The sequence below is a fragment of the Ranitomeya imitator genome, chromosome 4 (assembly GCF_032444005.1).
Source record: "Ranitomeya imitator isolate aRanImi1 chromosome 4, aRanImi1.pri, whole genome shotgun sequence".
Taxonomy (NCBI): Eukaryota; Metazoa; Chordata; class Amphibia; order Anura; family Dendrobatidae; genus Ranitomeya; species Ranitomeya imitator.
In genome coordinates this window covers 18,769,546-18,913,724 of record NC_091285.1, presented here as the reverse complement: position 1 = coordinate 18,913,724, position 144,179 = coordinate 18,769,546, and the positions used below count along the sequence as shown (strand labels likewise).

Below are 144,179 nucleotides of genomic sequence, written 5' to 3'. Positions count from 1 at the left end.
TTAACCTCTACTGTGGGTAAAATCCTGGAGGGTATTCTAAGAGATGCTATGCTGGAGTATCTGAAGAGGAATAACCTCATGACCCAGTATCAGCACGGGTTTACTAGGGACCGTTCATGTCAGACTAATCTGATCAGCTTCTATGAGGAGGTAAGTTCCGGATTGGACCAAGGGAACCCAGTGGATGTAGTGTTTATGGACTTTTCAAAAGCTTTTGATACGGTGCCACACAAAAGGTTGATACATAAAATGAGAATAATGGGGATAGGGGAAAATATGTGCAAGTGGGTTGAGAGCTGGCTCAGGGATAGGAAACAAAGGGTGGTTATTAATGGATCACACTCGGACTGGGTAGCGGTTAGCAGTGGGGTACCACAGGGGTCAGTATTGGGCCCTCTTCTTTTTAACATATTTATTAATGACCTTGTAGGGGGCATTCAGAGTACAATTTCAATATTTGCAGATGACACTAAACTCTGCAGGGTAATCAATACAGAGGAGGACAATTTTATATTACAGGATGATTTATGTAAACTAGAAGCTTGGGCTGATAAATGGCAAATGAGCTTTAATGGGGATAAATGTAAGGTCATGCACTTGGGTAGAAGTAATAAGATGTATAACTATGTGCTTAATTCTAAAACTCTGGGCAAAACTGTCAATGAAAAAGACCTGGGTGTATGGATGGATGACAAACTCACATTTAGTGGCCAGTGTCAGGCAGCTGCTACAAAGGCAAATAAAATAATGGGATGCATTAACAGAGGCATAGATGCTCATGAGGAGAATATAATTTTACCTCTATACAAGTCACTAGTTCGACCACACTTAGAATACTGTGCACAGTTCTGGTCTCCGGTGTTTAAGAAAGACATAGCTGAACTGGAGCGGGTGCAGAGAAGAGCGACCAAGGTTATTAGAGGACTGGGGGGTCTGCAATACCAAGATAGGTTATTACACTTGGGGCTATTTAGTTTGGAAAAACGAAGACTAAGGGGTGATCTTATTTTAATGTATAAATATATGAGGGGACAGTACAAAGACCTTTCTGATCTTTTTAATCATAGACCTGAAACAGGGACAAGGGGGCATCCTCTGCGTTTGGAGGAAAAAAGGTTTAAGCATAATAACAGACGCGGATTCTTTACTGTAAGAGCAGTGAGACTATGGAACTCTCTGCCGTATGATGTTGTAATGAGTGATTCATTACTTAAATTTAAGAGGGGACTGGATACCTTTCTGGAAAAGTATAATGTTACAGGGTATATACACTAGATTCCTTGATAGGGCGTTGATCCAGGGAACTAGTCTGATTGCCGTATGTGGAGTCGGGAAGGAATTTTTTTCCCCAATGTGGAGCTTACTCTTTGCCACATGGGTTTTTTTTGCCTTCCTCTGTGTTATATACTATGGGGGGCTGCATTATATTCTGTGGGGGGCTTTATTAGATTTTATGAGGGATGATTGCATACTCTTTGATGGGGCTACATTATATTCTATGGGGAGATGGACTGTATTATATCCTGTTCAGGGCTACATTACATTCTATGGGAGGCTGTATTATATTTATATTCTATGAAGGGTGATTGCATCATACTCTATGAGGGGACTACAGTATACTATATGGGGGGCTGCATTATATTCTATGGGGAGGTTACATTATACTCTGTGGGGGGCTGCATTATACTCTGTGGGGTGGCTGCATTATACTATATGTGGGCTGCATTATACTGTATCGAGGACTATGGGGAATACATTATACAATATGAAGAACTATAGGGTGCATTATATTATGGGAAGTGAATTGTACTATATGGATGACTATGGCGTTGCATTATACTTTATGGAGCACTGTGAGGAGTGTATTATGCTATATGGAGGACTGAGGAATATATTTTAATATATGGAGGACTATGAGGAGTGTATTATACTATATGGAGGACTATGGGAAGTGTATAATACTATATGGAGGATTATGAGGAGTGTATTATACATTTTACAATATGAAGGACTGTGGTGCACATTATAATATATGGAGGAGTATGAGGTGTATTATACGAAACAAGCAAAATGCAGCATATTCATTGGGTGATTGGATTGTTTATGCCGGAATAAAAATCCTTGTTCTCAGCAGCACATCGCCGGTGTAAACTGTAGGAGTGCTGCTGATAACATGATACTGTATGGTGATCTGTTAGTGATCTATTAGTGATTGTTCTGTTCCCATCATTCTTTCTCAGACGGTGGAAAGAGGCCGGGAAACAAGTGTCAAACGACTTCAGTATTGTCGATGACACTCGTTTAGCGGCCTGAGATCAGTGCATGTAAGTACAACCGAAATGCTTCTGTGTGATGTGCAATATGTTAGCATTTGGGGCCCCATTTTAAACTTTGCCTAGGGCCCCACTTTGCCTAAAACCGGCCCTGGGCGCAGTGAAGAACGAGGACACAAGGTTGCAGTCTCTTTACCTTTACTGAAGACTTCAGCATCCACAGTCCAGAGCACCAGACCACAGGTCAGACAGAGTCCAGCCAATTCGGAGGCAAGTCCAGAGTCCCGTTGTCCAGGTGGAAATCAATAGCCTTCCTTTGCGCTGTAGTGGTGTAGTCACTTACTGCATAAGCTTTAAATTAGGGCCTCACAGATGTTATCTCTCTCTCTTCCCCCTATAGGATAGGACAAAACCCGTATGACTGGTGACTTAAGCCTGTTTATAGGGTCTCTTAGATAACTCGGCTCTGTGGGGTGTCACCGTGCCTCCTGACTGTAGGTGCGGACAGGTAACGTGAAATTAGCTGTCCTTCTGGTCTCTGAGGTAAGGCGTAAAGGTCCTTACTACCTTGGTGTTTAGGTTACCCGTCTTCTGCGCATCAGAGGGAGGCAGCCTGTTCGGGGCTGGTCCCCCTCTGGTATTTTCTCCTTTGCTTTGCTCTCCTTACACGCTCGTTGCAATACAATTCTGCCTTCAATGTCTCTTTCTGGGAGCTGCAGCTCTTAGGGCATGCACAGCTCCGTGGACCCTCTGTCCTCAGACTAATGTCTGGAACTTTCTAACTTTCCCTACAGACTACTAGTTATATATATGGGGAGTGACCTGGTAAATAGGAGCAGAAGCTTCCCCTGGTGGCCTGGAGTGTAAAATGTGTTGCATGTTTGTGGTACCTGGATGCAGTTATCCTTCCTTGCCTCCAAACATAGCACCACTCTCCCCGGGAGGAAAGTGACACTACTGTGATGACCAGGACCCTTGGGCACTGCATATGTGTATGTCTGAGTGCTGTATGTGTGTGCATGTCTCAGTACTGTATGTGTATGTCTGAGTACTGTATGTGTGTGTATGTCTGAGTACTATATGTGTGTGCATGTCTGCGTACTGTATATGTGCATGTCTGAGTGCTGTATGTGTGTGCATGTCTGAGAACTGTATGTGTATGTCTGAGTACTGTATGTGTGTGCATATCTGAGTACTGTATGTGTATGTCTGAGTACTGTATGTGTGTGTATGTCTGCGTACCGTGTGTGCATGTCTGAGTACCGTATGTGTGTCCATGTCTGAGTACTGTATGTGTATGTCTGAGTACTGTATGTGTGTGTGTGTATGTCTGCGTACTGTATGTGTATGTCTGAGTACTGTATGTGTGTGCTTGTCTGAGTACTGTATGTGTGTGTGCAGCGCCCCAGAGTCCTGGTCGTTGCAGTAATGTTGCTCTGCCGCTAAGGGTAGTGATGTTATGTCTGATTGCACTAAAGGAGTTCACCTGACCAGGTATCACAGTCACACATTACACTTCACACTCCGGCCACCAGGGGGAGCAAAAGGCACTATGTATTAGGCCACTCCTCACACTGGTAAAACTGGGGGTCGGATAGGAAGTTAGAACAGAACGCAGCCTGGGAGAGATCAAGGGAGGACCTGTCAGGAGTGGGTTCCTGGCAGGTACCTAGCAAAGAGAGTAGAAAGTGACGGAGCCGCGCCTGCACTACCAGTAGGAGTCGTGCCCCGAGAACGGCAACATCCTACTGAGGCGCGTAGCCTGTGACCGGAACACTGAGGAAGTAACTGACTCCATGCACTACTTCAAATAGAGAGAGAAAGAGAGAGAAAAAGAACGAACACGAAAGTTGTGAAGACTATCCCGAATGCTCAGCAGGGAAGAACTACAACACACAGGCGCTAGTGGTAGGCACTGATTTCCACCTGCAAAGGGAACTCTGGATGTGCCTTCGGACCGGCCGGACTCAGCCAGCCCTGTTAGCAGTGCTCTGGATTGCGGATCCCGAAGTCTTCAGTAAAAGGTAAAGAGACTGCAACCCTGTGTCCTCGTTATTAACCGTGCCTCACATCATCACCACCTACACTACTGGGAAGCCCTGGGGATATACTTCACCTGTGGGAAGGTATACCATCTAGCTGCCATAACACCACCCCAGTGGGCCCCAAGCAGCGTTGGTCATCCTAACCGAATACCACAGGTGGCGTCACGAAACCTTGGCCGACTTTCATCACCCCTTTTATTGGACGCCCCTTAGCAGGGTCACGGACCGGGTCCCGCCACCGTGACAACCCCAGAACCGAGATAGAGAGGACCGGTACCGAATAACCCGCGGCCCTGCGTCTGGGGGCGCTCTATGTGCATATCTGTGTACTGTATGTGCGTGAAATAACGCAGGAGTCGGCGTGTCGTCACAGACCAGAGGCAGATCAAGGGTGAACAAAATCTATTAACAAATATTACTACACGCAGGGAGGGAATGAATATGAGAGGATAGGGCACTGGAAAGGGGAATGTTCACAAAAAAATAGAAGAATAAACTTATCAGTCTATACATGTAGAAAAAGATACACGGCACTGCTACTGATATCTGCCCAATGCCACCACATTTATTTATTAACGCTGCTACGCCATATAAGCCTAAACGGGACGCTCGGGTGCACAATCAAAGTCTATGATGATCCAAGCAAACAGAAAAAATAGAAGTGCACTCACCGGTCCAAAAAATGAAAATCCTTTATTCAGAACATATGCAGGTGACTAGAGGGGAACGTGGAGCGGAAGGACGACGGCCGTTTCGCGCAGCTGCGCTTCTACGGGTTTCTTGATTGTAGCTCCTCGGTCTCCAGCGTTGGCACCGACAACAGTGGCACTTGATGTCTCAGAATGGTCCTGAGTAGACGGAGGTCCGCTTCCTCAAAGAGAGCAAAGCATCTTTGTCGCACAAGTCGGGTTCTCCCACCAGCGGTTCCTGGATACTGGGCTCAGTCCTAATGTCAGTTCTCTATGCGGTTTCGCTTGAGCGTGGACTTGCTCCACGGTGTCAGCGGGTAAAGGGTTGGTAAAATCTGACTCAGCCTCTGGTACTGTACTAAGGCACACGTACGTAGCAGTGACAGGGATCACATATGATTCTCCTCCCGGCACAGGGAATGCCAGGCAAATAAATGTCTGTCGTCCGGGTACAGGGGATGTGACTACTGGGATAAACTTGAACTTTTAAACAGATCTGTGTCTCTGTCAATGCAAATCGTCGGAGCATCACCCGATCTATAAACGACTTCTCATTGTGCCTCACATAGATATAACAATAAACTTGGCACACACCAATGCGTAAATGCAGTGAAAAGGAGGGGTTTATTAATGAGGCAGAGTACATACAGTGGTAGATGTTTCGGTCTAATCACTAGACCTTCATCAATGTACCTCACTCTATTAATAAATAGGGCACCCCGGGTCACATGATGGACAGGGAGTCCCTTTTACTGAGAATGGCTCCTGTGGATTGGAAGGAAGCAGACCTCGAAGTGGAGGTGGGCTGGTGTATGCGGACCATGGACACAGTATTCACCGCTTGTCCAGTTGTTACGGCTTGGGCCCCTACTTGAGCACCACCCCTTTCAGTCGTGCCTATGTTTACGTCTTATTACTGTGCCTCAGATAGAGACTGACACAAGTGGTCAGTTTCATACACTGCACTGCACTGCAGGACAGCAGGGATTAGATTATGTCTCTTTCCTGTATATATATATATATATATATATATATATATATATATATATATATATATACAGTTAGGGCCAGAAATATTTGGACAGTGACACAATTTTCGCGAGTTGGGCTCTGCATGCCACCACATTGGATTTGAAATGAAACCTCTACAACAGAATTCAAGTGCAGATTGTAACGTTTAATTTGAAGGGTTGAACAAAAATATCTGATAGAAAATGTAGGAATTGTACACATTTCTTTACAAACACTCCACATTTTAGGAGGTCAAAAGTAATTGGACAAATAAACATAACCCAAACAAAATATTTTTATTTTCAATATTTTGTTGCAAATCCTTTGGAGGCAATCACTGCCTTAAGTCTGGAACCCATGGACATCACCAAACGCTGGGTTTCCTCCTTCTTAATGCTTTGCCAGGCCTTTACAGCCGCAGCCTTCAGGTCTTGCTTGTTTGTGGGTCTTTCCGTCTTAAGTCTGGATTTGAGCAAGTGAAATGCATGCTCAATTGGGTTTAGATCTGGAGATTGACTTGGCCATTGCAGAATGTTCCACTTTTTGGCACTCATGAACTCCTGGGTAGCTTTGGCTGTATGCTTGGGGTCATTGTCCATCTGTACTATGAAGCGCCGTCCAATCAACTTTGCAGCATTTGGCTGAATCTGGGCTGAAAGTATATCCCGGTACACTTCAGAATTCATCCGGCTACTCTTGTCTGCTCTTATGTCATCAATAAACACAAGTGACCCAGTGCCATTGAAAGCCATGCATGCCCATGCCATCACGTTGCCTCCACCATGTTTTACAGAGGATGTGGTGTGCCTTGGATCATGTGCCGTTCCCTTTCTTCTCCAAACTTTTTTCTTCCCATCATTCTGGTACAGGTTGATCTTTGTCTCATCTGTCCATAGAATACTTTTCCAGAACTGAGCTGGCTTCTTAAGGTGTTTTTCTGCAAATTTAACTCTGGCCTGTCTATTTTTGGTATTGATGAATGGTTTGCATCTAGATGTGAACCCTTTGTATTTACTGTCATGGAGTCTTCTCTTTACTGTTGACTTAGAGACAGATACACCTACTTCACTGAGAGTGTTCTGGACTTCAGTTGATGTTGTGAACGGGTTCTTCTTCACCAAATTAAGTATGCGGCGATCATCCACCACTGTTGTCATCCGTGGACGCCCAGGCCTTTTTGAGTTCCCAAGCTCACGAGTCAATTCCTTTTTTCTCAGAATGTACCCAACTGTTGATTTTGCTACTCCAAGCATGTCTGCTATCTCTCTGATGGATTTTTTCTTTTTTTTCAGCCTCAGGATGTTCTGCTTCACCTCAATTGAGAGTTCCTTTGACCGTATGTTGTCTGCTCACAGCAACAGCTTCCAAATGCAAAACCACACACCTGGAATCCACCCCTGACCTTTTAACTACTTCATTGATTACAGGTTAATGATGGAGACGCCTTCAGAGTTAATTGCAGCCCTTAGAGTCCATTGTCCAATTACTTTTGGTCCCTTGAAAAAGAGGACGCTATGCATTACAGAGCTATGATTCCGAAACCCTTTCTCCAATTTGGATGTGGAAACTATCATATTGCAGCTGGGAGTGTGCACTTTCAGCCCATATTATATATATAATTGTATTTCTGAACATGTTTTTGTAAACAGCTAAAATAACAAAACTTGTGTCACTGTCCAAATATTTCTGGCCCTAACTGTATATATATATATATATATATATATATATATATATATATATATATATATATATATATAATTAGCAAAAAGTGAAGGCAGCACACCATTGAAGCAAAATGAATAAAGGGTTTTAATAGCCCATTGGGGCTCTGCAATGTTTCAGTTCTACTGAGAACCTTTTTCCAGGAGAACTGAAATGTCGCTGAGCCCCAGTGGAGTATTACAACACTTTTTTTTTCCATTTTGTCTAAATGGTGTGCTGCCTTCATTTTTTCCTACTATATTGAGGATCGGTATATGTCTGGAAGGTTTGCCACCTGAATATTATAAACTGCTAGTGTAACACCCCAGGGTCCTGGTTGTTTCAGTGGCATTGCTGTCCTCATGGGGAGAGTGATGTCACACTTGGAGGCGAAGTAAGATCTCTTTTATCAGGTACCACAAGTATACAACATGTTCACACTCCAGGCCAGAAGGGGGAGCTCTGATCCAGTTTATGGGTGACTTCCCTATATATATATTCTGGTCTGGAGGGAAAGGGAGAGAGTTCCTGTCAGAGAACAGAGGAGTCAGACATTGAGTGTCAGAATGACTGAACGGGCTGTGCAGCCAAGAGGTGCTGCAGCTCTTGGAGAAAGAGGGAACACAGAAAGATGAACAGATTTGTAGTGAGCGTGCAGGAGAGCAAAGCACAAGAGAGTGACAATTGGAGAGAATAGCTGCGACTGAGCTGCCTCCCTGCAGATCGCCTGAAACCGGTAAATGGAAGACTAAGGTAGTGCAGTATTCGAGATCTCCCAGCAGAAACCAGTGGGACAGGTGATTGCAAGTTACCTGTCCACCACACGCCTGAAGACACAAAAACGCATAGAGCCCGGGTTGTTATAGAGATCCTGTAAAAAGGCTTGAGTTACCTGTCATGCAGGTATTGTCCTAGCCTTTAAAGGGGACAGAGAGAACAGGGAGGACTGTGATGCGAGAGAGAGAGAAGTACCGCCCCCAGAAGAGGGGACAGTAAGGGAAGTCTGCAGAGTGGAAAAGCACGTGGAACGGTGTGCAGGGAGACGAGCTGCAAGGATGGCAGTGGAGCACCCGGGGAACATTGCGGAGCACGGAAGATGCAGGGCGCCAGAGCACGGAGTGGAAGCAGCAGGTTCCCCCGGCTTGGGGAGCGAGGACCCTGATCCGCTACCGATGGTGAGCCCGGAGCTGCTTAACCAGGAGGTGGAGGAGGTAATGCGACAGATGCTGCAGCTGCAACTAGTGACTATGACCAAATGGAAAGAGAGTCTGATGGAGCGGATGTTCGGACGGCTGACAGCGTCACAACCCGTGGCCTCGACTCCTGGAATCACCACTGAGATGACCGGTACCGGAACAACAGGTAGGCCTACTTCCCCCTTAGTGGAGGACACCCTGCTAGGGCCCTTTGAACCCCCGCCAGCCCCAAAACCCGGCCAGCTGCTAAGTCACATAGTTTGGAACCGGATGACAGACATCAGGGACAAGCTAGCTGATCCACTGCTGCCTGAACCGACAGCACAGGCGAGCATGATGGGGTCTGCAGAACAGACCAGGCGGGAAGAAGCCCAGAAAGAGGTCCTTAGCAGGGAGGAAAGATGCCAACAACAACTTCTAAAGCTGGAGGCAGAGAGACAGGAACGCAAACTCTGGCAAAAGGAGCTGGAAGAGCACAATCTAGTGTCTCTTTTGACATCAGAAAAGGATGGAGGTTCATTAGGGAACCTGGATGACAAAAAGACTTATTCATAACATGCCGTGACTTGGAGTCATATCTCCATGAAGGGCACACTTATCGGGACCTGCAACCAGGAGATAAAGAGAGAAAGAGGCTGATATGCCCTCAATGTCCACAAGTACAAAGCCACAGAAGCTTCAACCCGTGAAGCTGCATCAGCCATAGAGACAATAGTTGAACAGCCCAGGATAACACAGGCCACTCAAACGTCTACAATGTGACTGATTTTGATTGATCCACAGGAGCATGAACTTTACGGGCGAAAAGGTCATGGACCCAGGACCTGCCCTGGCAGAAAAAGTAAGCTCTGTTTTTGACAGTTACAATTGAGGCTGGTTTCACATTTGCGTTTAAATCTGCAGCGTTTTAAATGCATCCGCAAGTGGTGAAAAAAACGCATGTAAACGCGTACAAACGCAGCGTTTTTTAGACACATGCATTTTCGCATGCGGTTAAAAAAACGCCGCGTTTGTACGCGTTTACATGCATTTTTTCCTGCGTTTGCGCTTTTGGTACGCATGATGAGAAATTTCACAAGCTGGTTTTTGTTCATTCTGCTTCACAAAAATCGTAATAAAAAGCAATCAAAAATGTCACGTGCCCGAAAATGTTACCAATAAAAACGTCCCGCAAAAAACAAGACATCACATGACTCTGTGGACCAAAATATGGAAAAATAGTAGCTCTCAAAATGTGGTAACGCAAAAAATATTTTTGGGAATAAAAAGCGTCTTTCAGTGTGTGACAGCTGCCAATCATAAAAATCCACTAGAAAACCCCTTATAAATAGAAATCAAACCCCCTTCATCAACTCCTTAGTTAGGGAAAAATTTTAAAAAAATGTATTTATTTCCATTTTCCCATTAGGGTTAGGGCTAGGGTTAGGGTTTGGATAGCTTTGGGGTTAGGGTTAGGGTTTGGATCCCTTTGGGGTTAGGGCTAGGGTTAGAGTTTGGATCCCTTTGGGGTTAGGGTTAGGGTTTGGATCCCTTTTGGCTTAGGGTTAGGGTTTGGATACCTTTATCACCTTGATGGTGGGGGGTGGCTTATCAGTGTCTAGACTTGTTTTTCTCTATGAAAACGCATGCGTTCAAAAACGCAACCAAACGCATGTGTTAAAAACGCATGCGTTTACATAGACAGCAATAGGTTTTTTTGACGCAATCGAACGCATGCGTTTTTTTGCGGCAAAAAAAGCCTCTAGAAATTACTACATGTTGCATTTCCGCGCCAAGCCGCAAGCGACAAAAAGATACATGCGTCATCAAACGCGGCCAAACGCGTACAAAAAAATGCATGCGTTTTTAATGTTAAATATAGGAAAACAAAACGCATGCGTTTTTATGCGTTACAAACGCAGCGGCCAAAAACGCAAATGTGAAACCAGCCTTAAAGAGACAGTGAGGTCATGAACAATGTGTGATCCAAAAACTTTCCTGTAAATAGTTGGCACCTCGTTATGTGCTTTCTACTGGTTGTACAAAGAAGCTTTAAAGAAACTGTTTCTAATGTTGCTGTGAAAATTGGTTTTACAGAGATCTGAAGAAAAAACCCGTTTGACGAGGCCGAAGACAAGGGTCTGGATGCCATGCCTTGCAGCCCGCCCAATCCTACCTTGGGGGTTAACAAAAACGGCTCCCCCATATTGTTGCTGCTGTTTGACATATTGATGAGTAATTGACTTGAATGATAAATTGCACCATTTGAAGCACTACCTCAGTTTATATGTTTGATAAGAAAAGAGTATGTTGAAGAAAGTATAATAAGAGTTATTAAATGAAAATGTTGATTTGTACCACTTTAGAATAGTGAAATTGAGAGATATGTTTGATAGATAAAGTATGCAGATAAAAATATAATGAGAGCTAGTAAGAATAAAACTGAAGTTTTGCACTTTTATTAAAGAGAGTTCTAAAGATACTATTAAAACTAATTAACTTAATTTAACTATTAAAACTAATGTTGCTGCATAGTGTGATAAAGATAGTAAATCCGTAGGGGTAGTTGTCGTTCCATAGTATAGTATAGTAAAGTTCTATATTTTTTATAATTTTATATTTTATATTAAAGTTAGTAGCATTTCAAAATTAATTACCTCCCATAAAGGGAAGCCCAAGTTTACATCAATGTGCCTGTTTCTATGCATGCCAAAAATGTATTTGTATGTCTTGCTAACCTAATGTTAATGTTCTTCTTTTCCCAGTCCGGGAGTACTGGAGTTAACGGGGAGGGGAGTGTAACACCCCAGGTAACCGGTTGTTACAGTGATGTTGCCTTCCTTTCGGGGAGCGTGATATCATGCTTGGAGGCAAGGAGGAGCCTGAGGTCGTGTTGTTCTCCAGGACGCGTGACAGAACTGGAGGACATAGGTCTGTATGTTATTTGCCCACACCAAGTCTGAGGTGAAGCAGTAACCTGAGAGCCTGGGTCGTGATAGAGACCCTATAAAACAGCTCACACTGCCCACCATGCAGGCATCTGTCTTAGGACAGAAGAGAGAGGACTTTGCCAGCATGCGACAAGCAGCAGGGACCTCTCCAACTAGCACAAGTAGGAAAGGCTTACGGACCTCACCTGGGATCCCCTATTGCCTCCAAGTCGGCCGGACTACAGCTACCCCTGCACTTGGTACCCTGGACTGAGGCTGATTGCTACCAACAGTAAACCAGGTAAAGACTGCAAACCTGTGTCCTCGTTCTTTGCTATAACATCTACCATCAGTGCCATACACCTTGGAGGCCCTGGGGACCTACTTCACCTGTGGGAAGTTATACCATCTAGCTGCCAAACCATCACTCCAGAGGACCCATTTAAGCAGCGTCAGTCCCTACTGCCCAAAAACCACAGGTGGCATCATGAACACAATCTGCACCCTACTATTCATCTGTCTCCACACCCTCCATGCACATGATAACTGCACTTGATACTTGACTATTGCACTTACACTTAAACACACGGGCTGATGACCAGATCATGCAGCTTTATATGAAAATCCCTATTTATTATAATTGCCAGACCTAAAATAACAAGCACTTTTCACCTATTGTGTCCCCCCATTTCCTTGTAGATTGTAAGCTTGTGAGCATGGACCTCACACCTAATGTCACGGTTTAAATTGTCTTAACTTGTATTGAATTTATTGTCTGTACATGTCCCGGCTTAATTGTAAAGTGCTGCGGAATTATTATTATTATTACTACAATCTCCCTTTAAAGACATTCCCTTTAACTTGGGTGCCCAGGGCTACGGACCAGATTGCCACCACTGTGACATACCCCTGTGAGTACCGGACCCGGTACTGAGTACCCCACGGCCCTGGCGGGGACTCATGCTTGACGTCACAAACAGAATGGACCGACCCAGCAAACTGGGTCATGTGCGCCTAAGAGACTGAGCCTAACTGTGTGCCTAGTGAACTACTAATTGCGCCAAAACCACCGCCATTATAGCACCATGTGGCATACAGGAGGAGTGGGGCGTGTTGTCATGGGCAGAGCCTGGAAGAACAGTGCAAAAGTTATGGCCGCCCCTCACAGATACTACTATGTTCGGGAAATATGCCCATCAACGAAAGAGGTCCGCCTCCTAGTCTGGGATGGCGGGAAGGAAGGAAAAAGAAACCACCCTCGGAAGGAGGCGGAGGAGGAACAAGAGGAAGAAGCCGAGGGAGTGCTGAAAGCAACATGGCGGAGGGAGGTGAGCGGACACCGAAGCGTGGGTTGGAGCAGGAGGACTCCCCCAGCCGGGACCTGCAAGAACTGTACCCATCACTGATGCTGGATTCGGACCTCCTGTGGAGAGAGCTAGAGGAACTCACCTGGCAGCTTGTGCGGATGCAACTGGAAGCTGTGGCTGGGTGGAAGGAGGCCTTCATCTCGAGCCTTACCAGACATTCGTCTGCAGCTTCATCAAATGTAAATTTTTGATGAAGAATCAACCACAAGTGGAATTGAATCAACAATTGTGAAGTTGAATGAAATTTATTGGCTATTTAAAATTTTTGTGGAAATTCAAAAACTGAAAAGTGGGGCGTGCAATATTATTCGCCCCCTTTAACTTAATACTTTGTTGCACCACCTTTTGCTGCGATTACAGCTGCAAGTCACTTGGGGTATGTCTATATCAGTTTTGTACATCAAGAGACTGAAATTCTTGCCCATTCTTCCTTGGCAAACAGCTTGAGCTCAGTGAGGTTTGATGGAGGTCGTTTGTGAACAGCAGTTCTCAGCTCTTTCCACAGATTCTCGATTGGAGTGAGGTCTGGACTTTGACTTGGCCATTCTAACACCTGGATACATTTATTTGTGAACCATTCCATTGTAGATTTTGCTTTATGTTTGGGATCATTGTCTTGTTGGAAGAGAAATCTCCGTCCCAGTCTCAGGTCTTTTGCAGACTCCAACAGGTTTTCTTCAAGAATGGTCTTGTATTTGGCTCCATCCATCTTCCCATCAATTTTAACCATCTTCCATGTCCCTGCTGAAGAAAAGCAGGCCCAAACCATGATGCTGCCACCACCATGTTTGACAGTGGGGATGGTGTGTTCAGGATGATGAGCTGTGTTGCCTTTACACCAAACATATCGTTTGGCATTGTTGCCAAAAAGTTCGATTTTGGTTTCATCTGACCAGAGCACCTTTTTCCAGATTTGTTCAGTGTACGACTGATTGTTGTCCTATGGACAGACTGTCGCACCTCGGTTGTAGATCTCTGCAGTTCATCCAGAGTGATCATGGGCCTCTTGGCTGCATCTCTGATCAGTCTTCTCCTTGTTTGAGATGAAAGTTTAGAGGGATGGCCGGGTCTTGGTAGATTTGCAGTGGTATGATACTCCCTCCATTTCAATATGATCGCTTGCACAGTGCTCCTTGGGATGTTTAAAGTTTTAGAAATCATTTTGTGTCCAAATCCTGCTTTAAACTTCTCCACAACAGTATCACGGACCTGCCAGTTGTGTTCCTTGGTCTTCATGATGATCTCTGTGCTTCAAACAGAACCCTGAGACTATCACAGAGCAGGTGCATTTATACGGAGAATTGATTACACAGAGGTGGATTATATTTATCATCATTACCGTAGTCATTTAGAACAACATTGGATCATTCAGAGATCCACAATGAACATCTGGAGTGAGTTTGCTGCACTGAAAGTAAAGGGGACAAATAATATTGCATGCCCCACTTTTCAGTTTTTGAATTTCCACAAAAATTTAAAATAACCAATAAATTTTGTTCAACTTCACAATTGTGTTCCACTTGTTGTTGATTCTTCACCAAAAATTTACATTTGGTATCTTTATGTTTGAAGTATGATATGTGGGAAAAGGTTGAAAAGTTCCAGGGGCCAAATACTTTCGCAAGGCACTGTAATTCGCCCTCCTGATCTGAACCCCTAGATAAGGCTACTTTCACACTAGCGTTTTTTTTTACGTACGTCGCAATGTGTCGTTTTGGAGTAAAAACGCATCCTGCAAAGTTGCCCGCGGGATGCGTTTTTTCTCCATAGACTTTCATTAGCGACGCATTGCGACGTATCGCCACACGTCGCATCCGTTGTACGACGGATGCGTCGTGTTGTGGCGGACCGTCGGCACAAAAAAGTTACATGTAACATTTTTTTGTGCGTCGAGTCAGCCATTTCCGACCGTGCATGCACAGCCGGATTTCCGCCCCCTCCTCCCCGGACCTTACAATGAGGCAGCGGATGCGTTGTAAAACTGCATCCGCTGCCCCGTTAATTTTTTTTGCAGTTTGCGTCGGTACGTTGGGCCGACGCATAGCGACGGCCCCGTACCAATGCTAGTGTGAAAGTAGCCTAAAGGTACCGTCACACTCAGCAACTTTGCAACGAGAACAATCTGTGACGTTGCAGCGTCCTGGATAGCGATCTCGTTGTGTTTGACACGCAGCAGCGATCTGGATCCCGCTGTTATATCGCTGGTCGGAGCTAGAAGTCCAGAACTTTATTTGGTCGCTAGATCGGCGTGTATCATCATGTTTGACATCAAAAGCAACGACGCCAGCAACGTTTTTACATGGAGCGAGAACGATAAGTGAGTCGCCGTTACGTCACTGGATCTCTCCTGCATCGTTCTGGAGTTGCTGTGTTTGACGTCTCTACAGCGACCTAAACAGCGACGCTCCAGCGATCTAGTTTAGGTCGGATCGTTGTCTATATCGCTGCAGCGTCGCTGAGTGTAACGGTACCTTTAGCCTCTGGTTTCTGGCTATGTGAGAATTGTAGTTTTGTTTCTTTCTTCCTTCCATCAGTCATGGAGTCTGCTGATCTGAGAGATGAGTTGGCAGGTCCATTTGTCGCTCTACAAAGTGCTGACTTTAGGGGGTAAATACTTATGCACACTGAAGTTTTCAGTTATCTCGTCCTATTTCTTGCTTGCTTCACAATGAAAAACACAAAAATAAATGTTCATAGTTGTAGGCATGTTCTTTGCATTAACTAATGCAAACCCTCAAAAAAAACTGTGAAATTTCTGGTTGTGAGACAGCAAAGCATGAAAAATGTCAAGGGGGCGAATACTTTCCCAAGCAACTGTATATAGCCAAAAGGTGTTTGTGTCAAAATGGCCTGAGGACAGGTTCAAATTCCATTTAGGCTGGAGATAAGAATAAAAAGCAGGACACAACAAGACACACAATAGCCTTCCTGCCTTTTATGACCCCTACAGCACATGTTCTATCTCTTTTAAAACCTTTAGTGTTATTTATTATTATTATTATTATATATTTTTTATAGCGTCATTTATTCCATGGTGCTTTACATGTGAAAAGGGGGCAAATATAGACAAATACATTAAACGTGAGCAAAAAACAAGGCACTAACAGGTACAGAAGGAGGGAGGACCCTGCCCGCGAGGGCTCAAAGTCTGCAGGGGATGGGTGAGGATACACTAGGAGAGGGTAGAGCTGGTTGTGTGGGGATTCAGTAGGTTGAGGATCACGGCAGGCTGTGTACTTTTTGAAGGTTTCTATGGTGGGCGAGAGTCTGATGTGTTGTGGTAGAGAGTTCCAGAGTATGAGGGAAGCATGGGAGAAGTCTTGGATGCGGTTGTGGGAAGAAGAGATAAGAGAGGAGTAGAGAAGGAGATCTTGTGAGGATCTAAGGTTGCGTGTAGGTAAGTACCGGGAGACCATGTCACAGATGTATGGAGGAGACTGGTTGACTTTAGGGGGTGAATAGTTATGCATACTGAAGTTTCCAGTTATTGTGTCCTATTTCTTTCTTGCTTCTGAAGGAAAAGAAAACCAAATGTTTGCAGTTGTAGGCATGTTCTTTACCTGAACTATTGCAAACCCTAAAAAAAATCCAGTCAACTTCCAGGTTGTGAGGGAGCAAAACATGAAAAATGCCAAGGGGGTGAATACTTTAGCAAGCCACTGAATGTAGCTAAAAAGGTGTCTGTGCCAAAAAGGCCTGAGGACATGTTCAAATTCCATTTAGGCTGGAGATAAGAACAAAAGGCACCAACACCACAGGACACACAATTGCCTTCCTGCCTAACTGGTTTTATGACCCCCACACCACATGTTCTAACTCTTTGAAAATCTTTTAGTGCTATCCAGTGTTTGGGGATCAAATTGTGAGTTCAGTCATTCATATTATACGTTTTATCGATATTGTCCATGTCGGCTTTCAAAACATTCACTCCTTATATGTGACCACAATGTAGACACGAAATTTACAGGAGATATAAGATGTGAATTCCACAAGTGTCCATTAACAGGTTAATAGTAAGTGACCTCCTGCTCCTCAGCCCTCCCCTGTGTACACAATATAAAGCCCACCCTTTTGAGCGGGAGAGTTGTAGTTTGGTTTCTTTATGCCTCTGTCAGCCATGGCTTCTGCTGATGTGAGAGATGAGCTGGACTGCTCCATCTGTCTGAGCACTTATACAGATCCTGTAATGCTGAGATGTGGACACAACTTCTGCCGGGTCTGTATTGATCGTGTGCTGGATACACAGGACGAGTCTGGAGTTTATTCCTGTCCTGACTGCAGAGAAGAGTTTCAGGAGCGGCCGGCACTGATGAGGGACTTTGCTCTTTGTAAGATTGTGAAGAATTTCCAGCAAACTGAGCCACATCAGGAGAAGATCACCGGGATCTGCTGCACTTACTGTGTGGACTCTCCGGTACCTGCTGTTAGATCCTGTCTACTCTGTGAGGCTTCTCTGTGTGATAAACACCTGAGGGTTCACAGCAAATCACCAGAACACGTCTTATCTGATCCCAGCACTTCTCTGGAGAAAAGGAAATGTTCTGTCCATAAGAAGATCCTGGAATATTACTGCACTGAGGACGCTGCTTGTATCTGTGTGTCCTGCAGTTTGGCCGGGGAACATCGGGGACATCGGGTGGAGATACTGGATGAGGCCTCTAAGAAGAAGAACAAGAAATTGAGAAATGTTCTGCAGAAACTGATCACAAAGAGAAAAGAGACTGAGGAAAGAGTCCGGAGTCTGGAGGAGCGCAGGAGAAAAGCTCAAGAAATAGCAGCTGGAAAAGCCGAGAGAGTCACTGCCCTGTGTGCAGACATCAGAAGAGGGGTGGACGACCTGGAGAAGAAGGTCCTGAGTGAGATCTCCAGTCAGGAAAAGGAAGAGTCACTGTCACTGTCTGCTCTGATCCATCAGCTGGAAATAAAGAAGGACAAGCTGTCCAGGAAGATGAGACACATTGAGGAGCTGTGTAACATGACGGATCCACTGACTGTCTTACAGCATCCACACACCGGTGACTTGTGTGATCCTGAGGAGGAGGGAGGTGATGAGGACACAGGGGGACATGATAAACAGCTCCATGATGGAAATGCCCAGGATGTGGCTATGATCGCATACACATTACACACATTATTTGACGTAATATCAGGTATAAGGAGGGGGATCTATGTGGAGGGTCCTGCAGACATATTGTTGGATCTAAACACAGCTGCTAATAATGTCCTTATATCAGACGACCTGAAAACTGCAACCTGGACAAGAGAGGAACAGAAACGTCCAGAAACAGCAGAGAGATTCCACAATAATAATCAGGTGATGAGCAGGAGAGGATTTACCTCAGGACGACATTACTGGGATGTGGAGATCAGTAGATCAGGGAGTTGGATGGTGGGGATGTGTTATCCCAGTACAGACAGGAGGAGGCGTCAGTCAGTGCTTGGAAATAATAACAAGTCCTGGAGTTTGTGGAAGAGATATCATAATAATCAGTATTCAGTGAGACATGACTGGAAAGAGATTCTGTTACCTGACAAGATCTCCAGTGATAGATTCAGGATATATCTGGATTATGATGTCGGACAGTTGTCCTTTTATGAGCAGTGTGACCCCATCAGACACTTATACACCTTCACTGCCACCTTCTCCGAGCCCCTCCATGCTGTATTATGTGTATATGATGGTTGTTTGACAATAAAGAAAACATGAGTGTCAGTGACAGGTGATTATATCGATAGACGGGATGTGTAATTACTGAGACTTTTAGGCCACAAGTTTTTTAATCTCTTCCTGTCGTGGCCAATTTCTATTTTTGTGGTTTTTATTTTTTTCCTTCCCTCTTTTCAATAACCATAGTGTTTTCATTTTTTCTGATGTATGGGGGCTTGTTTTTTGCAGGATGAGTTGTATTTTGGAAGTTCACCATTCATTTTACCATACAGTGTAATGAAAACGGGGAAAATTCCAAGTGTGGTGAAATTGTGAAAAAAACTGCAGTTCAGGGATTCTGTTTTGGTAATTGTTTTTACTCTGTACATTTTGGGCTATGTTTCCACGTTAAGGAAAAGCTGCGGAGAGGACGCAGCTCCCCCCAAAGCTTTGCCCCCTTTTTTACACGCGGTGATTCCACGTTTTCGTTGAGCACATATGGAATCACCGCATCCTATACATAGACTGTTATTTATCTTAAAATGTCCAGCTTCACAATGTCATGATTAAGGGAGATTCTTACCCATATGGTTTGTCCTGAAGTTTGTATCCTCCATGTTTAAGTTTGTGAATAAAGAAAACTTTTTTTCACGGATTCCGTGAAGCTGGACATTTTTTTCTCTTGGATTCTACACGCCTGGACACAGCGGGTCCGTGCTCTCGAAACTCAGCTTATGCATCACGGGTGAGGTGGTGTATATTCCTTCTCTTTATTGTTATTTATCTTGCAGAGACTGAGCATCTCCGCAAGATAAATAGACTTGCTGCAGTCTATAAAGACGCGCCGCATGTACGGTTACGCAGGTCTGCCGCCTGCAAGTTTGCGCCATTAGTGCAGATGGGATATCATACAATCTCCTCCACTATGCTGTAACATCTGGACTCTGCGGCAATACGCACCATCCAATCTGCAGCAAATCCTGAACGTGGAAACATACCCTTATGGTAACAAAATGACCTGCAGTACAGTTCTCATCAGTATGATTACGACGATACCAAACTTGCATTTTTTTTCTGATTGTGTCGCCATTTTCTGAGACCCATTGTATTTTTTTTAGGTTGACAGAGCTGTGTAAGGGCTTAATTTTTGCAGGGCACACAGTGTTTATATTGATACCATTTTAGGATAGATATGACATTTTGATCGCTCCTTACAGTATTATTTTGCGGTGTTGCAGCAACCAAAAAAGGCGCAATTGTGTCATTTTTTCTTTTGACTGCGTGGTTTAATGCAATTGGTTTAATTATTTTTATATTTTGATAGATTTTACTTTTATGGATGCGGCAACATGACATATATGTATTTTTTTTTATTTTTTTTAATGGGAAAAGGGTGATTGAATTTTTAAGATTTTCTTGTTTTATTTTTTCATATTTTTGGAAACTGTTCTTTTTTTTAACTTTTTTACTATTTTTATTAGTTCTCATATGGGACTTAACCTTGTGATTGTCTGATCGTTTATGCTGTATATAGAAATACCACAGTATTGCTGCATATTGTAAAAATCATAGTCTCCTTTACAGCCCGGCCACAAGAAGGGTTTCACAGGACCTCTGTGATGACAGACAGGAGGTCTTCACTCCACCCTTGGATCTCATAGTCAGCCATCGGCGCCCTGCGATGGCGTCACGGGGGCTCTGATGGGTGAATACAATGACGAGCCCCCATGCCGACGCTGTGAAGAAGGTTCCATCTCTTTACCCCACAGATTGCTTCACTGTCAAGTTCTTTTCATATAGAACATTTTTGTTCTTGGTGTCACATTGATTGTACTTTACCTCCTACATGTTGGAGGTCCGTTCCTTCTATTAACCCATTGTCTGTTTATTAGAAATACATTTCTGTTAATAAATTGACTATAGATTTCCCAGCTCTGTCATTCTGGTCCCTTAATTCATTTTACCATGAGCCCTTTACATTCTGTATGTGAGCAAGTGCTGGGCCCTGGACAAATGGGGGGCCCACTCGCGGCTGGGACACTAGGGGGCCCGGGCTGCTCCCCCAGCAGCTGTGCAGGGTCACCTGTTTCTTCGGCACTGCTTGACCCGTCACTTAAACAAACATGGCCGACCACCGTGCACTGTGGGGCTGTGTCTGTTAGTAATGAGGGGCCGGTCCGACACACAAGCAAAATTAAAGGCACAGTGCCGGCCCGTCCTCATCATTAGTAGCAGACACACCTACACAGTGCACTGTTTATGTGACAGCCATCAAGCAGTGCGCCCTCCATAGCCACATGCCAGAGGAGCCTGATGGGTGACAAGCCTGGGGGAGGTGAGTGAGGCCTGTGTCTGTCTGTATGTCTGTGTATGCCTGTGTGATGTGCAGATCTGTGTATATCAGTGTGTATGACTGTATACACTGTATGTATTTATTTTTGTGAATTTGTATTCAAATATAGATATATAATAATAATCTTTATTTTTATATAGCGCTAACATATTCCGCAGCGCTTTACAGGTTGCACACATTATCATCACTGTCCCCATTGGGGCTCACAATCTAGATTCCCTATCAGTATGTCTTTGGAATTTGGGAAGAAACTGGAGAACCCGGAGGAAACCCACGCAAACACGGAGAGAACATACAAACTCCTTGCAGATGTTGTCCTTGGAGGGATTTGAACCCAGGACCCCAGCGCTGCAAGGCTGCTGTGCTATCCACTGCGCCATTGTGCTACCCTATATGTACATTTCTGCGCATTGTATGTGTGGCATGTCTGAGTACTGTATGTGTGTGCATGTCTGCATATTATATGTGTGCATGTATCTGTGTAGGCCCCTTAAAAAACTGTGAGGAAAGAATGGTTGTTACTCCACATAGAACTATAGAACAGGACGGCACTAGAACGATACTATTTTCAAAAGCCAGGACTAAAGATCGGATCCAGAGCGTTAGGCGTCACGCTTGCTAAGGGGTATTTGGTGCTCAGCATATGAAAGCCAATAGTTCGTGTGTACATATAGGAAAGAAAATATGCGGCACTCACCCCAATTCTGCAGTGGAAAGCGTGAATTTTAATGGAAAACTTAAACAGATAAAAATCCATTACAACATCAGGTAAGCAGGAGGGTGCGGTGTTGGAGCTTGGACGACGGCTGTTTCGCACAGCAGGTGCTTCGCTGGACCCGTCGAAGCACCTGCTGTGCGAAACGGCCGTCGTCCAAGCTCCAACACCGCACCCTCCTGCTTACCTGATGTTGTAACGGATTTTTATCTGTTTAAGTTTTCCATTAAAATTCAAGCTTTCCAATGCAGAATTGGGGTGAGTGCCGCATATTTTCTTTCCTAAATGTACAAAAGAATGGTTGTAGATGACGAGGAAATAGCTAATATATTAAACACCTTCTCCACGATATTCATGGTGGAAAATAAAATGCTAGGTGAAATCTCCAGAGACAAAGAAAACCCTATATTAAGGGTCACCAATCTAACCCAAGAAGAGGTGCGAAACTTGCTAAATAAGATTAAAATAGATAAGTCTCCGGGTCCGGATGGCATACACCCACGAGTAGGGTTGAGCAAAACGGATCGTTCATTTTCAAAAGTCGCCGACTTTTGGCAAAGTCGGGTTTCATGAAACCTGACCCGATCCCTGTGTGGAGTCGGCCATGCGGTACGCGACTTTCGCGCCAAAGTCGCGTTTCAATGACGCTAAAAGCGCCATTTCTCAGCCAATGAAGGTGGACGCAGAGTGTGGGCAGCGTGATGACATAGGTCTCAGTCCCCACCATCTTAGAGAAGGGCATTGCAGTGATTGGCTTGCTGTCTGCGGCGTCACAGGGGCTATAAAGGGGCGTTCCCGCCGACCGCCATCTTACTGCTGCTGATCTGAGCATAGGGAGAGGTTGCTGCCGCTTCGTCAGAAGCAGGGATAGCGTTAGGCAGGGTCCATTAACCCCCAAACCGCTTGTGCTGTAGCGATTTCCACTGTCCAACACCACCTTTTGTTAGCAGGGACAGTGGAAGCTACATTTTTTTTTCCTCAGCGCTGTAGCTCATTGGGCTGCCCTAGAAGGCTCCCTGATAGCTGCATTGCTGTGTGTACGCCGCTGTGCAAACCAACTGCTTTTTTCAAAGCACAAATCCTGTTGTTCCTTCCTTTCTGCACAGCTATCTTGTTTGTTTGTCCACACTTTTGATGTAATTTGTGCAGCAGTCCACTCCTTGTTATTGCTGCCTGCCATACCTGGCTGAGATTATTGCAGGGAGATAGTAATTGTAGGACAGTCCCTGTTTTTTGTTTTTTTTTTAATTCTCCCTGAAAAAAAAATAAATAATGGGAGATTAATCTTGGCATTTGTGCTTGAGTGCCAGTCGTGTGTGCCATCTCTCTCCAATTGTGGGGCACAGAAAGCCTAGTGTCTATAATCCTTTTTTTTTTTTTAATTCTCCCTAAAAAAAAAAAATAGTGGGAGATTAAGATTGGCATTTCTGCTAGAGTACCAGTCCTGTGTGTGCCATCTCTCTCCAATTTTGGGGCACAGAAAGCCTAGTGTGTAATACTGGCCCTGATTTCTTGGCAATTCTCCCTAACCCAAAGAAGTAGTGGGAGATTAAGATTGGCATTTCTGCTAGAGTGCCAGTCCTTTGTGTGCCATCTCTCTCCAATTTTGGGGCACAGAAAGCCTAGTGTGTAATACTGGCCCTGATTTCTTGGCAATTCTCCCTAACCCAAAAAAGTAGTGGGAGATTAAGATTGGCATTTCTGCTAGAGTGCCAGTCCTTTGTGTGCCATCTCTCTCCAATTTTGGGCCACATAAAGCCTAGTGTGTAATACTGGCCCTGATTTCTTGGCAATTCTCCCTAACCCAAAAAAGTAGTGGGAGATTAAGATTGGCATTTCTGCTAGAGTGCCAGTCCTGTGTGTGCCATCTCTCTCAAATTGTGGGCCACAGAAAGCCAATTTTTTTTTTTTTATTTTGGTTTTTAAATTCTCCCTTAAAAAAAAATAAATAGTGGGAGATCAATATTGGCCTTTGTGCTTCTGTGCCAGTCCTGTGTGTGCCATCTCTCTCAAATAGTGGGCCACAGAAAGCCTAGTGTCTGTTTTTGGTTTTTAAATTCTCCCTTAAAAAAAAAATAAATAGTGGGAGATTAATATTGGCCTTTGTGCTTCTGTGCCAGTCGTGTGTGCCATCTCTCTCAAATTGTGGGCCACAGAAAGCCTAGTGTCTGTTTTTTTTTTTTTTGGTTTTTAAATTCTCCCTGAAAAAAAAATAAACAGTGGGAGATTAATATTGGCCTGTGTGCTTCTGTGCCAGTCGTGTGTGCCATCTCTCTCAAATAGTGGGCCACAAAAAGCCTAGTGTCTGTTTTTGGTTTTTAAATTCTCCCTTAAAAAAAAATAAATAGTGGGAGATTAATATTGGCCTTTGTGCTTCTGTGCCAGTCCTGTGTGTGCCATCTCTCTCAAATAGTGGGCCACAGAAAGCCTAGTGTCTGTTTTTGGTTTTTAAATTTTCCCTTAAAAAAAATAAATAGTGGGAGATTAATATTGGCCTTTGTGCTTCTGTGCCAGTCGTGTGTGCCATCTCTCTCAAATTGTGGGCCACAGAAAGCCTAGTGTCTGTTTTTGTTTTTTTTTTGGTTTTTAAATTCTCCCTGAAAAAAAAATAAACAGTGGGAGATTAATATTGGCCTTTGTGCTTCTGTGCCAGTCGTGTGTGCCATCTCTCTCAAATAGTGGGCCACAAAAAGCCAAGTGTCTGTTTTTGGTTTTTAAATTCTCCTTTAAAAAAAATAAATAGTGGGAGATTAATATTGGCCTTTGTGCTTCTGTGCCAGTCCTGTGTGTGCCATCTCTCTCAAATAGTGGGCCACAGAAAGCCTAGTGTCTGTTTTTAGGTTTTTAAATTCTCCCTTAAAAAAAATAAATAGTGGGAGATTAATATTGGCCTTTGTGCTTCTGTGCCAGTCCTGTGTGTGCCATCTCTCTCAAATAGTGGGCCACAGAAAGCCTAGTGTCTGTTTTTGGTTTTTAAATTCTCCCTTAAAAAAATAAATAGTGGGAGATTAATTTTGGCCTTTGTGCTTCTGTGCCAGTCCTGTGTGTGCCATCTCTCTCAAATAGTGGGCCACAGAAAGCCTAGTGTCTGTTTTTGGTTTTTAAATTCTCCCTTAAAAAAAATAAATAGTGGGAGATTAATATTGGCCTTTGTGCTTCTGTGCCAGTCCTGTGTGTGCCATCTCTCTCAAATAGTGGGCCACAGGTTGATGGAGCTGTGTGAGGGCTTATTTTTTCCAGGGCCACACAGTGTTTATATTGATGCCATTTTGGGATAGATATGACATTTTGATCTCTCCTTACAGCTTTATTTTGCGGTGTTGCAGCAACCAAAAAAGGTGCAATTTGGGAGGCCTCGGTTTTCCGGATTGTAGAAAATACTGCATGGCAGCAGTCCATGCTAGAATACTCGATTATTTTCACCATAAACATAGGAAGCTTTGGGTTCATATAGCACAAACTATGTGTCCAAGGGCATTAACTACACTCCCCTGGAACCCACATTCCTCAGCCCTTAAACTCAATAATCCTACAGCACATACTGTACAATCCTATCCCTACGTCGAGACAATAAGAAGATCTCTCTAATTGCCCCTCAGGGCCCATTATACCCATTATCAGACAATCCCACCTTTTTACCTGGGCTATCTTCCAATCGATTTCTGGGTAGAAGTAAATATCACCATCTTCACTTTGCTCATGTACTATCTAACATATTGTTAATACACTCAACGATATGTTTAGGGACTGTTCTATCCCTCCACGAGCCAACTATGACTATAGACAGTTGCAACATTTCTGTACCCATATTAGAAAAGATAGATGGCTCACAGGAATCTTACAAATTTTGAAAAACTATGCCTGTCGTCGTCTCCACCCTTGAACTCCATGTCATTGCTCTGTAAACACCTAATAGCCCATACTACAACTGTCAGACCATCCTATTGCGATGCATGGGAAAGAGAGCTGGGCAAATCTTTGGAAGACTCACAATGGACTAAATGTTTTCAATTTGCTCACAAAACGTCAATTGCAACCAAAGCTCAAGAAACCTCCTTTAAGATCATCCACAGATGGTACCGGGTTCCCGTATTACTTCATAAGTGGTTTCCCGCAGTATCAGATAGATGCTGGAGATGTGGAGTGGAAGAGGGGATGATGGCACACGTTTGGTTGGACTGTCCCAAAATAAGAGGTTTCTGGACTCAGGTAATTTAGACTATTAAAAGAATGACTGGTCTCTGTGTGCCCGACTATCCTGAATCTCTTTTGCTCTTTATGATCCAAACTATGAGGATGTCGAGCCCATATGGGTCAAAATACATGAAGGGAAAAATAGTAAAAAAATTCTCATTGGGGTCTGTTACAAACCCCCAAATATAACAGAAATCATGGAAAGTCTATTACTAAGGCAGATAGATGAAGCTGCAACCCAAAATAAGGTCCCTGTAATGGGGGACTTTAACTACCCGGATATTAACTGGGAAACAGAGACCTGCTAAACCCATAAAGGCAACAGGTTTCTGCTAATAACCAAGAAAAATTATCTTTCACAATTGGTGCAGAATCCCACCAGAGGAGCAGCACTTTTAGACTTAATACTATCTAATAGACCTGACAGAATAACAAATCTGCAGGTCATTGGGCATCTAGGAAATAGTGACCACAATATTGTACAGTTTCACTTGTCTTTCGCTAGGGGGACTTGTCAGGGAGTCACAAAAACACTGAACTTTAGGAAGGCAAAGTTTGACCAGCTTAGAGATGCCCTTAATCTGGTTGACTGGGACAATATCCTCAGAAATTAGAATACAGATAATAAATGGGAAATTTCTAAGAACGTCCTAAATAGGCACTGTAAGCGGTGTATACCTTGTGGAAATAAAAGGACAAGAAATAGAAGAAACCCAATGTGGCTAAACAAAGAAGTAAGAGGGGCAATTAACAGTAAAAAGAAAGCATTTAAACTATTAAAGCATGATGGCATCATTAAAGCTCTAATCTAAAGGAATTAAAATTCTTTATCTAAAAAACTAATTAAAACTGCCAAAAAAGGAAACCGAGAAGCACATTGCTAAGGATGGTAAAACTAATACCAAACTGTTCTTCAACTATATCAATAGTAGAAGAATCATAAGTGAAAGTGTAGGCCCCTTAAAAAATTTTGAGGAAAGAATGGTTGTAGATGACGAAGGAAAAGCTAATATATTAAACAACTTCTCCACGGTATTCACAGTGGAAAATGAAATGCCAGGTGAAATGTCGAGCCTGTAACCCTATATTATGGGTCACTAATCTAACCCAAGAAGAGGTACGAAACCGGCTAAATAAGATGAAAATAGATATATCTCTGGGTCCGGATGGCATATGCAACACACCAGGAGTTCAGGTACCACAGTGGTATTGCCTTCCTCTCGGGGAGTGTGATGCCATGCCTGGAGACGAGGAGGATCCCTTTGACAGGTAACCTGTACATGCAACATGTTCTGACTCCAGGCCAGAAGGGGGAGCTCTGGACCCAGTTTCAGGGGAGCTTCCCTAGTTATATATACATTCCGGTCTGGAGGAGGAGTTGGTTGGTCTGTAGCATACAAGGAACAGTGAAGGAGTATACAGTGGGGCAAAAAAGTATTTAGTCAGTCAGCAATAGTGCAAGTTCCACCACTTAAAAAGATGAGAGACGTCTGTAATTTACATCATAGGTAGACCTCAACTATGGGAGACAAACTGAGAAAAAAAAATCCAGAAAATCACATTGTCTGTTTTTTTTTTTAACATTTTATTTGCATATTATGGCGGAAAATAAGTATTTGGTCAGAAACAAAATTTCATCTCAATACTTTGTAATATATCCTTTGTTGGCAATGACAGAGGTCAAACGTTTTCTGTAAGTCTTCACAAGGTTGCCACACACTGTTGTTGGTATGTTGGCCCATTCCTCCATGCAGATCTCCTCTAGAGCAGTGATGTTTTTGGCTTTTCGCTTGGCAACACGGACTTTCAACTCCCTCCAAAGGTTTTCTATAGGGTTGAGATCTGGAGACTGGCTAGGCCACTCCAGGACCTGGAAATGCTTCTTACGAAGCCACTCCTTTGTTGCCCTGGCGGTGTGCTTTGGATCATTGTCATGTTGAAAGACCCAGCCACGTTTCATCTTCAATGCCCTTGCTGATGGAAGGAGGTTTGCACTCAAAATCTCACGATACATGGCCCCATTCATTCTTTCATGTACCCGGATCAGTCGTCCTGGCCCCTTTGCAGAGAAACAGCCCCAAAGCATGATGTTTCCACCACCATGCTTTACAGTAGGTATGGTGTTTGATGGATGCAACTCAGTATTCTTTTTCCTCCAAACACGACAAGTTGTGTTTCTACCAAACAGTTCCAGTTTGGTTTCATCAGACCATAGGACATTCTCCCAAAACTCCTCTGGATCATCCAAATGCTCTCTAGCAAACTTCAGGCGGGCCCGGACATGTACTGGCTTAAGCAGTGGGACACGTCTGGCACTGCAGGATCTGAGTCCATGGTGGCGTAGTGTGTTACTTATGGTAGGCCTTGTTACATTGGTCCCAGCTCTCTGCAGTTCATTCACTAGGTCCCCCCGCGTGGTTCTGGGATTTTTGCTCACCGTTCTTGTGATCATTCTGACCCCACGGGGTGGGATTTTGCGTGGAGCCCCAGATCGAGGGAGATTATCAGTGGTCTTGTATGTCTTCCATTTTCTAATTATTGCTCCCACTGTTGATTTCTTCACTCCAAGCTGGTTGGCTATTGCAGATTCAGTCTTCCCAGCCTGGTGCAGGGCTACAATTTTGTTTCTGGTGTCCTTTGACAGCTCTTTGGTCTTCACCATAGTGGAGTTTGGAGTCAGACTGTTTGAGGGTGTGCACAGGTGTCTTTTTGTACTGATAACAAGTTTAAACAGGTGCCATTACTACAGGTAATGAGTGGAGGAAAGAGGAGACTCTTAAAGAAGAAGTTACAGGTCTGTGAGAGTCAGAAATCTTGATTGTTTGTTTCTGACCAAATACTTATTTTCCACCATAATATGCAAATAAAATGTTAAAAAAAAAACAGACAATTTGATTTTCTGGATTTTTTTTTTCTCAGTTTGTCTCCCATAGTTGAGGTCTACCTATGTTGTAAATTACAGACGCCTCTCATCTTTTTAAGTGGTGGAACTTGCACTATTGCTGACTGACTAAATACTTTTTTGCCCCACTGTAGGAGAAGTCAGGAGCTAGAGGAGAGCTGCGAGTGAGATCCATCTAAGATGAAGCGCAGAAACCGGGCACCAGGAGCCCGAGGTTGTATGGAACTACATGTCCCACGGCAGAACCAGAGGGCAGGAAATTGAAAGTGACTTGCTCACATTACACCAACGTCCAGTGCCCGGAGTCACCGTGGATAGAGACCAAGGAAATGGCTCAAGTTGCCTACCATGCAGGTATTGTCCCAGGACAGGGAATAAGAGAAGACCTTGTAAGGAAGCCACAGGCAGCAAGGGACTAGCATTCAACGCATAGTGGAAGGCTCCCTATCTGACCTGACCAAAGGGATTCAATTTGTTTCCAAGCTGCCTAGGCTCCACCGTTACCTGTTGGCAGTACCCTGGACTGAGACTGTCTACCGTCAGTAAAGGTAAAGAGACTGCAACTCTGTGTCCTCCGCTTATTTCCGGCACCACACCATTCTTGCCATACACACCCTGGGACCCAGCTTCACCTGTGGGAAGGGTTACTGTCTTTGCTGCAGTACCATCACCCCAGATGACCCCTTTAAGCAGCGTTGGTCACTCCTGATCGAGCACCACAGGTGGCATCATGAACTTTTATTACTTTACAAACCCCTTTAAAGACATTCACTTTTACTTGGGCACCCAGGGCCACAGACCGGGTCGCTGCCAAAGAGAACACCTCTTTAATGATGACCGGCCCTGGTACCGAGTACCCCTAGGCTCTGGCGGGCATTCCACATACACCCATGAGCACCAGAACTAAGTAATGTAATAGACAAGCCATTATTTCTTATATTTAGGGGCTCTATAGCGACGGGGTCTGTTCCACAGGACTGGCGCATAGCAAATGTGGTACCACTATTCAAAAAGGGCTCTGAAAGTGAACCTGGAAATGATAGGCAAGTAAGTCTAACCTCTATTGTTGGTAATATATTTGAAAGGTTTCTGAAGGATGTTATCCCAATCCTTCACACTCCCATTGTCCTCCTACCCAACATCCCACTATTGTCCTCCCCCACCCCCTTCATTTCCCTCTTCACCACCTACATCATTGCCTTCTCCCCCACCACCCACATCATTTCCTATTCCACCACCTCCATCATTTCCTTCTCCCCACCACCCCATCATTGCCCTTTCCAACATCATTGTCCTTTCCACTACCACCATCATTGCCTTTTCCCCCACCCCTCATCGTTGTCCATTCCACCATCTCCACCATTTCCTCCTCACCCACCTCCCACATCATTGTCCTTTCCACCACTACAACCATTGTCCTTTCCACGTTTCCATGACTACTATCATTGCGTTTTCCCTACCACCCCATCATTGCACATTCCACCACCTCCATCATTGTTTTCTCCCCCACCACCCCTATCATTGTCCTTTCCACCACCTCCATCATTTCATCCTCACCCACATCCCATCATTGTCCTTTCCATCACCATAATTATTGTCCTTTCCAACACCACAACCATCATTGCCTTTTCCCCACCACCCCATCATTGCCCATTCGACCACCTCCATCATTGTTTTCTCCCCCACCACCCCTATCATTATCCTTTTCACCACTTCAATCATTTCCTCCTCCCCCACCACCTCCATTATTGCCCTTTCCAAAAGACCATCATTGAGTTTTCTCCACCACCCCCAGCATTGTCCATTCCACCACCTCCATCATTGCTTTCTCCCCTACCACCTCCGTCATTGTCCTTCCCACCACCTCCATTATTGCTTTCTCCACCACCACCGCCATCATTGCCCATTCCACCACCTCTATCATTGCTTTCTTTCCCCAACACCCCATTATTGCCCTCTCCATCACCCCATCATTGACTTCTACCCCACCATCCCCATCATTGCCTTCTTCCCCACCATCTCCATAATTGCCACCTTCCCCACCACCCCCATCATTGTCCCTCCCTCTGCCACCATCATTGCCCTTCCACCGCCTCTATCTGTTCCTCCTCCCCATCATTGCCCTTTCCACCACCATCATCATTGTCCTTTCCACCACCCCCATCATTGCCCTCTCCTCCACCTACACACACAGACACACACAGCACCATTCATTGCAGGTCCGTTCCTTCTATTAACCCATTGTATGTTGGTTAGAAATAAATCTCTGCTAATAGACCTTAAATTTCTCAGCTCTGTCATTCTGGTCCCTTATTTAATTTTACCATGAGCCCTTTCCATTCTGTATGTGATGTATCATATAAAAGGCCGGCATCCTGCCTCAGAGGACAGACAGCGGAAGGTAAGTATGTAGTGTTTGGGTTTTTTTACGTTTACGCTGGTAACCAGGGTAAACATCGGGTTACTAAGCGCGGCGTGGCGCTTAGTAACCCGATGTTTACCCTGGTTACCAGTGAAGACATCGCTGAATCGGCGTCACACACGCCGATTCAGCGATGTCTGCAGGAGGTCCAGCGACGAAATAAAGTGCTGGACTTTCTGCTCCGACCAACGATGGCACAGCAGGATCCTGATCGCTGCTGCGTGTCAAACACAACGATATAGCTATCCAGGACGCTGCAACGTCACGGATCGCTAGCGATATCATTGAGTGTGAAGGTACCTTTAGCAAAGTGAATGTAAATGACCCAGTAAGGCTACGTTCACACTAGCGTTCCGCTAGTGTGCGTCGCGCTAGCGTCGGGCGACGCAGCGGCGACGCACGCGTCATGCGCCCCTATGTTTAACATGGGGGACGCATGCGTTTTTGCTTGTTGCGTTTTCCGACACGTGCGTCTTTTTTGACGCTAGCGTCGGACCAAGAAAACGCAACAAGTTGCATTTTTCTTGCGTCCGATTTTCGTCAAAAAACGACGCACGCGTCGAAAAACGCAGCGTTTTTGCGTGCGTTTGCACGCGTTTTTCGGTGCGTTGTGCGTCGCGTCGCCGACGCAGCGGCGCACAACGCTAGTGTGAACGTAGCCTAATTTACATTTTAGAATACACTTTACATTTATCTTCAAAGCAGATGCTTGTTAAGCCCCCCAGGGTTTCTAGGTGGTGTTCTTATCTATTTGGTCTGAAGGCTTCAGTACACATACCATGACAAAGCCTCAGATAACAGGGTATAGATCAAAAGCCTTTAACATATAAATGAGGTATGGCTTGAGACAAGAAGGGCAGAGACAGAGGGACACAGAGACAGACAGATTTGGATGAGCAAAGACACACAGAGAGCAGGCTGAATTGACTCCTACCATTTCCAATGTAATGTATGACTTATGATTATTGACTGTGTGTTATTTTGAGTGATTGTTTATATTTATTATCTTTTAATAAGTAAATTCATTTTTGTCTTATTCTATTTTCGTGTGAGCATTGATTTATTCATCACAATTCTTTGAACCGTAAACAAAACAAATGTACACATGTTGCTTCACATAGCCCAAAAAGTAAAAGTCTAAGGGTACCGTTACACTAAATGACTTACCAACGATCACGACCAGCGATACGACCTGGTCGTGATCGTTGGTAAGTCGTTGTGTGGTTGCTGGGGAGCTGTCACACAGACAGCTCTCTCCAGCGACCAACGATCAGGGGAACGACTTCGGCATCGTTGAAACTGTCTTCAACGATGCCGAAGTCCCCCTGCAGCACCTGGGTAACCAGGGTAAACATCGGTTTACTAAGTGCGGGGCCGCACTTAGTAACCCGATATTTACCCTGGTTACCATTGTAAAAGTTAAAAAAAAACAGTACATACTCACATTCCGATGTCTGTCACGTCCCTCGCCGTCAGCGTCTCTGCACTGACTGTGTCAACGCCGGCCATAAAGTAGAGCACAGCAGTGACGTCACCGCTGTGCTCTGCTTGCTTTACGGCTGGCGCTGACAGTCAGTGCAGAGAAGCTGACGGCGAGGGATGTGACAGACATCGGAATGTGAGTATGTACTGTTTTTTTAAAAAACTTTTACAATGGTAACCAGGGTAAATATCAGGTTACTAAGCGCGGCCCTGCACTTAGTAACCCGATGTTTACCCTGGTTACAAGTGAACACATCGCTGGATCGGTGTCACACACGTTGATCCAGCGATGACAGCAGGTGATCAGCGACCAAAAAAAGGTCCTGATCGTTCCCTATGGCCAACGATCTCCCAGCAGGGGCCTGATCGTTGGTCGCTGTCACACATAACGAGATCGTTAGCGGGATCGTTGCTACGTCACCAAAAAGCGTGATGTTGCAACGATATCGTTAACGAAATCGTTATGTGTGACGGTACCTTAAGTGCGTCAGATGCGGGGATCGTTGTGGCCATGGCTTGACAGAACCCCTGCCTATTCACCGCCGGAGGAATGTTCTATCCAGAAACTCACGAACAATGGTGATGTAGGGTAGAGGGGCGCCGTCCTGTTGAAAGATGACACATATTGGAAATTGTGGCTCTGCATACAATTCCAACATGTCAAGATACGTGTTTGTTGTCAGAGACCGCTCTGCAAAAAAAAAATGGGCCTATCACCTTATCATGCATCAGGCCATACCACACGTTCACTTTAGGAGTGTTACGATCATCGTTTGGGTCTATCTGCCGGTTTGATAGCGTGCGACAGCCATAATTTGACCTGGCAGTATATAAATCAGAGTTCAGTTTATCAGGGGTTAATCTGACTGGGGGCTCAGCAACAGCTTAAATGAGTTTGTGTTGTTTGATTGGTTCTTGTTATCTCTCCTCATGAACAGGTCTGATATTATTGGTCCAGAGAAAGGTCGCCAAAAACTATAAAAAGATCCTGTGACTGGTCAAAAGTGCACCATGACTTTACGGACACACTGTATTTTCAGTTTCTTGAATTGAAAAACAAGCATTAAGGATCTCAAATTGATCTAGAGAAATTTGAGGGAGATTCAATTTCCCAAGGAATGTCTGTATACTCTTCAAGGTGGGTTGTATTAGTAGAAAGACACAGAAGTGACACCTTATTAATATATAATATAATGTGATAAAACCATAAAAATATAAAAAATATATAAAAATATAAATATATATATATATTTATTCGGTATAAACAAGGGGTCACCAACAATGCCACAATTCTAGTGGAAAACCACTAAAGGGACAAAAAAGCTCTAAACCCGAAAATTGAACCAATAAGAAAGTGACAGGGAATGAATTATAAAAGTCAATTTTTATTTAGATAGCAGTAGTGACAACAATAAAAAATGTTTTTTTTTTAAATATTATAAAGAGATACAATCCAAAAAATACATAGTATATATGTGCACAATTCAAGCTGCACATGACAAGGTAGGCCAAAACATAGTAATAAATCACAGAGTAACAATGGCAGTCTGTGGCATACGCACATAAGGGGTGAGAAACATGTGTGTACTAAATGGCATATACTATGCAATATTAGCATAGAAAAAGACCAAAAATTAATCCTCAAAAAGCATACAGTGTAAACCAATAGTAGAGATATATAAGTAATAAAGTGCTAAGTGCAGTGGGCAAATTGCCACTAGAGGGCTGTATGTGCAATATGCAATCAAAACAAAGTGCTATGTGCTAATGCTATGGGGATGCCAGTTACTCACAATGAATGGAAGAAATATTCCCAGGCCACCAGCAGCGAGATGATGTGCACCCCAACGCGCGTTTCAGACACGCAGTCCTTCGTCAGGGACTTAGCACTTTATTACTTATATATCTCTACTATTGGTTTACACTGTATGCTTTTTGAGGATTTATTTTTGGTCTTTTTCTATGCTAATATTGCATAGTATATGCCATTTAGTACACACATGTTTCTCACCCCTTATGTGCGTATGCCACAGACTGCCATTGTTACTCTGTGATTTATTACTATGTTTTGGCCTACCTTGTCATGTGCAGCTTGAATTGTGCACATATATACTATGTATTTTTTGGATTGTATCTCTTTATAATATTTAAAAAAAAAACATTTTTTATTGTTGTCACTACTGCTATCTAAATAAAAATTGACTTTTATAATTCATTCCCTGTCACTTTCTTATTGGTTCAATTTTCGGGTTTAGAGCTTTTTTGTCCCTAAGGTGGGTTGTATAATAGTACAATCTTCTCTTAGGTAATAGAGTTTATAAAAATAATCATCAAATGTTTCTGCTATTTCAATTGGATTATTAGGACCCTCCAAACACTCGATTTTAGATTTACCATAACTTCTTTCTTTTCAGTCCTTTTGCCAGAATTACCCCAGCTCTATCACCCATGGCGTAAAATCTAGATTCAGCCTTCCTTAAGCTATACTCATAGGAGGATAATAATCTAGATCAAAGGTGTAACTTCAATTATATTAAATTATGTGAGACTTGGGTAGAAGGAGAGAGGGAATTTATCTTTTCTCGCTGTTGAATATTAATAATCAGACTATTTAAAACTTTTTCCACCTTTTTTTTCCACTAAGAGGCAAAATTAATAAAAATTCCTCTAATAAACGCCTTATGAGCTGACCATATCATTATATCTGACACCATCCCATTATCACTATTAATGAAATATTCCATCAGATTATGTGAAATTTCGTTAATGATACTGTCATTAAGCAATAAGCGAGTATTTAAGTAAACTAAGTAAACTAGTCCCAAACTGTTCTTCAACTATATCAATAGTAAAAGAATAAAAACTGAAAATGTAGGCCCCTTAAAAAATAGTGAGGAAAGAATGGTTGTAGATGACGAGGAAAAAGCTAACATATTAAACACCTTCTTCTCCACGGTATTCACGGTGGAAAATGAAATGCTAGGTGAAATTCCAAGAAACAATGAAAACCCTATATTAAGGGTCACCAATCTAACCCAAGAAGAGGTGCGAAACCGGCTAAATAAGATCAAAATAGATAAATCTCCGGGTCCGGATGGCATACACCCACGAGTACTAAGAGAACTAAGTAATGTAATAGATAAACCATTATTTCTTATTTTTAGGGACTCTATAGCGACAAGGTCTGTTCCGCAGGACTGGTGCATAGCAAATGTGGTGCCAATATTCAAAAAGGGCTCTAAAAGTGAACCTGGAAATTATAGGCCAGTAAGTCTCACCTCTATTGTTGGTAAAATATTTGAAGGCTTTCTGAGGGATGTTATTCTGGATTATCTCAATGAGAATAACTGTTTAACTCCATATCAGCATGGGTTTATGAGAAATCGCTCCTGTCAAACCAATCTAATCAGTTTTTATGAAGAGGTAAGCTATAGGCTGGACAACGGTGAGTCATTGGACGTGGTATATCTCAATTTTTCCAAAGCGTTTGATACCGTGCCGCACAAGAGGTTGGTACACAAAATGAGAATGCTTGGCCTGGGGGAAAAAGTGTGTAAATGGGTTAGTAACTGGCTTAGTGATAGAAAGCAGAGGGTGGTTATAAATGGTATAGTCTCTAACTGGGTCGCTGTGACCAGTGGGGTACCGCAGGGGTCGGTATTGGGACCTGTTCTCTTCAACATATTCATTAATGATCTGGTAGAAGGTTTACACAGTAAAATATCGATATTTGCAGATGATACAAAACTATGTAAAGCAGTTAATACAAGAGAAGATATTATTCTGCTACAGATGGATCTGGATAGGTTGGAAACTTGGGCTGAAATGTGGCAGATGAGGTTTAACAATGATAAATGTAAGGTTATACACATGGGAAGAAGGAATCAATATCACCATTACACACTGAATGGGAAACCACTGGGTAAATCTGACAGGGAGAAGGACTTGGGGATCCTAGTTAATGATAAACTTACCTGGAGCAGCCAGTGCCAGGCAGCAGCTGCCAAGGCAAACAGGATCATGGGGTGCATTAAAAGAGGTCTGGATACACATGATGAGAGCATTATACTGCCTCTGTACAAATCCCTAGTTAGACCGCACATGGAGTACTGTGTCCAGTTTTGGGCACCGGTGCTCAGGAAGGATATAATGGAACTAGAGAGAGTACAAAGGAGGGCAACAAAATTAATATAGGGGATGGGAGAACTACAATACCTAGATAGATTAGCGAAATTAGGATTATTTAGTCTAGAAAAAAGACGACTGAGGGGCGATCTAATAACCATGTATCTATATATATAATTGTCTAAGGGTTTTTCCGTCTGTCTGTCTGTCTGTCTGTCTGTCTGTCCTGGAAATCCCGGCTCTCTGATTGGTCGAGGCCGCCAGGCCTCGACCAATCAGAGACCGGCACAGCATCGACGTAGAAATCCTGCGTCTCTGATTGGTCGAGGCCGCCAGGCCTCGACCAATCAGCAACGGGCACAGCGACGATGATGTCATAAAGGACGTAGACATCTCACGTTTCTGATTCAGCGACGGGCACAGTATCGACGTAGATGTCATAATGGTTGCCATGGCGACGATGATGTCATAAAGGTTGCCTCGACCAATCAGCGACGGGCACAGTCTGCCGCGAATTCTGGAATCATCATTGTCCATATACTACGGGGACATGCATATTCTAGAATACCCAATGCGTTAGAATCGGGCCACAAGCTAGTAAGTATATAAGGGGACAATACAAATATCTCGCTGAGGATTTGTTTATACCAAGGAAGGTGACGGGCACAAGGGGGCATTCTTTGCGTCTGGAGGAGAAAAGGTTTTTCCACCAACATAGAAGAGGATTCTTTACTGTTGGGGCAGTGAGAATCTGGAATTGCTTGCCTGAGGAGGTGGTGATGGCGAACTCAGTCGAGGGGTTCAAGAGAGGCCTGGATGTCTTCCTGGAGCAGAACAATATTGTATCATACAATTATTAGGTTCTGTAGAAGAACGTAAATCTGGGGATTTATTATGATGGAATATAGGCTGAACTGGATGGACAAATGTCTTTTTTCGGCCTTACTAACTATGTTACTATGTTAAGCGCCATATCGGGGATCTAACAGTTGCATTATGGTTCTTAACTATTAAAGAGATCAGGGCACGATCTGACCATGACACTACTCCTATCGATGCTTCTACACAAGAAACTAATAGTTTACTGGCAACTAAAAATAATCGATTCTACGATATGAGTGGTGTCTTGTTGGAAAAAAAAAAGGTTAATCTAGCGAACAAAATATCTCCATATATCATCATGTAAATGATATTCCAAGATGAATGGGCCAAGCTCTTTCCTAGTAGCTTAATGAAGAGTAATCTAGGACCCTCGAAACCGGGACATTGAAATCACCGCATATAATTTGAAGACCTTGTGATATTTGGTAAAGCTTGAAAAAAAAATTCACCTCCAGCTCCTGGGATAAAATTTCCAAATTTCTTTATTCGAAACAACATTAAAATTCCATTAAGGACTCCGGGACAGAAAAACATCAGACAGATGAAAGAGCGACGCGTTTCGATCAACACAGTGATCTTTGTCAAAGCTCTTTTTTTTTTCAAGCTTTACTATGTATTCACGTCTGACCAGGATGGCCCTCCGTGCACCGGTGTTTCATTAGGTGAGCTGGCTTTTTTTCTCTCTTTGTGTTCACCTTGTGATATTTCTTTAAGCTTTTGCAGGAATATAAGAACCAATAATATATGAGAGATGTTTGGGGCGTATATGGTGGCAACTGTATAAACCACGTTATTTATATCACAGGGAGATCAGATGATTTCTCTCTGAGTCATGGATCTTGTAGCGGGTGAGTTCAGCCCTTTACAGTATAGAGCCACTGATTGCTCATATTCCAAACACCTATAAATTCTAAGATCCTGCTAGATCCCCTGACCTGACAAAAAAAAGAGAGTCATTGGGCAGAAATTCTGCCCCCTAGGGGATTGAAACTGAAACTAGCTCCGAATAAGTTTGTGGTTTAGGCAGAGGCGTAGCTAGAGCTTTTGCCGCCCGGGGCTGTTCCCGAGTTTGGCGCCCCCCCCCCCATGCCCCCCCCCCAGCTCAATACACACAAAGGTTACCAAAAATGGTTTTCCTGTTTTGTAGAACTTAAACTGGGCCTAATGGTGTCACCCCCACATGCCACACCTGTGACTTAATACCACCACACCATGACCAGGCCACATAGTGACCGAATAATACTACATACAAGGGACAAATACCACCGCACCATTTCCAGACCACATATTACCACCACATAGTGACTGAATACTACAATACTGATCAGTAATAAAAAAAAAACCACAATACTATCACCATAAGTGCCAGTATTCACAGGAGATCTGTACTTAGTATGCAGTGTCTGTGTAGAGGTAATACAGAGATCACTGGTGACATTATACACAGGACCTCTATATAGTATACAGTGTATAGTGTCAGTGTATAGGTAACACTGACTCACCAGTGACGTCTCTAGGTGAAGTCCTTCATCTTTTATCCAGCACAGACCGCCATCATTCCTTCCAGCCAGGACTCGTTTCTGCAGGAAATAACACAGTTATCTCGAGCTCCGCTTGCAGAACACATTACTTAATTTTTCACAACTTCTACATTACACCACATGAAGAAAAAAAGGTGATATAGTGTCACTCTGCACAGTAACAGGACCACCCCCCCATTTAAAACAGTATACTCAAAAAATAAAATAAATACATCACTGCAGTAACAATATCCCTTAATTATCCCCTATGGTAATAATATTCCCCACCCTGGCCCCGTTTATCTCATTCCTGGCTCCAGCCATATGTTGTCGTATCCTGCCCTCATGAGTATCCATTCTACCCCATATGATCTCCCCATCCTGCCCCACCAGCCTCCATCGTATCCGTCCTGCCCCATGATCCAATCCTGCCCCGTGTCTCCAATCATGCCCCGTATCTACATTCTGCCCATGCCTCAAGTCCTGCCCCCAGTGTGTCCAGCATATTACCCCCATGTTGTCCAGCAATCTGCCCCAGTGTGTCCAGCATATTACCCCCATGTTGTCCAGCAATCTGCCCCAGTGTGTCCAGCATATTACCCCCATGTTGTCCAGCAATCTGCCCCAGTGTGTCCAGCATATTACCCCCAGTGTGTCCAGCAATCTGCCCCAGTATGTCCAGCATATTACCCCCAGTGTGTCCAGCAATCTGCCCTCAGTGTGTCCAGCAATCTGCCCCAGTGTCCAGCCTTTCCCCAGTGTGTCCAGCAGTCTGCCCCAGTGTGTCCAGCATATTACCCCCAGTGTCCAGCATTGCCCCAGTGTGTCCAGTATATTACCCCCAGTGTGTCCAGCAATCTGCCCCAGTGTCCAGCATTGCCCCAGTGTGTCCAGAAGTCTGCCCCAGGGTCTCCAGCATTGCCTCAATGTGTCCAGAAATCTGCCCCAGGGTCTCCAGTATTGCCCCAGTGTGTCCAGCAATCTGCCCCAGGGTCTCCAGTATTGCCCCAGTGTGTCCAGCATTCTGCCCCATAGTCTCCTGTACTGCCCCAGTGTGTCCAGCATTCTGCCCCATGGTCTCCAGTATTGCCCCAGTGTGTCCAGCAATCTGCCCCATGGTCTCCTGTATTGCCCCAGTGTGTCCAGCATTCTGCCCCTTGGTCTCCAGTATTGCCCCGGTGTGTCCAGCAATCTGCCCCATGGTCTCCAGTATTGCCCCAGTATGTCCAGAAGTCTGCCCCAGGGTCTCCAAGATTGCCTCAATGTGTCCTGAGATCTGCCCCATGGTCTCCAGTATTCAGAGTGTCCAGCATTCTGCCCCATAGTCTCCTGTACTGCCCCAGTGTGTCCAGCATTCTGCCCCATGGTCTCCAGTATTGCCCCAGTGTGTCCAGCATTCTGCCCCATGGTCTCCAGTATTGCCCCAGTGTGTCCAGCATTCTGCCCCATGGTCTCCAGTATTGCCCCAGTGTGTCCAGCAATCTGCCCCATAGTCTCCTGTATTGCCCCAGTGTGTCCAGCAATCTGCCCCATGGTCTCCTGTATTGCCCCAGTGTGTCCAGCAATCTGCCCCATGGTCTCCTGTATTGCCCCAGTGTGTCCAGCAATCTGCCCCATAGTCTCCTGTATTGCCCCAGTGTGTCCAGCAATCTGCCCCATGGTCTCCTGTATTGCCCCAGTGTGTCCAGCATTCTGCCCCATGGTCTCCAGCATTGCCCCAGCCCCAGACAGTCAGAAATAAAGAAAAAAAAAAAAAAAAGTAAAATCCTCACCTCTCCCGTTCCCAGCGCAGGTCCGGTGCAGTCAGCGTCTCTCCGGCTCTGCGACGCTCAGGACAGAGAGGCAGAGCGGCGCGCACAGTAGTGACGTCATCGCGCCCTCTGCTCTGAGACGTCGCAGAGTCAGAGGAGGCTGCAGCTGCCGGCGCCGCAGGAACCAGGAGAGGTGAGTATAGAGCGGGGGGCGGGGGCGGGGGCGGGACCCGGGGGTGGGGGGAGCTGGCCCTGGTCGTGGCGGCGGACGGCGCCGCCCGAAGATTTAAAGGGGCGTCTTTTTTTTTTTTTTTTTTTATCTTCTTCTCCTGCAGCGTCGGCCGCCCCCAGCATTGTGCCGCCCGGGGCGGACCGCCCCCCCCGCACCCCCCTTCCTACGCCACTGGGTTTAGGCTATGTGCACACATTCAGGATTTCTCACAGAAAATTCCTGAGAAAAAACGGACATTTTCTGCAAGAAATCTGCAAGAAAACCGCATGCGTTTTTGCCGCGATTTTGACGCGTCTTTGCCGTGTTTTTTTCCGGATACTTCCCAATGCATTTTGTAGTGGGAAATCCGAAAAAAAAAACGCAAAATTAATGAACATGCTGCGTTTTTTACCACGATGTGATTTTTTTTTCACGGAAAAAAGCGCATCATGAGCACAAAACATGCGGAATTCATTCTAAATGATGGGATGCTTATTGTATGTGGGTTTTTTTGCGGTTTTATAGCGTTTTTATCTGGAAAAAACGCGAAAAAAAGTGAAAAAAACGCAACGTGTGCACACAGCCTAAAGCAAACTCCCAGTCCCAATATAACCTGAAAGTCCAGCGAGACTCCGGCATCTCCTCCGTATTCACATCTTTGTCCATTCCTGATCTCATTTCTTCCCATTGCCGATATCTTGCGTTACATTCACAGAAATAGAAGCCAGCAAGTTCTACTTGCGCAACAAATTTTCCACTTGGTGTCTGACAGACATATGTCGATCCCGCAGGAGAAACCGTCATCGTAACAGGAGAACCCCATCTATATATAATATTTTGGATAGATTTGTGAACTGCTTTCCCTTAGAGCGTGTCAGCAGAGACAGGTCTGGAAAAACTGATATGTTATGAAAATTTTCAAGGAAATTAATTTTTTTTCTTAAATTCTGCAAAAAGACTTCTTTAGTTTAAAAAAATGAAATTGTGTCAGAATATCTCATGGCAAAGCCGGATTAAGTTTTTTGTTCTGGGATCCTATGGATCCTGTCTATCAACAGGTCTCGAGGATCTAACTCAGGATGAACCAATTGCAAAAATCGTCAGAAATGACTAGCCAAACCCGTACCTGGAACAGATTCAGGAACCCCAATCACCTGCACGTTGTTCTTTTAAATCACAAATCTTGCCTTTACAGTGATTTATTCCCTCTTCCAGGGCCGCATTAGCATCTATTAAGTCATTATGTGATCTTCTTGGAATGAGGCTCTTAGTGAAGCACGCAGGGTTTGCATCATCTTCACAAGTTGCACTTCAGCACTACCACCTTCATCAATCTCATCCTCGCCACCTCCAATGCCATAAATCAGACCATCAGCCAGATTCAACACCATCCTGGGAGAGGCCCTTTGCTGCGGGTGCACTGAGTGAACACTCGGAGTTGTAACCGGAGGCACCAGAGGGGTTCCCGGGCGTAAAAATCTTTACGTTTTGCCGGTGATCCTGGTTTATGGGTTCTCCCTCTCGGCATCACGACGCTGCTACATGGCACAGAACACGTTGGGGGAGATCACTTTATGGTAAAGAAGAGATCACTTTACAGTGAAATTAGCAGTCTCGAGACGCTTCTGAGTCCTCACACACTGGAGCACAAGCTCAGGTCAGGCAGCTAGCACCATCAGTGTGCCACAGTCTCGCTCAGTGGTCCTATTAGAATAAATGGAGCAGTAGTGTGCATGATTGACCATCGCTCCATTCACATGAGGCTCTCGAGAGCCACAGTTTTTGGTAATGGTTTGGAGTCCAGAGGTCAATAAGTTATTAGATTGGGGATAACTTCCAAACTTTAGATGATCCCTTTACGGGAAACCTAGGATAAAAGTGAGAAATAGCTGTAGGATGATGGGTGTTCCAACCTGAAAAGTCTTACGTACAGTACAGACCAGATGTTTGGACACCCCTTCTCATTTAAAGATTTTTCTGTATTTTCATGACTATGAAAATTGTACATTCACACTGAAGGCATCAAAACTATGAACTAACACATGTGGAATTATATACTTAACAAAAAAGTGTGAAACAACTGAAATTATGTCTTATATTCTAGGTTGTTCAAAGTAGCCACCTTTACTTTGAGGAATGCTTTGCACACTCTTGGCAGTCTCTTGATGATCTTCAAGAGGTAGTCACCGGGAATGGTTTTCACTTCACAGGTGTGCCCTGCCAGGTTTAATAAGTGGGATTTCTTGCCTTATAAATGGGGTTGGGACCATCAGTTGTTTTGTGCAGAAGTCTGGTGGATACACAGCTGATAGTCCTACTGAATAGACTGTTAGTATTTGTATTATGGCAAGAAAAAAGCAGCTAAGTAAAGAAAAACCAGTGGCCATCATTATAAGAAATGAAGGTCAGTCAGTCCGAAAAATTGGGAAAACTTTGAAAGTGTCTCCAAGTGCAGTGGCAAAAACCATCAAGCGCTACAAAGAAACTGGCTCACGTGAGGACCACCCCAGGAAAGGAAGACCAAGAGTCACCTCTGCTTCTGAGGATAAGTTTATCCGAGTCACCAGCCTCAGAAATCACAGGTTAACAGCAGCTCAGATTAGAGACCAGGTCAATGCCACACAGAGTTCTAGCAGCAGACACATCTCTACAACAACTGTTAAGAGGAGACTTTGTGCTGCAGGCCTTCATGGTAAAATAGCTGCTAGGAAACCACTGCTAAGGACAGACAACAAGCAGAGGAGACTTGTTTGGGCTAAAGAACACAAGGAATGGACATTAGACCAGTGGAAATCTGTGCTTTGGTCTGATGAGTCCAAATTTGAGATCTTTGGTTCCAAACACCGTGTCTTTGTGCGACGCAGAAAAGGTGAACGGATGGACTCTACATGCCTGGTTCCCACCGTGAAGCATGGAGGAGGTGTGATGGTGGGGGGGTGGGGTGTGTGGGTGTTTTGCTGGTGACACTGTTGGGGATTTATTCAAAATTGAAGGCATGCTGAACCAGCATGGCTACCACAGCATCTTGCAGCGGCATGCTATTCCATCCGGTTTGCATTTAGTTGGACCATCATTTATTTTTCAATAGGACAATGACCCCAAACACACCTCCAGGCTGTGTAAGGGCTATTTGACCAAGAAGGAGAGTGATGGGTTGCTATGCCAGATGACCTGACCTCCACAGTCACCAGACCTGAACCCAATCGAGATGGTTTGGGGTGAGCTGGACCGCAGAGTGAAGGCAAAAGGGCCAACAAGTGCTAAGCATCTCTGGGAACTCCATCAAGATTGTTGGGGGGGCGTGGCTATGTAAGCCAAGAGAGAAGACGCACCTTTTGGAGGCTCCCATTATCCTGATCTGAATCCGGCCATTTATCCCCCTGAACTGCAGCTGCACCGGCTGAGGCGGTGCTCTGAAAGCTCGGGAGACCGGCGACCCCCCCGGGTGGCGGCGGTGGAACGCTGGAGAGCCGATATCTGTGGCGGTCTGGAGGAGCGGCGAGGTCCCTGGGCTGCGGCGGCCATCTTTAAGCGCGGCTCCGACGGGCGGGACGCAGTGCCGGCGGCGGCTGAAGCCGGGTGGATCCCCCGGGGAGCACGGCAGGCACTTACATACAGCGGGGACGCTGTGGAACATCGAGGAGCAGGAGACAGGTGCCGGGTCTGGAGCGGCGGGCGGGCCCTGGGAGACGGCGGCCATTACCACAGCGCACTCTCCAGCAGCAAGGAGAGAGGCGCTATATAGCAAGACTGCGGTGCATTCAGGAGGTGAGCTACCGGCCTGAAACACTAAAAGGGGCAGAGCGGTGTGCGCCCTGGAAAATTGGGCCCTGCACTCCCCTTATCAAAACCCCTGCTTGCACCATTACTTTGGAGGGATCGTTCCCCCCTCCCTGCTGTTCTTCCTGGGGAACTGTGGCTGCTCTGGGACACAGTGCCTGGGCAAACTCCTAAATTGATACATTTGCAGATATCTGAGACTCTTTGCTTGGTTTGCTGCCTCTCGGGGGTGCATCCCGGTGTTTGGCCCTGTCCGGTCTGCTAGTGGAGAATAGACTGCCATAATAATAAATTTGGTCATTTGGTGGGGATCTTCTGCCAATCACCATGCATCATCCTAAAGGAGCGGGGGCTGCTGACAAGTTGAGGAAATATGCCAGAGAAGATGCCCCAGATAATACACGCTCTCTCAGAAATAATCCCACGCAGAGTCAACGCAAAAATCGTCTTTCTGACAGCAATGAGGAGGGAGAACAAGACGAACTGACTCTTAAACAAGCATCTGAGCAGTTGATGCAGGCTATATCTCTCACCAGGTCCTCTCTCACTGAGAAAATAGAAGACGTGCATACTGAAGTGGGCCGTCTGCGACAAGATATACAAACTATGAGAGGGCGTATTTCAGAGGTTGAAACAAGGGTGTCTCAGATAGAGGACACCATTGCCCCAATGGAGGCTAAGTTATCAAAGGCCACTGGCTCTGTGAATGCCTGGAAGCAAAAGGCAGATGACCTGGAAAACAGGCTGCGCCGTAATAATATCCGAATTATTGGCCTACCAGAACGCTCGGAGGGTCAGCAACCTGAGCAATTTCTAGAGGACTGGCTTAAAACCTCCCTGGGAGACGGATTCTCCTCAACATTTTCTGTGGAAAGGGCCCATAGGGTCCCAACGAGACCTCTTCCTCCTGGAACTCCGCCCCGACCCTTTCTGGCACGTCTCCTTAACTGCAGAGACAGGGATGCAATTCTTCGCTTGGCAAGGCAGAAGGCCCCTATTAAGTTCAATAACGCCACTATATCAATCTTCCCGGACTTCTCTATGGAACTTCAAAAGCAGCGAGTTCGATTTATGGAAGTCAAAAAGCAGCTCAGGGATAAAAACATCATTTACTCCATGCTTTATCCAGCTCGACTCCGTATTGTTCATGAAGGCTCCTCCCTGTTCTTCACTGACCCGGCGGAGGCGGTCGAATGGTTACGGTCATACAAGGGGCCTAGTACCCCGGACTCTTGAGTAGCTCTTTCTATCTGATGGCAACACAATCTAGAGCTCTCTATGTGGGTGCTGAGTTTGTCAACTATACCGGACGCTGATTCCAGTGAGGGTATCCCCTATTCTACTCAACTATAGGAGTGTAGGATTACACTCCTCCACTGTTCAAATGTTGTTTGGTTTGGTATTTTACACCAGTTTCAATTTCAATTGTTTGTTATGTTTATTAGTCGCCAGTGATAACCTTATGCTCTGTATGATGTTCCTGATTCCCGCCCAGGCTGTGGTGTATGTTATGCCTTTTCCCGAACGTAGATATGGGATCTGAGATTGTATGTATGACGTGGAACATACGGGGTATTAAGACTCCTCGAAAGAAAATTAAGGTATTTTCACAAATTAAAAGGTATCATCCACATATTGTAGCACTTGTGGAGACGCATTTGACCAGAGACACAGCTAAGTGTACGCAAAAGCCGTGGGTGCAGTGGTCCCTTCACGCATTTCACACCAGTTACTCCAGAGGGGTCTCCCTGTTGGTACATAGGAATGTCAGGTGGGAGGCTAGAGAGTCACGACGCGATCCCGAGGGTCGCTTTGTTTTTGTTCATGCCTTTATTAATATGAAGGAATATGTGATATTATGTGTTTATAACCCACCCCCGGCCGGCATATCGGTTCTCCGCATGGCACTGGGTTTCTCCCTAAATTATCCTAATGCTAGTGTTATCTGTATGGGAGACTTTAATTTAGTCATGGATAATCTTAAAGACAGACTGAGACTAGACGGCGAGATGTCAAGGGGGTCCCTTTCTCAATCTCCCTCTCAATTGGCATCATTTATGAACGGTAGCGGATGGTTAGACCTATGGAGAATACGTCACCCTGAGATAAAGGAATATACTTGTCATTCTTCAACTAGACAGTCTCTATCCCGTATAGATTACATATTTGGATCTAGCGACCTAGCGCTGTGGGTGAATAGTGTCGAACATGGTAACAGGGGGATATCAGATCACAGCCCAATTGTTCTCAAACTTAAATACGGTCAGTCAAATAATAATATACCTTGGAAATTGAATCCCTTCTGGCTGAAACTAATAGATGCTAGTGATAGAACGGTTGATCAGTTAAACTGCTTTGTCTCTACTCACCCAGACCCCTCGAATCTCAATCTGTTCTGGGACACTCTAAAGGCATATTTGAGGGGATGTCTGTCCTCTACAATCTCCTATATAAAGAGGGTGACGGCGGGGGAAGATGACGAGATTGAGCGACGGCTGAAGGACTCGGAAGCCGCCTATGTGGCCAATCAAACTAACGGCAACAGGGTGGAGTGGCTCACTTCCCAAAGATTATACACCCAAAATATAGACACTAAATCAAAACGTAAATTATTTTTTACCCGTCAGTCTTATTTTGAAATGGGGAATCAGGCCAGTAAACTCCTAGCTTTTTTGGTACGTCAGCATAACACCTCCAACACGGTACTACAGATTCGGACACTCGATGGTTCGTTGGTATCCTCCACCGAGGAAATTCTTCAAAGTTTTTGTAATTACTATAAGTCACTGTACAAATCGGGTAGTGGTCTTGGGGTCCCTGAATGTATAGACTATCTATCAGACATGGCATTCCCCTTACTGAGCCCAACCCAGCAAGCTTTTATGGAAGCCGAGTTTACTCTGGAGGAGGTGGAACAGGCTATAATGGATATGGCCACCGGGAAGGCCCCTGGACCTGACGGGTTTCCCGTTGAGTTCTATAAAAAATATCGGGACCACCTGGCACCACTCTTATTGAAGGTGCTTCAGAATATATGGGAGGGAGAAATTATGCCTGAAACATTTTATGATGCAAATATCATTGTACTTAAGAAGGAGGGAAAGGACCCCTTGGAATGTGGATCATATCGCCCCATATCATTGGTGAACGTAGATTATAAAATCTTCACTAAAATATTGGCCACTAGACTAAATACAATCATATTAGATCTTATACACCCAGATCAAACAGGCTTTATGCCTGGGAAAAGTACCTCTATTAATATTCGGCGGGTCCAATCAGTGATTCAATATAGCTCCCTAGAATTGGATAATAACTGGGCTCTGGCATCCCTAGACACAGCTAAAGCGTTTGACTCCCTTGAATGGCCTTTTCTTTCTGCATGTCTGCAGAAATACGGTTTTGGAGATAAATTTATTAGAGGGATAGATACACTATATAGGAATCCTAGGGCACGGGTAATTGTGAATAATTCTATCTCTGATTCTTTTACTTTACATAGGGGAACCCGTCAGGGATGTCCTCTGTCCCCGGCCCTCTTTGCCCTCGCGATAGAAGCATTGGCAATACGCATAAGGTCTTCCACGGATATCAAGGGAATAAGTATTGCGGATCGTGTAGACACCATCGGTTTATATGCTGATGATATGATCATATTTATGGATAAAACAGAAGAAACACTACCGCGAGTAATAACGACTATAGATAATTTTAGCAAATTCTCTGGTCTCTATATCAATTGGGATAAGTCTGCTCTGATGCCTCTGTCTCATGCGCCGATGCCCCGTCTCGAAAATCTCTCGTCACTACCTGTAGTCTCCAATTTCAAATATCTAGGAATACATATGTCTCAATATAGTCAGCTGGACCTACGACTTAATATTTATCCACTATTGGACCTGGCCAAATCTAAATTCATAGCTTGGAGCAAACTCCCTCTCTCCGTTGCAGGTCGCATTAATTTAGTTAAGATGATATTGCTCCCCAAATTTAATTATTGTCTCCAACATAGTGCTGTGCCAATACCCAAATCTTTTTTTGCAAACTTAAACTCCCTGACCACGTCCTTTATATGGGGGAAGACTAGACCCAAACTCAAGCTATCTACTCTACAGAGACCGACAAGGGGGGGAGGGGCAGCCTTACCAGACTTTTATCTATATTATCTTGCTGGGCAGGCTAGGGCGATAAGCAAATGGATGCCTAGCAACTCCCTACCTAATTCAGAAAGCCATATAATCCATTCTGCCCGTATTGACTGTCCACTGGGTTTTTTGGAAATGGAGAAAGTCAGTGCTCCCCGTTTGCTGCCATTGCTTCGACAAGCGAGATTAATATGGAGACAAATTAAAAAAGTTATTAAATATACAGATATAATAGCCGAAATGCCACTGTGGTATAATAGTTATTTTCCAGAATTACTAAATCACCCGTCTACTGAGTTCTGGATCTCATGTGGTGTTCTCTCGGTAGGTAATTTGTATAACCAAGATGTTTTTGTGTCCTTTGAACAATTGCGGGATACCTGCAATATCCCAAGATCTCAATTCTTCCGTTATTTACAGCTGAGGTCAGCTTTCCAGTCACATATGCGAAATGCAGGTGCAGGTCGAGCAATTTCATCTTTACCCCTTATAGGCATTCTCAAATCACAGGGTCCTCAGGGGCTCATTTCCTCTTTATACACATACCTATTATCCGTGGGAGATGGGCTCACTATTAACACCTTAAAAAAGAAATGGGAGGGACTCCTTCCCGATACACTGGGAGAGGAGTGGGAAGATATTTTGGAATCTCCAACTAAAGTTTCTCCCTCAGTTAACAATAGGATGACCCAGCTATATATTACATATCAGACTTATCTGACTCCGACACGACTTTTTAAAATGGGCCGCCTTCAGACGTCAGACTGCTTACGGTGTCACGCACATGATGCGGATTTTACCCACATGATATGGCGGTGCCCGGTAATCCTTCATTATTGGAAAGAAGTCACGACATTGTTAACGTCTTTATTGTTAATCCCTGTCCCACTTGAACCATTGACTTGCCTATTTGGGGTGTGGGATACAGAGACCTGGGATCACCATACTGGGATCTTCCTTCGAGAAACGCTCTTCTTAGCACGAAAGGTACTGGCATTAAGGTGGATGGGTAGCTCCTCCCCGTCTCTCAGAGCTTGGATTGACCTGGTGAACTCGGTTATCCCATATGAAAGAACACTGTACCATAATAGAGGATGCCCAGGTAAATTCGAAAAAATTTGGGGTAGATGGAACTCATCTCATCATACTCTGTAGTCTGCGTGGATTAGATATATGCACGGGGAGGAGGGCATGGGGTTTGGGGACATCGTTGCAGAGCAAACTTGAATCTGTTTTCTTTTGGCGACTTATTACTAAAGGTTAAAGTTGTTTAAGTTGTATAGTAGGTATTTTGTAGGTACTAGTGATTCAACATGCACAGTCTATTGCCTCTGAACTTTGGATGCGATGATGTTTGTAATCATTTGTATCTGATGGTATGTTTAATAATGATAAATGTAATATGTGCAATGTTTGTCTATTCTGAAATTAATAAACGAATTTAAAAAAAAAAAAAGATTGTTGGAACACTATTTCCGGTGACTACCTTTTGAAGCTCATCAAGAGAATGCCAAGAGTGTGCAAAGCAGTCATCAAAGCAAAAGGTGGCTACTTTGAAAAACCTAGAATATAAAACATATTTTCAGTTGTTTCACACTTTTTTGTTAAGTATATAATTCCACGTGTGTTAGTTCATAGTTTTGATGCCTTCAGTGTTAATGTACAATTTTCATAGTCATGAAAATACAGAAAAATCTTTAAATGAGACTGTGTGTCCAAACTTTTAGTCTGTACTGTATATACAGTTAGGGCCAGAAATATTTGGACAGTGACACAAGTTTTGTTATTTTAGCTGTTTACAAAAACATGTTCAGAAATACAATTATATATATAATATGGGCTGAAAGTGCACACTCCCAGCTGCAATATGATAGTTTCCACATCCAAATCGGAGAAAGGGTTTAGGAATCATAGCTCTGTAATGCATAGCGTCCTCTTTTTCAAGGGACCAAAAGTAATTGGACAATGGACTCTAAGGGCTGCAATTAACTCTGAAGGCGTCTCCATCGTTAACCTGTAATCAATGAAGTAGTTAAAAGGTCAGGGGTGGATTCCAGGTGTGTGGTTTTGCATTTGGAAGCTGTTGCTGTGAGCAGACAACATGCGGTCAAAGGAACTCTCAATTGAGGTGAAGCAGAACATCCTGAGGCTGAAAAAAAAGAAAAAATCCATCAGAGAGATAGCAGACATGCTTGGAGTAGCAAAATCAACAGTTGGGTACATTCTGAGAAAAAAGGAATTGACTGGTGAGCTTGGGAACTCAAAAAGGCCTGGGCGTCCACGGATGACAACAGTGGTGGATGATCGCCACATACTTAATTTGGTGAAGAAGAACCCGTTCACAACATCAACTGAAGTCCAGAACACTCTCAGTGAAGTAGGTGTATCTGTCTCTAAGTCAACAGTAAAGAGAAGACTCCATGACAGTAAATACAAAGGGTTCACATCTAGATGCAAACCATTCATCAATACCAAAAATAGACAGGCCAGAGTTAAATTTGCAGAAAAACACCTCAAGAAGCCAGCTCAGTTCTGGAAAAGTATTCTATGGACAGATGAGACAAAGATCTACCTGTACCAGAATGATGGGAAGAAAAAAGTTTGGAGAAGAAAGAGAACGGCACATGATCCAAGGCACACCACATCCTCTGTAAAACATGGTGGAGGCAACGTGATGGCATGGGCATGCATGGCTTTCAATGGCACTGGGTCACTTGTGTTTATTGATGACATAAGAGCAGACAAGAGTAGCCGGATGAATTCTGAAGTGTACCGGGATATACTTTCAGCCCAGATTCAGCCAAATGCTGCAAAGTTGATTGGACGGCGCTTCATAGTACAGATGGACAATGACCCCAAGCATACAGCCAAAGCTACCCAGGAGTTCATGAGTGCCAAAAAGTGGAACATTCTGCAATGGCCAAGTCAATCTCCAGATCTAAACCCAATTGAGCATGCATTTCACTTGCTCAAATCCAGACTTAAGACGGAAAGACCCACAAACAAGCAAGACCTGAAGGCTGCGGCTGTAAAGGCCTGGCAAAGCATTAAGAAGGAGGAAACCCAGCGTTTGGTGATGTCCATGGGTTCCAGACTTAAGGCAGTGATTGCCTCGAAAGGATTTGCAACAAAATATTGAAAATAAAAATATTTTGTTTGGGTTATGTTTATTTGTCCAATTACTTTTGACCTCCTAAAATGTGGAGTGTTTGTAAAGAAATGTGTACAATTCCTACATTTTCTATCAGATATTTTTGTTCAACCCTTCAAATTAAACGTTACAATCTGCACTTGAATTCTGTTGTAGAGGTTTCATTTCAAATCCAATGTGGTGGCATGCAGAGCCCAACTCGCGAAAATTGTGTCACTGTCCAAATATTTCTGGCCCTAACTGTACATTGGCAAGGAATAGAATGGTGGCGCTTCCTCCAGATCTTTTTCAAGGGTGTGTCCACAAAAGGAAAACCGTGCTCATAATTTCTTTTAGGAAAACATGAACATATGAACTGCCTGAATTTATATGTTATTTGCCAGATTGCCAATTGCAAATTGTAGAAACTATCAGACCATGCTATTCTCACTACATATGGTTGCAGGGCTGGCAGGCTTGAACACTACAGATCACTTTATTTTACTACAACACTGCAAATCACAGTTTTTAGGGATCCAGTAGTACAAGTATTATTTTAGACACTTATTTCACCGTAGAGACTTTGTACTTTGTCAGATATAAAATATACGGTAACTTTTAATAGTTAATTATAATGAAAACAGATATGTGACCAATAAATAGAACGTTGGTTGACCCTTCTGGCCCTATTTGGCCCTGATTGATGTGACCAAAACCACAATTGTCAAACAAGTAAATGATATCACAAGAACATTCCAAAAACAGAACAAGTGCATCTGTATACATCAATTAACTCCATGCACTTTGTAAATGCTGGAACAAAAATAGATATAGAAAACAATGATGTCTTCATTCGGCCAGTATCTGTGTGGTCAGGACAAGGCAAATTGGCAATGTCAAATCAATAATGGCCAAAACATAAAGTTATTTTTTTCAGGAGCAGTTGATGTTTCAAACTTTTTTATCATAACTCTGTTACCATAACACTCATGTCAATAATATATAGGTAGAATGACGACATCCGGGTCACCAGAGCTACCAAAAAGTATGGCAGACAGAGGGCGCTGCAAAAACCTTGCAACGGCAAAGCGCCTTCAGTTTTTAAAGTATTTTACAGTGATTAGTCCTCTTTCAAATAGAGATACAGTGGGGGAAAAAAAAGTATTTAGTCAGCGACCAAATGTGCAAGTTCTCCCACTTAAAAAGATGAGAGAGGCCTGTAAATGACATCATAGGTAGATCACAACTATGAGAGTTAAAATGAGAAAACAAATCCAGAAAATCACCTTGTCTGATTTTGCAAGATTTATTTTACAAAATATGGTAGATAATAAGTATTTGGTCACCTAAAAACATGTAAGATTTCTGACTCTCACAGACCTGTATCATCTTCTTTAAGAGGCTCCTCTGTCCTCCACTCATTACCTGTAGTAATGGCACCTGTTTGAAGTTGTTATCAGTATAAAAGACACCTGTCCACAACCTCATACAGTCACACTCCAAACTCCACTATGGTGAAGACCAAAGAGCTATCGAAGGACACCAGAAACAAAATTGTAGTCCTGCACCCTCCTGGGAAGACTGAATCTTCAATAGGCAAGCAGCTTGGTGTGATGAAATCAACTGTGGGAGCAATAATAAGAAAATGGAAGACATACAAGACCACTGATAATCTCCCTCGATCTGGGGTCTCACACAAGATCTCACCCCGTAGGGTCAAAATGCTCTCAAGAACGGTGAGCAAAAATCCCAGAACTACATGGGGGGACCTAGTGAATGACCTGCATAGAGCTGGGACCACTGTAACAAAGGCTACCATCGGTAACACACTTTGATGCCAGGGACTCAGATCCTGCAGTGCCAGACGTGTCCCCCTGCTTAAGCCAGCACATGTCCAGGCCAGTCTGAAGTTTACTAGAGAGCATTTGGATTATCCAGAAGAGTATTGGGAGAATGTCATATGGTCTGATGAAACCAAAGTAGAACTGTTTGGTAGAAACAAAACTTGTCGTGTTTGGAGGAGACAGAATGCTGATTTGCTTCCAAAGAACACCATACATACTGTGAAGCATGGGGGTGGCAACATCATGCTTTGGGACTGTTTCTCTGCAAAGGGACCAGGACGACTGAATGAATGGGGCCATGTATCGTGAGATTTTGAGTGCAAACCTCCTTCCATAAGCAAGGGCATTGAAGATGGAACGTGGATGGGTCTTTCAGCATGATAATGATCCCAAGCACACCGCCAGGGCAACGAAGGAGTGGCCTCGTAAGAAGCATATGAAGGTCCTGGAGTGGAAGTTGAAAGTCCATGTTGCCCAGCGACAGGACCAAAACATCACTGTTCTAGAGGAGATCTGCATTGAGGAATGGGCCAACATACCACCAACAGTGTGTGCCAATCTTGTAAAGACTTACAGAAAACATTTGACCTCTGTCATTGCCAACAAAGGATATATAACAAAATATTGAGATGAACCAAATACTTATTTTCCAACATAATTTGCAAAATAAATCTTGCCAAATCAGACAAGGTGATTTTCTGGATTTGTTTTCTCATTTTGATTCTCATAATTGTGGTCTACCTATGATGTCAATTACAGGCCTGTCTCACCTTTTTAAGAGGGAGAACTTGCACAATTGGTGACTGACTACTTTTTTCCCCCACTGTATCTTTGTCTGAAAGAGGACTAATCACTGTAAAATACTTAAAAACTGAAGGCGCTTTGCCGTTGTGAGGTTTTTGCAGCGCCCTCTGTCCAACATAAAAAATACTATCCTGAAATGTAAAAAAAAAATTATAAGACAAAAAAATACATTGAATTCTAACTTGAGAAACATTTTCAAAATCTTGAGGAAAAGTAATCGGAAGGTTTCATTCAGACGTCCGTTTTCCACAATACAACAGGTGACCATTATAATCAATGTAGAAATTCATATGTCTGTGTTTTGGGTGGGAGGGTTTGGTGGGCTGAGTATCTGGAAAAAAAATGGAAAAATATAAATTTTTTGATCTGAGTCACAAATCTAATTTGACAATTCAAATCAATGGTTCCCTGAAAAAAACAGACGGCACACGGATAGTATATGTAAGCCAACTGAGTATGGACTTTTTTACTATCTTGTGGGTAGCAGAAGCTTGGAAATATATACAGTGCCTACAAGTAGTAGTCAACCCCCTGCAGATTTAGCAGGTTTAATAAGATGCAAATAAGTTAGAGCCTTCAAACTTCAAACAAGAGCGGGATTTATTAACAGATGCATAAATCTTACAAACCAAAAAGTTTTGTTGCTCAGTTAAATTTTAATACATTTTAAACATAAAAGTGTGGGTCAATTATTATTCAACCCCTAGGTTTAATATTTTGTGGAATAACCCTTGTTTGCAATTACAGCTAATAATCGTCTTTTATAAGACCTGATCAGGCCGGCACAGGTCTCTGGAGTTATCTTGGCCCACTCCTCCATGCAGATCTTCTCCAAGTTATCTAGGTTCTTTGGGTGTCTCATGTGGACTTTAATCTTGAGCTCCTTCCACAAGTTTTCAATTGGGTTAAGGTCAGGAGACTGACTAGGCCACTGCAACACCTTGATTTTTGGCCTCTTGAACCAGGTCTTGGTTTTCTGTGTGCTTTGGGTCGTTGTCTTGTTGGAAGATGAAATGACGACCCATCTTAAGATCCTTGATGGAGGAGCGGAGGTTCTTGGCCAAAATCTCCAGGTAGGCCGTGCTATCCATCTTCCCATGGATGCAGACCAGATGGCCAGACCCCTTGGCTGAGAAACAGCCCCACAGCATGATGCTGCCACCACCATGCTTGACTGTAGGGATGGTATTCTTGGGGTCGTATGCAGTGCCATCCAGTCTCCAAACGTCACGTGTGTGGTTGGCACCAAAGATCTCGATCTTGGTCTCATCAGACCAGAGAACCTTGAACCAGTCAGTCTCAGAGTCCTCCAAGTGATCATGAGCAAACTGTAGACGAGCCTTGACATGACGCTTTGAAAGTAAAGGTACCTTACGGGCTCGTCTGGAACGGAGACCATTACGGTGGAGTACGTTACTTATGGTATTGACTGAAACCAATGTCCCCACTGCCATGAGATCTTCCCGGAGCTCCTTCCTTGTTGTCCTTGGGTTAGCCTTGACTCTTGGGACAAGCCTGACCTCGGCACGGGAGGAAACTTTCAAAGGCTGTCCAGGCCGTGGAAGGCTAACAGTAGTTCCATAAGCCTTCCACTTCCGGATGATGCTCCAAACAGTGGAGACAGGTAGGCCCAACTCCTTGGAAAGGGTTTTGTACCCCCGGGTTGCCAGCCTTGTGACCATCCACGATCTTGTCTCTGATGGCCTTGGAATGCTTCTTTGTCTTTCCCATGTTGACCATGTATGAGTGCTGTTCACAAGTTTGGGGAGGGTCTTAAATAGTCAGAAAAGGCTGGAATAAGAGATAATTAATCCAAACATGTGAAGCTCATTGTTCTTTGTGCCTGAACTACTTCTTAATACTTTAGGGGAACCAAACAGAATTCTGGTGGGTTGAGGGGTTGAATAATAAATGACCCTCTGAAAAGACTTTTCACAAAAAAAAAAAAAATAAATAAAATTCTTTTTTGCTGCAGTGCATTTCACACTTCCAGGCCGATCTACAGTCCAAATGTCACAATGCCAAGTTAATTCCAAATGTGTAAACCTGCTAAATCTGCAGGGGGTTGAATACTACTTGTAGGCACTGTATTTTTAATGGGAAAAAATAGATTAAACTTTGATGGTAAAATCAGATGTAACAAGGTGGCATGGGGTAGTAGTCGTGGGAGAGTTCATTAAGCAACAGTCAGTGAGTACCCCGTCACCTTGTACATGAAAAGGTAAATAAAGTCCCTTGTACTGCATGTGCAGCATGCACCACAACACACTGACAGGCTCTGTCAGATTCCCATCAGCTGCTGCCATGTCGGCTCCACATTCATGAACTCCACAAATCATTTCAGAGATTAGGTGTTTTTCCAACAGCTTAAAGTCACTAGACAACAGCGCATTCATCACATAGCCAGCACAAGTCACAGAGACATCTTCTTATCTGCATTGTTCACACAGGCAGCACAAGTTAAACAGAGACATCTTCTTTTCTTTCCCTGTCATCCAGACAGACTGTCTTCTGCATCAGCTTCCCTTTCCCGGCAAGCTCAACTATATCCCTGGACAATCCGTGTCCCATCTGTTTCCTTGGACAATTAATGTCCCTTTTCTGGACAATCTCTGTCCCACTCGTGCTCCTCTAAGAGGGTGGTGCTGTTATGGACAATAAGAAACACGCTATTACTTTAAGAGGCTGCATCCCCTTGTCTGGTGTGATAGTATGTTCTGCTTTTCTCCCCTACTCTTATGGGTGTTATGAGCTGGTCGGTGCTGTGTGCAGGGAGCTGAAGCAGCGTGAAGAGAGGAAGTTTCTAGAGAGGACTGAGAGAACTTTGTGCTGTTCTGGCCGGAAGAAGGAACTTTGGCTGCAAGAAAGATTACACAGCTTGAGACGAACTGCGTTTGCTAAATAGACTTTCCCGGTTACAGCAAAGGGTGGCTGTTCTGTGCTGGTTTGTGAAGCCACGAAGATACTGAGAAGGGGACTTACAGTTTCCAGGAGCAAGGAGAAGACCATGCTTTGCAGAGCTGACAGGAATCCGTGCGCACCACCGTTTTGGACTTCGGGGGCCCCCTGGGACTGGACCTGTGTCCCCAACATCACCGTGAGTTTGTTCCTGTATGGTGCACCAGTGAGGGCCTAGTGCAGGCTTCAGTAGTTAGAACACGGTAGCCGTGTGGCCTGCGTAGTAAAGGCCAGGGAGGTTATATGCAGAGTAACATTTATATTTGTTTTGTTGTGTAAAGTTGCTTTTGAGACAGACTCTGAGTTTGTAATTGTTGAAGCACTGTGCTGTTTTACAGACAAGATAAGGGTACCGTCACACTATACCATTTAGATCGCTACGACGGTACGATTCGTGACGTTCCAGCGATATCGTTACGATATCGCTGTGTCTGACACGCAGCAGCGATCAGGGATCCTGCTGAGAATCGTACGTCGTAGCAGATCGTATGGAACTTTCTTTCATCGCTGGATCTCCCGCTGTCATCGCTAGATCGGTGTGTGTGACACCGATCTAGCGATCTAGCGATGCGATCCAGCGATGCGTTCGCTTGTAACCAGGGTAAACATCGGGTAACTAAGCGCAGGGCCGCGCTTAGTAACCCGATGTTTACCCTGGTTACAAGCGTAAAACTAAAAAAAAACAAACAGCACATACTTACATTCTGGTGTCCGTCAGGTCCCTTGCAGTCTGCTTCCCGCACTGTGACTGCCGGCCGTAAAGTGAAAGCAGAGCACAGCGGTGACGTGCTTTCACTTTCACTTTACGGCCGGCAGTCACAGTGCGGGAAGCAGACTGCAAGGGACCTGACGGACACCAGATGTAAGTATGTGCTGTTTGTTTTTTTTTAGCTTTACGCTTGTAACCAGGGTAAACATCAGGTTACTAAGCGCGGTCCTGCGCTTAGTTACCCGATGTTTACCCTGGTTACCCGGGGACCTCGGCATCGTTGGTCGCTGGAGAGCGGTCTGTGTGACAGCTCCCCAGCGACCACACTACGATTTACCTACGATCACGGCCAGGTCATATCGCTGGTCGTGATCGTAGGTAAATCGTATAGTGTGACGGTACCCTTACTCATGTGCATTATCTTTTGTTATTGTAAACCCCTGTTTGCACCTTCCTTGTCCCTTCCATTCCCTGTCTCCCAATAAATCTATCCTTTGTTGTTTGCACCTCATCTTGTGTACAGTAGTCTTCCTGCACCGTGGTGGTCCCCCGGCCATTGCTTCACTCCATGCCCCCCAGCTTCCTGCTGTTTCCCTGGTCTGACTGCAAGTTATAGGGTGTGACGATATGGTATGAAATGTCATATAAGTTTAGTTTCTCTTGCTAGCATGCTGTGGGCTAAGCCCCCCTTCTTGGAGTGATTCTGCAACAGCTTGTAGCTGCAAATTCCTGACTTTCAGCTCCCAAGCCCCTCATCCCCCTCGCCAAGATATTTACGACCGGCATCCCTGCAGTGGAAAGTGACCAGCTTAAACTGGTAGAGAAGCTGCTGGGTATTAATGGAACGTGTATTCCGATAAGAGTGGTAAGTGGGGGTGTCCTGAGTGAGGAGACAATTCTTGATAGAGAAGGAAAGAAGGTTGTGGTCCGAAAGCGGGAGAGGGGAGTTAGTAAAGTCCCTACTCTGTATGATGGCTTCTTTAGTAGCCCCCTCTCTGTATAAAGGTCCCCTTAGTAGCACCCACACTGTATGATGGGCCCAGATATTTGCCACTACACCATATGATTCCTCAATCAATTGTATCTGTGTGAGCAAGTGGATCCATCTTGTGCCTGAGGAAGCTGCAGTACATGGTAGCCCTGAGTAACGGTTCCCCCAGAGATCGCAAAGAATTCATGAGACCTGTCCCGCCTCTATCTGAACCTAGCGGCGTACATGTAACATTTCCACCAAGCTTTCCTTTTCTGCTTCAAGAAAAAACTTTTTTTCCTGTATTGGCTTTGCTGGCGTTCTCGCCATTATTTTTACAGGGGAGTCGGCGACTATTTTCTATGATTTAAACTATAACTAGTGAGCGGCTTCCTATCTAGCTGCCAGTTAGCTGAATTGTGGAAGGCCAGGACTGTCCCACCAGCACCGCAGCCCACCTCTTTTTTTTCTGCCTCCTCCTCCACCATGGGCCGACTTTATATATAAAATAAAGTAGTGGAGAGTCACTTTGAAAAAATATTTAATTTTGCCGGGAAACAGATATTTCCCATGTAAAACCGCGTGACCACTACACTCAGCACTTTGGTTTTGCTACTTAATTTCTCCTTACCACTAGAGTTGTGTCTAAGTTTGGACAACTCCATCAGATGAGAACCCAGTTTGTCTACCGGCCACCAAAGTCCCTGCACTTCAAACCATCCTACTCTTTGTTGCTCTGTGAGTTGTTTTTTTTTTATTCCAGCCACGTGTTTATAAACGTTTATTCGCAGATTATTCGCCTGTGTGAAGGGACTTTATGGGTTCGCTCAAATCTGCGTATATAAAATCGCTGAGATTCTCAGCAGAAATTTTGGCGAGTGTAAGGCGTTTTTTTCCTCACCTGGCATCTGTATACAATGCGATTTCATCATCATATTTTACATACAGTAATTCTCTGTCATTTCAAGCTAGTTTTTGAACTAAACAAGCAATCTTATATATAGATACAGACAGATAGATAGATAGATAGATAGAAATAGGTCAGTAAGATATATAATTAGTGCAGTACTTGTGTAAATTTCTGTACTTGTATTTAGCTAATAATTAAATAAATAAAAAAATGTTGTCCTTCTTACTTTTAACAACCAGCTGAGGGAAAGCAGACAGCTGTGAGCAGGTGTTATTATTCTGGGAAGGGGCCAATATCGATGAAGCTTCCCAGCCTATTAATAACAGCTCACAGCTGTCTGCTTAGCCTTTACTGGTTATTGAAAATCGAACTGCTGTGACAAGCACTGATGTCATTGAGGTTATCACAGTTCACAGCCGATAAACTGCAGTAATGTTACTGATGTCACCGTGTGAGACATTACTGTCAGTTCTCACACTGTGAGCGGTGACATCAGTAAGGTTATCGCAGTTCATTGGCTGTGAACTGCAATAACCTTACTGATATCACCGCTCATCACAGCAGCCGGATTCACACGCTACTCTGTGTGTTCTGGCGGCCATGGTGAGTGGTCACATTACTGATGTCACCGTTTACTGCAACCTCCAGATGTAGCAGAGTCGGGGATCGTTGTGTGGATGTCTTTATTATGGATTTACTGAAGACCCCATTGGATTATTATTATTTTTATTTTCTTATGGTAAGAAATGGTTAAAGGAGGGTTGGGGAGTGCTGTTTATAATTAAAGGACTTTTCTCTGTGTGTGTTATTTCTTTTAACTATGTGGTTAATCATGAGGGTGACTGATAGACACCACTCCATTACTAACACCTGAACTTAATAATCTTTATTTTTCTATACCGTTACTATATTCCACAGCGCTTTACAGTTTGCACACATTATCATCGCTATCCCCTATGTGGCTCACAATCTAAATTCCAGCCTCTGATTGGATGTCAGTTTTTAACTATTGCTGTGCGGGACCGCACGGCAATAGAGTTTAACTGAACCTGCATCTTGTAAGCAGGTTACTACGTTGTGCATAAATATGTGATTCTTCAGAATTTGTTTTATTCTTTGCCTGATGAAGAGACATATGTAGTCTTGAAAGCTTGCAATTTGTTACCATCTTTTCAGTTAGCCATTAAAAGGTATCAACCACTGAGGACTCTCAATTCTAAATATTTTTGTATGTAAAGATGATTTTAAAATCGCACGGCATACGATACATGACACTCGCCTGACACTCTCCAACTTTTCTGGCTGAGAATCTCAGCGACTTTATAGACACAGATGTGAGCGAACCCTAAAAATGTCTTCCACCCTGATTCCACAGCAATAGTGAATACATCATAACATATTATCGTTTCCGGGTTTTTAAACCTCTTCAAGCTTCGTATCTACTAAAGTTGTCTACTTCTTCCACCACATAAACGGGGAAAACCAACCTTTGGTTTCTGGGTGTGTGAGGGTAGGTGTACACGGTTAGAAAACGCTGCAGAAGTATGCAGCGTCCAGATGTTACAGCAGGGCCGGACTGAGCATCGGGCACTTCGGGCAACTGCCAGAAGGGCCGATGCTTGTAGTGGGCCGCTCGATCGGCGCGTGCTGGCTGAGTGGCAAGTACCAGCATCAGAGAACAGTGGCAGAGAACAGCAGCACGCAAGCTGAAAGGTAATAACTGCCTGTGAAACTACTTCCCTAGCTCTCAGTGGAAGCACACAGTCAGGCAGTGACATTATCTCCTGCTCTGATCTCTCTGCTTTCATTCTCTGCAGAGAAGGAGAGACCGGGGGAAGTGCCGGGACAGAGCTGCTGTGAGCAGGAGAATCTGAAGAGCTGCACATGGACATCAGCCTGCTCTGCACCACAGAAGTGTGTGTGTGTAGTCTGTGAGTGTGTAATGTGTGTGCGGTATCTGTAGTGTAATACTTGTGTTTGCGGTATCTGTAGTGTGTGTAATGTGTGTGCGGTATCTGTAGTGTAATACTTGTGTGTGCGGTATCTGTAGTGTGTGTGTGTGTGTAATGTGTGTGCGGTATCTGTAGTGTAATACTTGTGTGTGCGGTATCTGTAGTGTGTGTGTAATGTGTGTGCGGTATCTGTAGTGTAATACTTGTGTGTGCGGTATCTGTAGTGTGTGTGTAATGTGTGTGCGGTATCTGTAGTGTGTGTGTGTAATGTGTGTGCGGTATCTGTAGTGTAATACTTGTGTGTGCGGTATCTGTAGTGTGTGTGTGTGTAATGTGTGTGCAGTATCTGTAGTGTAATACTTGTGTGTGCGGTATCTGTAGTGTGTGTGTAATGTGTGTGGTATCTAGTGTTTGCGTGTGTGTGATACTTGTGTGTTTGTGTGTAATACATGTGTGTGTGTAATAATGAGTAATGTGTACGTAATGAGCCTGTGTTGTCCACCATGTGTGCTGTGTACATGTATGATGTGTCTGTCTGTGTGACGATATCAGGTGTATGTAATGAGGCTGTGTTGTCCACCATGTGTGCTGTGTACATGTATGATGTGTGTGACTGTATGATGTGTATGTAATGAGCCTGTGTTGTCCAGCATGTGTGCTGTGTACATGTATGTGTGTGTCTGTGTGACTATTTGATGTGTCTATAATGAGATTGTGTTGTCCAGCAGGTGTGCGGTGTACATCATATATGAAGTGTATGTAATTCATTGTATGTGGGCTGGTGAATTTTTTTTGTGCCAGGGCTGCTTTTTGGTCCCAGTCCAGCCCTGTGTTACAGCAGAGTGGATGGGATTTCAAAAAATCCCATGCCCACTATGTGTGCACAAACGCCCATGGATCACCTGCGGAGATGGACATGCGGCCCATTATTCCAGACCACAGTATGTCCATTTATCTTGCGGAGATGTGAGTCTCCACAACATAAATATCACCCATACAATGTATTGGACGCGGTGATTCCACACGGTTCAATTAACACATGCAGAATCACCTGCGTTCAATAGCCGGCAGAGCTTTGGACAGAGCGGACATGTGCGGTGTCCAAAGCGCTGCTGATTCCCGAACGTGTGCATCTCCCCTGAGAATTGTAGTTTCGTTTCTCTCTTCCTCTGTCAGCCATGGCGTCTGCTGATCTGAGAGACGAGTTGGACTGCTCCATCTGTCGCTCTACAAAGTGTTGACTTTAGGGGTGAATGCATACTGAAGTTTTAAGTTATTTTGTCCTATTTCTTGTTTGCTTCACAATGAAAAGAAAATCAAATGTTCACAGTTGTAGACATGCTTTTTACATGAACTAATGCAAACCCTCAAAAAAAACCCAGTCAAATTCCAGGTTGTGAGGGATCAAAACATGAAAAATGCCGAGGAGGTGAATACTTTGGCAAGCCACTGTAAATAGCTAAAAGGTATTTGTGTCAAAAAGGCCCCAGGAAAGGTTCAAATTCCAATCAGGCTGGAGATAAGAACAAAAGGCACCACAGGACACACAATGGCCTCCCTGCCTTTTATGACCCCCTCCAGGACATGTTCTATCTCTGTGAAAACCTTTGATCCACAAATCCAGTGTTTGTGGATCAAATTGTGAGTTCAGTCACTCATATTACACGTATTATCGCTATTGTCCATGTCGGCTTTCAATAAATTCACTCCTTATATGTGACGACAATGTAGACACAAAATTTACAGCAGATATAAGATGTGATTTTCACAAGTGTCCATTAACAGGTTAATAGTAAGTGACCTACTGCTCCTCAGCCCTCCCCTGTGTACACAATATAAAGCCCACCCTTTTGAGCGGGAGAGAATTGTTTGGTTTCTTTATACTTCAGTCAGCCATGGCTTCTGCAGATCTGAGAGAAGAGCTGGACTGCTCCATCTGTCTGAGCACTTATACAGATCCTGTAATGCTGAGATGTGGACACAACTTCTGCCGGGTCTGTATTGGTCGTGTGCTGGATACACAGGACGAGTCTGGAGTTTATTCCTGTCCTGACTGCAGAGAAGAGTTTCAGCAGCGGCCGGCACTGATGAGGGACTTTGCTCTGTGTAAGATTGTGAAGAATTTCCTGCATAAGGAGCCACATCAGGAGGAGATCACCGGGATCTGCTGCACTTACTGTGTGGATTCTCCTGTACCTGCTGTTAGATCCTGTCTTCACTGTGAGGCTTCTCTGTGCGATAAACACCTGAGAGTTCACAGCAAATCACCAGAACACGTCTTATCTGATCCCAGCACTTCTCTGGAGAGTAGAAAATGTTCTGTCCATAAGAAGATCCTGGAATATTACTGTACTGAGGACGCTACTTCTATCTGTATGTCCTGTAGTTTGATTGAGGAACACAATGGACTTAAAATGGAGTCACTAGATGAGGCCTCGGTGAAGAAAAAGAAAAAATTGACAAATGTACTCTATAAACTGATCAGAAAAAGAGAAGAGACTGAAGAAAGAATCCAGAGTCTGGAGGAGCGCAGGAGAAAAGCTCAAGAAAAAGCAGCTGGAGAAGCCGAGAGAGTCACTGCCCTGTGTACAGACATCAGGAGACGGGTGGACGACCTGGAGAAGAAGGTCCTGAGTGAGATCTCCAGGCAGGAGAAGGAAGAGTCACTGTCACTGTCTGCTCTGATCCATCAGCTGGAAATAAAGAAGGACGAGCTGTCCAGGAAGATGAGACACATTCAGGATCTGTGTTCCAAGAGGGATCCACTGACTGTCTTACAAGAAAAAAAAACCGGTGACTTGTGTGATCCTGAGGAAAAGGGAGGTGATGAGGACACAGGAGGACATGATACACAGCCCCATGATGGAGATGACGTGGATGTGGCTGTGATCTCACACACATTACACACATTATGTGACGTAATATCAGGTATAAGGAGCGGGATCTATGTGGTGAGTCCTACAGACATATTACTGGATGTAACCACAGCTTCTAATAATCTCCTTATATCAGATGACCTGAAAACTGCAACCTGGACACTAGAGAAGCCGAAACGTCCAAAAACAGCAGAGAGATTCCAGGATTATAATTATCAGGTGATGAGCAGGAGAGGATTTACCTCAGGACAACATTACTGGGATGTGGAGGGCAGTAGATCAGGGGATTGGATAGTGGGGATGTGTTATCCCAGTATAGACAGGAGGGGGCGTCAGTCACTGATTGGATATAATAACAAGTCCTGGAATTTGAGGAGATGTAATAATCGTTATTCAGTGAGTCATGACAGTGAACTTATGCAGTTAACTGACAAGATCTCCAGTGATAGATTCAGGATATGTCTGGATTATGAGGCCGGGCAGTTGTCCTTTTATGAGCTGTGTGACCCCATCAGACACTTACACACCTTCACTGCCACCTTCTCCGAGCCCCTCCATGCTGCATTAGTTGTATATGATTGTTGTTTGACAATAAAGAAAACATGAGTGTCGGTGACAGGGGATGATTATCAATAAACAGCTTATGTAATTACTGAGAAATTTGGCAGCAAGTTTTTAACCCCTTCCTGACATGGCCAATTTCCGTTTTTGTGCTTTCATTTTTGTTAATTCTGATTGTGTCGCCATTTTCTGAGACCTATTATAATTTTAATTTTTAGGTTGATAGAGTTGTTTGAGGGCTTATTTTTTTCCAGGGCCACACAGTGTTTTTATTGATACCATTTTGGGATAGATATCACATTTTGATCGCTCCTTACAGCATCATCTAGCAGAGTTGCAGCAACCAAAAAGGCGCAAATCTGGCATTATCTTTTTTGTTTACTGCATTTACTAATTGGTTTAATTATTTTCATATTTTGATAGATTGGACTTTTATGGATGTGACAATGTCACAGATCTTTTTTTTTGACTACAAGATGCAACTTTAGAAGCGGGAAATAGGAAAAAAAAGTTTTTACTGTGAAAATTGGGGTCCGTCTTACAGTCCGAATATAGTTGACGGGGGGGGGGGTGAAGGTTGGCAGCGGTGGAGCAGGTCACAGGAGGCAGGGTTGCTGCTGCAGTGAGTCGGCGGAGTCATGAGTGAGGCGATGGTGCATGCCCTGGTCTGGGAGTAGGTAGGGTCCGAGCAGCACGAGGCAGGAGGCTTTGATTTCCTGGCATGGGCTTCAGGAAAATGTTGGTGGTACAAGGCAGGAGCAGAGTCCCCGCTGTGCACATTGTTGTTCCGGCGTTTGGCTTCAGTAAAATGGTGTAGAAGGCGGCGTATGTGCAGATTGAGTTTTCAGCTCGTCATTGAGCTGAGATCTCAATCTGTGCATGAAACTTTTTCTGAAGCCCACTGCCGGGAGATCAATGATTGCTGCCTCACACCGCCAACATTTTCCTTGATGGCCACGCCGGTGAGATCAATGGATTCTGCCTTGCATTCCCAGAACACCCTCTCCTCCCAGCCAAGGGCCCGCAGCATCAGCCCACTTTGGCCGCTGCCGGCTTCCTGCAGCGGTGACCCTGCCTCCTATGACCCCACTTCACCACTGCCGACTTTCTCCTCCAGTAAGCTACATTCGGACAATAAGTCACAACCCAATTTTCCTCCCAAATTTATAGGAAGAAAACATGCATCTAATAGTCCGCAAAATGCAGTATGTATTTTAAAAAATGCTTATTATCTTTATTGTTAATGGCAAAAGAGGGGTGATTAAATTTTTAAGATTTTTTTTGTTTTATTTTTTCATAGTTTTGATGTTTTTTTTTTTACATGTTTAGTATTTTTATTAGTTCCCTTATGGGACTTGAACAGTATTGCTGCATATTGTAAAAATCATAGTCTCCTTTAAATCCCGGCCACAAGAAGGGTTTCACAGGACCTCTGTGATGACAGACAGGAGGTCTTCAATCCACCCTTGGATCTCATAGTCAGCCATCGGCGCCCTGCGATGGTGTCACAGGGGCTCCGATGGGTGAATACAATGACGAGCCCCCATGCCGACGCTGTAAAGAAGATTCCGTCCCTTTACCCCCCAGATTGCTTCACTGTCAAGTTCTTTTCATAGAGAGAATTTTTGTTCTTGGTGTCACATTGATTGTACTTTACCTACTACATGTTCAGGGTCTGTTCCTTCTATTAACCCATTGTCTGCTGATTAGAAATAAATCTCTATTAATAAATTGACTATAGATTTCTCAGCGTTGTCATTCTGGTCCCTTAATTCATTTTACCATGAGCCCTTTCCATTCTGTATGTGATGTATCATATACAGGGCCGGCATCAGCACCCGAGCAAGTGCCAGGGCACTGGACAAATGGGGGGCCCACTCGTGACTGAGACACCAGGGGGCTTGTGCTGCTCCCCCAGCAGCTGTGCAGGGTCACCTGTTTCTTCGGCACTGCTTGAGCCGTCACTTAAACAAACATGGCCGCCCACAGTGCACTGTGCCGCTGTGTCTACTAGTAATGACACGGCCAGGCCAACACACAAGCAAAATTAAAGGCACAGTGCCGGCCGGGCTGCATCTGTAAGGAGGTTGCTTTCCCCTGCTCCTTACCTGGAACCACTTAGTCAGACAGCTGGGTTGTTGGGGGGGAGACTTTCTGCCCTGAACAGAAGGGACCATGTGACTGCTGGGGGCAGAGAGAAAGAGAGGGGGGTGTGGTCAGAAAAGAGCAGGAGAGCAGAGTGCGCGAGACAGAGGGGACAGCACGCCAGAGAGAGAGCAGGCTGCAGCGCCGCGCTCCCCGAAAAAGAGTGCTCCCCGTAAGGGCACTGAGGCTGAGATACCAGCCGTTGTGGAGGCTGGATGTGAGAGTGTGGACTTGGAAGCCTCCGTAATCACAGAAGACATATCCATACCTCCCAACCGTCCCGGATCCCGCAGGACTGTCCAGATTTTGACAGCCCCGCGATCCCGGGCGGGACATTAGTTGTCCCGCACTACACAAGGTTTGTTGCTGGTTTTTTTTTTTAATAAAAGCTGGGTCACCTCCCGCCCCCCCGCACACCTCTCACCCACCTCCCACCCTCCCTCTTTGAAGACGATACTCACCCTGCTCCAGCGATGCCTGGTTCCAGCTTCTGCAGCGCTCCTGAATGAGCGGTCACGTTTACCGCTCATTAAGGTCAATGAATATGTGCATATTCATTGACCTTAATGAGCGATATCACATGACCGCTCACGCAGGAAGGTGCACTGCTGAGTCGGGACAGGGCGAGAGGGATGGCCGCGCGGTGAGGAACAGGTAAGTATGAGGGACGGAGGGACAGGGTAGGGGGGATGAAGGAGGATGGCATTTAAGATGGGAGCGGGGGGGTGGGGTGGAGAGATGAGCCATGCATACAGGGGGGGGAAATGAGTCATGCATACAGGGGGGAATATGAGCCATGCATACAGGGGGGGGAAATATGAGCCATGCATTCAGGGTGGAATATGAGCCATGCATACAGGGGGGAATATGAGCCATGCATACAGGAGGGGGAATATGAGCCATGCATACAGGAGGGGGAGGAATATGAGCCATGAATACAGGGGGGGAATGTGAGCCATGCATACAGGGGGGAATATGAGCCATGTATACAGTGGGGTGAAATATGAGCCATGAATACAGGGGGGGAATATGAGCCATGCATACAGGGGGGGGGGGACTATGGGCCATGCATACAGGGGGGAATATGAGACATGCATACAGGGGGGTGAAATATGAGCCATGAATACAGGGGGGGGGGGGGAATATGAGCCATGCATACAGGGGGGGGGGAATATGAGCCATGCATACAGGGGGGTGAAATATGAGCCATGCATACAGGGGGAGGGGGAATATGAGCCATGCATACAGGGGGGTATATGAGCCATGCATACAGGAGGGGGGGGTCATTATACAGTATTAAGCATCATGTGGGAGCATTATACAGTATGGAGAACTGTGGCCATTATACAGTATGGAGCATCATGTGTGGCCGTTATACAGTATGGAGCATCATGTGTGGCCAATGGCCATTATACAGTATGGAGCATCATGTGTGGCCGTTATACAGTATGCAGCATCATGTGGGCCCATTATACTGTATGGAGCCTCATGTGTGGCCATTATACAGTATGGAGCATAATGTGGCCATTATACAGTATGGGGCACTGTGTGGCCATTATACAGTATGGAGCATCATGTGTGCTCATTATACAGTATGGAGCATCATGTGCGGTCATTATACAATATGGAGCATCATGTGCGGTCATTATACAGTATTGAGCATCATGTGGGGTCATTATACAGTATGCAGCATCATGTGGGCCCATTATACTGTATGGAGCATCATGTGTGGCCATTATACAGTATGCAGCATCATGTGCAGTCATTATACAGTATGGAGCATCATCTGTGGTCATTATACAGTATGGAGCATCATGTGTGGTCATTATACAGTATGGGGCACTGTGTGGCCATATTTTTTGTTTATAATTATTGTATATGAAACAGTGTGATCAGCAGTGCTAAATAGGTGTGGTTGGGACGTGGAGATGGGTGTGACTAATTATAAATGGGTGTGGTCAGAGGCGTGGCCTAAAATTTTCCATCCTGGACTTCCAAGTGTATCCGCTACATGTCCTTTTAGGGTATGTGCACATGTAGAATGGTCCTCTGCGGATTTTTCCGCAGCGGATTTGATAAATCTGCAGGGCAAAAACGCTGCGTTTTTGCTGCAGATTGATCGTGGCTTTATCGCGGTTTTTGTGCGGATTTCACTGCGGTTTTCTTTTGGAGCAGGTGTAAAACCGCTGCGGAATCCGCATAAAGAAGTGACATGCTACGGAATGTAAACCGCTGCGTTTCCGCGCGTTTTTTTCTGCAGCATGGGCACAACGTTTTCGGTTTCCCATAGGTTTACATTGTAATGCAAACTTATGGGAAACTGCTGCGGATCTGCAGCGCTTCCGACTGCTGCGGACCCGCAGCTGCGGAAGCGCTGCAGATCTGCAGCAAAATCCGGATCGTGTGCACATAGCCTTAGGCTGAAGTCACACTCAGCGTAAGACAATACGGTCCGTATATTACGGCCGTAATACGCTGAAAAGTCCCCAAAATAGTGGTCCGTAGCTCCTCCGTAGGCAGGGTGTGTCAGCGTTTTTTGCGCATGGCATCCTCCGTATGTAATCCGTATGGCATCCGTACTGCATGTTTTTCTCGCAGGCTTGCCAAACCGACATACGGCTATAAAAAGAAAAACATATATACTGTCATATATATATATATATATGTCAGTAGACACATATATGTATATATATTATTACTTCATACAGCGCTAGATAGCTTTAAAGCCGGTAATTCAATTGCCGGCTTTTGCTATCTCCTTCCTAAAACCCGACATGATATGAGACATGATTACATACAGTAAACCATCTCATATCACCATTTTTTTGCATATTCCACACTACTGTTAGTAGTGTGTATATGCAAAATTTGGCCGTTCTAGCTATTAAATTAAAGGGTTAAATGGCGGAAAAAATTGGCGTGGGCTCCCGCGCAATTTTCTCCGCCAGAGTAGTAAAGCCAGTGACTGAGGGCAGATATTAATAGCCTGGAGAGGGTCCATGGTTATTGGCCCCCCTGGCTAAAAACATCTGCCCCCAGCCACCCCAGAAAAGGCACATCTGGAAGATGAGCCTATTCTGTCACTTGGCCACTCTCTTCCCATTCCCATGTAGCGGTGGGATATGGGGTAATGAAGGGTTAATGTCACCTTGCTATTGTAAGGTCACATTAAGCCAAATTAATAATGGAGAGGCGTCAATTATGACACCTATCCATTATTAATCCAATAGTAGTAAAGGGTTAAAAAAAAACCACATTATTAAAAATTATTTTAATGACAAAATCACAAAGGTTGTTGTAATATTTTATTCTACGCTCAATCCACTCACTGAAGACCCTCGATCTGTAATAATAAACCAACAATATCTATACCTTCCGAAGATCTGTAACGTCCAACGATGTAAATCCATCTGAAGGGGTTAAAATATTTTGCAGCCACGAGCTCTGCTAATGCAGCGTTGTTCGTGGCTGCAAAACCCCGGGGAATGAAGGTAAAGTACGTCAATGACCTATATTTACCTTCATTTGCGGTCAGGCGCCCTCTGCTGGTTGTCCCTAGATCGTGGGAACTTTCCTAGAAAGCTCCCAGGCTCGAGTTCATATGAGGACAACCAGCAGAGGGCGCCATCTTATGAACTCGAGCCTGGGAGCTTTCTAGGAAAGTTCCCACGATCTAGGGACAACCAGCAGAGAGCGCCTCACCGCAAATGAAGGTAAATATAGGTCATTGACCTACTTTACCTTCATTCCCCGGGGTTTTGCAGCCACGAACAATGCTGCATTAGCAGAGCTCGTGGCTGCAAAATATTTTAACCCCTTCAGATGGATTTACATCGTGGGACTTTACAGATCTTCGGAAGGTATGTATATTGTTGTTTTTTTTTGTTACAGATCGAGGGTCTTCAGTGAGTGGATTGAGCGTAGAATAAAATATTACAACAACCTTTGTGATTTTTACATTAAAATAATTTTTAATAATGTGGTTTTTTTTTTAACCCTTTACTACTATTGGATTAATAATGAATAGGTGTCATAATTGACGCCTCTCCATTATTAATCTGGCTTAATGTCACCTTACAATAGCAAGGTGACATTAACCCTTCATTACCCCATATCCCACCGCTACACGGGAATGGGAAGAGAGTGGCCAAGTGCCAGAATAGGCACATCTTCCAGATGTGCCTTTTCTGGGGTGGCTGGAGGGCAGATGTTTTTAGCCGGGGGGCGGCCAATAACCGTGGACCCTCTCCAGGCTATTAATATCTGCCCTCAGTCACTGGCTTTACTACTCTGGCGGAGAAAATTGCGCGGGAGCCCACGCCAATTTTTTCCGCCATTTACCCCTTTAATAGCTAGAACGGCCAAATTTAGCATATACACACTATTAACATTAGTAGTGTGGAATATGCAAAAAAATGGTGATATGAGATGGTTTACTGTATGTAAACCATGTCTCATATCATGTCGGGTTTAGGAAGGAGATAGCAAAAGCCAGAAATTGAATTATCGGCTTTAAAGCTATCTAGCGCTGTATGAAATAATAATATATATATATGTGTCTCACTGACATATATATATATATATATATATATATATACATACCTATTCTATGTGTACACATTTATTCTACCTATTCTACTGTAAGCTGTCAGTGTGATTTTACTGTACACCGCACTGAATTGCCGGCTTTTCTCTCTAACAGCGCTGCGTATTTCTCGCAAGTCACACTGCTGGTCCGTGTGTAATCCGTATTTTTGGGGCTTCCATAGACTTTCATTGGCGTTTTTTTGCGCAATACTGTGACAATCGCAGCATGCTGCGATTTTCTACGGCCGTAGAAAGCCGTATAATACTGATCAGGAAAATACGGCAGATAGGAGCAGGGGCATAGAGAAGCATTGGGACGTTTGTTTGGCGAGTTTTACGGACGTATTTTCTGCGCTTTTACGTCTGTAAAACTCGCTAGTGTGACTCCAGCCTTAATGTTTCTATAATAAACGTGAAGTTTTATTTCCTAACCACGCTGGAGAACCTTTTTCACATTGTTTGCTTCTGCACGCCCAGAACCGGGGCGACTCTCTGCGTGGACTCCATCTTCATCTGACGAATTGATATACGGTGAGCTGACTCTTCTATTCCCTATATTTACAGTATATGTATACAGTATATGTGTAGTATATGGGAGTGCATGTCTGTGTATTGTGTGTGTCCATGTTTGTCTGCATACTGCATGTGTGTGCATGTCTGAGAATTATGTGCGCGCATGTCTGCATACTTTATGCGTATGTCTGTATTGTATGCGCATGTCTGCGTACTGTATGTGTGTGCATGTCTGTGTATTGTACTGTATGTGTGTGCATGTCTGTGTGCATATCTGCGTACTGTATGTGTCTCCATGTCTGCATACTGTTTGTGTGTGCATGTCTGCATATTGTATGTGTTTGCATGTCTGAATATTGTGTGTGCATGTCTTCGTACTGTAAGTGTGCATGTCTGGTATTGTGTGCGCATGTGTCTGCGCACTGTATCTGTGTGCATGTCTGTGTACTATATGTGTGTGCATGTCTGTGTATTGTGTGTGCGCATGTCTGTGTACGGTTTGTGTGTGTATATACCGTATATTTTGTACCCATATTTTTATGAAAAAATAAAATAAGTAGAGACACTGTACACATATTTTGTATCGCCGCGCTCTGAACGATCCAACTTATAAAACCGCCCCACTAATAAACCCCTTTAGTGAATACCGTCAAAGAAATAAACAAAAAACGAGGCAAAAAATAATGCTTTATCATCATACCGCTGAACAAAAAGTGGAATAATACACGATCAAAAAGATGAATGTAAATAATGTATTTGTAAAAACATTTGCTTGTCCCTCAAAAAAAATAAGCCGCCATACAGCTCCATCAGAAAAAAATTTAAAAAGTTATAGCTCTCAGAATAAAGCAATGCAAAAAATAATTATTTTTCTATCAAATAGTTTTTATTGTGTAAAGGCGCCAAAACATAAAAAAAAAAATATAAATTGGGTATTGCTGTAATCGTACTGGCCAAAAGAATAAAGCTGCCTTATCAATTCTACCACACACGGAATGACATAAAAGAAAAAACAATTCCTGAATTGCTAGTTTTTGCTCATACTGCCTCCTAAAAATCAGAATAAAAAGCAATGAAAAAAATGTCATGTGAACGAAAACGGTACCAATAAAAATTTCAATTCATTCCGTAAAAAACAAGCACTCACATGACTATCGGTGGCCAAAATATGGAAAAATTATAGCTATCAAAATATGGAGATGCAAGTTTTTGCAATAATAAGCGTCTTTTAGTGTGTGACAGCAGCCAAACATAAAAACATATATAAATCTGGTATCGCTGTAATCGCATTGACCAGAATATTAAAGTCGCCTAATTACTTATACCGCATGAGGAACGGCGTAAAAAATAAATAAAACCAATTCTTCACCTGCTGTTGATTTTTTTCATTCTGCCTCCCAAATATTGCAGTAAGGCTTGGCGCACATTTATCCTGCGACTGCGCTGAGTGCTTGCACTGGGTTTTCCATGTAAATCTCTGAAATATGTGATTCAGACGGAACCCCTGAACAGAAGATTCCCTCTAATGAGGCAGATGGAAGCACTATAGATGCCATCTGACCTGTGATCCAGTGGTGTCCTTTTTAGTTCTAGTGCACGTATAGTGTTATGTGCAGTGGGAGCGAGGAGAGCTGCTACACATTGCCGGAAAGGGGCTGTTGGCTCAGTGTACTGAATAACTGTGGAGAGCTGTAATCATCGACATCAACTACTCCAGTAAAAGCCAGTTTTTCTTCCTGTTGCACCTGAATTCTGGACATTGCTTATTGAGATGGGCTGATCCTGCATCCCTTCTACAACTTGCCTCTTTTCAATCTGCTGAGGCCGGCCTGCCGGCTGGTGAGACTACCATGACAGTTGGCCGCCATTATGCCCCAGTTCAGTGGAGGCCGACCTAGACAATCACATTTTATAATTTAACCAAAAGCGGCATTGATACTGCAGATCAAATGTGTGCCACTTACAGCATTAGCCGAAACACCAAGCACTGGCCAATTGTCATCTTCGCGATGTTGAATATGGGTGGTATCAATTCACAAGTGATTTACCTTGGCAATCAACTGGAGCCACGGTGTAAAAGAATTTACCTGAAAACATTGGCTAATGAACTGGTGAGTGGAGAGCTAAGCTGTAGACGAGTGGAATCTCTTCTACCCTCCAAGTTTGACTGAAAAGATGTCACCCCAAAGATAATCAAGAAAATCATCACCTCTCCCACCTTCCAAAAGATGTAAATTCACAACCTGCACCGTTGAAACTGGTTGCAGAAGGATGTCAAATTATGAATGCAAAAAATGTCACACAACGTGACTTGCTTGTCCCATGCAAATATGGTCTGCCAGCCTTGCTTCTCTAAGTGTAAGGCCGGAGTCACACTTGAGCGTGCAATGCAAGAAACTCACACGAGTCTCTCGCATCAATACCCAGCACTCAGGACCGGAGCGTTCAGCTGCATAGAAATACCGTTCAGTGCCGGGTGAACTTCCCGTATCACACTCGCAAGTGTGACATCGGCCTTAGTGTCACACTATCGTACAATACGGCTGAGTGCTATGCGAGAAAACATTGCATAGCACTGGGCCCAGTGTTATTTTATGGGGCAATCCAGATCAGCGTATTTTTTCTCGTGTATTTGGCATGCGTGTAGAATCGCAGCAGGCTGCATGCTCTCTTACACACAGTATAATGCCCCCTCACTGTATATATACTGACTCCTTAATATCCCCCAGACTAATGGCTCCAACACTGTATGATGCCCCCCTACATATTAGTATACATAGAGACACTACAGAACATACGGAGTCTAAGTCCCATTAATCCAAAATATAAGTATAAATCTTTATTAGTAAAACCGTAAATTACATAACAAAATACATGTAGACATAAATAAATTATAAATTGTAACAGACATATAATATTCGAACAAGGAACCAAAAAGTAGCACTGAAAAAAGTCCCTGCTAGGCGGCAACCCCTATAGATCCCTGTCAATTGTAAATTCATAAAGTGCCAGTAGTGCAGCAAGTCAGGGTGAAAAACACCACATGAACCCATAAGACTAGTACTCAATCCGTTAGCCTCCACTTTTGGGAACCTACGTGCCAGGTGCGGCAATTGTCATATTGAGTCAGGCTCAGTGTCTCTTACCCATGGGACAGGAGTATACGGTTCACCGCCGCGGCCCCAACGCGCGTTTCGCGTCGGCTTCGTCAGGGGGCCTGACGAAGCCGACGCGAAACGCGCGTTGGGGCCGCGGCGGTGAACCGTATACTCCTGTCCCATGGGTAAGAGACACTGAGCCTGACTCAATATGACAATTGCCGCACCTGGCACGTAGGTTCCCAAAAGTGGAGGCTAACGGATTGAGTACTAGTCTTATGGGTTCATGTGGTGTTTTTCACCCTGACTTGCTGCACTACTGGCACTTTATGAATTTACAATTGACAGGGATCTATAGGGGTTGCCGCCTAGCAGGGACTTTTTGCAGTGCTACTTTTTGGTTCCTTGTTCGAATATTATATGTCTGTTACAATTTATAATTTATTTATGTCTTCATGTATTTTGTTATGTAATTTACGGTTTTACTAATAAAGATTTATACTTATATTTTGGATTAATGGGACTTAGACTCCGTATGTTCTGTAGTGTCTCTATGTATTTTTGGAGTGTCCTATACTATATGTTTATCTTGGTCTTGTTGCGTTAACACAGTACGAATAGGATGTGTATAAGACCAAGTACTCTGCTGGCCATTGTGGGATGGTTTTATTATATTAGTATACATAGCCTATATAGCGTAATACACCAGATAGTCCTCAATATAGTATAATGCACTCCCTATATGCAGACTCTATACTGTATAATGCATTCCTCATAGGCTTCCATATAGTATAATGCACTCGCTATAGGCCTCAATATAGTATAATGCACTCCCCATAGGCCTCCATATAGTATAATGCACTCCCCATAGGGTCTCCATATAGTATAATGCACTCCCCATAGGGTCTCCATATTGTATAATGCACTCCCCATAGGTCTCCATATAGTATACTGCACTCCCCATAGGCAGCCTCTGTATTATAATGTACCCCCATAGGCAGCCTCTGCATTATAATGTACCCCCAATAGGCAGCCTCTATTATAATGAACCCCCATAGGCAGCCTCTGTATTATAATGTACCCCCTTAGGCAGCCTCTATTATAATGAACCCCCATAGGCAGCCTCTGTAGCATAATGTACCCCCATAGGCAGCCTCTGTGTTACACCCGGTTCTAGCCCTGCACCCGGTTCTGGTGCTGCCCCCAAATCTGGTCCCTTACCAGCTCCAGAGGCTGCCCCTGTACCTCTGCGAGGTCCCTGTCTGGATCCTCGATCTCTGTCTGTCCCTCGGAGTCCTGCTGCTGCTTCTCTCTCCCCCACTTCCTGGCACGCTGCCAGCAGGCCTTCAGATAGAGTGCTTAGGACACATGCGCGCTTACCTCCAGTCTCTTAAAAGGGACAGCGTGCATTTTTTGAAAATTCCAATTAACCAATGGCAGCGCACTGATTATACTTCTGGCCCCTCCGTCATAGGGAGGGTGCCAGGGCAACGTGTGTCTACTCTTGCTATTTCTGGTTCTGTTCCTGTTCTGACTGCGCTGTTATAGCATTCCGTTTTGCACTCTGCTTATGCTGTTTGTTTCTGCAGAATATCAGTGATCAGTTGTTCAGCTATCTTAAGACGACACCTGCACCTTTATACTCAAGTGCCATTCCTTTCCGCCTCTGTTTGTCCTACTGGGACAGCTGCCACGTGTCTGAGGTCTAACTGGAGGTAGCACCTGTGTCCCCCAGGTATTCCACTCTGGTCCTGTTTGACGGATCTTACTACGGGTACCTTGGGCTCACTAGATACACCCCCTTCGGAGTCCCCTGGACCGAGGTCCAGAGGTTCCACTAAAAAAAAATAAAAACGAATGTGAACTTCATCACCTGTGCCTCCTCTTCCATTCGTTACAGATTGCTCTGGCCATGGAACCCGCTGGATCCCACAGTCCTCCGACTGTGGAGCTTTGCCAAGAGGTGATCCATCTAAAGGATCAACATGTTAAGATCACAACTTATCTTCACAGCTTGTCTACCCATATGGATTCCCTGCTGTCCCCGACTGCAACTGACTCGTCTACCAGCACCCAGGTACCCGCCTGCACGGCAAGTATAGGTCCTCGCCTGGCAGCTCCTACCCGCTTCCATGGCGATCCCACTCAGTGTCGGGGTTTCATCAATCAGTGCACACCGCACTTCGAAATCCTGGGGCATGTTTCCTTCCAACCGAGCCAAGGTGGGCTTCATAATGTCACACCTTGCTGGAGAGGCCCTCGCCTGACTGAACCCTCTATGGGAGAGAGGGGACCCTCTGGTTAATGATCTCCAGTCTTTCCTAGAAGCATTTCGCGGACCCTTTGATGAACCTGGTCATATAACGTCGACAGCTTCAGCTCTGCTTCGCCTACGTCAAGGAACGCTCACGGTTGCTCAGTATGCTGTTCGGTTACGCCCTCTCTCGTCCGAATTATCCTGGAAAAATTAGTCCTTGCTGGCTACCTTCTAGGAGGGTTTGTTGGGAAGAATCAAGGATGAGCTGGCGGGACGGGATGGCCCTACCTGATATCCCTTGCAACCCGAATAGATCTGCATTTTCAGGAACGTGCCAAGGAGATCAAACGAGACAAAAGGCCCGACCACCTGGGTTCTACTTCACCTAAGTCGGCTATCTCGTCTTCCGCCCCTGAGGCCATGGAGGTTGATCGTGTAAGTTTGGCCAGCCGCCACCAGAAGGCTCGTCGCAAAGAGGGATGTCTCTACTGCGGTAGTCTTGAACACCTGATTCATACCTGTCCAAAGAGGTCGGAAAACTCCAGTGCCTAGGTTCGGATGGAGAGGCCACCCTAGGTAGAAACATTCCTCTCCATCATTGCAAATCTCGGTCTCTGTGTCCTTCGGAGCAATAAAATTCTCTGAACTGTGTTTGCTGGATTCTGGAGCTACAGGGAACTTCATCCAGCAGACAGCTGTGGATCGTTACTGCATACCAGTCCAGTGTCTTACTGATCTATTGCAGGTGACCGCCGTAGATAGCAAACAACTGTCCGAGCCCGTACAGTTCCAGACTGAGCCAGTGAAACTCCGTGTAGGTTCCGCATTCTGAAAGAATCAGTTTTTATGTGTATCCTGGTTTGTCTCATCCCTTACTTTTAGGTCTACCATGGCTTCAGATGCATGAACCGTTCCTAAACTGGAGGTTCTGCATTGGGGAGATTGCTGCATGGAACAATGCCTAATCCGGATTCATCCCATTTCGCCTCCAGTCCGACCAGTTTCCCTGCCAGAGTTACCTTCCTTTTACTGGTCCTTCTCTGATGTCTTTGGGAAAAAAGAGGCTGAGAGACTACCTCCACACAGGTCATATGACTGTCCGATTGATCTCCCCGGAACATCTCCTCCTCTTTCTCAAGAAGAGACTCAGGCCATGTCAGACTACAACCAAGAAAACCTGGCAAGTGGATTTATCCGAAAGTCATCTTCGCTGGCAGGAGCAGGATTCTTCTTCGTGAAGAAAAAGGACGGTGTTATGACCTGGTGGTTACGAGCACCCGGCACGACCTGATAGGTAAACTCACACAGGACTAGCTCTGGGATGTGGGAGCTCTGCTGACCGCAGGCCCTAATCCTATCACACACACTAGAAATACCCGTGGAGCGTTCCTGACTCTCCCTAGACGCCTCTTCACAGCCTAAGGGCTAGCTAGCCCTAGAGATAGAAAATAAAGCCTACCTTGCCTCAGAGAAATTCCCCAAAGGTAAAGGAAGCCCCCCACATATATTGACTGTGAGTAAAGATGAAGTCACAAACATAGAAATGAAACAGGTTTCAGCAAAGGGAGGCCCGACTTACTAAACAGACAGAGGATAGGAAAGGTATCTTTGCGGTCAGCACAAAAAACTACAAAAGACCACGCAGAGTGTGCAAAAAGACCTCCGCACCGACTAACGGTGCGGAGATGCCACTCTGCATCCCAGAGCTTCCAGCTAGCAAGACAAAATCATGATAACCAGCTGGACAAGGAAACAATGAACAAATAATAACTATCAGGAACTTAACTTCTGCTGGAGAAGACAGGTCACCAGAAAGATCCAAGAGCGAACTGAACTAATGCAGGAACATTGACAGCTGGCATGGAGTAACGATCTGAGTGGAGTTAAATAGAGCAGCCAACCAAAGGACAAACCACATCACCTGTGTAAGGAACCTCAGAAGCAGCAGCTCCACTCACAGCCACCAGAGGGAGTCCATGGACAGAACTCGCCGAAGTACCATTCATGACCACAGGAGGGAGTTCGACAACAGAATTCACAACAGGACGGATCCCTGCGGCCCTGTATCGATTTCCGAGGCCTAAACCAGATCACGGTAAAAAACAGATATCCATTACCTCTTATTTCACAGCTGTTTGAACGTCTCCGAGGGGCCAAGATCTTCTCCAAATTGGATCTCAGAGGGGCCTACTGTTATGTCTGCTAATGAAAGGTGTAATGAAGGCAATCCAGAGACACAGTGTGCCTAGCGATCCGAGCGCACACAGTGATCTGACAAATACCAAAAAACAAAAGAACGAGCTCTGAGACGTGGAAACTCTGTAGACTGCACACCTGATCCTATCCTAAACACAACTAATAGCGGCTGTGGATTGCGCCTAGCAACTACCTATGCAACTCGGCACAGCCTAAGAAACTAGCTAGCCTGAAGATAGAAAAATAGGCCTGACTTGCCCCCAGAGAAATACCCCAAAGGAAAAGGCAGCCCCCCACATATAATGACTGTGAGTAAGATGAAAAGACAAAACGTAGGGATGAAATAGATTCAGCAAAGTGGGGCCCGATAATCTTAGACAGAGCGAGGATAGTAAAGCAAACTTTGCAGTCTACAAAAAACCCTAAAGCAAAAACCACGCAAAGGGGGCAAAAAAGACCCACCGTGCCGAACTAACGGCACGGCGGTACACCCTTTGCTTCTCAGAGCTACCAGCAAAACAAAAGACAAGCTGGACAGAAAAAAAGCAACAAAATAGCAAAAAAGCACTTAGCTATACAGAGCAGCAGGTCACAGGAACAATCAGGAGAAGCTCAGATCCAACACTGGAACATTGACAAGGAGCAGGGATAGCAGCATCAGGCGGAGTTAAGTAACGAAGCAGTTAACAAGCTCACCAGAACACCTGAGGAAGGAAGCTCAGAAGCTGCAGTACCACTTGTGACCACAGGAGTGAATTCAGCCACAGAATTCACAACAGTACCCCCCCCTTGAGGAGGGGTCACCGAACCCTCACCAGAGCCCCCAGGCCGACCAGGATGAGCCGCATGAAAGGCACGAACAAGATCGGGAGCATGAACATCAGAGGCAAAAACCCAGGAATTATCTTCCTGAGCATAACCCTTCCATTTAACCAGATACTGGAGTTTCCGTCTAGAAACACGAGAATCCAAAATCTTCTCCACAATATACTCCAATTCCCCCTCCACCAAAACCGGGGCAGGAGGCTCAACAGATGGAACCATAGGTGCCACGTATCTCCGCAACAACGACCTATGGAATACATTATGTATGGAAAAGGAGTCTGGGAGGGTCAAACGAAAAGACACAGGATTGAGAACCTCAGAAATCCTATACGGACCAATAAAACGAGGTTTAAATTTAGGAGAGGAAACCTTCATAGGAATATGACGAGAAGATAACCAAACCAGATCCCCAACACGAAGTCGGGGACCCACACGGCGTCTGCGATTAGCGAAAAGTTGAGCCTTTTCCTGGGACAAGGTCAAATTGTCCACTACCTGAGTCCAGATCTGCTGCAACCTGTCCACCACAGAATCCACACCAGGACAGTCCAAAGACTCAACCTGTCCTGAAGAGAAACGAGGATGGAACCCAGAATTGCAAAAAAATGGAGAAACCAAGGTAGCCGAGCTGGCCCGATTATTAAGGGCGAACTCAGCCAACGGCAAAAAGGACACCCAATCATCCTGATCAGCAGAAACAAAACATCTCAGATATGTTTCCAAGGTCTGATTGGTTCGTTCGGTCTGGCCATTAGTCTGAGGATGGAAAGCCGAGGAAAAGGATAGGTCAATGCCCATCCTACCACAAAAGGCTCGCCAAAACCTTGAAACAAACTGGGAACCTCTGTCAGAAACAATATTCTCAGGAATGCCATGCAACCGAACCACATGCTGAAAGAACAAAGGCACCAAATCAGAGGAGGAAGGGAATTTAGCCAAGGGCACCAGATGGACCATTTTAGAAAAGCGATCACAGACCACCCAAATGACTGACATCTTTTGAGAAACGGGAAGGTCAGAAATGAAATCCATCGAAATATGTGTCCAAGGCCTCTTTGGGACCGGCAAGGGCAAAAGCAACCCACTGGCACGAGAACAGCAGGGCTTAGCCCTAGCACAAATCCCACAGGACTGCACAAAAGTACGTACATCCCGTGACAGAGATGGCCACCAGAAGGATCTAGCCACTAACTCTCTGGTACCAAAGATTCCAGGATGACCAGCCAACACCGAACAATGAAGTTCAGAGATAAGTTTATTAGTCCACCTATCAGGGACGAACAGTTTCTCCGCTGGACAACGATCAGGTTTATTCGCCTGAAATTTTTGCAGCACCCGCCGCAAATCAGGGGAGATGGCAGACACAATGACTCCTTCCTTGAGGATACCCGCTGGCTCAGATAAACCCGGAGAGTCGGGCACAAAACTCCTAGACAGAGCATCCGCCTTCACATTTTTAGAGCCCGGAAGGTACGAAATCACAAAGTCGAAGCGGGCAAAAAATAACGACCAACGGGCCTGTCTAGGATTCAAGCGCTTGGCAGACTCGAGATAAGTCAAGTTCTTATGATCAGTCAATACCACCACGCGATGCTTGGCTCCTTCAAGCCAATGGCGCCATTCCTCGAATGCCCACTTCATGGCCAGCAACTCTCGGTTGCCCACATCATAATTACGCTCAGCGGGCGAAAACTTCCTGGAAAAGAAAGCACATGGTTTCATCACTGAGCAATCAGAACCTCTCTGTGACAAAACCGCCCCTGCTCCAATCTCAGAAGCATCAACCTCGACCTGGAACAGAAGAGAAACATCTGGCTGACACAACACAGGGGCAGAACAAAAACGACGCTTCAATTCCTGAAAAGCTTCCACAGCAGCAGAAGACCAATTAACCAAATCAGCACCCTTCTTGGTCAAATCGGTCAATGGTTTGGCAATGCTAGAAAAATTACAGATGAAGCGACGATAAAAATTAGCAAAGCCCAGGAACTTTTGCAGACTTTTCAGAGATGTCGGCTGAATCCAATCCTGGATGGCTTGGACCTTAACTGGATCCATCTCGATAGTAGAAGGGGTAAAGATGAACCCCAAAAATGAAACTTTCTGCACACCGAAGAGACACTTTGATCCCTTCACAAACAAAGAATTAGCACGCAGGACCTGAAAAACCATTCTGACCTGCTTCACATGAGACTCCCAATCATCTGAGAAGATCAAAATGTCATCCAAATAAACAATCAGGAATTTATCCAGATACTCACGAAAGATGTCATGCATAAAAGACTGAAACACAGATGGAGCATTGGCAAGTCCGAACGGCATCACTAGATACTCAAAATGACCCTCGGGCGTATTGAATGCAGTTTTCCATTCATCTCCTTGCCTGATTCTCACCAGATTATACGCACCACGAAGATCTATCTTAGTGAACCAACTGGCCCCCTTAATCCGAGCAAACAAGTCAGATAACAATGGCAAGGGATACTGAAATTTAACAGTGATCTTATTAAGAAGGCGGTAATCAATACACGGTCTCAGCGAACCATCCTTCTTGGCTACAAAGAAGAACCCTGCTCCCAGTGGTGATGATGATGGGCGAATATGTCCCTTCTCCAGGGATTCCTTCACATAACTGCGCATAGCGGCGTGTTCGGGCACGGATAAATTAAATAATCGACCTTTAGGGAATTTACTACCAGGAATCAAATTGATAGCACAATCACAATCCCTATGCGGAGGTAGGGCATCGGACTTGGGCTCTTCAAATACATCCTGATAATCAGACAAGAACTCTGGGACCTCAGAAGGGGTGGATGACGAAATCGACAAAAATGGAACATCACCATGTACCCCCTGACAACCCCAGCTGGACACCGACATGGAATTCCAATCCAATACTGGATTATGGGTTTGTAGCCATGGCAACCCCAACACGACCACATCATGCAGATTATGCAACACCAGAAAGCGAATAACTTCCTGATGTGCAGGAGCCATGCACATGGTCAGCTGGGCCCAGTACTGAGATTTATTCTTGGCCAAAGGTGTAGCATCAATTCCTCTCAATGGAATAGGACACCGCAAAGGCTCCAAGAAAAACCCACAACGTTTAGCATAATCCAAATCCATCAGATTCAGGGCAGCGCCTGAATCCACAAACGCCATGACAGAAAACGACGACAAAGAGCATATCAGGGTAATGGACAGAAGGAATTTGGACTGTACAGTACCAATGACGGCAGACCTAGCGGACCGCTTAGTGCGCTTAGGACAATCAGAAATAGCATGAGTGGAATCACCACAGTAGAAACACAGCCCATTCAGACGTCTGTATTCTTGCCGTTCAACTCTGGTCATAGTCCTATTGCACTGCATAGGCTCAGGTTTAACCTCAGGCAATACCGCCAAATGGTGCACAGATTTACGCTCGCGCAAGCGTCGACCGATCTGAATGGCCAAAGACAAAGACTCATTCAAACCAGCAGGCATAGGAAATCCCACCATGACATCCTTAAGAGCCTCAGAGAGACCCTTTCTGAACAAAGCTGCCAGCGCAGATTCATTCCACTGAGTGAGTACTGACCATTTCCTAAATTTCTGACAATATACTTCTATATCATCCTGACCCTGGCACAAAGCCAGCAAATTTTTCTCAGCCTGATCCACTGAATTAGGCTCATCGTACAGTAATCCGAGCGCCAGGAAAAACGCATCGACACTACTCAATGCAGGGTCTCCTGGCGCAAGAGAAAATGCCCAGTCTCGAGGGTCGCTGCGCAAAAAATAAATAATAATCAAAACCTGTTGAATAGGATTACCAGAAGAATGAGGTTTCAAGGCCAGAAATAGCTTACAATTATTTTTGAAACTTAGAAACTTAGTTCTATCTCCAAAAAACAAATCAGGAATAGGAATTCTTGGTTCTAACATAGATTTCTGATCAATAGTATCTTGAATCTTTTGTACATTTATAACGAGATTATCCATTGAAGAGCACAGACTCTGAATATCCATGTCCACACCTGTGTCCAGAATCACCCAAATGTCTAGGGGAAAAAAAAAAGTGAACACAGAGCAGAGAAAAAAAAAATGGTGTCAGAACTTTTTCTTTCCCTCTATTGAGAATCATTAGACGGCTCCTTGTACTGTTATGTCTGCTAATGAAAGGTGTAATGAAGGCAATCCAGAGACACAGTGTGCCTAGCGATCCGAGCGCACACAGTGATCTGACAAATACCAAAAAACAAAAGAACGAGCTCTGAGACGTGGAAACTCTGTAGACTGCACACCTGATCCTATCCTAAACACAACTAATAGCGGCTGTGGATTGCGCCTAGCAACTACCTATGCAACTCGGCACAGCCTAAGAAACTAGCTAGCCTGAAGATAGAAAAATAGGCCTGACTTGCCCCCAGAGAAATACCCCAAAGGAAAAGGCAGCCCCCCACATATAATGACTGTGAGTAAGATGAAAAGACAAAACGTAGGGATGAAATAGATTCAGCAAAGTGGGGCCCGATAATCTTAGACAGAGCGAGGATAGTAAAGCAAACTTTGCAGTCTACAAAAAACCCTAAAGCAAAAACCACGCAAAGGGGGCAAAAAAGACCCACCGTGCCGAACTAACGGCACGGCGGTACACCCTTTGCTTCTCAGAGCTACCAGCAAAACAAAAGACAAGCTGGACAGAAAAAAAGCAACAAAATAGCAAAAAAGCACTTAGCTATACAGAGCAGCAGGTCACAGGAACAATCAGGAGAAGCTCAGATCCAACACTGGAACATTGACAAGGAGCAGGGATAGCAGCATCAGGCGGAGTTAAGTAACGAAGCAGTTAACAAGCTCACCAGAACACCTGAGGAAGGAAGCTCAGAAGCTGCAGTACCACTTGTGACCACAGGAGTGAATTCAGCCACAGAATTCACAACAGCCTACAATCTGATCCGAATCTGAGAAGGAAACGAATGGAAAACAGCCTTCAACACCCGTGATGGCCACTACGAATACCTGGTAATGCCAGCAATACACCCGCGGTCTTTCAAGAATTAGTTAATAACATTTTCAGGGACCTGCTCTATACTTGTGTCGTTGTTTACCTGGACGACATTCTGATCTTTTCTGCAGACTTGACCTCGCACCGGAGGCAAGTGCGCCTGGTCCTACAAAGACTCAGGGAGAACAGGTTTTATGCCAAATTTGAGAAATGCCTCTTTCAACAATCCTCTTTGCCTTTCTTCAGTTATATTGTATCCTTCACAGGATTAAAGATGGACCCAGAGAAGCTGTTTGCCTTCCTCAAGTGGCCTTGTCCGTCTGGGCTAAAAGCCGTACAACGATTCCTGGGGTTTGGCAACTACTACCGGCAATTCATCCCACACTTTTTCACCCGAGTGGTGCCCATCACAGCTTTAACTCGGAAAGGGGTAAATTCCAAGGAGTGGTCCTCCGAGGCAAAGGAGGCCTTTGTTTCTCTCAAAAAAGCCTTTGCTTCCGCACCTGCTCTCCATCGTCCGAATTCTAATGAGCAATTTTTTCTTGAGGTAGACGGGGCCCCCTCCATAGGTGCAGGAGCAGTTCTCACCCAGAAATTGTCTACCGGTCGGATGATCTCTTGTGGGTTTTTTCTAAGGTTTTTTCCCCGCAGAAAGGAACTATTCCATTGGAGATCGAGAATTGTTGGCTATCAAGTTAGCTCTGCAAGAATGGAAACATCTTTTTAAGGGAGCTCTTCATCAGGTAGTCATTTTCACTAATCATAAAAACCTTGCTTATCTCCAATCTGCACGGAGGCCGATTTCCCGGTGGCCCTTGTTTTTTGCTCGTTTTAATTGTGTCCTTCATTTCCGTCCATCTGACAAAAACGTCAAAGCAGATGCACTCTCCAGAGCCTTTTGCCTCATGAGCTGGAAGAGGAACCTCAGCACATTATTGAACCTTCAAGGTTAGTTTCAGTTGCCTATATTGATCTTGCCTGGCTTTCCCCAGAGAAAAGTCTCGTGACCGCCACGGAACGTGATCGTGTCCTGCGGTGGGAGTCATTCTTCCAAGTTAGCTGGCCATGCCGGTCAGAAAAAGACTCAGCAACTCGTCACCCGTTACAACTGGTGGCCTGCCATGGGTAAGGATATCCAGGAGTATGTCGCAGCCTGTGCTTCATGTGCCCGTAACAAGATAGATAAACGCCTACCAGCTGGTAGGCATCAGTCTCTTCCGATCCCGTCCGCTCTCTGGCAGAACATCGCAATGGATTTCATCACGGTCTTCCCATTTCTTGCAGCTGTTCAGTGGTTTGGGTTGTGGTGGATCGCTTTTCTAAGATGGCTCACTTCGTTCCGCTACCAGGTCTCCCGTCTGCTCCTAAACTTGTGGATCACTTCATTAAACACATCTTCCGTCTCCATGGATTTCCTCTTCGCATCGTGTCCGACAGGGGCGTTCAGTTCACCTAAAAATTCTGAAGAGCGGTCTGTAAACTGGTAAAAATTTAACTGGATTTTTTTGGCATACCATCCCCAATCCAATGGGCAAGTAGAGGACCAATCAAATCCTGGCTGGATTCCTGTGCCACTTCATCAACGCATACCGTGATGACTGGGTAGAGTTACTGCCCAGGGCGGAATTCTCCTACAACAAGTGAGTGAATCTTCTGGAAAATCTCCCTTTCAGATTGTGTTTGGACTCCAACCCGGAATTCCTCTTCCTATCTCTGGATCATCTGGCGTTCTGGCAGCCGATACCTTTACCGAAGATTTCTTGAAAGTTTGGAGAGATACCAAGACTGCTTTGGAGAAAGCCTCTTAACGTATAAAAAAGTCAAGTGGACAAAAGACGCCTGGATGCTCCCACCTTTTGCCCTGGAGATAAGGTATGGCTCTCCTCCAAGTACATCCGTCTGAAGTTGCCTTCCTACAAATTGGGTCCCCATTTCATTGGGCCCTTTGAAGTCTTGAGACATATCAACCCGGTCTCTTACAAACTGAAATTGCCTATTTCCTTATGTGTGCCTAACTCCTTTCATGTTTCCCTCCTCAAGCCAGTTGTTTTGAGTTCCTTCTTTAAGGACCCGGGTACCACTCCAGATCCTGTTTCAGAGGATGATGTTTTTGAGGTAAAACATATCTTGGCCACTAAAAATGTAAGGGGAAGACCTATTACCTGGTGACTGGAAGGGCTTTGGTCCTGAGGGGAGCCTAAAGAGAACATCCAGGCCCCTCTCCTTCTTAAAAGATTTCACGCAGGCTTGAAAAAGAGGGGGCGTAAAGAGGGGGATACTGTGACACCCGGTTCTAGTGTTGCCCCCAGTTCTGGTCCCTCACCTGCTCCTGAGGCTGCCCCTTTACCTCTGTGAGGTCCCTGTCTTGATCCTCGCTCTCTGTCTGTCCCTCGGAGTCCTGCTGCTGCTTCTCTCCCCCACCTGGCTGCCAGCAGGCCTCCAGAGAGAGTGATTAGGACACATGCACGCTTACCTCAAGTCTCTTAAAAAGGACAGCGCGCATTTTTTAAAAATTCCAATTAATAGATGGCAGCTCACTGATTACTACTTCTGGCCCCTCTGTCATAGGGAGGGTGCCGAAGCAACGTGTGTCTACTCTTGCTATTTCTGGCTCTGTTCCTATTCTGACTGCGCTGTTATAGCATTCCGATTTGCACTCTGCTTATACTGTTTGTTTCCGCAGAATATCATTGACCAGTTGTTCGGCTATCCTAAGACGACACCTGCACCTTTATACTTAAGTGCCATCTCGTTCCGCCTCTCACCATCCGTACCCCTGGACAATGCTAAAGGTGCCGGAGCCAGCTTCCTCCCATCTACCTGGAATCTGACTTCCCTCGCCAGAGCCAGCTTCATATCTCATACCCGGTGTCCGTCGATCAGCTCCACCATCTCTGTTATATTTGTTTAACTGTTTGTCCCACTGGAACAGCTGCCACGTGTCTGGTGGTATTCCACTCTGGTCCTGTTTGAGGGATCTTACCTGGGGCTCACTAGTTACGCCCCCTTCGGAGCCCCCCGGACCAAGATCCTGAGGTTCCACTCAAAAAATAAAAACGAATGTGAACTTCATCATCTGTGCCTCTGCTTCCATTTGTTACACTCTGTAGCATAATGTACCCCCATAGGCAGCCTCTGTATTATAATGTACCCAATAGGCAGTCTCTGTAGCATAATGTACCCCATAGGCAGCCTCTGTAGCATAATGTACCCCCATAGGCAGTCACTGTAGCATAATGTGCTCCCATAGGAAGCCTCTGTATTATAATGTACCCCATAGGCAGTCTCTGTATTATAATGTACCCCATAGGCAGTCTCTGTATTATAATGTACCCCCATAGGCAGCCTTTGTATTATAATGTGCCCCCATAGGAAGCCTCTGTAGTATAATGTACCCCCATAGGCAGCCTCTGTATTATAATGAACCCCCATAGGCAGCCTCTGTATTATAATGTACTCCATAGGCAGCCTCTGTATTATAATGTACCCCCATAGGCAGCCTCTGTAGCATAATGTACCCCCATAGGCATCCTCTGTATTATAATGAACCCCCATAGGCAGCCTCTGTATTATAATGAACCGCCATTGGCAGCCTCTGTATTATAATGTACCCCATAGGCAGCCTCTGTATCATAATGTACCCCCATAGGCATCCTCTGTATTATAATGAACCCCCATAGGCAGCCTTTCTATTATAATGTACCCCCATAGGCAGCCTCTGTAGCGCAATATACCTCCATAGGCAGTCACTGTAGCATAATGTGCCCCATAGGCAGTCACTGTAGCATAATGTGCCCCCATAGGCATCCTCTGTATTATAATGAACCCCATAGGCAGCCTCTGTATTATAATGAACCCCCATAGGCAGCCTCTGTAGCATAATGTACCCCCATAGGCAGCCTCTGTACTACAATGTACCCCCTTAGGCAGCCTCTGTAGCATAATGTACCCCCATAGGCAGCCTCTGTATTATAATGTACCCCCAAAGGCAGCCTCTATTGCATAAAGTACCCTCATAGGAAGCCTCTGTAGCATAATGTATCCCCATAGGCAGCCTCTGTAGCACAATGTACCCTATAGGTAGCCTCTGTGGCATAATGTACCCCATAGGCAGCCTCTGTGGCATAGTGCAACCCCATAGGCAGCCTCTGTAGCATAATGTACTTCCATAGGGAGCATCTGTAGCATAATGTACCCCCATAGGCAGCCTCTGTAGCATAATGTACCCCCATAGGCAGCCTCTATAGTATAGTGCAGCCCCATTAAAAAAAATAATAAATACTCACCTCTCTTCCTCCTGATGCCTGCGCTGCTCCGAGCTCCCGCACATCTCCGGACTGCAGGCGCCGAGTGGTGATGTCATCTCACCCGCTGTATCAGCGTCGGTGACATCAGACACTGACAGGGGGAAGATGGGAGAGGGAGCGTAACGCTCCCTCTCTCAACAATGCGGTCAGCTCTATCGGCATGCAGCAGATACCTCTGAACCTGCGATGATGGACGGGGGGCCTACTGCTGGCACCGGGACCCCCACCACCCTGCTCGGGGGCCCCATAGTGGCTGGCTGCAGAGCAGGGAGTTCGTGTCTCCCTGCTCTGCCACAGAATGTAACTGTAAATGGAACCGCCGATACAGTTACAGTAGCATAGCTCCAGGTGGGCGATAGCCCCATCTGCCCCCCAGTAGCTACGCTACTGCACTAAAGTTGTGTGTACATTTAGACAACTTCATCAGGTGAGCACCCAGATCGTCTTCTGGCTACTGCAGTCCTTGCACTTCAAACCATCCTACTCTTTGGTGCTGTGTGTGTTGTTTTTTTTAGCGACATGTTTATGAATGTGCATTCGCAGATTATCAGGCTTAAGACTGTGAATATATCCGAAAGGTGTTTCACACCCTGATCCCACTGCAATAGTGAATATATCATAACATCAGAACACTTGAGACTTCCAACTTTTTATCTACTCAAGCTACCAACTACTTCTGATAAACAGGGTAAACTGCCCTTTGATTTCTAGGTGTGTCAGAACTGTAGTTTCCTTTCTCTCTTCCTCTGTCAGCCATGGCGTCTACTGATCTGAGAAACGAGCTGGACTGCTCCATCTGTCTGAGCACTTATACAGATCCTGTAATGCTGAGATGTGGACACAACTTCTGCCGGGCCTGTATTGATCGTGTGCTGGATAGAGAGGACGGCTCTGGAGTTTATTCCTGTCCTGACTGCAGAGAAGAGTTTCAGGAGCGGCCTGCACTGATGAGGAACATAGCTCTGCGTAAAATAATTGAGAATTTCTGGCATACCGAGCCTCGTCAGGAGATCACCGGGATCTTCTGCACTTACTGTGTGGACTCTCCTGTACCTGCTGTTAGGTCTTGTCTACTCTGTGAAGCTTCTCTGTGTGATAAACACCTGATATCTCACAGCAAATCACCAGAACACGTCTTATCTGATCCCAGCACTTCTCTGGAGAAAAGGAAATGTTCTATCCATAAGAAGATCCTGGAATATTACTGCCCTGAGGACGCTGCTTGTATCTGTGTGTCCTGCAGTTTGGCAGGAGAACATTGGGGACACCAGGTGGAGATGCTGGATGAGGCCTCAGAGAAAAAGAAGAAGAAACTGAGAAATGTTCTCCAGAAACTGATCACACAGAGAAAGGAGACTAAGGAAAGTGTTCGAAGTCTTGAGGCACGTTGGATAAAAACTCAGAAAAAAGCAGCTGGTGAAGCGGAGAGAGTCACTGCCCTGTGTACAGACATCAGGAGACGGGTGGACGACCTGGAGAAGAAGGTCCTGAGTGAGATCTCCAGGCAGGAAAAGTCACTGTTACTATCTGCTCTGATCCATCAGATGGAAATAAAGAAGGACGAGCTGTCCAGGAAGATGAGACACATTGAGGATCTGTGTAACATGACGGATCCACTGACTGTCTTACAGGAACCAGACACCGGTGACTTACGTGATCCTGAGGAGGAGGAAGAAGGTGATGAGGACATAGGGGGACATGATAAACAGCTCCATGATGGAGATGATCTTGATGTGGCTGTGATCTCACACACATTACACACATTATGTGACGTAATATCAGGTATAAGGAGCGGGATCTATGCGGTGAGTTCTGCAGACATATTACTGGATGTAAACACAGCTGCTAATAATCTCCTTGTATCAGACGACCTGAAAACTGCAACTTGGACACAAGAGAAGCAGAATCGTCCAGAAACACCAGAGAGATTCCAGTGTAATCAGGTGATGAGCAGGAGAGGATTTACCTCGGGGAGACATTACTGGAATGTGGAGATCAGCAGATCAGGGGAGTGGATGGTGGGGATGTGTTATCCCAGTATAGACAGGAGGGAGCGTCAGTCATACATTGGATATAATAACAAGTCCTGGAGTTTGTGGAGATATAATAATCAGTATTCAGTGATACATGACAGTGAAGAGATTGAGTTACCTGACAAGATCTCCAGTGATAGAGTCAGGATATGTCTGGATTATGAGGCCGGGCAGTTGTCCTTTTATGAGCTGTGTGACCCCATCAGACACTTACATACCTCCACTGCCACCTTCACCGCGCCCCTTCATGCTGCAATATATATATATGAAGGTAGTGTGACAATATCTGAAGACTGGTTATGTAATTGGCCACAAGATTTTTAAATAACATTTTTGAAAATCTGCCAGGTAATCTGTGTTTTCTTCTTTGTCGTAGATGAGGTTGAATACAAGTATTGGATGACTCGTACGAGGCAAGGCCCTCATGGCTTCTCCCCACCCTCCTCTTATAGACTGACAGGTCTCTCCCTATGGTTGTGTATATGGAGAGATCGGTCAGTCTCATGGAGTGGAGTGGGAAGAAGCCGCCAGGGACTAGCCTTCAATGTCAAGTTCTATTCATAAAGAAAATTTTTGTTCTCGATTTTCTGTTGTCACATTTATTGTACCTTACCTCTACATGCCACTATTCAAGATCAATTTCTTCTACTGACCCATAATTCCTTACTTTCTAAATTCTCTGTTGTTTGGAAATGACCAATAAATCTCTAGTGATAAATTGACTAAAGATTTCTCAGCTTTGTCTTACAAACTGTATGTGATGCGTCATTTTTAACCCTGCTGTTCTGTTCGCATTTGCTATACACTTGTACTGTTCCTGGGTCAATAAGACCCGACCTATTAATTATTGATTTTTAGCTACTCTAAGTGTTTTATTTGAATACTTTTTTCATTATTATACTGTATGTGAACATGGTTGATCAAAATCAAATAAAAAATTTAAATTTAAACTTAATAATTTTTTTTTTTCATAAAAAGGTTACACAGGCTTTTTAAAATTATCTTTGATTGTTGGCATTCTGCACACAAATAACAAAGAAGCTTTACATTACTATTACTAAAACATGAAATTTAACTTTTTGAAACCAATATTTATAAATCAACAAATGAAAAATCATAAAAACTTCAACCTTTTTAGAAAGAAAAAAGAAAAACTGAACATGTTCATGTGTTTTTACACTGAACAAAATAATAAGACACATGTCCTTTACACAGATATTTTGAACATCTAGCACATGTCAGATTAGTCTTATTGTCACAGGAAGATGGACAGAAGCTACATCTCTTCCTTTTCTTGCTGGTAGCTGTGCTGCTGGTTGCTGTGCTGGTGGAGGCCGTGGATGTGGAGTCTTTCTTGAGCATGCTGGACACTTTTTAGGCTAGGTTCACATTGCGTTAGTGCAATCCGTTTAGCGCTAGCGCTAGCGGATTGCGCTAACGCAATGTTTTCTAGGAGGCTGCGATCGGGGTCGCGGTAACGTCCCCGCTCTCGCAGATCCCCGATCTGCGAGAGCGGGGAACGGACCGCGGGCGCGCCTCGGACGTTGCAAGCAGCGTCCGCGGCGCGCCAGGAATCACCGGCGCGTCGCTAGCGCGTGCCGAACATGGCATGCGCTAGTGAAGCGCGTTCCCATTAGCGTGAATGGGCGCGCTAACGGACGCGTTGCACGGCGTTAATTTCGCCGTGCAACGCTGTCCGTTTAACGTGGTCCCATAACGCAATGGGAACCCAGCCTTACAATGGCTGTTGCTCCTTCACTTCTGGGGGTCACTTTTCTGCTATCAATATATGGCCTAACCAGGGATTTGCCCAATTCCTCAAGAAATAATCTTCTTTTATGCAGCTTATTCCGGTTCCAATCGGGGTCGATTTCTCTCCATAAGACAAATGCATTGTATGCAGACACGTCCAGTATGTTATAAAATAAAATCATTGGCCACCGATTGGTTTTGTGTTTGCATGTATATGTTGATATTGCTTGGTCTAAAGTATCAACTGCTCCCTTTGTGGCATTATAATCCAAAATAATGTCAGGCTTTCTGTCTTCTCTATCACTTACGGCATTGCCATGGTGCATTGTGCTCATTAGAATTACCTGCCTGTTTTTTTTTGGAACAAAAGAAACAACAGTTCTATTTACAGAAAAAAAAAGTAGAACTGTACACCTCTCTCTTGCTAAGGATACCTTGTGGTAGTTCAGGTTTGTTTTTTCTTATTGTACTCAGCATAGTAAGTTGTTTTTTCTTCAACATCTTGCCTAGTTGATAGGATGTAAAAAAGTTGTCACATGTGTCATTTTGTCCTTTTAGTCAATGTGTCAAATCGAGAACAACACGCATACCCTGATTTTTTTCAGGTCTTTCACCAGGGGTTTTTCCTGTATACACTTGAACATTTAGAGCATATGAACTTTTGCTGTCGCAAAGTGTCCAGATCTTGATGCCGTATTTTCCTGGCTTAGGCTGGTTTCACATTTGCGTTTTTTGCCGCTGCGTTTTAGCGCAAAAAAGCATGCGTTTTTTTTCTATACTTAACATCAAAAACGCATGCGTTTTTTTGCATGCGTTTTGCCGCGTTTTGACGACACATGCGTCGTTTCTATGCTTGCATTTTGTTGCGGAAATGCAACCTGTAGTAATTTCTAGTGGTGTTTTTTTTTTGCCGCAAAAAAACACATGCGTTTTTTGCGGCAAAAAAACGTATTGCTGTCTATGTAAAAGCATGCGTTTTTAAGCACATGCGTTTGCATGCGTTTCAATAGAAAAACACAAGAATACACACTGATAAGCCACCCCCAACCCTAACCCTAGGGATCCTAACCCTAACCCTAGGGTTAGGGTTAGGATCCCTAGTAACCCTAGGGATCCTAACCCTAACCCTAGGGATCCTAACCCTAACCCTAGTGATCCTAACCCTAAGGGTTAGGATCTTAACCCTAACCCTAAGGGTTAGGGTTAGGATCCCTAGGGTTAGGGTTAGGATCCCTAGAGTTAGGGTTAGGATCCCTAGGGTTAGGATCCCTAGAGTTAGGGTTAGGATCCCTAGGGTTAGGGATAGGGTTAGGGTTAGGATCCCTAGGGTTAGGGTTAGGATCCCTAGGGTTAGGGCTAGGATCCCTAGGGTTAGGGTTAGGATCCCTAGGGTTAGGGTTAAGGTACCTTCACACTAAACGACGCTGCAGCGATCCAGACAACGATCCGGATCGCTGCAGCGTCACTGTTTGGTTGCTGGAGAGCTGTCACACAGACCGTTCTCCAGCGACCAACGATGCCGGTAACCAGGGTAAACATCGGGTTACTAAGCGCAGGGCCGCGCTTAGTAACCCGATGTTTACCCTGGTTACCATCCTAAAAGTAAAAAAAACAAATGCTTCATACTTACCTTCCGCTGTCTGTCCCCGGCGTTCTGCTTCTCTGTACTGGCTGTGAGCACAGCGGCCGGAAAGCAGAGCGGTGACGTCACCTCTCTGCTTTCCGGCCGCTGTGCTCACAGTGAGTGCAGGAAAGCACAGCGCCGGAAGACAGACAGCGGAAGGTAAGTATGAAGCGTTTGGTTTTTTTTACTTTTAGGATGGTAACCAGGGTAAACATCGGGTTACTAAGCGCGGCCCTGCGCTTAGTAACCCGATGTTTACCCTGGTTACCAGCGAAGACATCGCTGAATCGGCGTCACACACGCCGATTCAGCGATGTCAGCGGGAGAGCCAGCGACCAAATAAAGTTCTGGCCTTCTAGCCCCGACCAACGACATCACAACAGGATTCTGATCGCTGCTGCGTGTCAAACTGAACGATATCGCTAGCCAGGACGCTGCAACATCACGGATCGCTAGCGATATCGTTTAGTGAGAAGGTACCTTTAGGGTTAGGATCCCTAGGGTTAGGGTTAGGATCCCTAGAGTTACTAGGGATCCTAACCCTAACCCTAACCCTAGGGATCCTAACCCTAACCCTAGCTATTTCTGTTTATAGTGGGTTTTCCAGTTGATTTTGATGATTGGCAGCTGTCACACACTTCTCATCATGCGTTTCAAAAACGCAAACGCAGGAAAAAACGCATGTAAATGCGTCAAAACGCCGCATTTTTTTACCACATGCAAAAACGCATGCGTCTAAAAAACGCAGCGTTTGCACGCGTTTACATGCGTTTTTTGCACCACCTGCGTTTGCGTTAAAAACGCTGCGTTTTTTAACGCAACTGTGAAACTAGCCTTACTTGGTATATATTGTCTGAATGGGCACCTACCTCGGAATGCCACCAGTTGCTCATCAACAGTTACATTTTCACCACTATTATACGATTTTGGTAGAATCTCTACCCATTGATTCCAAACATTTCTAATAGGTGCTAGTTTATCTTTAGCTCTTCTTTCCATTCTATCTGTTTTAGAATCAAACCGCAGTACTCTAGAAATTTCATGAAACCTTTGAATGATAGACAACCAGTCTCCTCTCTCACAAACAGCAAATGGATAATACTAGATAATTACTTGTTTACTGATAAGAACAGTGAAACCACCACCATTTTGAGATGAAGTACACATAAAAAAACATAACGTTTGTAGTCAGAAATAATCAGAGACCTGCAGAACAGTATAAAATGCTATCGGGTCATATTGACCCGAACAGTATAAGTGTAACAATCAGCGTGTAGCAAAAAGTAAACAAAAAAAAAAATATATAGAGCTCCACAAATGAAGAGAAGTCAAGATACCACTAGTTTCAAATCCTCATATAAAAAAATCTACAGGGTATCAAAAATCATTTCGGGTCATATTGACCCGAACAATACAGCAGGGTTAAGCAAAGTTCCAAGGCTGAGTGATGAGCAGTGACCGGTGGGGGGACATGGCACATCCAGGTCATAGTGCATAGTGATTTAGAGTTTTACCAACTGGGTATAAAAAGACACACTGGCTGTTTTTCTCAATATCTGACAGGAAATCAGAATAAACCTTTTTCATTTAAGGTCAATTAGGATTACCATAATTATTAATATTTGCCAAATGCCAGAATAACGAGAGAGATAATGTTTTTAAGGCATTTTTATTACTTACTGCAAAGTCAAAAGTTTACATACACTATTGTCTATTTAGAAAATAAGAACTACCTGAACTTCCATAAATTTGCGTGGAGAATTAGTTTAAGGGCTCACTCACATGAGCGTATAACTTGGACAAGTGCTATCCAAAGTTTTATACTCATTCTGTATGAAGCAATTTATGGGGCCCATTATATACTGTATGAAGCAATATATTGGGCTCAATATTCTGTATGGAGCACTATGTGGTGCCCATAATACTGTATGGAGCAATATATGGGGCTCATTCTTCTGTATGGAGCAATATATGGGGCTCTTTATTCTGTATAGAGGACTATATGGTACCCATAATAGTGTATTGAGGACTATATGGGGCTCATTATTCTGTATGGAGGACTATACTGTCCAGTTTCTGAGCTATTGCAGAATTTACAATAGATATCACTCATGTAATGTAAGAAGTAAGTGAAATTTTTGGCATTGTACAATACCTATATTTCTCTGCCGTATCTGTACATCATGAATTGTGGTATGTGTTAAAGGGGCCCACTGAGAAAAAAAAAAAAGCCTTCGTGTGGCTATGCTGACAGAGAAATAAAATGTTAAGGCTCTTGGAAAAAGGGGAGAAAAAAACAGGCTAAAAATTTTTTATAATTTGGGCATAAAGGGGTTAAAAAATTGCCATATTCCAGGCATACAGTAGAAAGCGTCCCACATTAACCCTTAAACTTCCCATACACATTAGGCTAACGTTGGCCAAACCTGCCAATAGCGGAGGGCTCGGCTGACGGTCTAATATCTACAAGTATAGCTCCCTCCAAACAGATAATGTTAGGGGAAATAAGGATTTGGCATGTCTGATTTCGGGTTGCCGATCCTTTTATTCGCGACGAGATAAGACCCCATCAGAAGAAACTTTCTTATAAGGAACACAGGACCGCTTATCATGTGTAATGTGCATGGAGAAATCTGGAGAGGTAGAATCATTGTTCAGCTGACAGCCATCTATCATGTATAGGGCTTCTAAGAATGTGTTCACACAAAGTTTTTTGCTGATTTTTTGGGGGCTCCTCAAGGGAGTTCAATATCCATGAGTTTTGATTGCAGAGTTTCAGAGTTTTTGCTCCAAAAACCCAGGAAAAAAATTTCAACTTACACAGAGTATTTCATTAGGATTCTGAAGCATCAAAAACTCACATAAAAGGCGCTTTAAATATTTTCTATTGATTTCAATGGATAAACCACTTTGTTGTTTATGCAACGAGTTTTTTTAACATTTTTTTCCAACAGGGTTTGAACACCTCACAATGGAATAGGTAGGGGTCAGACTTGCGTGTGCAATGTGAGAAACTCGCGTGACTTTCTCGCATCAATACTCGGCACCACCGCTGGCACTCGGGACCGGAGCATGTGGCTGCATGCAGTCGCACACTCCAGTCCCAAGTGCCGGCTGCAGTGCCGGGTATTGATGCACGAGTTTCTCGCATTACACACATAAGTCTGACCCCAGCTATAGAAGAAGTGACAGTTCTAATGGAATCTGCACATAACCTAACACTGTCAAGTGAAAAAGTTGGTGAGGATTGGTTATAATAACTGCATGGTTGATTTCCTGCTTTTTTTCCCGTTATTGCAGTGGCCTCTCACTATTGTTGGGGCACCATCACTCCGCTGTGACGGCAGCCTTTGGTTTACGGGTGACAGGCAGTGAATGGAGTCTGTGGTGCACTACTGTGGAGTGCTCAGTGATGTCCTCCCTGGATGGTGACCTAAGGTCAAGGAAATTCATACGAACTGAGAAAGAACCCTTAGGCGCCATTTCACACTGCATTTTCTCTTATGTTCAGTGGCCCCGTTGGGGCTTTCGTTTGAACTTCCCGCAAAACGGTATGTGGGTGTATGCGCCAACAGGGCCATTGACTATAATTGTGCAGCCAGAGTCACGATGTTCTCTGTCTTGCATAATTTTCGGCCATATATACCTACTGGAGGTGGAAACCAAGACGTAGTCTAATACGTCTAGCTGTCTGCCTACAGTAAGCGTACACGGCTGAAAATGATGCACGACAGAGCACAGGGTGACTCCGACTGCACCCTTATGGTCAATGGCCCTGTCGGTGCATACGCCCGAATACCATTTTGTGATAGGTTCAGACGTAAGCCCCGACAGGGGAACTGAACGTGGGAGAAAACGCAGTGTGGAAGGAATACACATATATACAAAAGTAAATATATGGCATACATTCAACAATAATGTATTAAACCTACAACATAATGCACAACTCAGATGATTATAATAAAGGTAATTTTATTAATCATAAAGGTATAACATAACATATGTAAAAGGGAAAACAAAACCAGGTGGAAAAAAGTACGGGGTATCACAGGGACCAATATAATATATATAGTGGCTCATAAAGTCAATAATAAATATGAGAATAATGGACACTAAAATATATACACACAGTTGCTCCTATATCAGTATCCACAAGATAGATGGTTATAAATACCATATCTGTAATAGGGCAACATAGATCAAAATATTTGTTACCACAAAAATCTAATGTGCAAGATCTATCATTTTATAAAAATCAATAGTAGCATGGTAATATTAATTACATATAGTAAAGAAAAAATTTATAAGAGTCAAAGTGTCAAAGTACAAAAGGTGCACAATAAATTTATATAGCAGCACAATATGGTTGTTTATATAGCAGCACAATGTGGTTGTTTATGTCCGATACATCTGGAGCCCATAAGACAGAAAGGAGAAGAAACTATATAATATAGTGGAATACTTAACCATATGAGTGGCCCTGTGGTAGCCTGCACCTGCCCGATGCGCGTTTAGCCTGAGCTTTAACGAGGGAAGCAATTCCCTCGTTAAAGCTCAGGCGAAACGCGCGTCGGGCAGGTGCGGGCTACCACAGAACCACTCATATGGTTAAGTATTCCACTATATTATATAGTTTCTTCTCCTTTCTGTCGTTTGGGCTCCAGATGTATCGGACATAAACAACCACATTGTGCTGCTATATAAATTTATTGTGCACCTTTTGTACTTTGACACTTTGACTCTTATAAATTTTATCTTTACTATATGTAATTAATATTACCATGCTACTATTGATTTTTATAAAATGATAAATCTTGCACATTAGATTTTTGTGGTAACACATATTTTGATCTATGTTGCCCTATTACAGATATCTATATACATAATTGTCTAAGGGGTACTTCCGTCTGTCTGTCTGTCCTTCTGTCACGGTTATTCGTTCGCTGATTGGTCTCGGCAGCTGCCTGTCATGGCTGCCGCGACCAATCAACGACGGCCACAGTCCGATTAGTCCCTCCCCTACTCCCCTGCACTCACTGCCCCGCGCCCAAACCATAATCCCCTCCACTCACCGCTCACACAGGGTTAATGGCAGCGGTAACGGCCCGCGGTGTAACGCACTCCGTTACCGCTGCTATTAACCCTGTGTGTCCCCAACTATTTACTATTGATGCTGCCTATGCAGCATCAATAGTAAAAATATGTCATGTTAAAGATAATTAAAAAAAACAAACAAACCTGCTATACTCACCCTCCGCTGCCTTTCTCGCTCCTCTCCACGCTCCCGGGACCGCTCCATTGCAAGCTGCAGCTTCCGCTCCCGTCCCAGGGCTGGTGTGCGACAAGGACCTGCCGTGACGTCACGGTCATGTGACCACAACGTCATCATAGGTCCTGCTCACACCAGCCCTGGGACGGGAGCGAAAGCTGCCGCTTGCAATGGAGCGGTCCCGGGAGCGTGGAGAGGAACGAGAAAGGCGGCGAAGGGTAAGTATAGCAGGACTTCAATGGGCAATAGGTGAGTATATGGTTTTTTTTTTTTTAAGTCTCTACGTGGCTCTGTGCTGGCCAATATACTACGTGACTGGGTAATAAACTATGTGGCTCTGCTATATACTATGTGGCTGGGCAATATACCGTACTACGTGGGCTGTGCAATATACTATGTGACTGGGCAATATACTACGTGGCTGGGCAATATACTACGTGGCTGGGCAATATACTACGTGGCTGGGCAATATACTACGTGACTGGGCAATATACTACGTGGCTGGGCAATATACTACGTGGCTCTGCTATATACTATGTGGCTGGGCAATATACCGTACTACGTGGGCTGTGCTATATACTATGTGGCTGGGCATTAGGTGACTGGGCAATATACTACGTGGCTGGGCAATATACTATGTGGCTGGGCAATATACTACGTGGCTGGGCAATATACTACGTGGACATGCATATTCTAGAATACCCGATGCGTTAGAATCGGGCCACCATCTAGTGGTATTTATAACCATCTATCTTGTGGATACTGATATAGGAGCAACTGTGTGTATATATTTTAGTGTCCATTAAAGATATACTCATATTTATTATTGACTTTATGAGCCACTATGTATATTATATTGGTCCCTGTGATACCCCGTACTTTTTTCCACCTGGTTTTGTTTTCCCTTTTACATATGTTATGTTATACCTTTATGATTAATAAAATTACCTTTATTATAATTATCTGAGTTGTGCATTATGTTGTAGGTTTAATTTAAAAAAAAGCAGTGTGGAAGGAGCCTAAAAAATAAAAAAAAATGGAAAAATATACGTTGAAGACCTGATATAGGTGGTGTCTGCCTCCTGCGGACAATAGGCTAAAACTGAGTTGTCTTGTATCTGAGAAGGTAGAGTCCCACCAGAACAGAGCCAACACATTTTTCACCTAGTGTTAAGCCTCCTTTTTTTCTAATTTACATATCATTAATATATCTCTCCATCCTGTGATTTCCATAACTCCACGACTTTTCCTTCTTGGTGTTTGCAATTTCAATGTTGAGAGGACTGTATATATATTTAATGTAGTAGGTGGCTAGCATGTATGTATATATTTAACACACTTTTCTCCAATTAAAGAAAAAATAAAACTTAAATAAAACGTTAAAAATTGTTGTTACCATACTGACCGGGAGAATCATGGTGTCGTGTCATTTTTTTACCACACAATGAACACTGCAAGAAGCCTAGGCGAACAATGGAGGAGCACTGAGAGAGAACGACCAGTGTCCGTGCCAATATTGGAGCAAGCATCCAATCAGAAGCTGTGATGTTACAAATGTCATCACCTGTTACTAGGCAGAATAGGGAGTCGAGTTAGTGAGGTGAAAAAAGGACATGGCAGTCAGGATTCCAGTCAGGGACCCTTGTGACACAATCTTTAGTGTTATGGAACATTTAGAAGAATAACACATATAATAATTATTATTTTATTCAAGTACAAAATAGTTGGTTTATTTTGTGAGAGAAGAGCCTGTTTTAGTGGACAATTATATGACAGAGGCGTCAACCTGGGAGAACTCCTGACAGGGTGACATAGGAGCTGCACATTATAGCAAAAATGGAGCAACTAACAGCGTGAATAGAAATCCTTTGGCCCCATAGCCAGACTTAAAATTAACCCCCTAGTAATGATTCACAGGATCAGCAGGCCCGATAGAAAAGTTCTGATTACACCCAACACACACACAGATGAAAACCCTTAGGCCGGCGTCACACACAGCGTAAAACAATACGGTCCGTATATTACGGCCGTAATACACTGAAAAGTCCCGAAAAAAGTGGTCCGTAGCTCCTCCGTAGGCAGGGTGTGTCAGCGTTTTTTGCGCATGGCATCCTCCGTATGTAATCCGTATGGCATCCGTACTGCGTGGTTTTCTCGCAGGCTAGCAAAACCAACATACCGCTATAGAAGTGATCCATGTGTCCCAAAAAGAAAAGAAAATATATATATACTGTCTATATATATATATATATATATATATATATATATATATATATATATATATATATATATGTCAGTAGACACATATATTAGAGAGAAAAGCCGGTAATTCAGTGCGGTGTACAGTAAAATCACACTGACAGCTTACAGTAGAATAGGTAGAATAAATGTGTACACATAGAATAGGTATATATATATATATATGTCAGTGAGACACATATATGTATATATATTAATATTTATTCCAGCGCTATACAGCTTGAAAGCCGGTAATTCAATTACCGGCTTTTTCTTTCTCCTTCCTAAAACCCGACATGATTTGAGACATGGTTTACATACAGTAAACCATGTCTTCTCTCCATTTTTTTTGCAGATTCCACACTACTAATGTCAGTAGTGTGTATCTGCAAAATTTGGCCGTTCTAGCTCTTAAAATAAAGGGTTAAATGGCGGAAAAAATTGGCGTGGGCTCCCGCGCAATTTTCTCCGCCAGAGTAGTAAAGCCAGTGACTGAGGGCAGATATTAATAGCCTGGAGAGGGTCCACGGTTATTGGCCCCCCCCTGGCTAAAAATATCTGCCCCCAGCCACCCCAGAAAAGGCACATCTGGAAGATGCGCCTATTCTGGCACTTGGCCACTCTCTTCCCATTCCCGTGTAGCGGTGGGATATGGGGTAATGAAGGGTTAATGCCACCTTGCTATTGTAAGGTGACATTAAGCCTAATTAATAATGGAGAGGCGTCAATTATGACACCTATCCATTATTAATCCAATTGTAGTGAAGGGTTAAATAAAACACAAACACATTATTTTAATGAAATAAAAACAATGGGTGTTGCAGTATTTTATTCAACGCCCAATCCAGTCACTGAAGACCCTCGTTCTGTGAGTAAAAAAACATAATAAACCAACAATATACTTACCCTCCGCAGATCTGTAACGTCCAACGATGTAAATCCTTCTGAAGGGGTTAAAACATTTTGCAGCAAGGAGCTGTGCTAATGCAGGCTGCTCCTCGCTGCAAAACCCCAGGGAATGAGGCTAAAAATAGATCAATGATCTATATTTAGCTTCATTTGCGGTGAGGCGCCCTCTGCTGGCTGTTCATAGATCGTGGGAACTTTCCTAGAAAGCCTGGGAGCTTTCTAGGTAATTTCTCACGATCTATGAACAGCCAGCAGAGGGCGCCTCACCGCAAATGAAGCTAAATATAGATCATTGATCTATATTTAGACTCATTCCCCGGGGTTTTGCAGCGAGGAGTAGCATTGCATTAGCAAAGCTCCTTGCTGCAAAATGTTTTAACCCCTTCAGAAGGATTTACATCGTTGGACGTTACAGATCTGCGGAGGGTAAGTATATTGTTGGTTTATTATGTTATTTCTTTCACAGAACGAGGGTCTTCAGTGACTGGATTGGGCGTTGAATAAAATACTGCAACAACCATTGTTTTTATTTCATTAAAATAATTTTAAATAATGTGTTTGTGTTTTATTTAACCCTTTACTACAATTGGATTAATAATGGATAGGTGTCATAATTGACGCCTCTCCATTATTAATTAGGCTTAATGTCACCTTACAATAGCAAGGTGGCATTAACCCTTCATTACCCCATATCCCACCGCTACACGGGAATGGGAAGAGAGTGGCCAAGTGCCAGAATAGGCGCATCTTCCAGATGTGCCTTTTCTGGGGTGGCTGGGGGCGGATATTTTTAGCCAGGGGGGGGCCAATAACCGTGGACCCTCTCCAGGCTATTAATATCTGCCCTCAGTCACTGGCTTTACTACTCTGGCGGAGAAAATTGCGCGGGAGCCCACGCCAATTTTTTCCGCCATTTAACCCTTTATTTTAAGAGCTAGAACGGCCAAATTTTGCAGATACACACTACTGACATTAGTAGTGTGGAATCTGCAAAAAAAATGGAGAGAAGACATGGTTTACTGTATGTAAACCATGTCTCAAATCATGTCGGGTTTTAGGAAGGAGAAAGAAAAAGCCGGTAATTGAATTACCGGCTTTCAAGCTGTATAGCGCTGGAATAAATATTAATATATATACATATATGTGTCTCACTGACATATATATATATATATATATATATATACCTATTCTATGTGTACACATTTATTCTACCTATTCTACTGTAAGCTGTCAGTGTGATTTTACTGTACACCGCATTGAATTACCGGCTTTTCTCTCTAACAGCACTGCGTATTTCTCGCAAGTCACACTGCTTGTCCGTGTGTAATCCGTATTTTTCACGCTTCCATAGACATTCATTGGCGTATTTCTTGCGCAGTACGGTGACAAACGCAGCATGCTGCGATTTTGTACGGCCGTAGAAAGCCGTATAATACTGATCAGTAAAATACGGCAGATAGGAGCAGGGGCATAGAGAATAATTGTGCCGTATTTTTTGCGAGTTTTACGGACGTAGTTTCTGCGCTCTTACGTCCGTAAAACTCGCAAGTGTGACGCCGGCCTTAGAAAGAGGGTCCTTGGGCCCTTAGGTTTGTGTTGGTAAGGAAACTCCTTAAATAGTTCTCAGTAAATAATGGTTCTCTGCTCTTTTAACAAGAATTGGACTGCTGAACTATGAGCTTGTTCTGGAGGAGGACCCTCTAGAGAAGTTGTGCAGACACAGTGGGTGATTACATTCCACTCCTTGATGTTCTCCTACGTGTGTGGCACCTTCAGAAGTGGATAAAAGCCCTGAGCAAAAATATTAACTCTGGGTGTGATGCCGTAATGTCATCTGCAGTGATTGAGTACTTAAGCCTACCAGCCCCGCAACCAACCGTCGCGAGAAGAGCATGGTCTGATGGTTTCAACAGTTTGCAATTGATGCAAGTCCTCCAACTAAAGAACGACGAGAGGCCACGGTCAAATGATTGATTATTCTCTTTTTCCTGAGAGAATTGGATCGATTATGTAAATGACACTCTGACAGAGCCAAGTGTCAGTTTTCAGTGATCCAATTCTCTGTGAAAAAAAAATGCAGATCTACACTGCCCCATAGTATAACATAGGTCCAAGTGCTATCCAATAAAACATCGAATAGCACTTCCCAGCCTATTAATATCAGACCCCAGCTCTCCGCTTTGCCTTAGCTGGTAATAAGAAATAGGGGGACCCCACGTCACTTTTAACAACCAGCAAAGGCACAGCAGACAGCTGGAGGCTGATACTAAAAGGCTGGGAGCATCCATGGATTGTGGCCCCTTCCCAGCCAAATAAGACCAGCTCACAGCGGTCTGCTTTCACTTGGCTGGTTATTAAAATAGGGGGACCTCACATTGATTGTTTCATTCATTTAGTTATTTGTCTTTTTCATTTATGTATTGGTAATAAAAAAATAGATGAAAAAACGGCATGGGGTCTCCCAATTTTTATAACAAGCTAAGGGAAAGCAGACAGATGTGGGCTTATATTAATAAGCTGGGAATGCCAAAGGTTATTGGGCCAGTCCCAACCTTCAAATATCAGCCTGCAGCTGCCCCAGAAATGGTGCATAATATTTGATGTGCCAATTCTGGTTCTTAGCCTCAGCTCTTCTCGATTGCCCTGGTGTGGTGGCAATCAGGGTAATTGTTTTTGGGGTTAGAGAGGTGTTAGTCAGACACCCCTATTACTAACTGTAGAAACTGCTGAGCTTTGGGGAGCCAGTTAATACTAATTAACAAGAACTACTGGATCTTTAAAGGGGGTTTATTACAAACAAGGTATTTACAATGACATACATAAGGGAAGTCTAAAGGTACCTTCACACTGAACGATATCGCTAGCGATCCGTGATGTTGCAGCGTCCTGGATAGCGATATCGTTCAGTTTGACAGGCAGCAGCGATCTGGACCCTGCTGTGCCATAGTTGGTCGGAGCAGAAAGTCCAGAACTTTATTTCGTCGCTGGATCTCCCGCAGACATCGCTGAATCGGCGTGTGTGATGCCGATTCAGCGATGTCTTCACTGGTAACCAGGGTAAACATCGGGTTACTAAGCGCAGGGCCGCGCTTAGTAACCTGATGTTTACCCTGGTTACCAGCGTAAACGTAAAAAAAACCAAACACTACATACTTACATTCCGGTGTCTGTCCCCTGGCGTCCGCTTTCCTGCACTGACTGTGAGGGCCGGCTGGCTGTAAAGCAAAGCGGAGACGTCACCGCTGTGCTTTACTGCTGGCCGGCGCTGACAGTGCAGGAAAGCACAGCGCCGGGGGACAGACACCGGAATGTAAGTATGTAGTGTTTGTTTTTTTACGTTTACGCTGGTAAAGCACGTGGATTTCTGGCAGAATTCTCAGGATTTTGCCAGGAAAAAATCCTGACGTGTGCACATACCGAGGGTGCCAACCTGACACTTGTCTATAGATTACTGTGCACAATCCTGCTGACAGGTTCCTTTTAACTCCTTTCTGACATCAGGCGTAATATTATGCCGATGTCGGACTCCCTCCCTTTGATGTGGGCTTCGGCGGTGAGCCCACATCTTTTTGGGAACATGTCAGCTGTTTTGAACAGCTAAGGCTACTTTCACACTAGCATTTTTCTGCATACGTCGCAAGGCGTCGTTTTGGCGAAAAAATACGCATCCTGCAAAAGTGCTTGCAGGATGCCTTTTTTCACCATAGACTAACATTAGCGACGCATTGACACACGTCGCAACCGTCATGCGACGGTTGCGTTGTGTTGTGGCGGACCGTCGTTTTTTGCTGCATCGAAAACGTCTTTTCCGACCACGCATGCGCGGCCGGAACTCCGCCCCCTCCTCCCCGCACCTCACAATGGGGCAGCGGATGCGTTGAAAAACAGCACCCACTGCACCCGTTGTGCAGCGCAAACAACGCTAGTGTTGTTTCGTCTGCAAGTCGCATCGCGACGTGCAGCGCACGACGCTAGTGTGAAAGTAGCCCAACATATGCCTGCAATGGCCGTGGGTGGAATTGCAAACTCTGACAGCGGCATTTAAATCACATTTAAAGCGGCATTTAAATACGCACACAGGTGACCCTCGTCACGTGATCATGGGTCACCAGTGTGTTGGCACGACAACCTGAGGTCTCCTATGGTTGTCAGTGGCGGCTTGCTGTGAGTGCCACCCAGTGGTCGTCGCTCATAGCAAGTGAGTAAATCTGCTATATAGAGGCGATCTGAACATCGCCTCTATGTAGCAGAGCTGATCGGGTTATGGCAGCTTCCAGTCTCCCATGGAGACTATTGAAGCATGTCAAAAGTAAAAAAAAAAGTTTTTAAAAATATTTAAAAAATAAAAAATATATAAAAGTTCATATCACCCACCTTTCGCCCCATTCAAAATAAAACAATAAAAATAAAATCAAACATACGGTAAATATATTTGGTATCGTCGCTAAACGGCGTAGCAAGAAAAAAGTCAAAACGCCAGAATTAAGTTTTTTTGGTCGCAGCGGCATTGTATTAAAATGCAATAACGGGCGATCAAAAGATCGTATCTGCACCAAAATGGTATAATTAGAAACGTCAGCTCGGCACGCAAAAAAAATAAGCCCTCACCCAAACCGAGATCACGAAAAATGTAGACGCTACGGTATCAGAAAAATGTGCAATTTGTTTTTTTAACAAAGTTTGGAATTTTTCTTCACCACCTACATAAAAAAGAACCTGGACATATTTGGTGTCTATGAACTCGTAATGACCTGGAGAATCATAATGGCAGGTCCGTTTTAGCATATAGTGAATCTAGTAGAAAAGCCAAGCAAAAAACAAGTCTTTTTTTGCGTCGCAGTCCAGTGCCTCCCATCTTCATGCGATGACGTCCTCTTCTTTGCTTTCTTCTGCGGCTCCTGCACAGGCGTACTTTATCTGTCCTGTTGAGGGCAGAGCAAGGTACTGCAATGCGCAGGCGCTGGGCCTCTCTGACCTTTCCCGGCACCTATGCACTGCAGTACTTTGCTCTGCGCTCAACAGGGCAGAGAATTATGCCTGCGCTGGAGCCGCGGCAGGAAGCAAGGAAGAGGACGTCATCGTATGAAGATGGGAGGTGCTGGACCCGAACCGCGACGCCCATCGGACCCGAACCGAACTGGGATCACCCCTGGGTGAGTATAATCTAACTCATTTTTCTTATCTTTCAGGTTACATTAGGGGGCTTATCTACAGAATTACAGAAAGCTGTAGATAAGCCCCTGATGCCAGTGGGCTTAGCTTATAGGCGAATTTTGGGGTGACAGAGTCCCTTTAAGGGGCTGTGGGGCCCTGATACTGAGTAGGGTGCTGAGGGAGTAATCATACTGTGTGGGGATCATAATATTTTCTGTGGGGGGACAAGGAGTAGGGATATCATACTATAGGGGTGCACTTTAGAGGCATCATGCTGTGGGGGTGTTTTACAGTGTTGGTGGAGTGATGGGGATATCATACTTTGCACTGTGTAGTCATCGCGTTTTATACTGTATGCATGGGGTAAAACTGTGCATGTGTGTGAGGGGTTCACTCATGGGATACCAAACATAGTGTGTGTGTGGGTGGGGGCATTTTTGGAATCTTCACACTCTGTAATGGCAATTAAAGGGATATCACTGATGAGAACATTAAGTATTAAGTATGTGCACACGCTGTGGATTTTGTTGCGGATCCGCCGCGGATCCGCAGCTGCGGGTCCGCAGCAGTTTCCCATGAGTTTACATTACAATGTAAACCTATGGAAACCGAAAACGCTGTGCCCATGCTGCGGAAAAAAACGTGCGGAAACGCAGCGGTTTACATTCTGCAGCATGTCACTTCTTTCTGCGGATTCCGCAGCGGTTTTACACCTGCTCCATAATAGAAAACCGCAGGTGTAAAACCGCAGCGGAATCCGCAGAAAAATCGCGGAAAATCCGCGGTAAGTCCGCAATAAATCTGCAGCAAAAATGCAGCGTTTTTGCCCTGCAGATTTATCAAATCCGCTGTGGAAAAATCAGCAGAGGACCATTATACGTGTGCACATAGCCTAAGGCCGGCGTCACACTTGCGAGTTTTACGGACGTAAGAGCGCAGAATCTACGTCCGTAAAACTCGCAAAAAATACGGCACAATTATTCTCTATGCCCCTGCTCCTATTTGCCGTATTTTACTGATCAGTATTATACGGCTTTCTACGGCCGTACAAAATCGCAGCATGCTGCGTTTGTCACCGTACTGCGCAAGAAATACGCCAATGAAAGTCTATGGAAGCGTGAAAAATACGGATTACACACGGACAAGCAGTGTGACTTGCGAGAAATACGCAGCGGTGTTAGATAATAATAATAATAATAATTTTTATTTATATAGCGCCAACATATTCCGCAGCGCTTTACAAATTATAGAGGGGACTTGTACATACAATAGACATTACAGCATAACAGAAATACAGTTCAAAACAGATACCAAGAGGAGTGAGGGCCCTGCTCGTAAGCTTACAAACTATGAGGAAAAGGGGAGACACGAGAGGTGGATGGTAACAATTGCTATAGTTATTCGGACCAGCCATAGTGTAAGGCTTGGGTGTTCATGTAAAGCTGCATGAACCAGTTAATTAATTTTTTTTTTTTTTTTTTTTAATATAGGCCACACAGGGATCGTTAGGTTAATGCATTGAGGCGGTAGGCCAGTCTGAACAAATGAGTTTTTAGGGCACGCTTAAAACTGTGGGGATTGGGGATTAATCGTATTATCCTAGGTAGTGCATTCCAAAGAATCGGCGCAGCACGTGTAAAGTCTTGGAGACGGGAGTGGGAGGTTCTGATTATTGAGGATGCTAACCTGAGGTCATCAGCGGAGCGGAGGGCACGGGTAGGGTGGTAGACTGAGACCAGAGAGGCGATGTAGGGTGGTGCTGAGCCATGGAGTGCTTTGTGGATGAGGGTAGTAGTTTTGTACTGGATTCTTGAGTGGATGGGTAACCAGTGTAATGACTGGCACAAGGTAGAGGCATCGGTGTAACGGTTGGTGAGGAATATGATCCTGGCAGCAGCATTCAGGACAGATTGGAGCGGGGAGAGTTTGGTAAGAGGGAGGCCGATTAGTAGAGAGTTACAATAGTCCAGACGAGAATGAATAAGTGAAACAGTAAGAGTTTTTGCAGAGTCGAAAGTAAGAAAAGGGCGAATTCTAGAAATGTTTTTGAGATGCAGGTAAGAAGAGCGAGCCAGTGATCGGATGTGGGGGGTGAATGAAAGGTCAGAATCAAGGATGACCCCAAGGCAGCGGGCATGTTGCTTTGGAGTAATGGTGGAACCGCACACGGAGATGGCAATGTCAGGCAAAGGTAGGTTAGTAGAGGGAGAAAACACGAGGAGTTCAGTTTTTGACAGGTTTAGTTTCAGATAGAGGGAGGACATGATGCTAGAGACAGCGGTAAGACAATCACTGGTGTTTTCTAATAAGACAGGCGTGAGATCAGGAGAAGAAGTGTATAGTTGGGTGTCGTCAGCATAGAGATGGTACTGGAAGCCAAATCTACTGATTGTTTGTCCAATAGGGGCAGTATACAAAGAGAAGAGGAGGGGGCCTAGGACTGATCCTTGAGGAACCCCAACAGTAAGGGGAAGGTTAGAGAGAAAAGCCGGTAATTCAGTGCGGTGTACAGTAAAATCACACTGACAGCTTACAGTCCAATAGGTAGAATAAATGTGTACACATAGAATAGGTATATATATATATATATGTCAGTGAGACACATATATGTATATATATTAATATTTATTCCAGCGCTATACAGCTTGAAAGCCGGTAATTCAATTACCGGCTTTTTCTTTCTCCTTCCTAAAACCCGACATGATTTGAGACATGGTTTACATACAGTAAACCATGTCTTCTCTCCATTTTTTTTGCAGATTCCACACTACTAATGTCAGTAGTGTGCATCTGCAAAATGTGGCCGTTCTAGCTCTTAAAATAAAGGGTTAAATGGCGGAAAAAATTGGCGTGGGCTCCCGCGCAATTTTCTCCGCCAGAGTAGTAAAGCCAGTGACTGAGGGCAGATATTAATAGCCTGGAGAGGGTCCACGGTTATTGGCCCCCCCCTGGCTAAAAATATCTGCCCCCAGCCACCCCAGAAAAGGCACATCTGGAAGATGCGCCTATTCTGGCACTTGGCCACTCTCTTCCCATTCCCGTGTAGCGGTGGGATATGGGGTAATGAAGGGTTAATGCCACCTTGCTATTGTAAGGTGACATTAAGCCTAATTAATAATGGAGAGGCGTCAATTATGACACCTATCCATTATTAATCCAATTGTAGTGAAGGGTTAAATAAAACACAAACACATTATTTAAAATTATTTTAATGAAATAAAAACAATGGGTGTTGCAGTATTTTATTCAACGCCCAATCCAGTCACTGAAGACCCTCGTTCTGTGAGTAAAAAAACATAATAAACCAACAATATACTTACCCTCCGCAGATCTGTAACGTCCAACGATGTAAATCCTTCTGAAGGGGTTAAAACATTTTGCAGCAAGGAGCTGTGCTAATGCAGGCTGCTCCTCGCTGCAAAACCCCAGGGAATGAGGCTAAAAATAGATCAATGATCTATATTTAGCTTTATTTGCGGTGAGGCGCCCTCTGCTGGCTGTTCATAGATCGTGGGAAATTACCTAGAAAGCTCCCAGGCTTTCTAGGAAAGTTCCCACGATCTATGAACAGCCAGCAGAGGGCGCCTCACCGCAAATGAAGCTAAATATAGATCATTGATCTATTTTTAGCCTCATTCCCTGGGGTTTTGCAGCGAGGAGCAGCCTGCATTAGCAAAGCTCCTTGCTGCAAAATGTTTTAACCCCTTCAGAAGGATTTACATCGTTGGACGTTACAGATCTGCGGAGGGTAAGTATATTGTTGGTTTATTATGTTTTTTTACTCACAGAACGAGGGTCTTCAGTGACTGGATTGGGCGTTGAATAAAATACTGCAACAACCATTGTTTTTATTTCATTAAAATAATTTTAAATAATGTGTTTGTGTTTTATTTAACCCTTCACTACAATTGGATTAATAATGGATAGGTGTCATAATTGACGCCTCTCCATTATTAATTAGGCTTAATGTCACCTTACAATAGCAAGGTGGCATTAACCCTTCATTACCCCATATCCCACCGCTACACGGGAATGGGAAGAGAGTGGCCAAGTGCCAGAATAGGCGCATCTTCCAGATGTGCCTTTTCTGGGGTGGCTGGGGGCAGATATTTTTAGCCAGGGGGGGGCCAATAACCATGGACCCTCTCCAGGCTATTAATATCTGCCCTCAGTCACTGGCTTTACTACTCTGGCGGAGAAAATTGCGCGGGAGCCCACGCCAATTTTTTCCGCCATTTAACCCTTTATTTTAAGAGCTAGAACGGCCAAATTTTGCAGATACACACTACTAACATTAGTAGTGTGGAATCTGCAAAAAAAATGGAGAGAAGACATGGTTTACTGTATGTAAACCATGTCTCAAATCATGTCGGGTTTTAGGAAGGAGAAAGAAAAAGCCGGTAATTGAATTACCGGCTTTCAAGCTGTATAGCGCTGGAAAAATAGTAATATATATACATATATGTGTCTCACTGACATATATATATATATATATATATATATATACAGTGGGGCAAAAAAGTATTTAGTCAGTCAGCAATAGTGCAAGTTCCACCACTTAAAAAGATGAGAGGCGTCTGTAATTTACATCATAGGTAGACCTCAACTATGGGAGACAAACTGAGAAAAAAAAATCCAGAAAATCACATTGTCTGTTTTTTTAACATTTTATTTGCATATTATGGTGGAAAATAAGTATTTGGTCAGAAACAAAATTTCATCTCAATACGTTGTAATATATCCTTTGTTGGCAATGACAGAGGTCAAACGTTTTCTGTAAGTCTTCACAAGGTTGCCACACACTGTTGTTGGTATGTTGGCCCATTCCTCCATGCAGATCTCCTCTAGAGCAGTGATGTTTTTGGCTTTTCGCTTGGCAACACGGACTTTCAACTCCCTCCAAAGGTTTTCTATAGGGTTGAGATCTGGAGACTGGCTAGGCCACTCCAGGACCTTGAAATGCTTCTTACGAAGCCACTCCTTCGTTGCCCTGGCGGTGTGCTTTGGATCATTGTCATGTTGAAAGACCCAGCCACGTTTCATCTTCAATGCCCTTGCTGATGGAAGGAGGTTTGCACTCAAAATCTCACGATACATGGCCCCATTCATTCTTTCATGTACCCGGATCAGTCGTCCTGGCCCCTTTGCAGAGAAACAGCCCCAAAGCATGATGTTTCCACTACCATGCTTTACAGTAGGTATGGTGTTTGATGGATGCAACTCAGTATTCTTTTTCCTCCAAACACGACAAGTTGTGTTTCTACCAAACAGTTCCAGTTTGGCTTCATCAGACCATAGGACATTCTCCCAAAACTCCTCTGGATCATCCAAATGCTCTCTAGCAAACTTCAGACGGGCCCGGACATGTACTGGCTTAAGCAGTGGGACACGTCTGGCACTGCAGGATCTGAGTCCATGGTGGCGTAGTGTGTTACTTATGGTAGGCCTTGTTACATTAATCCCAGCTCTCTGCAGTTCATTCACTAGGTCCCCCCGCGTGGTTCTGGGATTTTTGCTCACCGTTCTTGTGATCATTCTGACCCCACGGGGTGGGATTTTGCGTGGAGCCCCAGATTGAGGGAGATTATCAGTGGTCTTGTATGTCTTCCATTTTCTAATTATTGCTCCCACTGTTGATTTCTTCACTCCAAGCTGGTTGGCTATTGCAGATTCAGTCTTCCCAGCCTGGTGCAGGGCTACAATTTTGTTTCTGGTGTCCTTTGACAGCTCTTTGGTCTTCACCATAGTGGAGTTTGGAGTCAGACTGTTTGAGGGTGTGCACAGGTGTCTTTTTATACTGATAACAAGTTTAAACAGGTGCCATTACTACAGGTAATGAGTGGAGGAAACAGGAGACTCTTAAAGAAGAAGTTACAGGTCTGTGAGAGCCAGAAATCTTGATTGTTTGTTTCTGACCAAATACTTATTTTCCACCATAATATGCAAATAAAATGATAAAAAAACAGACAATGTGATTTTATGGATTTTTTTTTCTCAGTTTGTCTCCCATAGTTGAGGTCTACCTATGATGTAAATTACAGACGCCTCTCATCTTTTTAAGTGGTGGAACTTTCACTATTGCTGACTGACTAAATACTTTTTTGCCCCACTGTATATATATATATACCTATTCTATGTGTACACATTTATTCTACCTATTGGACTGTAAGCTGTCAGTGTGATTTTACTGTACACCGCACTGAATTACCGGCTTTTCTCTCTAATATATGTGTCTACTGACATATATATATATATATATATATATATATATATATATATATATATATATATATATATATAGACAGTATATATATATTTTCTTTTCTTTTTGGGACACATGGATCACTTCTATAGCGGTATGTTGGTTTTGCTAGCCTGCGAGAAAACCACGCAGTACGGATGCCATACGGATTACATACGGAGGATGCCATGCGCAAAAAACGCTGACACACCCTGCCTACGGAGGAGCTACGGACCACTTTTTTCGGGACTTTTCAGCGTATTACGGCCGTAATATACGGACCGTATTGTTTTACGCTGTGTGTGACGCCGGCCTTAGACTTTATGGTTGTGTCATACCAATATCTCCTATGGCCCGTACGAAAATCTGGTATATATGTGACTTTACTACTAGGGGCAGCAATTAAATGGAATGCACTGACCTCAAGATTGGGATCGCATCTGTAACCGACCCTGGAGGACCAAAAGGGCCCAGTCATATAACTACAATGGAATCTTTTTCCAGGTGTGAAGATTAGGTTATGTAAGACTCTCACTACTTCAATAATAATTGATGGTCGTTCTGTCACAACTAACTGTGGTCAGGAACTGGTCTAGTCAATCTGCTCTGAGGTCTGGCACTTAGTTCAGGAACCCTCATATATAAAAGATCTCACCTCCCATGAGAAGTTTCAGGTACAGTTGTTCAAATTTATCAAATAGGCCCTTAAGGCCCTCATTCACATTAGTTAAAAGTTCTTCTGACTATTTAGTGTTTATGGGGGTCTTCTGGCAGATGAACAAGTGATATTGGTGAGATAAGGATCAGACAATATGAATTAGAAAGTTAAACTAATGAAAAGAGAGGAAAAGAAAATCGCAATGTTGGAATTGCCATTTATTTTGGGGGCCGGTCACACATTCTTAAGAAAAGCAATAAAAACCGATCAACGTGTCTTATGTACCCCAAAATGGTATCAATAAAAACATCAGCTCGCTACGGAAAAAAAACAAGGCCTCCCACAGCTCCATCGACCAAAAAGTGACAAAAAAATTGCAAATAAAGGCAACACAAGCTAAAATGGGTTTGTTTTTTCCAAAAAATTTTTATAACCACTAAAATATAAAACAAGATTAAGGCCAAGTTCACACTGGGCGTTTTTGCTGCATTTTTTTAAATGCTTTTTTTTAATGCTAATTTTCAGCTGCTTTTTATAGCACCAGCAAAGCCTATGAGATTTCAGAAATGTCATGCACAAAACTTGTTGGTTTTTTTTTTGTCATCAGTATTTTGTGCTTTGCATGGTATTTTTTTGGTCACTTCTTTCAGCATTTTTCCCCCATAGACTTGAAAGGGTGGTGAAAAAATGCACCAAAAACGCAGGTATCAGATTTTGCCGAGTTTTCTTTTTTTGTGCCAAAACCTGATTCTATAGATTAGTACTTTTTTTTTCAACACTAAACTTTATCAGCATGCACAAGAGACAAATCTAGCATGCCAAAACCTCTGCAGAAAAAAAAAGGCACAAAAACACTGTGAAAAATGTAAGAAAAAACAAGGAAAACATACTGGAAAAAACGCCTAGTGTGAACTTACCCAATAAAGTTCTGTAATTTTACTAAATGGGAGAATCATGTTATAACAGGTAAGTAATAACAAAAAATTAAATTAAATTACAGCAAAAAAAAAAAAAAAAAAAGGAAATTCCATTTTCATCACCGTTTCATCCTACTTGAATTTATTTTTTGTTTTTCAGTACATTATAAGGAATAATGGATGGAGTCATTCAAAACGTTGCCATCTTCAAAACATACGTTAGGGTCTACTCACATATTAATTTTTAACGCCACCATTCACATTAGGCCGGGGTCACACTTGCCAGTGCAATGCGAGAAACTTACGCATCAACACCCGGCACTGCCGCCGGCACTTGGGACCGGACTTTTCAGCTGAATGTATTTCTATGCAGCTGAACGCTTCGGTCCCGAGTTCCGGCGGCACTGCCGGGTATTGAGACAAGAGACTCGCGTGAGTTTTTCGCATTGCACTCGTAAGTGTGACCCCGGCCTTAGACAAATGTTGGCTGAACCCGTCAATGTCAGCTGACAGTCTAATGTGCATGGACACCTCCCAACTGCTGATAAGCTGTTATCCGAGCATGCTCGAGAGCGAAGCGAGCATTTCGACATGCTTGAAAAATAAGCTTGCGTTGTCGCGGCTGTTCGACAGCCCCTACACATGCAGGGCTTACCTGTTTGTTAGTCAATCATTGCGCATGCGTAGCAGCTGTCAAACAGCCGTAGCAACTCGAGCATATCTTTCAAGCATGACGAGCATGCTCAGATACCAGCTTATCCGAGTACAGTCGCTCATCACTACTCCCAACAGGTAATATCGGCGTAGATAAGAATCCGCCATGTTTGATTTTTTTACTGCTAATCCTTTTGTTCTTGGCGAGAAAAATCACTATCGTGGAGTCTGGAAGCGGCGCTCTTAGGCTAAGTTCACACTTTGCGGATTCCACTGCGGATTTTTCCGCAGCAGAATTCCAAAATCCGCAGTGAAAACCCGTCACGGTTTTTACTGCGGATTTATCGCGGTTTTTACTGCGGTTTCTTCTGCGGATTTTCATCTGCAGTTTCCTATTGGAGCAGGTGAAAATCCGCAGAAAAGAAGTGACATGCTGCGGAATGTAATCCGCTGCGTTTCTGCGCGTTTTTTTCCGCAGCATGTGCACAGCGTTTTGTGTTTCCCATAGGCTCATAGTGGTCAAATCCGCTGCGGTTCCGCAGCAAAATCCGCAAAGTGTGAACATAGCCTTATAGAGAACACAGGAGTGCTCAGCCAAGAGTGTGCTGCTGTATACAGAGGAGTGAGGAGAGACAGACTCATCGTTCAGCTATCTATTGTGCATGAGGGTTTTTTTTTCTGAGTTTTGGGAGCAAAAAAGTGTCTGAGGAGTTCGAAAACCATGCGTTTTGATTATAGAGTTGGGGTACTTGCATGCAACGTCTTTTTCAAGCGCCTGAAAAATAACCCCCTAGAAACAATTTGCTGTGCATACGTTTTTTTTAGCATCTTTTGAACGTCTTTTAATGGCTTCAGATTTCTAAAGAAAAAAATGGCAAGTAGTTGAAATAAGTGACCAGATCATTCTTCGGGCGTTTTCCTTGGGAAATTGATTGAATAAAAACTAAACAAAAGGAAAAACAAACGGCAAAGTTTCCTGAAGCGTCTTCTGTTATAAAACTTAGCGGTTTCGCCTGAGTTGAAAATATGTTGTGTGCACCTATTGTTGGAGAGTCTGCTCCGAAAACTCAGCAAAAAAAACCTCAGCTCTGCATGAACATAACACAAGTCTCTATGCAGAGTTTTCAGAGATGAAACTGAACAGAGCCTCCAAGTTTTTGGAGAGTTTTGAATTTTTGGGTAGGATTTGGAAAGTTTCCGCTCAGTTTCTGCTCTAAAAACTCACCAAAAAGACTGTGTGCGGGATCACACCTTTTATCTTAGGATATGTGCACACGTATCTGAGATGAATGCGGATTTTGCCGCAGCGGATTTGGAAAAACCGCAGTCCAAAACCGCTGCGGTTTTTACTGTGGATTTACCGCGGTTTCTGCTGCGGGTTTACACCTGCAGTTTTCTATTGGAGCAGGTGTAAACCCGCAGCGGAATCCGCACAAAGAATTGACATGCTGTGGAATGTAAACCGCTGTGTTTCCGCACGTTTTTTCCCACAGCATGTGCACTGCAGTTTTCAGTTCCCATAGGTTTACATTATACTGTAAACTCATGGGAAACCGCTGCGGAAACGCAGCAACAACCGCAGCGTGTGCACATACCCTTATACTCAATTAATAGCAGACGTCCAGTAAGGAAGAGGTTAAGAGGGAGTTTTGTCCAGTTACTGGTAGGAGTAGGAACTGATTGCCAGGTGTTGGGAGGATCACAGCAGCACCTTATATAACAGGGGTCCAGGATTACTTCAGTCTTTTTTAAACTTTTTTTTTTGAACCCAGCGGAGGATGGGAGTAGCTGGTAAGCTGGAGTTGTTAAGTATATGGTGCTATGCTTTCATGATGCCTGTTGGCTTAATAGAAGGGTCACATCACAAAAGGTACAAATATGCTGTACGTTTAGGGAGTAACCTACATCTCGAAGATAATGTACATGTTTTTTGAACTTGAGCTCTAATGACTCCAGGGGGAGCACACCGAGGTAGTGGGCTTCTTCTGGGGCTGCAGGTTCCACCGCAACCTTTCTCGCCTTATAGAGGACTTGACACTTGTTTGCCCCCACCTTCCTAGAATCTGAGTCCATGCGCCAGTCTTGTGTTCTAATTTCTGGGGGTGAATAGAGGGAGGATTTCTGCTATAGTTATGGAAAATTTTCACCCTGTACCTGGTCATAAGCTAAAACCGGGAGTGTGTTAAATGACCACCACGTATGAGAGGCCGTAGGCTCTCCAATTACTTCTGACCTGGTGAGGTAGTGGCAAAAAACCCACTTATGTGATCTATCAATGGTACTTTCTGTGCCTATTATGGGGACCACTCGTAATGAAGAGTCAGTGTTTGATTCCAGAGAGGGAACTGGCGAAACATCTAGCACATCCGAGCATAGCAGCAGATGAGCATACTTGCCAACTTCTAGCATTTGGGAAAGGATAAGTCTTGTGGAGTATGCGTTCGTAAATTTTTTCGGACCTGGACAATGCCAGCTTCCCTGATTTCTTGATGGGTTTTTATGGGGGGGTATTCTGTTCCACTACAGTTGACAAGTATGTACTTGTCATATTCTGGGGTCAATAATCTGTCATTCGCAGGTCTGATAATGCGCACAATGTCACACGAATCTGGAATTGTGCAGAAGTTGGACTTCTCCAGCGGTGAGGAAAATGACGATGTGAGCCAAGAGCATGTGAAAGACTGTGCACGTCCACAAGAACCTCATGGAAACCTGATGTGGAGAACCCATAACAGCCCTTTTCCCGTCACCCCCCAGAGGAATGAAAGGGGGTTCTCTCCATACCCGGAAGTCAGTCCTGATAGTGACCTCTCTCCTCCATCCACCCTGTATTCTGAAGGGGAATATCCCGGGACCCCCCTCCACTGTAGCACATGGAAGAAGCTAAAACTCTGCGATACGCCCTACACCCCAATGGTATGAAGAACCCACCTACAACTTCTGGCTGCTACAATAATTAAAGATCCGAGGCCTAACTATTATTTTTACCCTCTACCCTCAGAGTTTGCTGTACAGGAACCTCCCATCTCCCGGCACACGGATGTCCTATAGGGGGCATCAGCTTTTAAGGTTTGCAGCCTGTACTGGTGCCGAACCAGAAGATCGGGCGCTGGTCAATATTAACCCTTTCACTCCTGAAACGTATCAACAGATGCAACTGAACTCAAATGGGAAGAGGAAGGCGGATTCGAACAGGTGACCAAATATCCTTTACATGTGGTCCTCCCGAGTGAGCTATGGCTTTTGAGGGATGTGATCCTGCTGGGGTCATTAGTTTGGGTACTGCAGTTGCCTTTATTCATAGGAACGCACTCCTCCCCTCCACTGATATCAATGATTGAAGTATTGGGCATCTTGCTCCCTACAATCTTTGTATCTGCCTAATATGATGGGGTTTTCATGTTCCTCTGGGGTCAGTTGCAGAGGCGATCCTGATATTGAGCGTGGTAAAGTCTGATAAACACTCGCTATTTCTGAAGTTCATAGGTGATATTGATGTAACCCAGCCATGAAGCCTAATTTTGTATTTTTTTTCTTTCCTCTCTCCCTTCGCAATGATCCACCACTAAAATAGAGAGGGTGAAACTTCAGCCAGATTTCCTTCTAAGGTCTGTGACATTAAAAAAAAATCATTCTAAAAAATATCTTGAACCAATTAGCATGGTCTTTGTATTTTGCTACTCCTTGATATCCACTAGATATTTGATCATTCATGCAGGTCTCAGGGTATGTGCATACGTCAGGATTTTCTAGCAGAAATTTCCTGACCAAAACCGGACACTTCTGCCAGAAATCTGCGCGCTTTTTTGCGCATGCATAGAATAGCGGGAAAACCACAGAAAATCCGCAAAATTAATGAACATGATGCTTTTTTTACCGCAATGCTTTTTTTGGGAAAAAAACACGTGCACAAAAATTGCAGAATGCATTCTAAATGATAGGATGCATATGTCTGCAGTTTGTAACGCGTTTTTATCATGGAAAAAAATGAAAAAAAAAAAACGCAAAAAAACCTGAACGTGTGCACATACCCTCAGTCATCTGACTTAGGCTAAATTGAAACCTCCATGTACGGATGTTAAAAATACTTTTTTCGTATATTTACGGTAATTATTCAGGACTCTTTACCAGAAGTGGTACTCTAAAGAAAATGTCATGATATTTCTTATAAAAATGTAGTGGTTTATTGAATTGTCCACCAAAAAGCATTATTGCAGCAAAACCTAAAATCTTGTGAACTAGTTAGGGAGATTGTCCATTTATCCATACAAAAGTTTGTCCCCCTTTTTTCCGGAGAGGCAAATGAAGTCTGCCATCAATAATCAATAATATTTAACGGACCAACCTCAGGTCTCTCAACCTGAACTCCTGTGTTCCTATGACAGAAACCCAAGTGATCAGATTGTCTGTAACGAGTCCTCCTAGAACTTCCATGTTCCCACAGCGCCACCATAGGGGAAATTGGGAATTACACAGTACCCATTCAAATCAATGGGTTGTCTAAGTGTGCCAGGTCCTCCAGCACAAGAGATGCTTTGTAACGTTGAGCTATACACTTATGCGAAAATTAGAAGGTCCACATCCTGGAGATTAGTGGAGTGAGTTTGGACTTTAACATGCCCTGTTAAGACTATTCCTTTCCATGTGTCATTCACTGAGCCTTTCCCCCCAAGAAGCCAGGACACAAATGCCTTCCAGAATTTTTAGATTGTAAGTGGTCTTGGGTGCTTTGACCAGGCCTGGGAGATTTCCAGTCTAGATCTCACATTTTTCCATAAGTCTCCCGTTCATAGCGGAATAGTTAAATACTTACACGGCTGCTACTGGGTTTCTCAAATTTTTTTTTTTTATTCCCCAGAGGTTTGTGTTGCGTGAATCAAACATGGTGTCCCGATACAAGACTGAATTCCTAGAGATTGAGAAGATTGGGGCAGGAGAGTTTGGCGCAGTTTACAAGTGTGTGAAGAGGCTGGACGGTTGCGTCTACGCCATAAAGCGATCGAAGAAACCGGTAGCGGGATCCACAAATGAGTGAGTAATCTGAACTTCTGTGTTGCCGTGTGCCCTATGGGTTTACTTTTCCTCTGCCACCTCTAAAGGATTCTTCTTGGTTCAACTCCTGAGCATGGGGGTACCATACGGTGGCATCACTAGAAGGTTTTAACCCTGCTGTTTTCGGTCTGGGGAGACCTATTTTGAACTTTGGTATTTTTTGGGGTGTTCAAGATGCGGTTGTGAAACTTGTGGGTGATTGACTTAAATGAGGATGGGTCGGTCGGCCACGGGTTTCAGAGCCGAATCTTGAATATTTTAAAGAATATTGAAGTTCAAGGTCGGTCGTTTTTGACCAAAGACAACAGCAGGGTTAAACTGGCCATTGGAACTGTTTGCATACGAGACAATGTTCTTTTTCTGTACACAGGCAGCTGGCATTACGTGAGGTCTACGCCCACGCGGTGCTGGGCCATCACCCACATGTCGTACGATATTACTCTGCCTGGGCTGAAGATGATCACATGATTATACAGAATGAATACTGCAATGGTAAGGCCAGGGACTCCTCATCCCTTTCCCAGATGGAGCACATGAGCCCAATATTGGGCGCATGGAGTTGTCGCCATGCGCAGCAGTTACTAACAGGTTGTAAGCCGGTATCGACAGTGACCGGAGATGGCTCTGATCACTGACGTTTCACCACTTTAATGTCACTGTCCATCTTGCCTTTATACATGTGTGCTTCTGTAATCAGGTGGGGTGCCAATGGGTTGTCATTGCAGTTGGGGGCCTATCAAGGGCTCCCATCCCTGACCTTTTGGCCATCCTCCTATGAAGCCTAACCTGCGGATGGGCTTCATAGATAACCTCATTTCCACTATATAATAAAATCTACTGGTTATTCCAGAATACAGAACATGTGATCACGGTTCAAGAAACTCCCTGAGGACAAGGAAATAAATATATTTTTACTACAATTATAGAATATATAGTCAATAACTTCCTATTTCTCAGCTTAGTCCTCCAATGCTGATGGTTGACCATCAACGCTTTTTTTTTTTTTTTTCAACTTTTTCATTCTTTCCTATCATGTCGGCATCAGGTGGGAGCCTGCAGGATCTGATCATGGAGAACATGAAGATTGGACAGCTGGTGAAGGAGCAAGAGCTGAAGGAGATCCTTCTGCAGGTGTCCATGGGTCTGAAGTACATCCACAGCACGGGCCTGGTGCACATGGACATCAAGCCAAGTTGGTCCCTGCTCATCTTGCACAACATTTATGGGTTGTCCAGGATTACAATTTTTTTTTTCTAGAAAGAGCCACACTTGGATGTGTCAAACTGCAACTTGAGCCTATTGACTTGAATAGAGCTGAGCTGCAGTACCACACACAACGTGTTGGCAGGGATGGTGCTGTTTTGGTTGAAAGCAGCTGTTTCCCCAGCCTTAACCCCTTTAAGGTCAGATATAAAGCAAGTCTTGGCCATAATCCATTCACTACTGTCCTTGTCCCAGGTAATATTTTCATCTGTCGGAAGCTGACGGAAGTGCGTCAGGAGGAAAGTGATGGCGAAGATGAGACTTCCTCCACCAGCATCCTGTATAAGATCGGTGTGTATCATGGCTGAAGGTTGTCCTCATTGGTCTAGGAAAGGTCTCTTGGTTTGGAGTAATCTTACCTTCTTGTCTTGGTTTCAGGGGACCTTGGTCATGTCACTTCCATTACAAATCCACAAGTGGAGGAAGGAGACAGCAGATTCCTGGCCAATGAGGTCCTACAGGAGGCAAGTGCAAAATCTGTGCTTATGTGGTCAGAATTGTGAGCTTCTATGTGGAGATCCAAAAATGGTTGAATTGTGACCCAGCTGATAACTGACCAGTCTGTCCAATAACCTGCCTGAGTCGATGCTGTTTGCCCAAATGGTGCCCTGCACCTCTTGCCTCCCTGCACGGATGGCTGTATTGGGCAGGATGAGTAACTGGAAGTTGAACACAGCCCTTAGAGTTCAGGGTATGTGGTAAGTGATGCATAACAGGAGTCATTAGGTTTGGTTAGCTTCCTGTAGACCACCAGGTATGCAGACTGGCTCACTTTCTTGGCCTAGGCCTCCAGGGATATAGCCTTCCCCAACCACCTCCTTTCCAGGCCTAGACCACCAAGTATAAAGACATTCAACCCCTTTCTTGACTTTTCTCGCCAGGCATAGTCATTGCCTCCCCCACCACCCCCTTTTCTACCCTAAACCACCAAGGACGCAGAATTTGACCCTCTGGCACTAAACTACCAGGGAGAGTGGCATTGATTAATAACAAACTGTCCTTTTCGGGGCTAGGCTACCAGAATATTGATGTTAACCAGACCCCTTTGCAGCCATAGACCACCAGGGATATTGATCATGACCTCCACACACACACACACACACACACGTTCTTGACTTGGATCACTAGGCATAATGACACCACATAGAGACAAGGATGCCTGCTATGACTCTTGGGCCATACCACCAGGACAAGACTGGGAGTAAAGTGTGTGTGTGTGTGTGGTTGATTGGAGAGCATCCATATGCCACCTGGGCTTCTGACTCATTAGGTCACCAACCCTTGGTTGTCACTCGAGGAAATGTGGTCATGGACCACCACCAATATCTAGAACCGTGGGGGCTCTACACAGCCATCAAAGCTTAGACACTACTTATGTAAGATACATTGGAAATCTTTAAACTGTGACAAAGGGATGTATGGCTATTCATTCTGTAAATCAATGGTGGTCTTGGATCTCATGGGTGGTCTGATCAAGGGTTAACTACCCATGTGTTGTGTATCGTTGGCACAATTGCTTGATTTCCCCTTTAAGGACAAGTCTGCGGCCCAGATTTCTTCCAAGGCGGCTCATGCATATGGGACTTTCCAGACATTATTTTTTTTTTCTTCCAGGATTACAGCCACCTCCCCAAGGCTGACCTCTTTGCTCTTGGCCTCACCATCACTGAGGCAGCTGGTGCGAGTCCTCTTCCATGCAATGATGACAGCTGGCACTACATCAGAAAGGGCAACCTGCCTGAGATCCCGCAGCTGCTCTCTCCTGCTTTTCTTGACCTGCTTAAGGTATGGCACTTGGTAAATTCAGGCGAAACATGCGCAGGTCTCGTTGGTGATGTCTGCCCTGACTCTCTCCATTGGCTTAGGTTTACAGTTGGGGTCTGGGATTTGCTCATAATAACCACTAGAGGGAGCTTGCTGCCTAATGGTCGATATAAATCTATATGCAGCGGAGCTCCCCCTAGTGGTGGCTGCAGGCAGTGAAAATGTAGTAAATTTGGAGTGTGGCAATACTATCAAAGGCCTCTAGGTGACTTATTAGTTTTTGGGTCACCCTAATCAAAAACTTTGACCCTGCATCAGCTTTTCTTAATCTTATCCTATACTATTTACCCCCCTCCAGGCGTTGATTCATCCGGACCCTGCGGCCAGACTCTCTGCAGCCGCTCTGGTAAAGCACCCTGTCCTGAGGCGATCTCTAGGAAAGGCGGCTCTGCTCCAGAAACAGCTCAATGTAGAGAAGTTTAAGACTGCCATGCTGGAGAGGTAGGTGACAGCTCCCAAACTGCTTTTATGGGTTTCTTGGCAGATATCTAGGGGAGCTTCACTTTGGATATATACTTCTGGAATAGGTAAGTTTTGGGGTTGAGTATGTTCTTCTTGCTAAGTGACGTTCCATAGGTTTTTTATTAAGATGGCCAGCTCACTGAGGGATTGGATTGCAGCTGCTTGAGATACACAAAGGTCTCTGCTTTCCAGTAGTTTAACCTCATTCCAGTGCGGATTTCACAGCTACACTGTTCAGTACTGCCTTACAAAGCTGGATTCACAGCTACGTTGCTCAATACTATTGTCTAATGTCCCGAATGTTAGTGCTGCTTCTCGACATCTGATGTCGGTGTATGGGGAGATACAAGAACAGCTAATCTATTCCCAATAGCTTAGTCAACGGCAAACTGAAGATGGAGGCTGCAGAGGGGGGAAAAACTGGTGAAAAATGAAGGAAACAAAGCGTATAATAACCAGAAATAATTATTCCTCACGCCTACACTGTTCTAGTAGGTGTTTCATCTTGCCCCAGTGCTAGATTCAGAGCTACACTGCTCAGTACTGCTGTATAATGGCCTCCAGTGCTGGATTCACAGCTACACTGCACAGCTGTATGTCTTTCAGGCTGCTCCATCTGAGCATGTGCTGTATAGACAGGGGGGGAAGGAATCCCTCATGTCTCTGGTGTAAGGGAGACATCATGGCAGCTTGTCTCACCCACAAGAGAAACAAAAGCTGGAAATGTCATTTATTTTTATTTTTTCAACAGGGAACTTCAAGCTGCCAAACAGGCCCAAAATTCAGGAAAGGATGAGTGCACAGACCTCCCCTCCAGGTCCGACTTCATGTGCAAAAGCAGGAAGAGATTAGTGGGGGGCAAGAACACCCGATCATTAAGTTTCACTTGTGGCGGCTATAAGTGAAGAACTGCAAATACCAGCATGGCTCCACAACGTCTGTGCCAACATTTTGTCAGTTAATAAGAAAAATTGACTCTCTTCAGCCTATACATTGGACCAGACCTGCCTGCTTTTATAAATGTCTCCTCTGACGGCCAATATGGCTTCCTCTGACCCGTGCACCATTCCCTCTATAGAACTGGATTGTTTTTAACTTTATAATGTCTAATTTTAAATAAAATTTTAACTTTGTTTTTTTTTTTTTTTATTCTACCAATTTTCCATGACTATGAATAAATTATAAATAGAACTGTGGTGGGGGCAGCGGCAGTGTAAGTACTGGAATGGCATCCCAATCTTTTAGGCTGCATATAGTTAGTCCCTACACTTGGGTTGTGGTAGCGTATTCTTCCACCCAATATATCAGCATCATACTCGGAGCGCAGCACCTTTCCACAGCCAAGTGGGAGCACCACAACTGGAAACAGCTAGGAGTAATGCTATAAATTATTCCCTCCCTCTAAAGTCCCTGATCCAGAGTCCAAATCCCTTGTATATTGCTGTCATGAACTATAAAATAACATTCAGGCTTCCTACAGCCACCACTAGGGGGAGCTCTGCTTTATGGAATTAATGTCGGTCAAATATACAGCCACCACTAGAGGGAGCTAATGCATACATTCAATAAAGCAGAGCTCCCTCTAGTGGTGACAGTGCACAAATACATGGATTCAATATTTATTAGTACTATTTTATTTAGACTCCCCTACATGACAAATGGACTGAAGTTTTTTTTTTTACCGATACAGGATCAGTGGGACTCTTTGTGTAGGAGTCTATAGTTACCAAGATGATTTTCTGGCATCTTATTTCACCAATCCAGCCCTGATTATGATGCTTTATTTCCCATTTTACTCAAAATGGGGAAAAATGGCAGCTGTGTGTTATCTTAAAGGAAACAAGTTTAGACCAGATAAAATCAATGATAACCAATGGAAAACCAATGTAGACACCATAGTGAGGCGGTTATTGAAGCCTAGTCTCAAATGGCATCTCTGGCCTGATTGTTACAGGATGTGACCTATCGGTAGAGGACCACACTCTATGGGATCGGCGTTTGGTTATATATAAGGTGGTGTTAACTGCAATAGGTGCAAACCCCCCCCCCCCAAAAAAAAAAAAAAACAGCCATAATACCGCCACATGGACACAGCGCCTTCTATGGACTCCCTATAAGATGTCCCTGGTTTATTTATTAAGGCCTTCAGTCATCATTAGGGGCCACATTCACATCAACTCCCCAGTGATCCCCTATAGGGGGCAGAAACTTCCTAAAGCTGAATATAAAGCGCCACCTGCCGGCCATCAAGGAGTTTTTCTTCCCCTGCGGGTGTAAATAACCCCGTGGAAGGATCGCCATCTGCCGGCGACTCGAGGAATTTCACATAGTAAAGCAGTCAGCTAAAAGAAAGTGGTAGGGGCGCCACCTGGTGATCACGTCTGTAATTGCAGCAGAACGAGAGCCAAAACGGGGAAAAAAATATCTAATTATACTTACAGAAACGCATAATTGCGGCCGGTTATTTCTCTGCCACATCGGTTCAAAATTTGTGTCAACAATTGGTTACGTTTTCACAAGAAATGAAACACACAGAACTACCGGAAACGGGGAATTATCAAGCTGCCGGAAGTGGGGCGGAAGTGATCTGTCTGCGCCGGAAGTGAGGACGTGTGTCACAGAATCTGTCTCCCCCCTGCTGCTGATCACATGTGTAGGGGACACTGACCCTGGTGAGGTGAGTGATGATGAATGGGGCCGGATAATGGGTTTACAGCTCAGTTCTGCCTCACTGGCTGGGACTTCTGGTGCTACGTTGATGCAGGCAGCCTGGATATCTACATACATTGGCTGTACATGGATAATGTGATCACCGTGGAGAGATGAGGAACAATAGTCCCGAGAAATCCAGACCCGCTTGGTTTTTAGTCGCCAGTTACAAAACTCCCAGCATTAAGGGCAGGTAATGTGCCCGCAGGATCGTCAGGTGTCTCCCAGAGGTCTCACTGCTGGGCCAAAGCCCCCAGGAGAGTCGGGCATCGATCGTATGCCCCATCTGTGGTCGTGTCTGTAGCCCCTGGGGTATAAAGTGTTGTGCCCGTGTCCCCCGGGGATGTCTGTCACTGTGCCCATGTCTGCTGCCGTGCCTGTGCCTCCCGGGGGTGTCTGCTGCTGTGCCCGTGTTCCTCCGGGGTATCTGTTCCTGTGCCCGTCGCTGTGCCTGTGTCCCCCGGGGGTGTCTTTCGCTGTGCCCGTGTCTGCTGCCATGCCTGTGTCTGCCAGGGGTGTCTGCTTCCGTGTCCCTCTGGGGTATCTGTCTCTGTGCCCGTGTCCCCCGAGGGTGTCTGTCGCTGTGCCCGTGTCCCCCGGGGGTGTCTGTTGCTGTGCCCATGTCTGCTGCCATGCCTGTGTTTCCCGGGGGTGTCTGCTGCCGTGCCTGTGTCCCTCTGGGGTATCTGTCTCTGTGCCCGTGTCCCTCTGGGGTATCTGTCTCTGTGCCCGTGTCCCCCGAGGGTGTCTGTCGCTGTGCCCGTGTTCCCCGGGGGTGTCTGTTGCTGTGCCCATGTCTGCTGCCGTGCCTGTGTCTCCCGGGGGTGTCTGCTGCCGTGCCCGTGTCCCCTGGGGGTATCTGTCACTGTGCCCATGTCTGCTGCCGTGCCTGTGTCCCCCGGGTCTGTCTGCTGCCGTGCCCGTGTCCCCCGGGGGTATCTGTCCCTGTGTGCCCTGGGGTTGTCTGTTGCTGTGCCCATGTCTGCTGCCGTGCCTGTGTCTCCCGGGGGTGTCTGCTGCCGTGCCCGTGTCCCTCTGGGGTATCTGTTCCTGTGCCCGTGTCCCCTGGGGGTGTCTGTTGCTGTGCCCATGTCTGCTGCTGTGCCTGTGTCTCCCGGGGGTGTCTGCTGCCGTGTCCGTGTCCCCTGGGGGTATCTGTCCCTGTGTGCCCTGGGGTTGTCTGTTGCTGTGCCCATGTCTGCTGCCGTGCCTGTGTCTCCCGGGGGTGTCTGCTGCCGTGCCCGTGTCCCTCTGGGGTATCTGTTCCTGTGCCCGTGTCCCCTGGGGGTGTCTGTTGCTGTGCCCATGTCTGCTGCTGTGCCTGTGTCTCCCGGGGGTGACTGCTGCCGTGTCCGTGTCCCCTGGGGGTATCTGTCACTGTGCCTGTGTCCCCCGGGTCTGTCTGCTGCCGTGCCCGTGTCCCCCGGGGGTATCTGTCCCTGTGTGCCCTGGGGTTGTCTGTCGCTGTGCCCATGTCTGCTGCCGTGCCTGTGTCTCCCGGGGGTGTCTGCTGCCGTGTCCGTGTCCCCTGGGGGTATCTGTCACTGTGCCTGTGTCCCCCGGGTCTGTCTGCTGCCGTGCCCGTGTCCCCCGGGGGTATCTGTCCCTGTGTGCCCTGGGGTTGTCTGTCGCTGTGCCCATGTCTGCTGCGTGCCTGTGTCCCCCGGGGGTGTCTGCTGCCGTGTCCCCCGGGTCTGTCTGCTGCCGGGTCCCCTGGGGGTGTCACCTGCTTCACTTATTAGTCAATACGTCCAGGCTTCCTAGAGTTGTCAGGAGCAGCGTCATCTCCCTTCCTCCCATAAGACTTGTCAGTTTGAGTATAGAAAAACAAACCTTTTCCAAAATGGAAACCATCAGCAAGCTGTTGTTGACTTTTTTTTTTATAAGACTAATAGACTCCGATTTCTTCCAAAAGTGACTTCTGAGAGACGTCCGGGAGGAGGAGACCGCGGATGTCCTCCTGGTAATGGGAGTATTTTATTCATCTTCTATCCGGTCCTGGGCATCATTACAGTAACACTGATCACCAAGATCTGTCAACAGCCTCCTGATGATGGTTTCCTAAAACAATTTTTTTAAAAATCACCTTTTCTCTCCTACACAATTAGACACACTGCTCGCTCACATACTACACAAAGGCCTCGTTATATTACTTACAGATCTGTCGGCTGCAGCTTGCTGATGGTTTCCAGATTTATGAAATGAATAAAACTGCCATGACACAGATTGTAGATGATGTAAATAATATAGATTTTTGTTCTTCAGGTGATAAATATTTCCCGAGAAGCCAAAAAGGCAAATAATCGAAATGTTTCGCAGAGTCGCCACGCAGGTGGGTATAAAGAGGTCGGGGAGGGGGAGGGGGGTAGTTGTCACCGGCAGCCAATCAGATTCCTGCTTTCTGCATCAAAAAGACTTGAAAGCTGCGATGTTACTGGTAATCCAGTGTCAGGAGGACGCAGCAGTCGATCCTTGTAAATCCTACTGTTTTGTTTTTTTTTTTACAGATTTTCCAGCAGTCGGTCCGGTTTCAGAGCTCAGACTCGGGGGTTTTGGAACGATGTGAGTAAGATTTTCTCGGTCTTTGGATTTTTAGTATTTTTTATTTTTATTTGTAGGGCAGGATGGGGGGTGAGCAATTCTTCTCCTGCCCAAAAGATCCTGCAGCTCCTGGGTGTAATTGCTCGGTATAGCCTGTAGATGGAGCAGTTGCGCTAATGAGACATCTTTGTTATATGGTTGCCCATGTTATACAGGGTCGAGGCCGCGCAGTGCCTCGGTGGGGGAGTCGTGGTCGTATTGGGGGTGCTTGAGGCCCTCTTCTTTAGTAGCTTTTCCCTCTGGCCAATAGGGGGGTTTTCTGAGTTGGGGGTCCCCTCCTGTGACACTCGTGTTGCCATGAATCTTCTTGGTACTCCCCCTGATTAATAGTGACCCCCACATTACCAATCATCCCATCCTCCATTATTTCCTTTCTTAGCAGTATTACCTGCATGTAATGACCTGGCGGGCACTAGAGAAGAAACCAGGCAGGGGAAGAGGTCCCTCTCCGCAGTATTACAGGGGGGAGTCCATAATTAAACGATTGATGACTTCTTGCTTAGGATAGGTCACCAGTATCAGATCGGTGGGGGTCCGACACTGGGCACCCACTCCGATCAGCTGTTAGCTGATGACCGTTCTTGGTACTGTAGCTCTGCTCCCATTGTTATCAATAGGATTGGAGCTGCAGTACCTGAGAATGGTCACTATATGTTGTGCGGCGCTGTTCTGTACATCCGGCGACCATAGCGCTTGGGATCAGCTGATCGGACCCCCACCCATCCTGGACAACCCCTTTAATGTGTTAATGATGCCATCACATAATGTCACAGAATTTTTATTTAAAAAAAAGACTAATAAATGTTTGTGTTTCAGCGCTGAATCGGGTGCAGTTACTGGGGAGAGTCGGCCAAGACCCTGTAATGAGACAAGCCGAGGGCAAGAACCCAGTGACCATCTTCTCGGTGGCCACGAATGAGCTATGGAGGTCGGGCGAGAGCGAGGTGTTCCAGACAAGTGAGCAGAAAAGGCCATTTTTTTTTATAGCCCCTTCCCCACCCCTTTAAAATGGACTGATCAAAGTGATCACCACAGCCACTTCAGTGTTTTTGAAACAGCGCCAGATCAGTTTGTGTGGCTGCGGCCGGTACTGCAGCTCACAAAAAACTGAGAAAAACAGAGGGTGGTAAAAACAACAACATCCGGTCCTAATCCAATACATACGGGTGAGCGCTCCGACCGCCATCTTTGCAATTATTTCCTCATATTGGACACAAGAGGGTAGACTGAACATGTCCTAAACACACAGCACAGTCGGCATGATGAGTAAAGCTAGTTAAGTTAAAGTGACGGTGCTTATAAAAGTGCCATGTAGTTGGAGGAGACTGAGTGCACCTACCAGCCACAGCCCCGACGCGCGTTTCAAGGGGAATATGATCTCATTGCAGTCCTGCCTTCTGTTTATACCCCCAGGTACAGGTGCCGCATGAGCAGTGTGATCCGCGACCTTTCAGATCGGCGTTTGCACACAAAACAAATTTGCATACCGATCACCTTATGTTGCGATGCTGCTATACGCGCACTCTGCACTTTATCATCTTACGCACTCTTTTTGGTATTCGCATATTCGTACCCTCTCGTCCCCTCCTGCACGGCTTTACATTCCCAGTCACATCTAAAATGGCCACATTCAATGGACTTCATAAAGATGGAGGCAGCTGGGCGATTCCCAGCCATCATTAAAAGGGACGCGCGCGTGTCTCACGTCATTGGATTTGTTTACCCAACACATGCGCGGCGTCATGGCGCGGATGACACTGTTCATGCGGCGAATTTTGTGGTACCTGTACTTGGGGGATTACAATGAGGTCATATTCTCCTTGAAAAAGCATACGCGAAACGCGTGTCGGGGCTGTGCTGTTGTCTCCTCCAACTATACTAAGCACTACAGTTACATAGAACACTTATGTTAATTTCTTCCCATGCAGCAGTGATCTTTGTTTTACTCCATTTTTTTTGTCTTTGGTTCAGTCACTTCCATGGATTGATGGAGGTCTTGGCCTTTCCTCCGGTGACCCCCTTGGTATTTGGGACCTCACCTAGCTGGGTCAGAAGCTGCACCGCAGTCTACTCCTGCTGCAGATTCAGGCGGAGCGGGATTTAATTTCTCAAATTATCGTTTTTGGTTTTTTTTCTATCTCAGCGGGAGACGTCAACCAGAAGACGACCTGGCACCGGATCTCCGTTTTCCGTCCTGGACTCCGAGACGTCGCGTATCAGCACATCAAGAAAGGGTGAGAAGAACTGGGAAAACACTACAAGTCCCAGCATGCTGGCTGATGGGCTAGACAGGGGAAATTGCTTATGTGACAATTCCACCAACCATTGATTATTGCGTCCTCAGGGCTCGCGTCTACGTGGAAGGGAAAATCGACTACGGTGAATACGTTGACAAGAACAATGTCCGCAGACAAGCCACCACCATCATAGCAGGTGGGTGACAATCCTGTCCCCTGGACTGGGAAATGGTGCCGCTGTTATATAAGGGTAGTGGACAACCCCTTTAATTTGTATAGCTCCGCCCATTATTATTCCATTTTTAAGCCTTCTCCTCCACTAGGGGGAGCTCACTGACGCACACAGCTCCCATTGAACTCAATAATAAATCTGTATGCAGTGAGCTCCCCCTAGTGGTGGCCTGAAGATTTCCCCTATCTGTCTATGAAGCAGGGGATCTTGCGCATTAATAAACCACAGAAGGACGGTTTGTTTGTTTTCTTCTGTCTTTTGTGAGTTAAAAACCTGTTGAAGGTTCACCTACAGTAACCTCCCCTCCCCCACTGCTTCCCTGAGGCCTCCACATGAAAGGTTCCCCCAATTTTAACACTTTCAGCCCCAGGCCTTCAGGCTAACGGTTCACCTCGTGCCCTGTGTGACCCTTTCTTACTATTCTGAGGAGCAGCGGCCACAGGCAGAGTTGTGTATGTTTATAATATGTGAGGTCTGCGGCACCGACACTACTGGTATGCTGGGGTTAGGTCATAGAAAAAGAACAGCGAGTGCAGCTCTGGAGGATAATACAGGATGTAAATCAGGATCAGTAATGTAATGTATGTACATAGTGACTGCACCAGCAGAATAGTGAGTGCAGCTCTGGAGTATAATACAGGATGTAACTCAGGATCAGTAATGTAATGTATGTACACAGTGACTGCACCAGCAGAATAGTGAGTGCAGCTCTGGGGTATAATACAGGATGTAACTCAGGATCAGTAATGTAATGTATGTACACAGTGACTGCACCAGCAGAATAGTGAGTGCAGCTCTGGGGTATAATACAGGATGTAACTCAGGATCAGTAATGTATGTACACAGTGACTGCACCAGCAGAATAGTGAGTGCAGCTCTGGGGTATAATACAGGATGTAACTCAGGATCAGTAATGTATGTACACAGTGACTGCACCAGCAGAATAGTGAGTGCAGCTCTGGGGTATAATACAGGATGTAACTCAGGATCAGTAATGTAATGTATGTACATAGTGACTGCACCAGCAGAATAGTGAGTGCAGCTCTGGGGTATAATACAGGATGTAACTCAGGATCAGTAATGTAATGTATGTACACAGTGATTGCACCAGCAGAATACTGAGTGCAGCTCTGAAGTATAATACAGGAGGTAACTCAGGATCAGTAATGTAATGTATGTACACAGTGATTGCACCAGCAAAATAGTGAGTGCAGCTCTGGAGTATAATACAGGATGTAACTCAGGATCAGTAATGTAATGTATGTACACAGTGACTGTACCAGCAGAATAGTGAGTGCAGCTCTGGGGTATAATACAGGATGTAACTCAGGATCAGTAATGTAATGTGTGTACACAGTGACTGCACCAGCAGAATAGTGAGTGCAGCTCTGGGGTATAATACAGGATGTAACTCAGGATCAGTAATGTAATGTATGTACATAGTGACTGCACCAGCAGCATAGTGAGTACAGCTCTGGGGTATAATACAGGATGTAACTCAGGATCAGTAATGTAATGTATGAACACAGTGATTGCACCAGCAGAATACTGAGTGCAGCTCTGGAGTATAATACAGGATGTAACTCAGGATCAGTAATGTAATGTATGTACACAGTGACTGTACCAGCAGAATAGTGAGTGCAGCTCTGGGGTATAATACAGGATGTAACTCGGGATCAGTAATGTAATGTGTGTACACAGTGACTGCACCAGCAGAATAGTGAGTGCAGCTCTGGGGTATAATACAGGATGTAACTCAGGAACAGTAATGTATGTACACAGTGACTGCACCAGCAGAATAGTGAGTGCAGCTCTGGGGTATAATACAGGATGTAACTCAGGAACAGTAATGTAATGTATGTACACAGTGATTGCACCAGCAGAATACTGAGTGCAGCTCTGGAGTATAATACAGGAGGTAACTCAGGATCAGTAATGTAATGTATGTACACCGTGACCGCACCAGCAGAATAGTGAGTGCAGCTCTGGGGTATAATACAGGATGTAACTCCGGATCAGTAATGTAATGTATGTTCACAGTGACTGCTCCAGCAGAATAGTGAGTGCAGCTCTGGGGTATAATACAGGATGTACCTCAGGATCAGTAATGTAATGTATGTACACAGTGACTGCACCAGCAGAATAGTGAGTGCAGCTCTGGAGTATAATACAGGATGTAACTCAGGATCAGTAATGTAATGTATGTACACAGTGACTGCACCAGCAGAATAGTGAGTGCAGCTCTGGGGTATAATACAGGATGTAACTCAGGATCAGTAATGTAATGTATGTACACAGTGACTGCACCAGCAGAATAGTGAGTGCAGCTCTGGGGTATAATACAGGATGTAACTCAGGATCAGTAATGTAATGTATGTACACAGTGACTGCACCAGCAGAATAGTGAGTGCAGCTCTGGGGTATAATACAGGATGTAACTCAGGATCAGTAATGTAATGTATGTTCACAGTGACTGCACCAGCAGAATAGTGAGTGCAGCTCTGGGGTATAATACAGGATGTAACTCAGGATCAGTAATGTATGTACACAGTGACTGCACCAGCAGAATAGTGAGTGCAGCTCTGGGGTATAATACAGGATGTAACTCAGGATCAGTAATGTAATGTATGTACACAGTGATTGCACCAGCAGAATACTGAGTGCAGCTCTGAAGTATAATACAGGAGGTAACTCAGGATCAGTAATGTAATGTATGTACACAGTGATTGCACCAGCAGAATAGTGAGTGCAGCTCTGGAGTATAATACAGGATGTAACTCAGGATCAGTAATGTAATGTATGTACACAGTGACTGTACCAGCAGAATAGTGAGTGCAGCTCTGGGGTATAATACAGGATGTAACTCAGGATCAGTAATGTAATGTGTGTACACAGTGACTGCACCAGCAGAATAGTGAGTGCAGCTCTGGGGTATAATACAGGATGTAACTCAGGATCAGTAATGTAATGTGTGTACACAGTGACTGCACCAGCAGAATAGTGAGTGCAGCTCTGGGGTATAATACAGGATGTAACTCAGGATCAGTAATGTAATGTATGTACATAGTGATTGCACCAGCAGCATAGTGAGTACAGCTCTGGGGTATAATACAGGATGTAACTCAGGATCAGTAATGTAATGTATGAACACAGTGATTGCACCAGCAGAATAGTGAGTGCAGCTCTGGAGTATAATACAGGATGTAACTCAGGATCAGTAATGTAATGTATGTACACAGTGACTGTACCAGCAGAATAGTGAGTGCAGCTCTGGGGTATAATACAGGATGTAACTCGGGATCAGTAATGTAATGTGTGTACACAGTGACTGCACCAGCAGAATAGTGAGTGCAGCTCTGGGGTATAATACAGGATGTAACTCAGGAACAGTAATGTATGTACACAGTGACTGCACCAGCAGAATAGTGAGTGCAGCTCTGGGGTATAATACAGGATGTAACTCAGGAACAGTAATGTAATGTATGTACACAGTGATTGCACCAGCAGAATACTGAGTGCAGCTCTGGAGTATAATACAGGAGGTAACTCAGGATCAGTAATGTAATGTGTGTACACAGTGACTGCACCAGCAGAATAGTGAGTGCAGCTCTGGGGTATAATACAGGATGTAACTCAGGAACAGTAATGTATGTACACAGTGACTGCACCAGCAGAATAGTGAGTGCAGCTCTGGGGTATAATACAGGATGTAACTCAGGAACAGTAATGTAATGTATGTACACAGTGATTGCACCAGCAGAATACTGAGTGCAGCTCTGGAGTATAATACAGGAGGTAACTCAGGATCAGTAATGTAATGTATGTACACCGTGACCGCACCAGCAGAATAGTGAGTGCAGCTCTGGGGTATAATACAGGATGTAACTCCGGATCAGTAATGTAATGTATGTTCACAGTGACTGCTCCAGCAGAATAGTGAGTGCAGCTCTGGGGTATAATACAGGATGTACCTCAGGATCAGTAATGTAATGTATGTACACAGTGACTGCACCAGCAGAATAGTGAGTGCAGCTCTGGAGTATAATACAGGATGTAACTCAGGATCAGTAATGTAATGTATGTACACAGTGACTGCACCAGCAGAATAGTGAGTGCAGCTCTGGGGTATAATACAGGATGTAACTCAGGATCAGTAATGTAATGTATGTACACAGTGACTGCACCAGCAGAATAGTGAGTGCAGCTCTGGGGTATAATACAGGATGTACCTCAGGATCAGTAATGTGTGTACACAGTGACTGCACCAGCAGAATAGTGAGTGCAGCTCTGGAGTATAATACAGGATGTAACTCAGGATCAGTAATGTAATGTATGTACACAGTGACTGCACCAGCAGAATAGTGAGTGCAGCTCTGGAGGACAGTGCAGGAGCAGTATTGTGACGCTGCTGTTTATGTAGATTGCATCTATATATAATCTCTTTAGCGTTTGATCATTATTGATGTATTACCGGGCGGACGTGTCGTGCAGGATTTGGATCCGCCTCGCTTTCGGCTCCTCAGGACGTTCTGTTCACTAAACATCAGCTTAATGCAGCAGAGAAAATATTATCTGCTTTTATGATAACTCTCCGGGTCCGGCTGTGACAAATGCTGACAGGATAATTAGCAGCTGGGGGCTGAGAGCGAGCCGGGCCAGATAAACTGGATGACGAGTGGTGAAAGGTCTTGGACCTGAAGGAGACTACAACTCCCAGCATACTCTGACAAGCATTTCATTGGTTGTTTCTGGGTCATTTTCAGTGTGGCCTTTTTAAGGTATTCACCCAGCTTTTCCAGACTCCATAGCAGAATATTTTATGGAAAGGGCATTACCACATATTATTTCAGCTGATTTTGCCATTCAGTTGCTTTGGAAAGCTGAATGTCAACTGATGGGGCCAGGGATTGCAAAGAAATGTGAATTTACGATATGTTTACATTCAGGATTTACGGAAAGCTTAGTGATCATTTGTGACCGCAGTAATGGATTCCATATCAGTCGTCACCCAGCTTTCCCAGGCTCCAAAAGAGCAAATCCTATGCAGAGATGGAAGCAGAGGGGCCATCATTGTTTGTCTGTTCGGAGATTTGGAAAAGCTGGGTGGCATCCCATATGTAAGCTGTACAAATTGGTCATCACCCAACTTCTCCAAACTCTGCCCCAGTAGATGATATGCAAAGAGATGAAAACACAGTGTAAATCTCTACTTTTTCTGACTGATTTGACTTTCAGGAGTCTGAGAAAGCTGAGTTAAGAGTTGTCATGGTCTCCATAGTAGTTATAACCAAACTTTCCAAGACTACAGAATAGCAAATCTTTTAGGCAAGCTCTCGGGCTTGGGAAAGCTGAATAACATCCCTTTTTAAGTCCACAATGGCAGCCACATTGTTTTTTTTATCCAGCTTTTCCTAAATCCAGACTGGATAGAAGCACAAGGTTTGTGGGTATATTTTTTTCTTATTGTCTAAGTTGATTTGACTTTTAGGAATGCTGAGTGACTGCCTCATGGGAGTTGTAATATTGGTCATCACCCAGCTTTCCCAGACTCCATAACATGTCCTATGCACAGAAGTGGCAACACAAGCTGTATATGACTGGTTTGCCACGCAGGAGTTTGAAAAGCTGGGTGGAAACAGTTGTGGAAGCCATGTTGGTAATCACCCAGCTTTCCCAAACAATTGGAAACATTTTTACTGTTAAACATTTTTATTTGGGTCGATTGGTTGTTCAGGGGTCTGGGAAAGCTGAGTCTCAGTTTTTATACTTTACATCGGTAATAATTTCACCTTTTCGCTTCTTCTCTTACAGACAACATCATTTTCCTGAGCGACATGCGTGACCGGCTTTGATATTGCCTTGTCTTCCGGGGGGCGCCGTGTATATAGTTATTAGGATGGTGTATTTTTCTTAGTAAATTCCTAAGAAATAAAAGATTTTCTAAGAAGTGCGCCTCCTGTGCTGCTGTGCGCCTGCTGTGCGCCTCCTGTGGTGCTGTGCGCCGCCTCCTGTGGTGCTGTGCGCCGCGTCCTGTGGTGCTGTGCGCCGCCTCCTGTGGTGCTGTGCGCCGCCTCCTGTGGTGCTGTGCGCCGCCTCCTGTGGTGCTGTGCGCCTCCTGTGCTGCTGTGTCGCGTGCCCCTCCTGTGCTCCTGCTGTGCGCCTCCTGTGCTGCTGTGCCCGCCTCCTTGGGGGACATCTATGACAGATAATTGCACGTCCTACCTAGTATTTCCAGAATGGGTCTCCATCGCGCGCCGCTGGAAACAGAGGGGTTCCCGCATGCGCAGCTTTCCATTCACTTCTATGAGAGTTCTGCGGTTTTCGGAAGTCCTTACACGCATGGAGGGAGCCACACGTTTCCTACATCCTCCCTGCGCTGTAGTCCGCTACCAAACTGTCATGTTGCACATCCTGAGCCACCTGATTCATGAACATAATCCAAGAGCAGCAGTGAAATCTGACACAGGCACATGGGACTTAAAGGGGTTGTCTGCTTCTGCTCACTTCCTCGCTGAGACGGGAGTACCACATTCGGCATTTGTGATGTCATCCGCTCCGTTCGCCTCCTAATGGGAAAGTGAGAGCTGCCAGACTGCCTTCTTTAAAGGGGTAGTCCACTGGTTTTTATTTTTTAACTATGGACCTATGGTGGGTGATCTTAAGATAAGGGGCTCCTGACATTCTTCTGTACAGCCGCCCATGTTCTCTGTTGGTCTCCTTGCTTTCTCTTCTGGTAGGAACTTCATGTGACCGCTGCAGCCAGTCAGCAGTCACCGATTGACAGTCACATGTCGTCTGAGCTTTTACTCCCGCTCGAATGACACGTGACCGCTGTAGCCAATCAGCAGCAACTGATCCTCCTGGTTCTGGAATCCTAGAGCAACATTGGAGAGCAACACAGAAAAAAAGGAGCGAGGGGGGAGCGATGTAACGACATTACCGTATAAGCTCCGCAGCGTCTGTAGAAAGCTGGGTGATCACCCGTCATGGCAGTGCTCAGATTCTTGGAAAGTGGGGTGGATATTACATGTGCAGGCAGTCCTGGTTCTTTTTCTAGCGAGGTTCCACCAGAGCGAGACGTCCGAGTCCGGTCTATAAACATTTGCTTTGGTGCAGAGCGGGCGCTGGCAGACGAGGCTCTTAAAGCGGCACTCGCCCTCCATGTCCGCTGTCCCTACTCTTACTTGCAGGTGAAAAGGAGCGAGTCCCCAAGGCTTTGTTCTTTCTGGGAAAGCTGGGTGACAGTCGGTGCAGCCGCCATTACCGCTGACTGTCACCCATCTTTCCCAGGCTGTCAGGAGACAAATCCTCCTCTTCCATATTGTGGCATTCAGGACCCCAGGAAAGGTCTGTGCCTGCCGACTTTAAAAGCAGTAATAGAGGCTGTGTTGGCAGTCACCCAGCTTTCCTGGTAACAGATAAGAGAATTGTTCCTAGATCTAATCACACACAGGATTCCTGGAAACTACAACTCCCAGCATGCCTTGACCATGCAGAGCCCCTTTATTGGAGGGAGCCCATCAGTTTAACCTTTTCACATATATTAGAGGTTGGGGGGGGGGGGCACATACTTTTGTATCTGGATCTCCAGCTGTTGGGAAACTACAGCTCCCATCATTGCTTGATGTGGAGAAATCTTCTAATTGGAGGGGGGCACATACTTTTGACTGGGTTCAATAAGACAGTTTTCTCCCTGCGGCCGTCAGGACATGCTGGGAGTTGTAGTCCTCCGCCGGCTGGGCACTTTCTCCTCTGTAAACAGGCAGCGCTGACATTTTAATCATCCATAATGACGATCACACAAGACAAACATCCTCCGCCGCTCGCCCCGGACGATTACGCTTTATTAAAACACCCTTATGTAAATGCTGCTGATCCACACGATGGCAGCAATCCAGTGCTGGACTTAAAGGGGAACTCCATGTTCCCCAAACCTCCCTGACTGTCGTCCTCCAGCCTCACGTCTGTCCACAGGTTGTAGGTGGCATCGCCACTCCGCTCCATTCACTTCAATGGAGAGCCGCAGTACCGGACACGGCCTGTGGACAGAGGGGCGACGTTTGCTTGCTGTCAGTGAATGGAAACACTCTCGATTGGCTGCTATTTACACAGATGCAGTGCTCGTTTCAGTGTAGCGGCGGTGGCAGCTGGAGGTTTCAAGATGGAAATAAGAATTTTGACATTCACCGAAAGCAAGCAGAAATCTGGAAACTGGCGACGGATTGAAACAGAGTATAATAGAAAGGTGTAGGACACATATAGAAAGCTGGAACGCCCCTTTAAGGACATTGATCAGAGACCCCCAATTCTTTATAATTATTTTTATCCTTATTTATTTTTTTTATTTTTCATTGTTTTTTAAATTTTTTTTTTCTTTTATTTATTCTTATTTTTTATTCTTTACTTTTGTATTTTTGTTTGTTTTTGTTTTTTTAGTATTTTATTTATTTACCTTTTCATTATTATTTTTTATTCTTTAATTATTCTTTATATTTTTTGTATTAAATTCTTCTTATGCTTTATTCTTTATTTTTTTTTTTAAATTTATTTATCTTTTTTGTTCTATTATGTATTGTTGTTTGTTGTTGTTCTTTATTTTTTATTCTTTTTATTTTGTTCTATTTATTCTTTTTTTTTTTATTTTGTTCTATTATTTATTATTTATTTATTTTTTTTTTATTTTTTTTACACTCCCTTTTTTCAGGTCGGTGGAGCTCGACCTCTGACTTCATGGCTCTATAGCGGCGAGACGTCAAATATGACATCACAGGCTTTTACTGTCTTCTTTTTATGGTGGTTGTCCAGTTAGTTATCACCATGTGCAGTTATATATGTTTTGCTTATCTGGAAACCATCAACAAGCAGGATAGCGGAGTGGTGGAGTCTTTTATTTGTATGCTTTTTGTGTTGTTCGTTTGCATATTGTAACTTTTATTGGATCTAGTGACCCAGTAACATCCAAACAACCTGATAAATGCAGTAAAATTCTGTTAATCTGACACTGGACAGGAGCCGGATTATTAAATATTCCAGATTATTAGATGGTGATAAAACAACATTTCTAACAATACAAAATCTCCAGCCAGAAAACTTTTTTTCAAGCAATTTTTTTTTTCAAAAATTTCATTTATCCCCATTTTTTTATTTATTTTTTTAATTTCCACATTATATTGCAATACTATACTTTCTGGATTATCAGATGCTGAATTATAGGAATTTTATTGTATTTGAAAGGATAAATGATACATTATAAATATACAACTATAAGAAGTGTGAAATATCTATCAATGGCATCTTGCTGATGGTTTCCCACCTACAAAGAATGGAGAGGGCTGTAATTTTTATCGTACGTACACTTCACCTGTGAGAGACAGAATCTAAAAATTAAAAAAGAC

At 44.6% G+C, this 144,179-nt stretch overlaps 5 protein-coding genes and 1 long non-coding RNA gene across 6 annotated transcripts; all 6 read left to right on the top strand.

Moving 5' to 3' along the window:
- The first annotated feature begins 16,359 nt into the window (after positions 1-16,359).
- LOC138675190 (uncharacterized) lies at positions 16,360-20,769 on the top strand. Its single transcript, XR_011320644.1, has 2 exons — positions 16,360-16,588; positions 20,423-20,769. It is a non-coding gene; the product is annotated as an uncharacterized lncRNA (long non-coding RNA).
- On the top strand, positions 17,016-20,769 carry LOC138675189 (E3 ubiquitin/ISG15 ligase TRIM25-like). The gene has a single exon (XM_069763221.1). The coding sequence runs from the start codon at positions 17,294-17,296 to the stop codon at positions 18,896-18,898; it is 1,605 nt and encodes a 534-aa protein (XP_069619322.1). The 5' UTR covers positions 17,016-17,293; the 3' UTR covers positions 18,899-20,769.
- A 41,441-nt stretch (positions 20,770-62,210) lies between these two features.
- WEE2 (WEE2 oocyte meiosis inhibiting kinase) lies at positions 62,211-128,083 on the top strand. Its single transcript, XM_069761942.1, has 12 exons — positions 62,211-62,358; positions 120,983-121,320; positions 121,406-121,599; positions 121,979-122,012; positions 123,263-123,435; positions 123,827-123,948; positions 124,502-124,648; positions 124,915-125,010; positions 125,098-125,183; positions 126,334-126,504; positions 126,842-126,984; positions 127,757-128,083. Exons 2-12 carry the CDS (start codon positions 120,991-120,993, stop codon positions 127,908-127,910), a joined length of 1,650 nt encoding a protein of 549 aa, XP_069618043.1. The 5' UTR covers positions 62,211-62,358; positions 120,983-120,990; the 3' UTR covers positions 127,911-128,083.
- On the top strand, positions 64,484-66,579 carry LOC138675188 (E3 ubiquitin/ISG15 ligase TRIM25-like). Its single transcript, XM_069763219.1, has one exon. The coding sequence runs from the start codon at positions 64,493-64,495 to the stop codon at positions 66,077-66,079; it is 1,587 nt and encodes a 528-aa protein (XP_069619320.1). The 5' UTR covers positions 64,484-64,492; the 3' UTR covers positions 66,080-66,579.
- On the top strand, positions 91,689-93,938 carry LOC138675187 (E3 ubiquitin-protein ligase TRIM11-like). Its single transcript, XM_069763218.1, has one exon. It carries the CDS (start codon positions 91,711-91,713, stop codon positions 93,310-93,312), a length of 1,602 nt encoding a protein of 533 aa, XP_069619319.1. The 5' UTR covers positions 91,689-91,710; the 3' UTR covers positions 93,313-93,938.
- A 1,502-nt stretch (positions 128,084-129,585) lies between the features above and the next one.
- On the top strand, positions 129,586-140,731 carry SSBP1 (single stranded DNA binding protein 1). The gene is made up of 7 exons (XM_069763217.1): positions 129,586-129,682; positions 131,980-132,046; positions 132,222-132,276; positions 133,132-133,272; positions 134,459-134,549; positions 134,660-134,748; positions 140,596-140,731. Exons 2-7 carry the CDS (start codon positions 132,023-132,025, stop codon positions 140,634-140,636), a joined length of 441 nt encoding a protein of 146 aa, XP_069619318.1. The 5' UTR covers positions 129,586-129,682; positions 131,980-132,022; the 3' UTR covers positions 140,637-140,731.
- Positions 140,732-144,179: the final 3,448 nt, after the last annotated feature.

Excerpts from the sequence above, each read along its gene's own strand:
- LOC138675189 (XM_069763221.1), top strand. The coding sequence starts at position 17,294 with ATGCCTCTGTCAGCCATGGCTTCTGCTGATGTGAGAGATGAGCTGGAC.
- LOC138675188 (XM_069763219.1), top strand. The coding sequence starts at position 64,493 with ATGGCTTCTGCAGATCTGAGAGAAGAGCTGGACTGCTCCATCTGTCTG.
- LOC138675187 (XM_069763218.1), top strand. The coding sequence starts at position 91,711 with ATGGCGTCTACTGATCTGAGAAACGAGCTGGACTGCTCCATCTGTCTG.
- WEE2 (XM_069761942.1), top strand. The coding sequence starts at position 120,991 with ATGCGCACAATGTCACACGAATCTGGAATTGTGCAGAAGTTGGACTTC. Across the intron at positions 125,011-125,097 it reads CAGCATCCTGTATAAGATCG|GGGACCTTGGTCATGTCACT; the intron begins GTGTGTATCATG and ends TCTTGGTTTCAG. Across the intron at positions 125,184-126,333 it reads CCAATGAGGTCCTACAGGAG|GATTACAGCCACCTCCCCAA; the intron begins GCAAGTGCAAAA and ends TTTTTCTTCCAG.
- SSBP1 (XM_069763217.1), top strand. The coding sequence starts at position 132,023 with ATGTTTCGCAGAGTCGCCACGCAG. Across the intron at positions 133,273-134,458 it reads GAGCGAGGTGTTCCAGACAA|CGGGAGACGTCAACCAGAAG; the intron begins GTGAGCAGAAAA and ends TTTCTATCTCAG. Across the intron at positions 134,749-140,595 it reads AGCCACCACCATCATAGCAG|ACAACATCATTTTCCTGAGC; the intron begins GTGGGTGACAAT and ends CTTCTCTTACAG.